The 125,799-nt window shown below is 39.1% G+C and overlaps 1 protein-coding gene across 1 annotated transcript; it reads right to left on the bottom strand.

Annotated features, from left to right (window-relative positions):
• Window positions 1–5,383: 5,383 nt before the first annotated feature.
• On the bottom strand, window positions 5,384–124,055 carry LRPPRC (leucine rich pentatricopeptide repeat containing). The gene is made up of 38 exons (XM_010595900.3): window positions 123,883–124,055; window positions 109,270–109,472; window positions 107,577–107,702; window positions 104,910–105,031; window positions 104,748–104,806; window positions 103,905–103,991; window positions 102,867–102,993; window positions 101,735–101,879; window positions 101,267–101,412; window positions 100,966–101,071; window positions 100,774–100,881; window positions 94,307–94,425; window positions 89,062–89,155; window positions 85,008–85,074; window positions 69,024–69,051; window positions 67,115–67,172; window positions 65,888–65,994; window positions 65,600–65,677; window positions 65,214–65,258; window positions 64,736–64,849; window positions 63,580–63,710; window positions 62,795–62,880; window positions 61,142–61,349; window positions 52,420–52,544; window positions 51,845–51,951; window positions 41,822–41,890; window positions 41,087–41,177; window positions 34,521–34,663; window positions 34,276–34,384; window positions 29,641–29,764; window positions 21,447–21,535; window positions 17,845–18,049; window positions 14,355–14,494; window positions 14,108–14,223; window positions 11,570–11,644; window positions 9,790–9,874; window positions 7,471–7,613; window positions 5,384–6,765 (listed from the first exon to the last, which is right to left on the bottom strand). The coding sequence occupies exons 1-38, from the start codon at window positions 124,029–124,031 to the stop codon at window positions 6,709–6,711; spliced, it is 4,191 nt and encodes a 1,396-aa protein (XP_010594202.2). The 5' UTR covers window positions 124,032–124,055; the 3' UTR covers window positions 5,384–6,708.
• Between the last annotated feature and the right edge of the window lie 1,744 nt (window positions 124,056–125,799).

The following is a 125,799-nucleotide window of genomic DNA, read 5'->3' as shown; positions in this document are numbered from 1 at the left end:
CAGTCCAGTCTAATCCCTGTCTGGAGAATTGGCTTCGGGAATGTCTCCAATCTTGGGTCCGGGGACCATGACCTCTGGGATCCTTCTAGTCTCGGTCAGACCATCAAGCCTGATCTTTTTATGAGAATTTGAGATCTGTACCCCACTGTTCTCCTGCTCCAGCAGGGATTCTCTGTTGTGTTCCTTGTCAGGGCAGTGATCTGTGGTAGCCGGGCACCATCTAGTTCTTCCGGTCTCAGGCTGATGGAGTCTCCGGTTTATGTGGCCCTTTCTGTCTCTTGGGCTCATCTTTACCATATGCCTTTGGTGTTCTTCATTCTCCTTTGCTCCAGGTGGGCTGAGACCGATTGATGCATCTTAGATGGGCGCTTGCTAGTGTTTAAGACCCCGGACGCCTCTCACCAAAGTGGGATGCAGAACATTTTCTTATGCAAATTGACCTAGCCTAGTACCCAGTGCCATCTAGTCGATTCTGACTCATAGCGACCCTATAGGACAGAGTAGAACTGCCCCACAGAGTTTCCCCTGAAACCATGGTCCCCAGATGCTCCATAGGGTTTTCAATGGCTGATCTTTTAGAAGTAGATCTCCAGGCCTTTCTTCCAAGGTGCCTTTGGGTAGACTCGATCCTCCAACTTTTCGGTTAGCAGCCAACTGAATTAACGATTTGCACCACCCAGAGACTCCGCCTTATACAACACAACCCTGTCCAACAACATCCTTCACAGCAAAAGGACACAGGTCAGAATCAGAGTTGGATGTTGTTGTCATATGTCTTTGGTTTCCCTCAGTTTAGAACAGTTCCTCAGAATTTCCTGGACTTTTGTGGCATTGACACTTGAAGATTTTGTAGAATATCCTCACTTTGGGGTTGTCTGGTGTATTCTCATGATTAAATTCAGGTTACACACCCCTGGCAGGAATAACGCGGAAGCGATGCTGTCTTCTTCCCATTGGGCTCTGGGGTGCAGGGCTGCTGGGGGCAACGGGCAAGGGCAGGAGAGATGGAGAAACTCCAGCAGCTGCCATTCCTTGGACTTTTTCTAGAGTGATGGCTGTCCATACTGGGAGCTTTCAAAGATAACAGGGTGGACCCACCCCAGGGATTCCAATTCACCTGGTCTGAGTTGGCACCTGGGTGTCAGTTTTATTTAAAATGCTCCCCAGAGCATGTGAAGCCGCGGAGAACCTCTGCTTGAGAGGCGAATGCTCCTTATGAGCCTATCTCTGCGTTGCAGAGTTTGAGATTTGTCCATTTATAAATATCAAAAGTAATCCTTTACTATCATTATTAATCGTGACGCTCAAATTTGATGCCAACTTTTCCTGTCAAGGACCAAACAGTAAATATTTAAGGCTCTGCGGGCCATATGGTGTGTTGTAATTACTCAACTCTGCTGTTCTGGTGTAAAAGCCGCTAGAGTGAATGTAGAAGAACAGGTGGCTTGGCTGTGTTCCAATGAAACCCTAAAAAAAAAAAAACCTTGCCATCAAGTCAATTCTGACTCATAGTGACCTTGTAAGACTGAGTAGAACTGCCCCATAGACTTTTTCCAAGGAGCACCTGGTGGATTCAAACTGCTGGCCTTTTGATTAGCAGCTGTACCACTTACCACCACCAGGTTTCCTCCAGTGAAACACTATTTACAAAAACAGGTAGTGGCTCAATTTGGCTCGAGGCTGCAGGTTACAGTGACCCTTTATCAAAAGGTCAAGGTTTTGAAATTTGCATTTTAAACCCTCCAATTTCAAGTTATGCAATTGATGGGGCAATTTTAATTAAGCAGAAAATAATTACCTATATTGACTCAAATATTTCTTGCTGTGACTTTTTTTTTTTTTTTTTTTTTAAATGGCTCTAGTTCCTATAGAAACTATGTAAATCATAATCTTGCCCTGGGTCAAGCTAGTTTCCTTGGCCAAGCTCACAGAGATGGATCTTGCATTTGCCTTTTTTTTCTCTCTCTCCTTTTTTTTCTCAAATTCTTGTTTTGATCCCAGATTAAGCAGCTTGCAGCCATGATATTTAAATCAACATCAAATCCAAGTGTCAACTACAGACCTCAAGTTAGAGGTTCTACTGAGCTTCAAGTTAGTCACTTACAGGGGAGTTTAGCACAACCTTCCCTACCCACTTTCCTTGGGGGCCCTGAATTGGCCCTGGGGCTGGAGCACCAAGTAGGCTCTGAGGAAGGGAGCAAGGGGGCTGGGATGCAGAAAAGTGGTGACACCTGTCACTGGTTGACCCATGCTCACGTGGAAAGCATATCCAATGCTCGTGCCTGAAAGAAAACGTCCGTATTTGCAAGAAGTCTGAATTAGGTAGTTCAAATTTCAAAAGTCATCTGTCATTCGTTTTTCATAAACCAGTTGGTCCCTGATTTCAAACGGCCTGGCCATAGAGCCGTAGTCTGCGTCCACATCAGTGGTCTCTGGCTGAGGTGGCTCCCGCGGACGCTGGCAGGCAGGCAGATGGAGCCCAGCCCAGAAACACCAGCGCCTGCGGTGTGAGCAGCTATTAGTTAAAATAATGCTCAAGCAGTGGGTTGAGATTTTTAAACACACCAACTCAAAAGCTGGCTAACACTTCCCAGCTTTCTAAGTCCTAGTAGCCACATTTACCGTTTGCATGTGTCTTGTCTTTTTGTAAAACTGGAGATATTCCTGCTTCCCCAGACTGCTCAAAAGCTCTATTGCCCATGTGAAAAAGCCAAGCTTTTTGTTGATTCCACCATTGCACAGAGCCCTTGCACTATGCTTGAGCTCAGCTGAGTTTGTCTTTCATGTTCTCAACACTTGAGAGATCTCTGCCTCCTGACAAACTTGAAAATGGTTTCATGTGCTTTGAAGGGTGTCTTGGGCCTCAACCCCCAACGCTCTGAAAATGAAGAGGAAGTGGCATCTTTGACTTCCTTATGAAGCCAGTGTGAGGACACCTTCCGACGCACACACAAACCACACATCCTTACAAAGAACGTGATTTGGGAAGGGAAAGGGCATGGGGTTGCACTCATCCACTCATTGAGGCTTCCTGGGCGCCTACCAGTGCCAGGCTCGGTTCTAGGCGGTGGGCCTGCAATGCACTGGCAGAGCTCACGTCCTTGGGGAGGAAACAAAACCAATAATGAAGACACTCTCACAAAGTGCCGTGAACGAGTGCCTGGGGGCAGGGTTGGCGAAGATGCTACCCTAAAAAGGGCTCTCTGAGGAAGATCTCAACAGCCAACCATTGTCCGACCAAAGGTGCAGGGGCACAGCAGCTGTACCTTAAGATACTTTTGCTTTACCTGGACCTGATGTTTCTGTTCTTCACGCAAAAAAGGAAAAGTGCCTATTTGAACTTGCTAATGCTATGAGTCGGAATCGACTGGCTGACACTGGGTACTGGGTTAATGGAAATTTATTTGTATGTGGGCTTCACAATGTGAGCTTTGTAAAGTCCGCAGGGCTGAAAGCAGGATATGTTTCTAATGGAAACACTCCCTTGCATGATTGTACGACAGCAAAGCGAGAAATTACTGTGATTGTGTACCCCCTGCCGCTACTAGTTCGACCATACCTCGGGAATATTTTCGTTTATAGGAACTACAAACACTGGTTTGGAAGAAAAACAAATATTAAATAAAAATTGTGCTCAAATGCGTGAGAAAAAGTGTGCAGAGCTCACACGTTGCAGACCTGAGAAACAAACTGTACCAGGAAGAACCATCTGCAATAAAGCTTGCTTAGTGATTCGTATCTGCGAACTTGGTGATGCCTTGAATCAGGTAGCTGATTAAATGGAAGAAAATACCCTTAAAATGCAAGGTGCCCAGAAACTGGGACCACTTGTATTAACCTGCGAAGAGATTCCAATTTAAGGCTTGGGTAGGATTGCTCCATTTTTTGCTTTCTCATACCGCTACGATTCTGGGCAAATCAACATCTGTAAGTCAAGTTCTCTCCTACAAGGGTGGTGCCTGATGCATGGCAGCAGGTGTTGTGTGAACCCCAGAATTTCCTGACTACAGTAGACTACTTGATTTGTTGTGAGCCACTGCCAGGACTGCGCTGGGCGTGGGACACAGGCCGTGAGGCACAGCACCAGGCCTTAGAGAGCTCACAATTTGTGTGGAAGACAACTACTGGGCACTGAGACACCTGCTCTGCTTCAGTGGCTGTGGGAGCCCCGGAGAGGGGGCAATTCATATGCTGGGTGAGGACCAGGGCCTGAGAGAGCCACAGGCAGAGGTGATATGCAGGGCCTCAGGGGATACTCAAGAAGGAACAGGAGGGTCAAGGCAGAGATTAGGGGAAGAGTCCCGGAGATACCTGTGTCTGTCAGCAATGACCCCTGTCATCTTTGGAGATAGAAAATGTTCCTTCTAAGAAATAAAACTCCTTCATGTGTCCATTTACCATACATCCAAACTCTATATTCTAAGTCTCGCCAACTTGGCACCTCAGAGGTCCCAAATTAAACACCTGCTTATCCTTAAAACGTGAATTCCTGGGAAGCTAAAATGGCCACTGAGTCAGAATTAACTCAACTGCTTTGGTTTTGATCCTTTCAACAGATAAAGCAGTCATTTCATTTGTTCTCCACACACAAGACCTAAGCCATTTAAGAAATTCTGGCCACACCGTAGGTCACTGTACAGTTTTTAATTTCAAAATTTTACACTGAAGTCCAGGCAATAGCTTAAAGCGATCATGCAGGAATCTGAGAAGATGAAAACAAAGAAGCCCATAGGTATTTTGGGAACATTCTATTCAAAGCATTTCATGCCAAAATCATAACAGGCTCAAAAAGACGAATGTACAATTACATACAAAAGGCTGTGCTTTCCAAAAGTTTGCAATGTTTACTTTTTTAGAATTAGCTGTTTGCTTATAATTGAGCCTTAAATGTATGATAGAGTGTTGCTGTAATTTTATACAGTGTATGCTTCTTTCAATTTGGCTTATTTAGAAAGCATCCATAATTCCATCTAGAATATGTAATTATTACACTTAAATATTTACACGCAAAAGGAGAAGCCAATACTGTGCTGCAGGTACCCGACTAAATATTTGTTAATACATGCAATATATTAAATGGCCCCAGCCTGCTGTTTGGAACGCTTGATGAGGGATTTTTACTGATTTCTTCTGCACTACGCCCACATTTTACACATATACAAGAGTGGCTTGGAGTCACTTTATGCAAATGAGACTGTACTTTCCGTTTCTCCAAAAGGTGACTGGGAAGTCCAGATTATGCTCAAGGTTAGGCCTCATTTTAGAGAACTGCTTCATGGACACCAAAAAAAAAAAAAAAAATTTAGTTTAACTAACACGTGGTTCACATAAATGCACCAAATAAGCCCTGCTTCAGCGGAATCACTGAAGACCAGTGCACAGGAGAGAGGCTCCCGGAAACTCAGACAGCAAAACCACCTCGTGCAGTGGTCCCACACCTGAGAGTGCACAAAGGCAAGCCAAATCAAGTCCTCCAGGCCGGGGCTCAGCATTTGTGGAGCCTGGGATTCTTCAGGCCTAACTATAAAAAAACAGAAAGAGCATGGCCGGTGCTACGATGACCTTTACCTCCTGGCTTCCCTGTACGAACGCTCCCTCTGGCACCATCTGCAGGCACTGGGTGCGGATGCGCTGACCACAAGGTCAACAGCCAAGACAGCAAGACACCCACTTATTCCCTGAAAGCAAGGTCTCCCCTCCACATAAATGGTGGAAAAAAGTCACAGAAGCCAAAAAAGTAGGTAGTCACGGCCTTCAAATAGAAAAGGAATACCCAAAATGGGGATCATTCTCAAATGAAACATTTTCAACTTTTTTTGGTAATTAATGACCTAATCGGTCGAGATTATAAATTTTAAGACAATTACGTGGTGGTAAATTGTCTTAACTACCTATCTTAAAAATTGGCAGGTAATAATGTTTTTTTAGTAACTATTCACAATGTAGACATTAGCAGGTATGAAAGTCAATATGGGGATGATTTTTATTAAAACTGAATACAAACCAAGATTTCCCCTTCATATATGAAATCACACACTCACAGGAAATGAACATAAATCACAAGGCTGGGGGTAGGGGTACAGTGTAGCCTGTGCCAACAAAGACCTGAAACCCCTTTATGTCATGGTGAAAAGTCATGACTGAGACCTGGTTTCAGAGGTGTCTATGAATCAGAGGCCCGCTGAGGCGCCACGAAGCACTGCTAACAGCACCCTGGTCCTGGGAAGTGCTTCTCACTACGAAATGAAGAGGACTGGATTGGAGGACTTCCAAGACGTCTTTTAGCACTAACATTTTTTAAAATTTGAAATTATTGACCCTCATGTTGTCCGGTCCAAAATTTTTCAGATAAACAACATTAACACACAGGTCTATTAATAAAGGAACAATATTTTTGTTAAAATGATGAATGAAACAGAGCAGAAGAACTGGAGTCAACTGGGAGAATCCTGAAAAATTAGGGCTCCGTACATTAGGAGCCTCAAAGAAAACGCTGTAGATTTATGTCACAGCCAGAAACAAAAATGTCTAGTGATTCAGTGTACACAGTTATTGTAAGATGCTGAGCATGTCATATATTACAAATAAATAAATGTAAACAAATTAATTTTTCTTTTTTTTTATTTTTTCCTTTCAAAGACATTTAAAAAATAACATTTTAGATGCAGAATCACAAACACACATAAAACAAGGTAATGCCTGCACACTTCACAAAGGGTCTTCCTTTGATTCCTTCAGCTGCTTTGTATAAAACTCAAAGCTTTCCTGTAAGGAGAAAAAAACGAAGGGAAGTTACAGGTAAAGTTACCAGCAAAAAGTGATGGTCCAGAATTTAAAATCATAAGATACTGCAAACTAGTAGTTAAGATTGCTGGGCCCCGGCACAGTTCATTCCCCAAGCTTCAGCACTCCTTCCAGCCATGTTAAAACTAGCACCAGGCGCCTCTGCTGCGTGTGCACGTGTGCGTGCGCGTGTGCACATCATGTTTACAACTGGGAGGAAGGCTGAGGTTTTAAAATAAACATGGTGGAGCAGTTTCAGCTCAATGGCAATAAAAAGAAATTCTGTATGTGATTTCTTTTATTAAATAAAACAAAATTTCCTTGATGAAGACATACAAACCAATTAATATTTACACCGAATCGAGCAGTTGATGGAGAGGTATATGCTTAGCTATGGAATCATGGGCTATTAGATTCTATTTAAAGTTGAAATGATGAGAGAACAGCCCCAAGGACACTCAATAAATCCATACCTGCGGGTGAAGGTCTTTTAGGAAGCTTGTATTTTAAGCCTAAGCCCCAGAGGGCAATGTTCTCCCACAGCCAAACCCAAGGCCAACTTTGAGGCGTGCTTCACAGAGATCTAAGCCTCACGTAATTAGCTATTCAACCTATTTTTTATGCGTGATTATGAAGCACACACAAATCTGCAGTGGTATTTTTTTCCCTTGATTAAGAAATACTCACCGGGGGTTCGGTGAAAGGGACAGGCTCTCCAGCACTACTCAGCAGAACCGCGTAACGCTTCAGGAACAGATCATTCAATTTCACATTCCTTGCGGTCAGATGTTCATACAACGCTTTGGCAGAGGCGACGTCACTGTCCAGGGCTGAAGAAAAGATGTTAGTCACAGACAGACAACCTCTTTTCACCAAAACACGGTCCTTCAGGGACTCCTGGATCCCTTTACCCCAAAGCAAATGAATGCTTAACTACCTTCAGCAGGAAACCACATTTCAAATCCACATGCGCCCCCACCCCTTCTCGCCACCCCTCGCTCAGCATCATCCACCGTGGGGGAGGACGACAGTGGTAAACACGCTGTGTTTAAAGGTTTTAGAATAGTATCGGTGGCATTGTGTATACAGATTAGCACATTATTCTGGAGACCCACGGTAGTTAAACTGACTACAGACTGAAGCCTCGATCACGGGGTGAGCACACACCATTCGATCCCCCTCTGCTTAAAACCACACTTAGAAATCAAGCTAATCCAGGGACTGCTGTGGAGCAGGCTGCAGACTGTGCAGATCTACATGCTCGGTATTAAGATCTTAACACCAAAAAGACTACAGACTTTCAACACGGTCTCCTATTATAAACTAAACCAGTGTGAGTAATACAGCTAGCTACCATGGCAGAAAATCTGTAAGGGCAACATTAACGACCAGTTACACCAATATGTCACGTCAATGAATAATGAAGCCGAGGTGCAAAGTCTGGCCGGCTCTCCATTATTCAAGAATAAAACCTTCTCAAGGTAGCCGATTTGCAGGAATTTTGTTTTTTAATTTATTGCCAAGGGCTCTGCTAACAATCACTGCTGGTAACTCTTTAATTTTGCATTTAGATCTTTAACATCTAAAAAAAAACACCTGACAAATTCTTACCCTGTATAGCCATCCCCAGTCCCAGCAGCTCCAGGGTGAGCACCCAGGAGGAATGTGTGAAGTTTAGAGATCAATCCCAAAGGGAACCACGGTGACTGACTCACCAGCTCTTGTTGGAGTGAGAACAGATATTCGAAGTTTGGGTGAAGTTAGTTTCCTCTGCTTAAGACCTTTATTCCTCTAGGGTCTAAATCCTGTCTCCGCAAACTGTCAAGGGCCCACTCAAGTTCTATCATCCCCAAGGAAGTGGTTCAGAAAATTCTGGAATCTTTCACTTCACTACTTTCTGATCTCCCTGTTCCCACCAATTCCCAAGTAGGATTATACAATTTAGTAGTGACATATATATAGTTTTATGCTATGTGACACCATTTCATGTTCTTTATCTATCATCTAGAAACCCTGGTGGCATAGTGGTTAAGAGCGATGTCTGCTAACCGGAAGGTCAGGAGTTCGAATCTACCAGCCGCTCCCTGGAAAGTCTATGGGGCTGTTCTACTCTGTCCTATAGGGTCGCTGTGAGTCAGAACTGGCTCTACAGCAAAGGGTTTGGATTTTTTTTTTTGTTTTGTATCTATTATATGCCAATTTCCAAAATGAAAGTATAAGAATGTTTATGAGTATAACTCTATTTTGAAATACATAATGTACCCCTTACAAAGGTGGAAAAATGAAGAACCCATTTACTAATTATGATTGCTGAGGCTGTTGTCCTGCCAAGACTAAAATCAACCAAGTGATTCTCCATTTTCCCCAGCACCTCAGGTGGGCAGAACAGTGGGTGGCAGATGGGTAAAGACCATGTCTTAGAAATGCTGCCATTTATTTTGAATCCTGAGGAAGCTTTTAGATTGGTTTCCTTTCACATGCGATTGCCTGGCAATCAGGGAATTGACTGGTGCTTTTTTTAAAGATCTCAAAGACTAGAGTTATTAATTTCAACTAGGAATTATGGAAAAACCATGTGGCCCACTTAGGCAGGCAGGGTGGGCACCGAGGAGCAAGAAGATAGTAGAATACAATGGTTGAATGACAGTCTCAGATATGTACCCAATTCATGTTATGTTTCAGGCTGCACGGCCTTGGGGGACTGGATTGGTTCTTCAGGGCTTGGGGGAACTGGCTTGGTCCAAGTGAACTTCCAGGTCACTCCAGGAGCCTGGGATTCTGGGCCCCTCTGAAGATCCTCGGTGATGCTTTTTTATTTTAAAATTATGAGAATAATTTCACGTTTTCCTTAAATATAGTTTTAAAACATTCTAAAGCTAAGTAAATTAATTATATCCAAGTAATTACCTGATGTTTAGGATTGCTACCTCTGAGTTGTAGACTAAGAGTTATTGTACTACAAATATTTAAATCACTTAAATAATATAGTCAGATAAAACTTATTACCGTAGCTTCTTATGATAGAAGTGTATGCTGCTTCCTTTTCCTTTAATTCAGGAATCAATTCTGTCAAAGATTTTAGAGTTGGTGTCTAAGAAATTAAACACAGGTTAACATTACCAAAGACTGAAGAGAAAGGTGACATATCAGAAAATCTTTTTGACAGTAATTCCAACAGAACAGTCTACTCAGTGTAATGAATTATTTTTCCTTGATCTCAGCATTTGATGTTCAGTCAATAATTTACAGCCAAAATAAGATAGTGTTTCTCAAAAGTTAACATAATTACATTTACATTTCTCTGAAGATTTTTCTGAACTATTATGAAGATTGGTTCTTTTATGTCAACTGGTGACCACATCAAAAAGTTATGAGATTCCCAAAGGTAGAAAAGAGAATATTTGTGTCTTCAGGAACCAAGATTTTCAGAAGAAATGTGGAAAATTCCGTAGAGATTCTGAAGTGTTCCTCAAGTGGTATATAAACAGAGCACTTCCAGGCACTCGCTGGGACTTTTACTCGGTTACTCAGTGCTACGCAGACATGGCTATGGCTTCATTCCCTCTCGCCATTACAGAACTGCAGCACCCTACTGAATAACCACTGAACATTCCAAATACGCTCTAATGTCCCTGGATAAATCAATGACAGGTTTTATATGCATTTGTGCCCTGTTCTCACCAAGAAAAACTAAATCTGGCTTCACTAGTCTACTGCCAGAGAGCTGGATACTGAAACGGGCATTTTTAAAAATCCTAACTGGCTTTTAGTACGTTTATTCCATCCTACCCTGCCTGGACTTGCACCTCTCCAGGAGCTCATGCATTTTAAAGTCTCCTGGGAGGAATGTTCTAAGCAGGCATATTAAATTACCGCACATTTCCGGTCCCTTCCTGAGAAGGGCAGGAGGAACTCAGGACAGCTCCAGCTGTGGACTGACAGGTGCTTTTTGGATTTCATCACACAATTTTGAAAATGTCTCTTTGATAGGAAAAAAACGTAGAAAAAAAAATTCTCTAAAGGTTGGTTGTTGTAAATATACAAGTTGAGATAAATGGTGAAATTAGGTAAATAAAAAAAAAAACTGTATGTGTGTTTGTGTGGGCAGTGTGTGGAAATTAAGGAAAACTTGAGTGCCCAGACTGGAAGCAACCTGAATGTTTCATAATAAATAAACATTTCAACTGAAATGCAGCAGGAAACTCCACAATGTGCCCAAATAAACAAAGAACGGGCTTTCTAGTGCTCAACAGGTAAAAAGAGATCTAAGAAAGTTTTTGAAACATGATTTTCTTCGTTTTTAAAAACATCAAACATACGACATAGCTATTACTACACACACACTTTAGTGCAAATAAGGTAAGTGTGCAAATTTAGGGCATTAATTTGTGGCACCATACCCTTTTCAAAGGCAAATGGCTCATCTGCCTGATGGTCAAAAGCAGATACTTGGTAGGCAACACTCAGCAGGTAAGTGGCCGTCGGCTGTACGTCTGTCTTCTCTTCTGTTCCCAGGACCCTTCCTTAGGGCTCCCTCCCAGTGCACAGCCACAGGGCTAGAGAACTCACTGCACAAACCTGCTCTGCATTTCATTCCAAGGAGCCACAATGGACTCTACCAACAACCTAACACTACGAACAAGTGTGGACAAGCAACGTCTTCAATTCCTTCAGTGTTATGCTTTTAGATATAGCCCTAACCAATCGGCTCTTATGTTAAACCCAATGTCTTTCAACAAAACTGGCTTGCAGCACCACTGGCTTGTTAGCGAGTAAAGAACAGTACCTGTCCTGGTGTCTGTGACTTCCTAATACAGAAGGCCGACAAAACTGAGGTTTGTTCAGCGATGGCACCACATCTCTAAAAATTAAAACGTTATTCAGCAAGTGAAGGTTTTTGATAAACAAGCAGACCAAGGTGAATAGTTCCAATTAAGAAAGTTCACAATAATACAGTAGTGTATCATTACCAATAGGAAGGCCTAAGAGTCGACCATTTTTCTAAAGTGAGGAAAAAAAAGAAAACAAGGGCAAGCTCTGCCAAGCTTTTGTGAACGCTGTCCTTGGCATGGCAAGTATAAAGTTTGTTTAAAAAGAAAAGGGGAAAATTAAACTAATGCTTCAACAACCACAGAATAAGGCTCAGGGCTGCAAAGAAAGGAAAAAAAGAAACACTATTTCTCTCCAATTATACTGCCAAGCATTCACAAGTGAGCCGGGGATCACAAGGTTAATTATACATTTAATAAGGTGTCAGAGAGATAACTGCTCGTTTCTTTATAAAAATTAAAATGTACAAAGCAAGTTCTCTTTAAAGTATAATTACCTACACTTATGCATACAAAAGGACTGATTTCAATCTCTCTATTTTATAAAAGGCTTTCATTGCAACAGACAGCCAGTGCTTGAGAAAGAGACAAAAGTTAAACTGAAAATAAAAAAAAGTTTATATGACAGACCAGATGAATCAAGTATCTATCCAATCTTAGATGCTATAGTAAAATCAAATATGGCAAGACAATATTTTAGTTTATACTCATCAGGGATGTCATTCTCGTAAGTTTCTAAGAGCGCAGCGTTCTTTCAAAGCTTTAAAACACTGTCAATACTAAAATGAATAGTATAAAAAGAACTTTTGGGGACACAGAAGATTTACATTATCAACTGATGTTTTCGACATCTGTGAATAAAGTATTCTTCATTACAGCAAGGAAAATGTTTTACTGTCTGACAAGTAGGTAAAGGATGGGCAAAGGGTTTATCATCTGAAATGAAATGACTGCTGCGGTTGCCTCAACAGTCAGCTGTCACTAAGGGCCCCAGACGAGGCCACCGAGAGCAAAGGCAGCGCGGAGGACAGCAGGAACATCCCTGCTGTCTCCCACCCTGGGCTGCTGCTAGTCGGTCTAAGAAGAGTCTAGAAGACTAGGGTTCAGAACAAGCTGGTAGATGAAGTACCAAGAGCCACTTTCTATCAACATAAAAAAAATGGACTAAAATTGAATGCATACTATCACATGTATAATTATATCTCTATATGCTTATGCTACTAGTTAAGTACACATACATGAATTATGCATTCATGAATTATACTACTAATAGACATATACACATGAAGATAAGGCCTAAGGGTATATGCCGTATCTTTTAACACTAAAGGCAGCTAGACGGAACAGTGAAGAGATTCTTGAAATCCCTATCAATCATCAATTGTCTTTTCCTTTTTTCAAAAAAAAGGGCAAGAAAAAGAAGAAACCAAACAAGAAAATCCTCAATTAACTGGAATTTCTCTCCATCCGAGAACAAAGGTAAAAAGCCTTAGAAGCAGGAACAATTTACGCTTTTCACAAAACTGCTAACACCGAGAAAATTCTCAGGAATTCTTTTGTAAATGGTTTGGATTCTACTGTCAAATTAGATGACCTTTAAGGACCCAAGCGAGAGCTCCAGCAAATGGGTGCAGTTTCTCCTTCCCGATGTACTACTTAAGGTATTTCGCAGCTGGTAAAAATGTAAGTGAATATTATACTATTTACTATCAGAAATTGGTCCCAGGCCTCAATTTGACACAGGGAGTCTACACAAACACAGCCGCTGCCGAGATCACGGTGACTGTTTGACTGCCACCTGCTGGGAAGGGGCTCCCTGGCGTGCCTGTTTGTGTACATTGCCGGTGGCAGCTCCGATCACCCACCGTTCTGTCGGCACTTGGCGTGGCTTTATATTTAGTGCTGTTAAAATGGCATGAATATGGCTGTCTCCCTCCCGGAAGATTGCTAATTTGACTGCGAGTGCAGGCCACAGAGGCCTGCATTTGTCATTTAACGTGTCGGTGACACACAAGTGAATAGAAAGCAGATTCAACTCTTCATAAACCTTGAATAAGGCACGGAGAATGTTTGAGGATTCAAGTGAGAAGCTGTACTTGAAAAGGGAACATTTCCTGCTTTTTGTTTGCAAACTGTGTTGCCATGGTGATGCACTATATTTAAGAGCATTAGAAAAATTAAAGTAGGAAATCAAAGGAACTGTTGTTCCACATTAACTATCTGCACAGAAACATTTATCTTTAAATCATTTCAGCAAAGCACACCCCCCTCCCCTAAATCTAAGGACCTTTCTAGTCTGATGTGGCATCTTTAAAACCAGCAACCCACGACCTACAATTCAGTCCTTGTCATCCGACCTTGATTCACAACGAAAGTAAACGTGCCAGCAGCACTGTACCTCATTTCCGGGCTTCTATCACACATCTGTGTCTAATAATTTCCCAATTCCCCTCACAAGCTGCAAGCCTCGCTGCACCACAGCTGGTGGGTCATACCTGGAGGAGAGCTCTGGCATCGTCCACCTTGCCTGAATCCACAAGCTGAAGGAAAAGATCGGTAACCGGTTTGTAAACTGCAAACTGATTGGCCAATCTCTCTGCCATGATGCTTACTGGAAAAATGACAGGTAAGAAAACTCTTTCATTAAAACAGTGGACAACTCATCCACCAAAGAAACGTGGTAGCAGTTTCACTAGGGAGAAAATCTGCTCCTGTGTTCTTTGGCAAGAACAACTAACTTACTCTTTTCAAGAGCCGGCTCCAACTGCTCTTCTATGACTTTTCTGAATAAGTATGTCAAGCCAAAGTACTGGGGTTCCACGGGTGAATTCTCTGAAGTGAGCATGCTTTCAATGTTTTCAACGGCAACATCTATGTTATTGCTGTCAAAAGAAGTTAAATAAATTGTCAGAAATACTTGCTTTTGTAAGGTTATTGCAGTTTTAGTATGAGAACTTGCTTTTGGATTCACTCATGCAAATACATTAGGAAAAAAGGAAACGTATTTATGGATAACTGGATAACAAACACATTATGCAACTAGAACCCAACCATGTTTAGGGCGCAAGCAATTGCCAGGCGGCTGAAGTAGCAGTTAAAGTAGTTGCTGACTTTAAAACATTGCTCTAGAAAGAGACAAAACAACTATATACAGAAGAACTAGTGAAGATTAAAAAAATATCGTATCTGAAATATTTAACTTGATCTTGTAGTTCTCTGGCTATAACATGAAAACCCATGCAAATGCCACAACTATGGCTTTATAATCCACAAATGGTCATGACTGCATGAAGTAAAAACTATCTGTATCATCTAAGGGTTCTTAAAAAGACTGACGATTTCTTCAAAAAATGTATTTTCATGTCTCTAACCCACAGTCCCGTCGACTTCTTCCATTCAGGTTTTATACAACATTTGAAACACTCAGTTTATACTAAAATTCTCAGAAAAGAAAGTATCTTTCACATTTTGCACTGGGGAAAAAAAGAAAATTACCTTGTCTCCTTTAACAAGTTATGATAAAAATTATCTTTATGACTATCCTTTTGGTTAATGCAACTTTAATTGATGCTTTAGTATGGACATGGCACTCCAAAGTTAAGGAATCAATTTTATGTTGATATTATTACATAAAATAGAAGAATTCTCTAGCAACGAACACAAGTTGTAAATTTTTCTTGTTGATTTTAATCAGAGAATTATTTAACAGTGAATAAAAATACATACCCTGTATTATACAGAAACTGTTTATATGGTACCATTTTCAAATTCACCCAGATCTAACCTGTATAATTTCTTCAACCTTCCAACTTAATACAATTATGTTTTCTTTATTAAAGAGAAAATTTAAAGTTCTATTTGGGGGAACAGCTTTAAAACATAAAAGCAAAGCAAAACTAAACAAAGAACCCGGACCTTCCACCCAGAGAAACAAGAACAAACAAAAAACCCTTCAAAAGCAAACATTTATATTTTATTATCACATCACATTAAATGTGTGTTAAGACTGTCTACTAAAGAACATGTTTTTCTAACGGTATGAACAATGTCAATTCTGTAACTACGTCCTTGAATCTTTAACTTAAAGTACTGTGCTAGTGAGGTGAATAAAAATGAAGCCCTTGTTAACTTCCAGTAGTGGTTCTCAACTAGGAATCTAGAGATGGTGGCAGAGAATCCCCGGCAAATACCTTCCCATCAGTGGGTGTGTGCTGGCTGACAGAAGGGGCTGGGGTGGGAGAGTCAGTGGGTGTGTGCTGGCTGACGGGAGTGGCTGGGGTGGGAGAGTCAGTGGGTGTGTGCTGGCTGACGGGAGTGGCTGGGGTGGGAGAGTCAGTGGGTGTGTGCTGGCTGACAGGAGGGGCTGGGGTGGGAGAGTCAGTGGGTGTGTGCTGGCTGACAGGAGGGGCTGGGGTGGGAGAGTCAGTGGGTGTGTGCTGGCTGACAGAAGGGGCTGGGGTGGGAGAGTCAGTGGGTGTGTGCTGGCTGACAGAAGGGGCTGGGGTGGGAGAGTCAGTGGGTGTGTGCTGGCTGACAGAAGGGGCTGGGGTGGGAGAGTCAGTGGGTGTGTGCTGGCTGACAGAAGGGGCTGGGGTGGGAGAGTCAGTGGGTGTGTGCTGGCTGACAGAAGGGGCTGGGGTGGGAGAGTCAGTGGGTGTGTGCTGGCTGACAGAAGGGGCTGGGGTGGGAGAGTCAGTGGGTGTGTGCTGGCTGACAGAAGGGGCTGGGGTGGGAGAGTCAGTGGGTGTGTGCTGGCTGACAGAAGGGGCTGGGGTGGGAGAGTCAGTGGGTGTGTGCTGGCTGACAGAAGGGGCTGGGGTGGGAGAGTCAGTGGGTGTGTGCTGGCTGACAGGAGGGGCTGGGGTGGGAGAGTCAGTGGGTGTGTGCTGGCTGACAGGAGGGGCTGGGGTGGGAGAGTCAGTGGGTGTGTGCTGGCTGACAGGAGTGGCTGGGGTGGGAGAGTCAGTGGGTGTGTGCTGGCTGACAGAAGGGGCTGGGGTGAGAAGGTCAGTGGGTGTGTGCTGGCTGACAGAAGGGGCTGGGGTGGGAGAGTCAGTGGGTGTGTGCTGGCTGACAGAAGGGGCTGGGGTGGGAGAGTCAGTGGGTGTGTGCTGGCTGACAGAAGGGGCTGGGGTGGGAGAGTCAGTGGGTGTGTGCTGGCTGACAGAAGGGGCTGGGGTGAGAAGGTCAGTGGGTGTGTGCTGGCTGACAGGAGGGGCTGGGGTGGGAGAGTCAGTGGGTGTGTGCTGGCTGACAGGAGTGGCTGGGGTGGGAGAGTCAGTGGGTGTGTGCTGGCTGACAGAAGGGGCTGGGGTGGGAGAGTCAGTGGGTGTGTGCTGGCTGACAGAAGGGGCTGGGGTGGGAGAGTCAGTGGGTGTGTGCTGGCTGACAGAAGGGGCTGGGGTGAGAAGGTCAGTGGGTGTGTGCTGGCTGACAGAAGGGGCTGGGGTGGGAGAGTCAGTGGGTGTGTGCTGGCTGACAGGAGTGGCTGGGGTGGGAGAGTCAGTGGGTGTGTGCTGGCTGACAGAAGGGGCTGGGGTGGGAGAGTCAGTGGGTGTGTGCTGGCTGACAGAAGGGGCTGGGGTGGGAGAGTCAGTGGGTATGTGCTGGCTGACAGAAGGGGCTGGGGTGGGAGAGTCAGTGGGTATGTGCTGGCTGACAGAAGGGGCTAGGGTGGGAAGGTCAGTGGGTGTGTGCTGGCTGACAGGAGTGGCTGGGGTGGGAGAGTCAGTGGGTATGTGCTGGCTGACAGAAGGGGCTAGGGTGGGAGGGTCAGTGGGTGTGTGCTGGCTGTCAGGAGGGGCTGGGGTGGGAGGGTCAGCGGGTGTGTGCTGGCTGACAGGAGGGGCTGGGGTTGAGGGGTGGGGAGTGTGGACTAACTTGCTGGGCCCTCTGTTCCACTGTATTCCAGCGGAGGGTCACTCTCAAGTATTGCTGACAAACGAAGTGTTTGGATAAGCAGCGGCCTTAAGTATGTAATTTACGTACAAATGAGAAAACTCAGCATTATATGAACTTGATACTGTTTATTCTAAGATTTAATTTAAGGCTGAAACAAATTTTGGAACATATAATTATTCCTTATTAATTAGGGCATAATCAACAATTGGTATCAATTACTTCCTATGCAGTTGACAGGGTTTCTAATAGCCTAAAAAAGTTCACAAAGTGTCTGTGAGATAGTGCCCCTTCCAAGAGCCAATGGAGGAAAAGAAAGCTCAAATACACTCACCTCTTTATTTGTGCCAAAGCAATGTTATTGATGAAAATCATACGTGAAAGTCCAATTGTATGCTCGAGTCCCTTTACCATCGTCTGAATTGTCTGTATGCTTTCTACATCACCCTTCAAGCCAAACGCCTGGATGAGGCGAGTCACTGCCATCCTCGAAGGCAACTGCCCCAGATCCAAGGCCGTCCTGAGCACTGTTAGAGCCTCTAAGACACAAGAGCAGGAGACAGGGTTTGCTTATATGACCCACAATGACTCTAACGCATTTTGATAACTAGCTTTTAAATATGAGCATCAAACGGCTATGCACAAAAAAGCTATGAATATTTTATTCTAGGTTACAGAAAATATTAATATTTTATGAGAAATCTATTAAAAAGTAAGTGTTTTACAGAGACCAGAGAAATTGGTCATTACATCACAGGTAAAACACAAACGTTACTGAAAAAACATGGGTTCCAATCAGGAATAACATTTTGTGATTAATTTCAAGGAAGTTGACAAATTCAGAGAAAAATAAACAGAAAAATAAAAACATTAAGAGTGTCCAAAAATATGTAACTTCCACTCACATACATACTTTCCCAGATTTTATTATGTTCAACGATGACATGATTACCAAAAACTTCTAGTATCAAGATTCTTTCTTGAAAACAACGTATCTCCCTTGTCCAAACAGGATCACACAGAAGCAGCCAAACTGGAGTAGCCAACTTTCACAAATTTATTTTACATAAAAAAATACCTTGTGGATATTTTCTTGCATTCATTTTACAAAGAAAATAAAGCCCCTCTGATCCCGTGATACAGTCAAAGAAGTTTTGTTTGTTTTTTTAAAAGTATCACACTTAGATATACCTGATTATGGACAGACATGAAATATCCTGATTCACTGACTCATGTGCAAGTATAGCAAATCATTATACTAAATAAAGTGGTAGACTGGGGGGGGCTGGGGTGGGGATACAACACTTAACCACCATTTCTACTCTCAGAGAAAACTTCCTGGCTTTTTAACATTAAAGGCAACGTAACTGTGACAAAGCCAAGACTCTCAAAGCAGCTTTCCAAGTAGGCACAGCCTATCTCATACAGATGAATGGGAAAAGGGGAATAATTACACAGTCTGTTAAAAACAATAAGTAAAAGACATGATTAATTCACGATTTATTACTGAATAAACATTTGATTCGTAATTATTCCAAATCTATAATCTGAAAGTGATTCTCAGGTGGGAAAAAAGGAAAATTGGTAGTTTAAAAAGTATAGTCAATAACATTCCATAAATACACATCTACATATAGGAGAGAAAAAAACGTTACTACTGTTATTTTAAAAAACATAATCTACAGAAAACAAGCTCGATAGCAATCTTCAGCACTGGTGGCCACGCACAGATCATCGACTTGTGAGTGTCCTTACAGAGGCTCTTCCCCCAAATGGATCAAAATAACAACAAAAACAAAGATGATGATGGTAATAGTGGTGACTGACATTCACTGAGCGTTTGCTACCTGTGTTCAGCGTTTAGTACGTGCCAAACACAGTTCTAGGCACATACACTCCCAACTATCCTGAGGCAAGTCTGATTACACAGATGAGAAAGCTGAGGCAAAGTTTACTAATTTACCCAAGATCATAGTGCTAGACGCCAACTCTAAGAGTCTAACCACCCCACAGCTGGCATCAACGGTGTGCATGTGGGGGGAGGGCAGGGCAGCAGGATAGACCACTCTACGTCTATCCGAAGGCAGTTTGGGGCATACTCCCATACAGGACTTGCCTTCTGTGCAGTTTAAGGGACACCAAAAGTGGTAGCCATCTTGCCCTTTCTCCCTAGTTCTTTTCCCATGGTCACCTAAGTCCCACATTTACTCAATTAGTCACCACTGATCTTGATTATATTTCAAAGGGGCTTTGTATCAGCTATTACTATTCAAGAACAGTTTATAAGGAGATGAGAATAGGGTGGACCCATTCCTCCCCTCCCCGGTGAGCACTGTGGTGAGGTGTGGGGTGTACAGGTGTGGAGGAGCAGTGGGGGAGCACGGGGCTCGTGGCTCCCGCTCTCACAGGGCCTCCAGTTGAGCTGACTAGCTGCTAAGAGTGGCTGTAAAACCGCATCATGTCTTTCTTGTAGTTGTCACAGGGCAGCTAACATACAAGTCAAGGACAGTAACGAAGTTAAACAAATCCAATTCAGATTCAGTTAAAAAAATTAATCCTTTGAAATTAAAAACATGTTTTGTTCTTATCTCTCTGTTTACAGAAACGTGAGCTATTTACTAAAATTTGCTTACTTATATGGAGAACAAATTTACTTTTTCAATGCTTTTAATTTATCATATCTACATAAAATATTGACTTGACAAAAAGTCTTCTCTACTCCTGGAAATAAAACGAAAGCTTTTTAAAAGTTTTAATAATAAGCCCTCTACCACTCACTTTTGACTTAAGACTGTCTAAAAAGGCTGCCTAGATGGGCTGGCCCTGCCTGTGAAATGCTGAGGTGGTAGTTCTGCAAAGGGAGAATCTGCCACTTAAATACTCATTCAATTAGGGAGACGGCCAAAGACCAGTGCGATTAGGTATTACAGGCAACACTAACGCCGCACAATCAGACGGCAATGCTCTTTCAGTGACGTGGGATTATTTTTGAACCTGTAAATGAGGAAAACCACCATTACTACAGACAGGGGATGAAATGGGATAACATACGTAACATTTAAAGAGTGTTTTTAACTCTCCTTACAGATCTCCTAAGTGAGTTTTACTGTACTGGTAAAGCTGGTGTTATGGTGTTGACTAAAATTCAAATATCAAACAACATGAGATGATACTTCTCTACATTTAAGAGATTCACCGTTTTCTTTCTGTCTTGGGAATTCACTCATAAGACCTCCAGATGCAAACACACCCACTGCAAACCTATGAACAGTCTCTACCAAACAAATGGTTCCCGGCCAGTTCTCCCCAACGTCGTTTCCACATCTTTCTGGTGTTGTTACTCTCTTAATATTCACTTAAAAACTCTGACCCCAAACAAACATCGTATTTTCATTGCTGTTGGTATTATGAACTATTAAAAAAGTATTAGATTAAGTTTTAAAAATCAATATTATAATCATTTGGTGCACAATCCCACACATTTAACACTCAATTTAACTCATTTGCTATCTCACACACAACCAACACAATATTCAAGAAACAACGGCCGGGAATTGTTTCAGATGCTCTAAGTATGTTAATTTCCAGGGCAAAATGACTTGTGCTGTGAATTTTAACGCACTTGAAAGCCTGTACTTTCTCTCATTCTGGAACACGAATTTTGCATGTCTGAAGAGCTGTGATTCATCTTAAGAAAACCCATCTTGTGTTAAATGGAATGGAAACCGGACTAAGTGGTCAAATGACAAGCACATTCATATTCAAGCTGTATTATAAATGCGTGTACAGTAATTTACGGCTCTCAGCTACCACAAAAGGCTCTTGATAAGCAGGTAATTTGCTAAATGGACTCCTTTATCCAAGTATTCGAAGGGCGTTACAAGAAAAATCTGCAGAGGCATTAATGTGACGTAAAGGTCAAGCATTGTGACATACCTTTCAAATAATCCCGCCTAACTTGCGCTAGGATGAGGAGGCTGTTGGCAGCCTCGTTCAGTGTGAAGCCCTTGATGTGGGTCTCAGCGCTAAAAGAAGCAGACATTTAGAAAGGAATTACTGACATGCTTCTGATACGATAATAAATGGTTGAGCACCAAGGTGAAATTATAAAAACTACTGTTCGTATGTTAAAAATATTGCCGCAAAATATCGACCTGGAGACAGCTTTTGTGTTATCCTGTCAATGGTTATAGAAGGATAATTTTTTTTTGCATTCTGACAGATGACAAAGTTGGAAATGAGCAACAAAAGAAACAAAGTACAAGATTTTTTTAAACAATCGGTTCAGATTCTTGAATGCTGACATATTCGATGACTAAAATAACCGCATGCCCTCTATTGTTCGGCTGTATCCTAAGCTGGGTACTTTTTCCTCTTTTTTCTACATTCACCATAATTATAAAATGCAAAACTATTCTTCCAGCAACAAAAATGAACATTTATTTTCAGGGCTGTATATTTAAAATATAAACTAAAGCGTATTATGAACTAACACCGCGTCCTACCCTTTCGTTGATTAACGTTCACTTTTCTGTCATCCAGATACGCAGATACGAGTTTTTAAAGCTGAACATACGGCAGAACTACAACCGTTGCTACATGAAAACTAAAAATTTCACACAATAGTCTCACCCCAGGCAGTCTTAAATTTCAAACAAAAAACCCAACTCTTTAACATTCAGGAGCAAAACATGGTTTTACTTATCACTAAAACCTGTGAGAGTTAAAAAAAAAAAAAAGAAAAGAAAAAGAAAGAAAGAAGCCTAGCTGGAGATGATCTGTCTCCTACTCTGTTTGCACACCTCCTCTGGTGAAATTTCAGCACCTCAATGCCCCAGGGTTCATTTCCCCATCAGGCCTTATCAAGCTCAGTGATGACCTTCCTGCCAACAAGTGCACGGCCTGCCGACAGGAACACATAAGCTGAGCAGATGGCGAGAAAAGCAGGGTCACTGCTAAATTATTCTCATCAGTCCCAAGAAAATCCTCCAAAGACACGACGACGATGAGCCTGGCCTCTGACGTTCACCTCCGCAGTCCCTGGGCGCAGGATTTCCGTGTTCCCCACCAATCCTCTTAATCCCGCAAAGCACCCACTGCTCAGTTTGACGTCCTTCTCTGTCCCATCTGTCAAAGCTCTTAAGCCAACAACTTATGCGTGAGACCATAAACTGCATAAAACAAAGGATTTCCTTTCTCAATCTTCAGCATGATTAAATAAACATTAACACTATTTAAAGACTCGTTTCTCATGCCAATATTATTACATTCATTATACCACAGGCACTTAAAATAGTACCTAAAATTCATTAAAATCACGAGGTAACAAAACTTCTCTTTTAACTGACATCAAGCATGATCTGCAAACTTTTTGGAACCTCAAAAAACAAAACATATTCTTTCAAGTATCTCTTCGTATCTCAAGAAGCTGCTTATTCATTACAAACATGAAAGTGAAGATAAATACAGGCTGGAAAGAACTCCCCAGACCTACTGAACGCACACACGAACACACTGACGTTACATATGTACAAGCTGACTACTCATAATTCAAAATATATTCCAAACTGGCAAAAAGAGAAAAACTACAAAAAGTTACCAGTAGAGATCTCTGTATTGCAATCATTCAGGTGTGCACATAATACAATTTCTCTGGAATTTATTTTTGATCCATAATTTTGACTTTTCCTTTTGGAAAATTCTAGTCCAGCACTGCCAAACCCAACTTCCTGCCAAGACGGGGATTATTCTGTCTGTGCTGTCCAACGGGGTAGTGGTAGTCACACAGCGCGACTATACACTTGAGAATTCTAGACATTTTGCTTACATTCTTACAGGTGCCAAAAAAAAAAAAAATTACAGGGAGAAAAGGCTATCAAACTCTTAACAATCTTTGGCAAAAATGAATCTATTTTAACCAAAGAAAATAGTATTACAGGAGAAGTGTCACATTAGAAATTTCAGAGCAGTACCTGGTCTACGGACTATGCTTACACAACACACCCATAAACTATCGTTTACATTATTCTGGATAACAAAAACTGGCCAGTCCAGTAACAACCACCAGCGACACAGCATTATTTCTAAGCAGAATGAAACATGAAGCTAGTAAAGACTAAAGAAAATGAAGAACTGCTTCAAAGATAAAGAGGAGCGGTTGTTACATGACTCTCAAATTCTCTACGAATACAGTTTAGTGTTACCAGAGATTTAAAATAATAATTATATTCTCTGGTGCTCTTTGAATAAGCAATTCCCCTCCCTTGAAAGAACTCACTGTAGGTAAATTTTTATTTTGAAACATGAGAAAATGTTGTAATTCTAACCAAACATCAAATACAGTTGGTTCCTTTTAAAATTCTAAAGGCTGTCGTTGCTGTTGCTTTTGCAATTTCTTGGAAGGTTAAGTGACCTTGTTAATAAAACTGAAGGAATCTCATTGGGGGTCAAGTGAATCTGCGACACGTTAGAGACAGCAAAGGTATAATAAAAACAAAGACTGCATTTCAGCTCATGAGGAAAACCACTGCTCCTAAGTGTGAACAGGTGACATTATGGACAAGTGACTGCTATTTACGGACTGAGAGTCATCCTAGCGTGCACTGTCACTTGCTACAGCGGCTTGTTCTGACACACCACATTACAATAAAGCTGCCTATCAAAGCAATGGTGCTTTTCTACTCTGACCACTGATATGGAGCTGGAGAGAGATGACCTAGTCTAATGCTGGCAACAAACTGGGAAATAAATCCAGAGAAGCTGGGTGACTTTCCTCCGATAACAGTTAATCAGCTGGAGAATTCCAACTAGAACTTCCACTTCTGAGATCCCAGGCCACGGTTATCTTCAAACCAAGATACAATTCTACATATAGCCAGATCTAACATTTTATTGGTTTAAGGGAAAGGACGTGCATCCAATTCCCAGCTTAGGTGCCTCTGGGCATTTTAGGGCTTTGGAAGCAAGATTCTCTTGATCCTGCCTACCCAGCGACATGGAATAATCCTGGTAGGATAAGAAAGCTATGAAAAAAGTGCCCTCAAGAGTACAGAGAAGCTTCGTGAAGATCTAGAGAGAGAAGGAAAGAAAGAAGGAAAACCTACATATTACAGATTGTGCCATAAGGGGGGAAAAAAGGGCTGTGCTTCTCACCAACTTCTGAGTTGGCAGCTTCAAACTTGTTTAAGATTCATACTAAGAGTACAGTCAAGAAATGGTATTTTAGATTACATCCTAGCATACACATACGACTGAAATCAAAGTTTCACAACATAATACCTTTACACATGAAATGCTCAGATATTTTCTATTTCATTAAAAAAAAAGAAGCTGGTCCTGTCCCACCGAACAGATTCCATGACCCCTTAATTGGTTACAGCTGTAGTCTGAAAAGCACCAGTCTAGATACGTGGCTTTCAAATAGAGGTGTGCAAACTCCATGAACATATTAGGGTAATAAGCTCTACTGTTTTATTTTTCCCCGTTCAAAAATGTATATACAAATTGTTCTGTGACATTAGTTGCAATTCCTGCAATGTGTCAGCACTCTTTCCACCTTTCCCATGTCCATTAGTCCACTTTTCCTGTCTCTTCCTGCCTTCTCATCTTTGCTTTTGGGCAGGTGTTGACCATTTGATCTTGTTTGCTTGTGTTATTATCTGTCTGATCTTTGGCGGAAAGGTAGGCTTCGGGAGTGGCTTCAGTTCCGAGTTAGGGTGTCCGGGGGCCACAGTCTTGCGGGTTCCTCCAGTCTCTGTCAGACCAGTAAGTCTGGGTTTTTTTTTGTGTGAATTTGAATTTTGTTCTACATTTTTCCCCTGCTCTGTCTGGGGCCCTCTACTGTGATCCTTGCCAGAGCAATTCGTGGTGGTAGCCAAGCACCATCTAGTTCTTCTGGGCTCAGGCTGGTGGAAGCTATGGTTCATGTGATTAGTCCTTTGGACTAGTATTTTCCGTGTGTCTTTGGTTTTCTTCTTTCTCCTCTGCTCCAGACAGGATGGAACCAGTAGATGTATCTTAGATGGCCACTCACAAGCTTTTAAAACCCCAGATGTTACTCACCAAAGTAGGACACAGAACATTTTCTTTATGAACTGTTATGTCAACTGACCTAGATGTTCCCCAAGACCATGGTCCCCAGCCCTCAACTCAGTAACTCGGTCCCTCGAGATGTTTGGATGTGTCTAGGAAGCTTCTATGACTTTGCCTTAGTCAAGTGGTGCTGACTTCCCCTATATTGTGTGTTGTCTTTCCCTTCTTCAAAATTACCTTTTGTTTACTGTCTACTTAGTGATTTCCCCTCTCCACCCTTGTAACCATCAAAGATTGTTTTTTTCTGCGTGTAAACTTTTTCTTGGGTTTTTACAAGAGTGGTCTCATACAGTATTTGTCCTTCTGTGATTCTTATTTCACTTAGCATAATGCCCTTCAGATTCATCCACATTGTGAGATGTTTCTCAGATTCATCCTTGTTCTTTATCATTACGTAATACTCTATTGTGTCTAAAACCCGTTGCCAACGAGTTAATCTGGACTCAAAGCAACCCTATGTGACAAAGGAGGACTGTCCCATAGGGTTTCCAAGGAGCGGCTGGTGGATCTGAACCACCGACCTCTCGGTTAGCAGCAAGAGCTCTTAACCACTGCGTCACCCGGGCTCCTATTGTGTGTATGGACCATAATTTGTTTACCCATTCATTTGCTGATTCGCACTTAGGTTGTTTCAATCTTTTTGCTATTGTGAATAATACTGCAATGAACATGGGTATGCATATGTCTATTCATGTGATGGCTCTTATCTCTCTAGGATATATTCCCAGGAGTGGGATTGCTAGGTCATATGGTATTTCTATTTCTAGCTTTTTAAAGAGGCGCCATATTGTTTTCCGTAGTGGTTATACCATTTTACACTCCCACTAGCCGTACATTAGGAGTTCCAATCTCCCCACAACCTCTCCAAAATGCGTTATTTTTTTTTTAATTTATTATTTTTTTATTTTTTATTATTTGTGCCAGTTGTGTTGGGGTGAGATGGTATCTCATTGTAGTTTTGATCTGCATTTCTCTAATGGACTATTTTCTCATGTGTCTGTTAGCCACCTGAATGTCTTCTTTGGTGAAGTCTCTGTTCATATCTTTTGCCCATTTTTTTAATGGGATTATTTGTCTTTTCATTGTTGAGGTGTTTTAGTATTTTATAGATTTTAGAGATTAGATCCTTGTCAGATACGTCATAGCCCAAAATTATTTCCCCATTTGTAGGTTCTCTTTTCACTCTTTGGGTGAAGTCTTTTGATAAGCATAAGTGTTTAATTTCTAGGAGCTCCCAGTTATCTAGTTTATCTTCTGGTGTTTGTGAATTGCTAGTTATGGCCTGTATTCTATTTATGTCATGCATTAGGGCCCCCTAGCATAGCATCCTGAGGGAGGACTGGCGGTGCAGTGGTTAAAGCCTCAGCTGCTAACCGAAAGGCAATTCGAACCCACCAGGCATTCCATGGGAGAAAAATGTGGCAGTCTGCTTCCATAAAGATCACAGCCTTGGAAACCCTACAAGGCTGTTCTACCCTGTCCTGTAGGGTTGCTATGAGCTGGAATTGACTCAACGGCAACAGGTTAGTGTTGTCCCTATTTTTCCTGCCACAATCTTTACCATTTTAGGCTTTATATTTAGGTCTTTGATCCATTTTGAGTTAGCTTTTGTGTATGGTGTGAGGCATGAGAAACTTCTAGTATTTTAAAATCTCATTCTATGAAAGGTTTCTATTTCTTGAGCATGTTTTATAATACACTTACATGAGATATGTTAGTACAATTCACTATTAACGGTATGTGATCAAAATGTTTGAGACACGTGTAAACACTTTTCAAAACGCATATTCCTGGGCCTCACACTAGATCAACTGAATCAGAGCCACTGAGGTGGGCAGTGGGGAATCTTTATGCTACCACAGTGTGAGTGAGCATCACTGTTCTAGAACAAGTCCAATTAAAATAAATTATAATCTGTACTTTTGAGGAGTATTTCAGAGGACTTTGTTACCAATCTTAGGATTTAAAGTTATTTTTAAGTGTTCTCTCTTTGGTTCTCTTACTTAATCAGACACAATTTTAAACAGAAAATGCTCTTCTCTTTTTTCTACCTCTCCTTCTTCCCAAATCACCAATGCCTCAGAAAACCTAAATTATGGAAAGTGTTAGACAATCATTTTCTGAGAAAAATAACTGTGGCAACAAATCCACACCTTCAATCTCAGTGGTTACGGATGACAGGATTCTTTTGTTCAATGTCAATTTCCAAATCACTAACTGAGAGTATACTGAGTATTCCAAAAAACAGCAACAAAAAAACAAAACCGCTGTTGTCGAGTTGATCCCGACTCATAGCAATCCTACAAGGTTTCTGAGGAGCAGCTGTTAGATTCGAACCACCAACCTTTTTTGGTTAGCAGCCGTAGCTCACTGTAGCTCTTAACCACTGTGCCACCAGGGCTCCATATTGAGTATTCTAGAGGTGCATAATTTAATAATTCAGTAAACACAAAAATCCACCAGCTGTCTGTCAGTTTGTCACACTGTGGTAGCTTATGTGTTGCTATGATGCTGGAAGCTATGCCACCAGTCTTTCAAATACCAGCAGGAAAGAAAGGCCTGGCGATCTACTATCGAAAATTAGTCATAGAAAACCATATGGATCGTAACAGAATACTGTCTGACACTAATGCTGGAAGATAAGTCCTCTAGTTGGAAGGCTCTCAAAATACACAGTGGCTTCAACAATAGATTTGAGCATACCAACAACTGTGAAGATGGCAGAGGACTGGGCAACTTTTTGTTCTGTTGAACATGGGGTCATCCTAAGTCAGAGCCAACTTGACAGCAACTAACAACAATTACAAACACACAAATGAGACACACGGTGCATGAAAAACCTGAGCTTAGAAGTTTTAGTGTGATGGTCCCATTATAAAGTCATACAAACTATGATTCAAGACCCAGTCACACACAACACAGTTCACAACACACTAGGAAAAGGTTAGCCTTTCCCACTGCAAATAAAGCTACTGAGCCACCAAGAGGATATGTCTATGTTCCAAGGCAGGTGAACTTGGTCTCTCCTTTTCTAGACTAATAATACCCCTTTCTGATTAATAACTCAAGTTTTGAACACAGCTCACTGAGGATAAGACAACAGACAGACAAAGGCTAACTGGCACACCAGGTAACAGATCTTTACCCTTTTTCTGATTAGCAAAGTATTTTAAACTGGGAACTAGCCAGAAAGACGAAACCACCACCAAACAGCCAATCAGTAAATAATCTGAAAACAAACAAAAACCATAACAGCAGAAGAAAGGCAAACAGCATCTAAAATGTGTTGAACACCTATGGTTTTTCCACCTCACTCTATCTCCTTTAGTACCTAGAAGAAACCTTTCCTATTAAGTAATATTATCACCTGCTCATCACATAGGAGAAAAATTGAGACTAAGAGATGGGAGGCAATTTCCCCGAGGTCACAGAACTTAACAAGTGAGATTTAAGTTCAAAGCCTTGAGTCTTAACTTCAAAGCCCTCAATGTCTTCATTATATCAGGCTGCTCCTACCACTGCAAAAGGTACATAGCCCTTGTTGCTGCTTAACAAGAAACAGTTTGATAAAAAGTTACTTTTTGTGTATTTAAAAACAAACAAACAAAAACCAAATCCGTTGCCCTTCAGTTGATTCTGACTCATAGCTACCCTAGAGGACAGAGTAGAACTGGCCCACAGGGCTTCCAAGGGCTGGCTGGTAGAAAAGAATTGCTGATCTTTGGCTTAGTAGCCGAGCTCTTAACCACTTTGCCACCAGGGCTCCACACTTCCTGTGTATAGGGATCTTAAATGAGACACTAAGGAATATAAAGTAAATAAAATGTATAGTACTGTGTGGAATCAGGAAAGGTTATATTTTTTACATGGTAGAAAAAAAAAAAAAAAAGCCATAAAACTGGCTAACCATTTCACATGGTTTTTAGGGGTAGGTGATCATTAAGCCACTATAGTAACACATCTTTAGAAAAATCCTAACAGTGGCCAATATTTTTTGAAGTGAGAGGCATAATAAATGGACTATAAATACAGTACTTACGCTTGTTTCACCTCCATTGCGTCTGTGTAACCATCCACCAACAGTAATTTTACAAGAGTTCTATAAGCTTCACTGCAAAACACAGTATCTTGATTTTGTGCTTTCAGGAAAATATCATATGCACCTACAAGGAAAAAAGCAACAAAAAATGAGATATTCTGAAATGGCAAACAGGGTAAGAAACACAAAACAAAGCCCCAAGCCCATATATTTCTGTTTTTTTTTTTTTTTTATACCCACCCACTCTTACCACTCTACAATGTTACACACGTGGGCTGAGCAAGCAGATGTTGTCATTCTCCCAATTTTTAACAGACCTTCTAAGGAACAACTACTTAATTCAAACGGATGGATAGTACCTGAAAAGTTATCCTTTTAAAATTTAAAAAAAAAAATTACTTTCCATAGTAGCTTTCTTAGGTTGATAAATTATTTTCATGCCAATAAAAGCAAGAAACAGCTCTTCTAAATTTGTGTCAAAAGCTGATATCAATTTCAACATAAATTGCAAAATGTGTGTTAAAGTCCAAGTAAGCCAGAGGCATAATTCAGATTGAGGGGAGCAAAAGATTCATTTTAAAGCAATCTTTAATCTCTAAGTGGGTGGTTACAATGGTTAGCAATGCAGCACAATAGCATTGAAGTGAATATAGCCTATAATTCTAAAATTAGGAGATCAGATTATTTGGCTACGACAGGACTTATACAAAAACATACAATTTTCAAATATACAGATATTTAACAAGTAAACTAAGCAACACTTGTTTGCCTGATTAACAGTTTTATTTCACTCGTTCACAATAACTGTCAGGAAATTGAAAAGATGTTACCAAAAGACAAGTAACTACACTTTTCAGTCACTTACTTTTCTGAAATAAAACTGCCTGGCTATAAACACCCAACTGAAACCACAATCCACTTTCTTGTGTGTATAAACAAATCACAATAAAGAGGGGACATAACTGAACAATCACGTACGACCTTCCGGGAATATACGACTCAAGCGTAAAGAGACAACACACGGCTAGGAATGAACACGGTATTAATGTTCGGCAGAACATACGAAGCTAATTTAGAGGTTTCTGAACAAGCAGAAATTGTTATGCTTGGACTTGTAAGTTACAGGGGCAGAGGAGTTTCCATTAGCCCCTCAGACTGAAGTAGCAGTCTCAAAAATTTATCCCGCCAAGTTAAATTTGAAGAAAAAGAGACATATTTATATTTGTCTCTTAACTGAGGAGAATAGTTTGGGCATGTGAAAGGGGCACAAGTTAATCAAACTGTAAATTAGTCCTTCCAAAGAACAATCTCTGTTAGTCACTAAACTACCAAGTGCCTTGTATCAGACTTTTGTTTGTGAATAACTCTACGTTCCATGACACTGGCAAACAATGAACTGATAGAAAAGGAAAACAAACAAATATTTGAGAAGGAATTTGACTATTATTTATTGATTACTCTATCAAACACCTAGTCTATTCAGTGTATTTTACTTTTCTGTAATGGGAGAAAATTTAAAGTCATATCTTCCTTTGAGTACCAGTATTAACCCATTACAAATTCAAGAAGAATGTTTTATTTACTTGTTAGAGTCACAGAATATCCCTGCTAAATAAATATTTTAAATCCTGATACACAGTAACATGACTGTAATAGAGTGTGCTGTTTAGCACACAGTGCACACATTTTCTTTGTAAAGGAGGCAAAAAGTAAGATGTAATGCAATTATCATCTACTTGCTAACAAGAATGAATAACTAGTTCTCTAGTTTGGTGAATACGGATATAAAGTAAGTGCATTTTCAATATTTAAGATCAACAAACTAAATCTGGAAAAACTTACTAGTTGTTTTCTAAAACCTTGGTCTTCACACCAAATTGAAGGGGCAGTCTTTATTATTCTCCATTAGTTAAAAAAAAAAAAAGTTACCACTGTAATCTATCAAGTTCATTCACCATTGGCTTACTTCTGCTGTGAAAATTGTAACACCCCACTAAGCAGACTAAGCTATCTAAGAATTGATAAAGTGCTAACTCAAGTATTTAATTTTCAAAGAAATCGTATTTTGCTAAGCATTCGAATCCTGAAATATACACAAAATAACTAAAAACTGAAAGGTTAACAGGAAGAAATCAATTAGATAAATATAAATTGTTTATTAAGACCAGAATGGGGATTTATCCTTACATTTATAATAAACATCCACATTTATATGTTTATACATAAACATAATATTTTGTTAACTGGTTAAATGTTTCAATAAGAAACAACAGTGAAAAAGGGCAATATATAAAGCATATGAAGGATTTCAGAATCTCTAAACAAAAACCGTACATTAACCTTATAATCATCTTTGTCAAACAAAAATTTCACCAGAATATTTAAATAAAATTGACAAAGGTAATAAATTTTATGATTAGTTTTAAACAAGGTAACAGTTACGATACCTGGGGAAAGAAAACAACTTCCAATCAAGCTGTCAACTCTCAAAACTCATCAGACAAAGAACTTCATGCATTTATGCTCAGGAAATTAGCAATCATATATGTTTTAAAATGTGGATATTATACAAAGATTAAAACTACTACCTTAACTAATGAGTTATATACAATAATCTTTAAAATATTTCTAAATAAATTATTGGGGGTTTAATTTTTGAGAGAAAGTTTAGAGAAATCTATAATCTCCAAGTTCTTTGTACCGGATACGTCCTTGTGGCTGTGCCCCAACTACCCCCCCACCAAAAAAACCCACTGCTGTTGAGTCGATTCCGACTCATAGCGACCCTATACTACTCAATGGCAACTCAAGTCCTTAGTCCTACACCCAAAAAAAGAGCATAAAAATGCAAGCCAATTAATCCAATATAAAGGATTCTATGGAAATTTCACATTAACACCCTAGCAAAATTTGACCCTCATCACTAAAATTCACATGAAGCGGGCAGGAGTGTAGGTTTGATTTGACATTTGCAGCTAGACATGGGAACATCCCTGATTGTCAGACAAGACAGCTTGGATTTGTCCTGCAATGACTTTATAAGTTTGATCCAGAGAGAAAAAAAGGTTTTGTGATGATGACCTGTAAATGCAAAAGGCTATGTCCCCTCCTGGAGATTCACAATGCAGATCTGCATATTAGAACTCTGAGAAATGAATTAAACCCGGATTAACAGCATTTCACAAACAGCTGACCCCAGGATGCTTTTTTCAAATAAGATCTATTAACATCCCAAAGGACCTGGATCTGTAGACCTCATTTTGGAAAATGATATGGTTGACAAGAGGGAAACAATGACTTTTCAAACCCAGGCATACAGTTGTGGTACACTTGAGGGAAATTCCTTTAGAAGGTTCTTGTGATCACAAGGCATTAGATATGGTTAAATTGAAAGGAGACAGAAATGGAACTAAAACAGATGTACAGTAAAGAGCCAAGGCTAGACTGAATGAATACAGAACAAAGGAAAACGATTAAGAATTAAAAAAAAAAAAAAAAAAAAAATGACCCTGAGTGATTGGCAAAGCTTAAGAACTTAGCTTATTCTTACTTGATACACTTTATGTCAGTATGACAAAATTTCTAGTTAAATCAGAAAATCAAGAAGCTCTTAAGTTTCTAAATTGATTCCTAACCCCCGATTTAGAGTTCAAAGCCATCAATACTAAAATAAAAAAAAAATTTTTTTGCTGCATTTATTGCTTTAATGGTTAAATCATCATACAGTGTCCTTGAAATCCGCACAAAAGCTGAAGGAATTAAAGATAATGGTAGCACTCCGTGAAGAGAAGTCAACAAAAATATGGGAATAAGAATAAGATGTGATTTGGGAAGGGTACAAGAAAGTCTAAATAAAAACATCTAGAGTTCAATAAGGAAGCTTACATCAGAGGGTTAAAGATGGCCATAAAAATTTTAAAGTGGTCAGAAAACAGAAAGAATGTCTTTAGGAAGATTTACCACAAGAGAAAGGGAAGGAGAGCCAGAAGCGCGGTTCATCGTGTCCTGCCTCTAACCTTGAGACACTGGCTTGATCACTTTAACACACACTAGTACGATGATTAATGTCGTAATCATTTTTCACTTTCAAATAAAAGTTATAATATGTGCCAAAAGAATTTTTGATTATGCTATTTTCAAATTAGTTTTTGATAAAATGTATACCTGTAAGAGTTTTATTATGAAAATTTTTGAATGTGCAGAAAACTATAAAAAATCTTATCATGACCCCCCATATGCCCATCACCCATACTTAACAATTATTATTATATTTTTCTAGACATGCTTTATCTTTGCTCTTTGTAGCTTAAGTATTTTAAAATAAATTACAGAAATCATGATTTATTTTCATCCCTCAATATACTTCATTACGATTCTTAACATTTTAGGATATCTTCCTTTAAATAATAACACTGTTTATTACCATATCTAATAAAAACCAGAGCAATTTCTTAATATCACCTACCACTTAGTCAACATTTTAATTTTACCAACCCAAAATATCTTCACTAATTTAAAGTAAGAAAGAAACAACTAATACATAAAATTCAAGCTCCATCAATACCCCAGAGCGCTTCTAATTTGTTGGGCTTAGATCCACTTTGCTATTAGAAAGACCCCAGCGTACATGTTTACCTTTACTATCCTTCCTTTGGCAGGCTTTCAACATCTCGTTCTGCAAATCAGTTTCTTCATGTGAGGGTGATAAAACTATCTGGCCATGTGTTTTATCCTCATACCACAACTTAAAAACAAAATTTCTCAGTTAAACACCAAATGGTAAATACAGTGATCTTTTCATGTAAAATAGGGCTAATCTACATTCTAAATTAGTATACAGAAAATGAAATCTGTTATGCTTTGAGTAAAAAACAAATTACCTCAGGCACGTCAAATGGAACCTCCTGATTAGCGTTGCTAAAGATTTCCGCTAATAACCTCAACGTCTTCTCGCGAGGAATAATATTTTCTTCCTGTATTTTATTCCAGACAACATCAGCTCTTTGCCAGTCACCATTCATTTCTGTAAAATGTGATGAGGCAGACATTAACAGATATACTAAAGAGAATTCATGAGGATATTTAGAACTTGGTCTTATTTGATGATGAAGGAAGCATTATTCCAAATGGTGATTCCAGGGAAAGGAAAAGGTGACTGTGGACCACAGGTGAGAAGGTGGCTATTTTCTGTGTACCTTCTTGTATCTTTTAAATTTACCTATTAAAAAAAATAATAATAATACCACACTTTATCTGTTAAACATTTTGAAAAGCACGTTGATCAGGTAGCAGAAATTATAATCAAGTAACTGAGAAAACTGCCCGTTGCTGAAATCAAAATCAGAAACAGGTGACAGTTAATTCAATGATGCCTTTTTTTAGTCTTTGCAAAAACAACGGAAACACGTATATTGTGGAGTGCACAGCTGAGGGTCTAAAATGATTGGAAGTTTTACAATGTATAATTTTCCCCAAAAGTGACAAATTTATAAACCCGCTTCACTTAGCCAAGTGGAGAGGATTGCCTGTGTCTCTCCTGTTGACTTGAATTTCTAAGACAGTGTGTGATACGTTGTACCTTCTTAGATTTCCAATTTCCACAGAATGATACTATCAGACTAAATAAGTGTTAAATGGGACAGGAGGTTTGTTAAAAAGGAAATAGGCAGATTCGTTCACATTGAAAAGTTCACTTCCTTCTAAATACTAAACCCATCTTCATAAATAGCCAGAACTTAAGAATCAAGACTTTGGTTTTAGGCATTCTAAACCACTGAGTGGGAGAAAAGATCAAGTCGTTTAATTTAATAACCTTTGCTTAGATAGAAATTGGAAAATATGAAAAATGTCACGACACTGAGTTCAACATAATTATTAAGCACAAAGAACTGTTGCTTTAAATGTTTTCTATTTTCAAATGTGAAAATAAAGAATATCTTTAGCTCTAGGAAGAAGGTTTGTTTTACAGCAGAAGCATTCCAGAAAACATGAATAAATCTGTTTCCAGGCATTCAAGAGGAACATTACCAAAACACTAAAATAAATGTGATCTTCCTAGGCTTTTCCCCACCAAAATGAAAACTAATTGCTCCTAGAATTGCAGAACTCAAAGAAGAAAAAACACCCACACTCCATCAGAAATCTCTAACAGAGCAAAACGAAACAGGTAAATAATGAGTAGAAAATATTCGCCACGTCATACACAGACTGAAGTGTTAACTCTCACCCAGAGTACACTGAAAGGAGGCCCAAATAACAGAAATTAGCCTAAAGTTCAAAGAGAAAAACAGAGCTTTTCTATTTACTGCCAAAGACGACTTGTGGACTATAGGAAATACACAGTTATGGGAGGTTCCCAAGAGAAGGTAACAGTACTGCTAAGCTACTTTTAGAGAGAGAATTTTTAAGCTCACAAAAGTATTCCAAAACCATGCTTTGGGAGGACAAGACATTACCAAGGCGCACCTGTTAAAATGGACCAGCAACTTCTAACAATATTTCAAAATGCAGATGAGAATTAATGTAATACAGCATGAAACAACTCATCATATACCTACATGAAAAGTTTTAAGGGGAAAAAAATCTCACGGAAATGTACCTGGATCATAAGACACTTAACAAAAATTTGAAGCTATCAAACCAGTCAGTATGTCAAAATCTGCAGCTGTGTATAAAATCTCACAAAGGTGCTGAAAGGCTATGACTTCCCTATTAAGCCTTCACGGCTTCATAGTCTTTCTACTCAGAGAACAATGATCATACTTGCTACTGGAAGAATCAAACAGCCACAGGTGGTGACCAGGAAATGGAAGTTCTGCCTCTATTGTCACCATCCTAGAACTCACGGTCCCCCTTTAACAAAGGAGAGGACTGTACTAAATGATCTCTAGGAACTCTTAATGCTGCAAGAGCAAAGATTTTTGACATTATTAGTGAATTTTACAAGAATAGAGCACAGCTGTGAGGCCACACTTTCAAGCTCTGTGACCAGGTGTAATGGCTGGCACTTCACACGCGATATTCTATGGTGCTAAGGTTCTAGTTCAGAACTTTAATTACAAAGCTGATAGTTTTAACATGTTACTGATATGATGAGGCCATCTCCAAACTCCCCATTTGTTAATCAGTTGATTGTGGTCTCTAAATAGCTTTCCTTTCTAAAATGAGGATTCCAGGCCTAGGGCAGGAACCATGCAACGTGAGCCTGATTGTCTTCTTGTGCCTGAAAACAAGGAACTAGCAAGGACTGGCGGAGTGGTCTCAGGTGACATAGGAGCCAACATGAAGAGGATCCCGCCGGAAAAGACGGGACAATCTGAGCAACAGAAAGAATTACGACTGTAACGGAATGAAACACAAACATATAAAAATCCATTAATTCATAAAAAAAAAAAAAAAATCACTGATCAACATTAGAGATTGCAAGGACACCAGCTCATCATTTTAAAACTTGGTCACAAAAGGGAGAAAAACTAAGCATTTATCTTTTCTTTTCCTTTGATTTCATATTACTGAGTAAAAAAGGGAAGCCTCAGAGCCTCGTGTAGAGTATAATGCCATCCCTGGGTAAAGCAATCAGAATAAGAAATACGTAAAAATATATGGATCTAAATGTAGAGACAGGATCGGAAGGATGGCCACCGGACAACCACGGACCAAGCTGCCTCTGAGGTGGGGAGGCTGGGGTGACGGTGAGGAAAAGCAACAACATTTCCACATTTATCTCCGTACACCATTGTATTACAGTCGCTGGCGGTACAGTTAATACGTCTGGCAGCTCACTGAAAGGCTGGAAGTTTGAGTCCACCCAGAGGCACCTCGTAAGAAAAGCCTATTGAGAACCCTATGGGGTACAGTTCTACTCCGACATGTATGGGGTCACCACGGGTCAGGACTGATTTGGCAGCAATGTTTTTTTCAATTGTATTATCTGGATCTTTAGTAATGTTTTACTCATATGATAATAGAGGGAAAAAGCCCACACGGTATAAAAAGAAATGTTAACAGCTATAAACACTGGAAGAAAATGACAGGTGAATAAATTTTGAGATATTAGAAATGCTGAGGTTTAAAAATTTTTTTTTTAATTGATTTCAAAAATTTTTATTGGAATATTGTAAATGTAAGGCAGCTTTATTTTTAGGTATAGTACTTTATGTGTAAAAAGAATAAACATCCTTTATGTAAAGAAGAAATTCAAGTGTTTAAAAAATAAGAAAATGGTAAGAAGGTCATTTTGTCATTTAGAAATAACTGGACATTCCTTATGCAGGTTAAGGAGTTAATTTTGCACGTCTGGCCCAATGAAAAGTCTAAATTTACTGGAAGGACAGAACTGAAGTGTGAGTTATGACAAGTTCTCCTAACAGATGACGGACAGACATTAAACTTTTTGGTATCTGTGGAAAATGAAAGCACTTCTAGAAGTCACCATTTAAAGGTACAAAGGACTTACTCTTTCTATTTCTTATTACTCGGTGTTGGGTTTGAAAAATCACTGAGCTACAAATCTTCGTTTTGTGTACATTTCTGTAATATGCTGCCATTCCCAACAAAATTAAGGATATTTTAAAATAAAAACAGAGAGAAGCCACTCTTCAACAAATATCTAAAAATAATTAAGTCAACGCTTCCAAGCGTGAAAATTACACTATGAAAAAGAACAAGTTGTAAAAAATTCAGGTAAGCCAAACAGTTTTTCAGAAATCCACAATCCAAAATACGGATTTTCCAGTGTAACAGGACCACATTTCACACATCATTATATACCACGTTTCTTTTAAAGTAAATCAAATCTGTAGTGTTTTATTGGAGCCCTGGTGGTGAAGTGGTTAAGAACTTGGCTGCTAACCAAAGGGTCAGCAGTTAGAATCCACCAGCTGCACCTTGGAAACCCTCTGGTGCAGCTCTACTCTGTCCTACAGGGTCACTATGAGTCGGAATCAACTCGATGGCAGTCAGCTTTTTTAATAGTGTTTCATCAACTACGTAACAATATTTAGTAGGGGTCAAAATCAGAGGATAAAATGTAGAGAGGGGGCAGAGGAAGGGGACAGCTTGCTTTTTCTTCAGAAAGGAAAAAACTGGGGTTATTAGAACCAGGTTATCTACTTATAGAGCTACAGATGATAGGAAGTATACAATTAGGGTTAGAAAGTATACTTCCCCATAAGGATTCCATTGGCTTCCAGCCTCGCAAGAGGCCAAAGACACCCCGGAGAGCTCCTTAGACTTCTGGCCCAAATACAGAGCAAGAAGAAATTAGAGGGAGGTGCCCAACAGAGTCCCTGGGTGGTACAAAAGGTTAACTTGGTTGGCTGCTCATGGAAAGGTTGGAGGTTCAAGTCCACCCAGAGGCATCCTGGACTTTCCACTTGTTAATCTGCTGATTGGCGATCCGCTTCCAAAATATCAGCCACTGAAAACCCTACGGAGGACACGCTTACTCTGACACGTGTGGGGCCGCTACCAGCTGAGACTGATTCAACAGCAAGTGGTTTTTGTTGTTGTTATTTTTTTTTTTTTTTTGGTCAACAGAGCAGATAGAGGCCATTAAGGAGGAAAAAACAGTATTAAACTTCAGAGACTACTAAGAGAAATTTTAAGAAGAATCTAAAAGTTGTTTTTCTTGTTTAAAACAATAATAAAAGTTCATCTGCACAGGAAAAAGAATTTGTGAGGCTGGCCACCTCTCCCCGCTCCTGGGACTACCACCTTTACCTCGTGTATCCTTAGATGCTGTTACTGCAGCTCTCGGCTACGTGTCCTGTCACTAGAGCCTTCACATCTGCGGTGCCTGCCAAAATGGCTCGCAGAGTAAGCGCTTCACAGGTACTCTTTCTGAATAAAAGTTCATCCAGTCTTCTATGCGGACTACGTTAAATGCAGAGGCTCATTTGGAATCATAAATTCTGATAACCTTTATTTTTAATTTGCCTAAAATTAATACTGACAAGAGGAAACAAGAACTTCTGCTCAGGGTGCACCGAATGCACGTTAACGGTAGTGGGATGATACAGAAAAAGATAGCGAGATGGTTGCACAACTTGAAGAACGCAATCAATGTCACGGAACTGCTGTATGTTTTGTTATGTATATCTTCACCACAATTAAAAAATAATAATACTTAAGCATGAAATAGCTCTTTAAAATGAAGAAAAAAGGGGAGGGGGGTTAGCAATCAAAAATCACCAAAAACCAAACCCAGTGCCATCGAGTCGATTCTGACTCATAGAGACCCTACAGGACAGAGCAGAACTGCCCCATAGAGTTTCCAAGGAGCGCCTGGCGGGTTCGAATTGCCGACCCTTCGGTTAGCAGCTGTAGCACTTGACCACTACGCCACCAGGGCTTCTGCAATCAAAAATAGTGCTGCTTATAGTGAAAAATTAAGACTTCTTATTCTGTACGTTCAACAGCAACCTCAGCAACGTGTGCTAGACTTTAACCATCATTCAAGCCAAAGTTTTAAGAATAATATTATGAAGCCTGCAGCTAACAACTGGTATGTATATTTTAAAGCAGGTATGTCTTATAGCTACACCACCAAGATCCAAGGTAAAGCTTATAATAAATACAAGTTCAAAAAGACTAATGGGTCAATTTATTCATTGTTGTCTATGTTTGCTGAAGGAAAATTTGCCATGAGAAAAAGACACCAATAAATCTAGATCAAATATCTACAGAAGAAAAAGGGAAAGGGCGCTGTCTGTTTTAAGAGTCTTTTTCCCCTCAACTCCCCTGAAAGAGACTGTAGGCAAAGCTCCCAAGTGTGTAAACTGGTATCATCTTACTAAATAACACTGTCTGATAGTAGAGATTAAAAGTTTTAGAAATGTCAGTCACTTTTAACCCTTAATACAAATACTTGGAACTCAGCCTAAGGAAACAAGTATTTGAACAAAGATTAATAATGTACTGTTGCTTTAGAATATGAAAAACTGAAAGCTATTCAACGTCCAGCAATAAGAAATTGGTTGGATAAATTCTAGTACATACAGAGTGTATTAATTAGTCATTTATAGGTGATAAAATGTAAAAAAAAAAAAAAAAAAGAGAGAGATTATAGTGTATTATTGAGTCAAAACAATTATAATATGATCACATTTTTAAAAAAGTGTTTAACAGTGCATTTGTATAGATGTGCACTTTCCTGGAAAAAGACCTATACAAATTAAAACAGTGATGGTTCTTCGGCTCTGATAAAGATTTTCTCTCAGCTTCCCATCGCTGCAGAAAAATGTCAGAAATTGTATAATGTCTAGTGATACAATATAACATTTTGTGACAAAGTTCAGTCTGGCCTCCCTTTAAGCCTCTGCTGAAGACTTAGCATTTGATAATTCCGGAAGCTTCTTGAAAGCCTGATACTTCCTTCTTGCTGCTGCCTTCAACAGAATAAAAAAATGCCTCAGAATGCAAATATGAGGAATAGTAGACCACTTACTATATAGTCTTAACAGATTGTAGTACAGCTGGTCTCTATCACATTCAAACAGCTTCTGTGTCAGCTCCACTAATTTTTCCAGGGTTTCAACCTTAAAAATAAGATTAACAGATGGATTTAGATCATGTAAAGAACATATTTTATAGCTGACAAATCTCAGTTGAATAATCTTTCAAATTAGTGTCACTCAAAGGGTAGATTAGCTTCACTTCAAAAGCTAGACGGCTGAAGGACACTCTGGACTCAAGAACACCACATGAACAACTAACTATCCAGCTGAGAGGCCCTTCACGAAGCCACACTGTGGAGAACGCGAAGATACTTGGGGAGGAGGTCGGGGTGGGGAGAACTCAATGAGCATATCCTCCTTCATCCAAGCATTATACTCCTCTTCCCCATGGCTTTCACTTGGCACGGCGTGGACGGATACTTGCAATGGAGAGGGGTTAAGCAGGACGTCCGCTAGGCTCCACCAAGCAACAACTCCAGCCACTAAAGACTGATGCAGGTTTCAATTGCTAAGGCAACAAAGTCAGCCTCCCCAGACCAAAAACTAGGATAAAGCAAGTTAAAATCTTCAGGCCCAAGTTAAAATCTTCAGGGATTCTACTGGACCTCCGAAACAAGAACTACTGTCTTTTGGAAAACTACCACACACTTTTTCCATAGTGCTATATCCCCTGAAATCCCCAAAAGCTCAAATACGATTTAAGATGTCAGAAATTAAACACTAACCTGATTACTTGCAATACATCTATCACAAAACCACTGAAGTCTTCCATGGCGGGCTCTAATGCCTGGAGTCTGTAAAATACAAGTCATAAAGCACACACAATGAGGCTTTTGATGAAATGTTAATTTTTCCTCAAAGACAGTTCTCCTTCTAATGAACTCACTGCCTCCCTTCCAAACGTATACACTGAAAGAAACCTAACTTAGCCCCACAGTTATCGAAGACCTTTAATTAGGATCTGTATTTAACCTGTGTCCGGAAGAAGATTCAAGTTATTTCAAACTGCTGCTTTGCAGGCCAATGTTCACTCTAAATCCTTCATTAATAAAAATAGCTCAGCTCTCTTAGGTTGAAAAAGATATCTTTTGAAGTAATGAACTAAATAACTCCAAAATATGTAAAACACACACACGCTTACTCACTTCAGTGATTTATATAGATTCAGGAAGTTAGTTATTACTTTATTACACCAAATCATTAACAATTCAACTGTCACAACAATAAGTGATTGGCTTCTGTTTTTAAAAGAAATATGTTTTGTAAAATTTACAGTGATGAAAGAACTTTAACAACACAAATGCTTGCCTAGTACCTAAAACTAAATGTCTGAAGAGTAAAGCAAGCCAAGTACTTAAAACTAGTTCATAGTCTTAGTTTATTTCAGTAATTGAGATGTATGTTATATCCCCAATTAGGAATTGCTAAGGTTCAGTTACTAACTCTGGCTTCGAAGTAATTTATAATTTTAGATACTGGAATAAAAGAGAAACCATTTCAACGTAACTCCAAGGATCTGTCACCCTAACTACAGTATTTCCATCGTCTGTGCAAGGGCTTCATTTCAATCACATTACGGTAAGGAAACTACACGCTCACTAGCCCGGGCAGCTGCGTGCCGAGGAGGTGTCTATACTGCTCTCTCCACTCAGCTCTGTAGACGAAATCAGGTATCACTTGCATATGATCTCTTACTTGTAAGTTCCCATTATTTTTATTTTTACATAAGTTAACATTGTACAGTCGGCTCTCTGTATCCACGGGTTCCGCATCTGCTGATTCAGCCAACCTTGGGTGGAAAATATTTGGGGAAATAAAAAGAAAGTTCCAAAAAGCAAAACTTGAATTTGCAGCACACTGAGCACTACACTGAACCCACTTCACCTCTATGAGCACTACTGTGAGGACGTTGAGAGCGAGAGGAAGGAGTGCAGGATGGAGGAAGAGATGGCTGGCTAGCTCTGCAAAGGACTACAGCCTCAAGGACTTCAAGATTATGAGTGAATCCCATCAGATGATGGCCAGGCAGCATCGGCGTTCCCAGAAGAGCTCTAGAGCTTCCAGAGCAAGTCTTCAATTGTGATGAAACAACTATTTAGATAGTATTTACATTCTACTAGGTATCAGAAGTAATCTAGAGATGATTTAAAGTATATGGGAAGTCACCTGGAGCAAAAGAAAACGAAGAACACCAAAGATACAAGGTAATTATGAGTCCAAGAGACAGAAAGGGCCACATAAACCAGAGACTACATCAGCCTGAGACCAGAAGAACTAGATGGTGCCCAGCTACAACCAATGACTGCCCTGACAGGCAACACAACGGAGACTCCCTGATGGAGCAAGAGAACAGTGGGATGCAGACCTCAAATTCTCGTAAAAAGACAAGACTTAATGGTATGACTGAGACTGGAGGGGCCCCAGAGGTCATGGTCCCAGACCTTCTGTTAGCCCAAGACTGGAACCATTCCCAAAGCCAACTCGCCAGATAGGGATTGGACTGGGCTGTAAGACAGAAATTGATAGTGGTGAGGAGTTTCTTGGCTCGCAGACCTATTAGACTATGTGGGTTGCTCCTGTCTGGACGCAAGAAGAGAAGGCAGAGGAGGACAGGAGCTGACTGAACGGACACGGGGAATACACGGTGGAGAGGAAGAGTGTGCTATCTCATTAGGGGGAACGAGGAGTACACAGCAAGGTGTATATAAGTTTTTATATGAGACACTGACTTGATTTGTAAACTTTCACTTAAAGCACAATTAAAAACAAACAAACAAAGACGAGACCTGCTGACCTGACAGCGACTGGAGAAACCCTGAGAGTATGGCCCCCAGACACCCTTTCAGCTCAGTAATGAAGTCACTCCTAAGGTTCACCCTTCAGCCAAAGATTGAACAGGCCCATGGAACAAAACAAGACTAAAGGGGCACACCAGCCCTGGGGCAGGGACCGGAAGGCAGGAGGGAACAGGAAAGCTGGTAATAGGGAACCCAGGGTTGAGAAGGAAAAGTGCTGACATGCTGTGGGCTTGTTAACCAATGTCATACAACAACGTGTATACTGTCTAATGAGAAACTAGCTTGTTCGTAAACCTTCATCTAAAGTTCAATAAAAAAAAACAAAATGGAGGAAAAAAAGTATAGGGGAGGATGTTAGGAGGTAATACGCAAATACTGTGCCGTCTTCTACAAGGAACTTAAACACCCTCAGCTTTTGGTATCTGCACATGGCGGGGGCGGGGGCCGTGGGATACTGATGGACGAATGTCCAATTTTAAATTAAGGCCTGAAGAAGAAACTAATATCTTACATCTTTGGCAGAATAATAGCAAAGGTGGCACAGCAGAGGAGATTTTATGAGAGTTCTCATTTTGACTGTCTAAACTTCCCACATTTTGCGATACAAGAAATAAAAGTTGAATAAATTCATCGTTGGACTACATGCTCAGGTATCATTAATATTTACATTTGAACACAATTTCTACTAAGGATTTTCTCACATTATCTGCTTTGTTTCACAGGCACCAGACTGAAAATGAAGTCGACATCGACGTCTACAAAAAGCCCTCGGAAAAAAACTGTAGATAATCCTCTTCAGAACCTGGCAAAATGCAAGGGCGACATTCACCTGCACCTTTCAATACTGCTGCTGATCCAAAGGCCAGTGATAAGAAATGGGACAACTGTGACGGCAAACTCCTCCTGTTTGGGCTGATTAATCTGCCCATCACTGGCAGGAGAGCTGACTTAGACGGCAGCTATTCCTAGGTTTCATTTTGAAATTGAGAATGGTTTTCATACATGAACCTCAATCATCAAAAGAACATCTAGGTCAGATCAACTAAATCTCCTAGGCTTCTGTAACGGTCTACATTTCCGGCTTATCTCTTAGCATCTTACTGAATTTTAAACACTGTAAGTTGAAAGCAGAAATAGAAAGAGGATGTAATGAAAACATGGAGAATAACATTCTAACTAGAACTGTTGAATTGGTGTATGTTCTGCTACGTGTATTTGCAATGACGACAACAAAATAAAATTTAGAAAGAAAAAAAATTATAACAACAATAACAACAACAAAAAAAACCTCACTGGCATGTGAGCATAGCTTACCAAAAATGAGCTACTGCTTAATTAAAACAATGAACTCACTTCTAGTTTCTATGCTTTTGCTCCGTGCAATCTATTTCATGGACAGTGAGGATAGTCATTGTTATAATAAAAACTGTCAGGGCTGTTTTCTCCTGGGTTACTGTGTTTCAAAGCACTTTCTGCCACTGGCAGTGCAGTACTAGGCTTACTTGTGCAGGAAAATAAAAAGTAATCCAAAATACAAAATAATTTTCATTAGTTTACTCTGATGTAATAAATTTGGTAGCATTTACTAGTATCCTAGTAAACATATGTATTTTCTACTAGTGTTCTAGTAAAATATATATATCAAAGAATTATTACCATATAAAGTGAAAAGAAATGAAGATTCTTCTACTGTATTTTGAACTCCATCTCAAGTAAGATCATCCTAAATTTGACCCAAAGAGGTATAGAAATTTTCATCAGTTTTGATTTTTCTTACCACTACTGTAGAAATGAAAAATGGGGGGAAAAAACCAAAACGAAGCACCCCTGACCTCTAGTCCTTTAGGAGGAAAAATCATGTCATGAGGGGCAGAGGGTAGAAATGACAACAGTAACAAAAACCCAACCCAACTATCTCTCCTCACAGCTGGGACGACAAGGTAAGAAAAAGGGTATCATGGTACTTTGTCCTTGTCTCTATAATCCTGAGAGGCAGACTCAAAGACTGTGTCTGTGGCTGAACAAGTCTAACAGTCTAACCATCATAAACTAAACGTGATGCACTTAACCAGCTGTTACAGGAGCTACTAAGGAAAACAATTCACGGGAAAGGGGGTATGAACGTGTATGAGCAGTGACATCTCTTGAAATTTGGAGGGAGTCAGAAAACAAAGCAACCACCTCTACAACCCATTCTGTATATGTTAAGACCCACCCCGGCTTATTAAGGAAGGCAAATCGGGATAAAACCCTGAATTTTATCTAATAAAGAACAAAGGGAAGAGTAGCAAAGACTGGGAGATCACTGTAATCCAAACTTTTGATCCTAAAACAACAGCCATACCACGAGGGGTTTGTTTCCCTGTTTCTTCCCCCAAGTGAGAAGACAGCAAATGTACTCTGGATGCAGTGTGGTGACTGGATGAGGCGGAAGGGCAACAGCAGATATGAAAATGGTATAAACTTGATTTGGAGATTTAAGCTCTGATGACTGGTTAGACAGTAGCCCCAGGGAAAGTCAAGAAAGGCTTGTTTTGAAGGAATGGTGAGTGGTTTTGATAGTCTGGATATTGAGGGGTCAGGAGATCACGGAGGTGGGGGCAGGGGAACCAACAAAAATGTGAAATCAGGACCTGACTTCAAACCCCGTGATTACTATTAGCTAACAAGCTCCACAACCAATCTCTGAACTTCAGTTCTTCTCCCTGAATTACTTCTCAGAGTTGTTTTGTGAGGCTCATGTGAAGATGTACATGAAATCCATTTGAGAAGTAAAAAAGTGTTACTGTTAAGCTGCTAATCCAGGTCTCAACGTCAGGGAACAAGGTTTTATGCAGCTTTGTGTTTGTGCCAGGAAGCACAGGGCTACAGATAAAATTAAATCAGGTATTTCTTTATAGAAACCTTTGATACGGTTATTTAACATTTCACACTATTATTTAACTTTTGACACTTGCAGGTATCATCTCATCCCAGCTTAAAACCAGGAATGAATTATGCAAAAGGTGCTTTGTTACTTTATTTAAATAATCTGCAACACTCTCTTCCTGGGAGGTGACTGACATACCTTAAAATGTACTTGACTAAAAGAATAAAGTCAATTTTTGGCTTACAGAGAAATACCACTTCATAATTCGTAGCAAAAGGGGTGCTGGACTAGGACTCAGAAGGTCTGGGTTTTAGTCCAATCTGTCTACTATGAACCACAAATGAGGTTTCCTCATCTATAAAGAGTTACATTTTTGTCTGTGTACCAAGGGCCTTAAAAACAGGCATGACATTTAACCCACTTCTGAGAAATGACCCTAAGTAAATAATCTAAGGACCAAATACGTCTGTAGGTAAAGATATGAATTACAATTAATACTTATCATAAATTTTTTTCTCAAGAGAAATGAGCCAATAAATTTTCGTTCGTATGTACAATGGAACGACGCGGCCTTGATTACATGTGGACGTAGGATGAAGTATTAAGTTCTGATTCATTTCAATTATACATAAAGATTTTAGTAACTAATAATGAGACTTTAGCAAAACCACCGCCGCCGAGTCGATTCCGACTCATAGCGACCTATACGACAGAGTAGAACTGCCCTGTAGAGTTTCCAAGGAGCACCTGGAGGATTCAAACTGCTGACCTCTTGGTTAACAGCTGTAGCACTTAGCCACTATGCCACCAGGGTTTCCAATGAGACTTTAGACTTGGCATATTTTAAAAAATAACACATTTACTTGAGACTACACACAAGGAAAAAAATCAGACTGAGCATCATTACTGGTAAGTCAACATATTTCACAAACTGTATTTACCTGATATTCTTACATAAGTTTGTAAAAGTAAGAATTTGTGAAGAATTCTCTGATGGCCCATCTCATAAGACAAGGTGTCATGAGAACACCGTCGGAAGGAACTAGGAATGGTTAGGCTGCAGAGGGTAAGACTGCAGAAGAGACAAACGGTTGTTCTCAAACACTGGCAAGAATGTCTTATACAAGGAGTTTGCAAATGTGGTCTTTTTGGTGTTACCTGACAGAGTCCTCAGAGACAGACCTTCCCGCCCCTGCACAGGCAGTTCAATTTGCCCAGATTGCTGTCTCCACTCGTGTGGCTGGCTCCTAATTCATCCTTTAGTTCTCACCTCAGACACTACTTCCTGAGAAAGATTTAGACTGAAACAGGTCCTTTCTCTTAAGCCATTATGACATTTCATAGATTCATATTTTAAGGTCTAGATTTCCGACTCTACTGTCAAGAGTCATTATCAGTAATTAAAGGAAGGGAGCGAGGGAGAAAGGAAGGGAGGAAGAGGAGGGACAGTAACTGGTTTAACTGGGAAGCCACTCGAATGCTATCACTCACCTTAGTTAAAGGGTTTCATTAAGGAAGTTTCAGATGAAGAAACATGCCAATGTCAACTTTAACTCCCAGCATGGTGGGAGATGCTACATCAGATCTAAGTTGGCCCTTGGAGGTCATCTGTTAATTCATTCTGGTACCAGTGCCAGCTGCTGTGGGGTCAACCCCAACACATGATGACCTCGCGTGTGTGAGAGTACAGCTGTGCTCCACAGGGTTTTCAATGGCTGATTTTGGGGGTGTAGATTGCTGGGCCTTTCTTCCAAGACATCTCTGAGTAGAAACATGCCTGTAACTTTTCGGTTAGCAGCCAAATGCGAAGCATGTTAACCAGCTGCAACCTGCCGTACCAAAAAAAAAAAAAAAAAAACCACACCAAGAGACAAAACAAACTCGCTGCTGTCGAGTTAATTCAGGCTCATGGAGACCCCATGTGTTACAGAGCAGAGCTGCTCCATAGGGTTTTCTTGGCCTTATGGAAGCAGGTTGCCAGCCCTTTCTTGCATGGTGCTGCTGAGTGGGTCTGAACCAACAACCCTGAGGTGAGTAGTTGAGTGTGCCACCCAGGGACTCCTGATCCACCCTGCCTTCTGGTAACTAAGGTCACTATACTTTAATTGTTAACTATCATTTGAGATGACCAAGAAAAATATCTTGAAAAATCCCCACAGCTATGATCCCAACTCAGGTCCTTATTAAATCTCACTGCCTCAAACCCCCTTTAATCTATATATACCACATCCTTCTGCTAGTATGAAATCTTTTTGACACTGCTCAGAGTCCACTGTCTTCTGAGTGAACCCCAACTTCCTTATTCTGATATTGAAGGGTTTCTAAGATCTGGAAACAATCTCTCCTTCCAAAGCCCTCCTCACAAATCCTATACTCCAGGACAAATGAGCTGCTAACAGATTTTCCTTCTTTTGTTAGGGTATTCCCTTCCGCCTCTAATGCACTTCCCAACCCCATCAAACTCCTGAATGTTAAAATGTTACTGTATCCATCAAACCCACCCACCACTGCCGTGGAGTCAATATCCATCAAACCCCACCTCATATCCCATTTCCTCCAGAAAGTCACTGAATTTCCTACCCGGGGAATAAGTTTCACTCTTAAGTGCTCAGTACTATTTGCAACTTTTTAGTCTTACATAGGAGTTATCTCCATGTATTACTCTCACAGTAGCTCCTTGAGCATTTGATCTTAGTCTGATTCATTTTCTCTCTTTCTTTTGGAAGAAAATAACTTTTTCTGATTATAAGAATATATGCTCATTTTATAGAAAACTCACAAAATACAGAAAAGTATAAAGAAAAATACCAGGTATAATCCTACCTCCCAGCAATACTTCATGTGTAGAAACAAAATACAAAACTATGTTAAATGTATTATAGATGATACAGAATATATGCACACCATCTTATTTTTAAAACAAAACAGAGCATGCACTGAATGCTGCCTCAATCTTCTGTCATTTAATGTGAGTATTTTTCCGACTGGTTCACCTGATTACCTCCCACAGTACAGCAGATACAAAGCTCTATTGTATATTTAGTTTTGGAAATTCAACTGTAGTGAGTCTATCCATTGATACTACTGCTTTTTGGGAAATGATAACATGTTACTCAGTACTCTTTCCTGGCTTATTAATTTTCCTTACTTTTTATATTTTCAATAATCCTTAGAAAACTGTAAGACAGAAGTCCCAGGCCTTGAATTCTAATGGTGAAAAAAGAACTTCCTGCCTAAAGAGCACATCTTTAGCTCACTTCCCACTAACCACAGAAAAACACAACTGAAAATGTGCATCAGTATATTCTCAGAGCATTTCACACCTTGCCATTCTATCCCAGGCTACTATAGGAGCTCTGTAAAAACTACTTTTTACCCTTTATACAATACTGCCTACATCTACCATGAAAACTCTGGGCATCAGCAGACAGCCAATCCTAAAAGACTACCCTTAATATACACTGGCAAAGCTCTGAAGTAATTTAAGAGGCAGTCTTCTCTTGCCTAGTTATGTTACAAACGTACCTTACACTAAGCATCATAGTGTGAATTATGTGGGGAAGTTAAAGAAGACAATACAATCCGTACCTTTAAGGGACAAAGAGAAGTGTATTTATTGATCACCTACTGTAATTCAGGAAACACGCAAGATGCCTTATACATATTATGTGACTGAACCTTAAAGACAGATACTATGTTCCCCTTTATAGATGAGGAAATGCAAGCAGAGAGAGGTTTCATAACTTCTCCATTATCCCATAAAGAGGTCGATGGAAAAAGGAGAACTGACTCTGATGCCTTTGGCTCTTTCTGCTATGCCTTGCCCATTCTGTAAAGAGAGGCACATGACTCTCTCCTGTAGCCTCCCACCACTATCACCTGAAAACCTGAGCTTCATTTTACTCTGATGAGTGTCTAATACCTACCTATACCACGCATAAAGAACAAAACTCAACAAGCAGAAGGCCCCCTCATTTTCCGCAGCATTGTGCATGCCCAGTGCGAGAGTTTATACCGTTTTCCAGAAAACGCAAACAAACTGCTTGAGCTACAGAAGCATCAGCCTGAGACAGTATGTTCCGCTGCCCTCTGACAAGTGGGTAGATGGAGTCATAAGACAGAAAGAGAAGAAAGTTCTGAATTAATTTCACAGTCCTCCTTTCCCATACTAGACTTTTCTTTGGAAAACATCAGGAGAAACAATACCTCTCTGGGTTTTATGCCTGTTTTACATTTCCCGATAAGCAGTCATCAGTATGCAAACACGGGGGCCAAATCCCACCTTTGCCTCCCATCCCCCACAGGCGCTTCTGGGAAAAGGAAGGAGGACGGATAAAGTAGGATCTAAGAGAAACATGACTATTGATCTATTTATAAGTCCATGATTTTAATCACGTGAAATCATTCTTCTTAAGGCAACAGGTATGTTTTCTGTTGAATGTTTTGTTTTCTTAGGGGACACAGAATTGTAGGTGCCCTCTGACTCATCAATGTCAGTAAGCAAAATTCAATTAAGCTTAGATAAAATATACTAATCCTAAAAAGGCCAGGTTTGTCACCTACCACTTCCCATAAGCAGCTTACCACAGTTAGGAAAAAAAAAAAAAAGGAGAAACTTTAAATTAAATGCCAAACAGTTGCAGACAGCACCTGTTTGGCTGATTAACTTGTAGACAAGCATTACAAATAACGGAGCATGGCCTGCGGCAAATTAAATTCCACCGCTTTTAAGAACAAAGAATTCCTTGGCAAAGAGGATTAGCAACTTTACACCCAGGAATGCCAGTTTAATTTAATTGTTCCACAATCCAAGATTTAATATGCAAATATCATTTTGATATATAACAGTGAATTTAACAAAGTGAGAAAACAAATGCAATATACAACCAGACTGCCTTTTCTGAACTGTAATTATATACACTAAAGAAGCTGGCCCAGTTCTTTTTTTTTTACCCCATTATCGGGATTGAATTCTATTAACATGAATCAGAACGAGTGTAATTAAAGGTTAAAAATTTTAAATGTGTTCTAATTAAAGTCCAAATAGCTGCACCATTAGAACACTGTGGTTCAAACCGCACCTCAATGATCTTCTTGGCCTCTTTGTAATTTCCCATCTGCAGGAAGGCGAAGAACAGATCATACAGCATCATCATTTCACCTTGTTCATGGCTCACAAAGTCCATCACTAGGGAAGAAAGAAGAAGATATATCAGAAGAAAAAAACACAGAGAAGCACTGTACAGCATGAAGTTCTGGACAAATATACATCTTAAAACTACACATTCAGAGTAACTTAAAAATTACAGCTGCATCAATCAATTTTCTGTCATCTTCCTTGGCTAACAGGATACATGTACGGCATTAAGGGCCTTCAAAGAGAACTGGTGGGACTGAGGTTAAAACAGCCCTTGTAAAGGGTGATCACCGAGAAGTAGAGCACAAAAATAACAGAGCGACAACTTTTCAAAATGAAGGTATTAAAATCAAGAACATTTATACTATTGAAAATGCACCTGATTTTTTTTTTTCTTTTCAATTCAGACTTGTGACCAAGGTTCTCTGGATGTGTCTTCCTTCCTGTTAAATTTTCTCTTCATGGCAAAGCCAGAGGGGAAAAAAGCCCAACTATAGTAGATATTAGAAGGTGACTAACCTTTCTGAATTAGATCAGACTCGCCTTTCTCCATCAGTTTGCATAAGACATCATGAATCCTTGGTAGTACTTTATATTTTTCATAGCACTCCACGGAGGCTTCAAGAGCAGCACGTACGTCATCCCTTAGAAACATCAACAGTTCACAATGAGTAATTCTGTTTAGACTCAGTAGCAGTTTGGAGAGACTAAAATGTACATGACTAAGCTTTACTAAGGTAGAAAACCACAAAGACAAAACAGAAAAAAGTCCAAGAAAACAGTCCTCGTATATAAACAATGTTCTGAATACAGACATCATGAGCGGTTCCCTGTTTTCTCTGCTTCATACTTTATTAGCTTGCTTCGTGGTGTTTTTTAAAAGTCTAAATAGATGAAGGTGTGCTCTGAACTAATTTTAAGTGAAATCTGATTTTATAAGATTGCATGATTTCTATAAGCAAGAACTACTGTCAAATATCTTTTCCAACTACTTTTATGTACCTTCACAGCCCTCAACAATTTCAGATTTTGGAAACTTTATTAAATTTACATTAATAGTTATCAAGGAATTTTCAAGCACTTTTCACTTTGTCATCATATTTCTGGATACTGGCAGCTTTCTGAGATAAGCAGAGAATAGCCTCAGGATTTACATATAGCAGGAACGAAATGTTGCTAAAACTCAGATATTTTTGTGAGCCAGTGAATTCTAAGAGACCTTTAAAATTTTTTATTTAAAAATTCTCCTCAGTTATGAAGGCAAGGCTTTGCTTACGTAGTGATTAGTTAAGATAATTTAAAAAATTAATTAAGTCAGAGTGTCTTTAAAAAGTATGCAAATATATTCTTACGGGTCCTTGAAAAGTACCCTTTTTTCCTTTAAAAGGAAAACGTCGAGTATGAGAAATATTGCTATGAAATGTAGGGTCTTGGGGGAGTTACAGGGGTTATGTGATCCAACTCTACAGGCCAGTCCCCTTTACTTCTAAATAGGTGGGGAAATTGAGGCATCTAGAGACTGGCTGATTGCCTAAGGCTCCAAAGCATACAGAGAAGGCACTGGAAGCAGAACCCCAGACTTCCCTCCCACTCTCAGTTCAGCACATCTAATTAAACATTATGCTCTGTTCAAAGCACCGTTGTCTGTTAACCTAAGAAGGTGGTGCTATTTGGAATAAGAAACTAAAGAGTGCTGAAAAGACTGTGAGACACATAAAAAAGAGGCCTGGTTAGAGACAAGGACCAAAACACAACTAGTGACAACCAGAGAGAATCTCTGTAGAGAAAACAAATTTCTTTCACACATGCAACAGTTTTCAAAAGGAAGAAAAGCCTTATTTTCCCTCAAAGCCCTAACAATTTTGTCTATTACACAAATGTTATGTTGCCCTAGATTGAATTACTATTTTATCTAGATTAAGATTTTAAGCTGTACTAAAGAGTAAAATACAATGAAGACGAAGTGTTAATTTTATTGCAATAATACTGACACAGTGAAAAACGAGCCCATCCTGACGGATCTCTACCTTAGCCCCTTAGTAAGCCCTGTTTACAGTACATCTTCCGGCACCCCACAGAGTCATTTGAATTTTTGTCATTGGGGGTGAAGACTAAATTACAGGTTAATTTCAAAACCGCAAGTAGATGTTGCAGGCTAGATTACTGTCATACAAGAGAAATGCTACAGTAGCTACCACATACCGTATAAAGCTTGATATAATCAGGATTTTCCTGCGCTTCCAACGTAGGCTCAGTTATTACCTTTCTACAATCCCATTTAATGGAAAACTAAAACATCTTTAAGGGTAAAACTAACACATACTAGTTTTTTTTTTTTTTAATGGCAAGATTCGCTTTTTCAGATCAATTCCCAAACTAGAATTGTATTGTCTCAACTGTATTTCCCCTACACGAGGTCAAGGCTATCAATAAATGAGTGAATAATTGTTCTGTCAATCAAAGGGACATGTTAATAGTCTTGGTCTCCAAATATATGTTTCTGAAGATTATACATGCTCAGAACAACAACAGAAAAGACACAAATAGCAAAATGGAAATAATTCATATATTTGTTAGTAATTCTAAGAACCAATGTTAACTCCTCTTAGGTTACCAACAAAATGAATTAGAAATCTATAACGAAAAACTTCATACAAAGTGTAGCGAAGACAGAAATGAACTAAATGACCAGTTGGTTTTTCCAATCCCCTTCTTCTACATTCTGACTTGTGGTTGATCACTTTAAAAAAAGAAAAAAAAAAAAAAAAACAAACTCATATTCCTCACACAATCTGATGTCTTCATTAATTTTTATTATTAAAGCTTAAAGATTTGGGTGACAGAAAAGAAAAATATGAAGACAATATTATCTAAAATTCACACTGCTTATGCAGACAGTCATATTCTTATGACTTTTGGATTTCAATTCCAATTGATAAGTACTACATACAGCTTGGATGTAGCGATGTAACACACTTCTTTCTAGAAGTGGTGATAAGAAGCAGACTGTCACAACGGCTGAACTTAAAGAACTTTGGGTTCCCTCCCAGTTCTAATAACTGTGAGGTTCTATGAATTTGTGCTATTAAATTTACTTAGTAAAAGATGTTTGGCACCAGCAGAGAAATTCATCAATGAAAGCGGCACTTTCACTGTTTATTCCCCTTTTTGAAAAAGGGGAATAAACCGTAAAAGTGCCACTCCTGTTAGGCAAGATGAAATCAGTAAGGGCAGCAAAATATCTAAAGGAGAAGGGTGGGAACCGCTGCTTTATGGTGGCGTAGTGGTTAAGACCTTGGCTGCTAATCAAAAGGTCGGCAGCTGGAATTCACCAGCTGCTGCTTGGAAACCCTATGGGGCAGTTCTACGCTGTCCTATACGGTCGCTATGAGTCAGAGCCAGAATCGACTCAACGGCAATGGGTTTCTGTGACCTAAAGTGATTCTGTGATCTTCTCTGTACACTTTAAAACACTAAAAAACAAAAACAAAAAAACCTACTGTCATGGAGTCAATTCTGACACTAAAACTGATTTAAAACTCTACTCTAAAATCACAGCAATTGTTCGAAGAAATCTTGTTATAACATTAATTCTGGATTCCGAACTTTGATTGCATGCTTATTCCAGTATACAAGCATAGCTTCTATGCATCTAAAACTAACTAAAGCTTTATACACAAGTGAGTCACAAATTTTAAAAAGCCCATTCCTGATAAAAATTTAGTCACTATGCTTTCAAACTTCAAATAACACCAAAAGAAAATAAACTCTATAACATACTACCACCCCTTAAAGTGCCAAAAAAATTTTTGATGGAATATAGAACAACTTGCATGACTAAAACTATATATACTAATACAAAAAGTAATGTTTTGATTGATGCAAATTAGTATAAGCTCTACCAAAATTCTGACCCTGTGAGATAAAGGCAAAACAGTGTAAATATGATCCTATGATTCTAAATTTTCAGAATACATATATGTATATATGTATATGTAATCAGCTGAGCCCAGTAAGTAATGTGAACACTTACAAAAGAATGCCACATATTAACTGAAAGGTATCACTTAGCTCAGATCAAAAGTCAAGAATCTACAGTTCGTAGTTTAAGAAAACATCACCATATATAAAACTACTAAAAATTGTAATTTTTCGTTATTATGTGAAGGAACATCCAAAAAGGCAAGCTTGAAGCTCATACGGCTCATAGTCCTTATTATGAAATTAAAATATGCGGCAATGTCGGTGACAGAAACACAAAAAATGTCAGCTGACTGGACTACGTTCGTACGATGCATCTACCCATCCTGAAAATATCTCCATAAAGGTATCAGGAAACAAAGCACTCCTAAGTCAAACAAATTCCTCAATACACGTGACTGTAAAAATCACCAGGGTGCTTCATACGATCTTGAACTGTTAAAATGAGAATGACCGGTGACAAATATCTATTCACCAATCAGCAGCTGTAAACTTAAGTCTCCTTACTTACAGTAACTTTCCAATCCACAGGGAATACTTAATTTAAACAACAAAAAAGATGACAAACATTAAATTTTAATTGGAGAAAGTGCTTCAACATTACACACACCGTGTTAGTGAAGTGGCAATTTACCTAAAGGGCTTACTGACGGAAAAGCTCTCAAATCTGCAATCGCTGGAAAAAAAAGGGGACTGGGGAAGAAAGAAAAAGTTTAAAACAAGGAGGCGGAGCGTAAAAACAACAAAATAAAGCCTCAACACCCTAAAAACAAGCTATTCTGCAAACCTTACGCAGATGTTCAGTATGGGGAGAAATCAATTCAGGAGACACCATCATCTTCACAAAAATGATTGTTGAGAAAACCAGCCCTTGAAAGAGCTAAATGTTTTTTCTGCTCATCATCTATAAATGAGTAATCTGCAAGAAGACTGGTGTTGCAATTACAACTAATCCTCCCCAAAAAATTAACTGTGTTGAAGGCTTTGTAATTTCCCTAGGTACAATTTAGCTGTCACTTACTTTAAAATTTACGCAAACATGCGTTGGGAAGAGCACTAACTTCACATGTCAAGTGCTTTCCAGCCAATTGAGTCTAAACTGGAAGTCGGTGTTAAACAACTGAATGATTAGACAAGATAGCTCATTTCCCTGCTCTTTTGTTCAGAATAAAATGCCACATTTACATTACCAGGCTCAACAGGATTTTCTGACAGAGGGAGAAAAAACCCTACTGAACACTGTCCGTACTGAGCACACGAAGCCTGTCATTTACCAATCATCCTTCAAAAAGCAATAGCCATGAATGTAACTTAATTACGACCCAATGATCCCTGACGAAGAATCATCTTATCACTGTCCTGTCCCCCTAGGGCAAATGAACCACTTTTGTCCTTTGGCACTGATGATGCTAAATTCTTAATTGCAATAACGGAGTAAAAGAGCCAAACCTCCTTAATTTCCTTTCAGTACATAAAGAGTTTTACTCTTGAAGGCAAGCATTCCCACAAATAATAAAAGTATCTAGTACAAATGAAGATGCTAAAATTGAAGGGGGGTGTGTGTGAGCGAGACAGAATAACCAAGATTTTAAAAAGTCTGGTATTTCCCATTTATGTAACACATCAAAGTGTTAACCGTGAATTTTAAAACTTATACTGTGATAGGTAAATCTTGTAGAAACTGTGATCTCTCTGTGAAGAACTCAAGATTAATTTAGCAAGAGTTATGGGACGTCTACACAGGCCGTTCCTAAACCTGTCTTTAAGTTGAGTTTGTAGTAAGTTGGAGCAGGTACATACGGTTCTTATTTAGCATCAGTTAGTCAAATGTTTGTTTCGGCGTACAGTATATATTTTACCTTTCTATGCATACAAAACACTTAAGAAACACTTCCAAACCACGAGATGTTTTTCATCACAAAGTAGTGTGTGAGTTCGTTAATGTGCCTGTTATTACAAACCATTGTATTTAACCCAAATTTTTAATATAATAGGCTTCATGGCTGTCCGTTCTTAAATCGAGGTGTCCGTAAGCCGGATGTTTGTAACCCAGGGACTGTCTGTAAATACAAAGTCCACGCTGCACTTAAACGAAATCCGTATGTGTGTATACAGATTATAGCACAAATTGGCACAGCAAAATTCTTAATGACAAGCCAAAATTAAAGCTGCTTTGATATCTTGCACTGATATAATCCAGTTAAATAGCTTCAGATATTTTTCATATGCAATGAAGCCAAAATGAATCACCTATAAAACATGTAAACTTGTTTATACTTTTAAATCTAATGGAATGGCCCAGATTTTATTAATTTCACTTCCTTTACTATAACATCAAGCTCTTTTAACCTATTTTAAAGGATTTCTTTCTTCTTTAACATGAAGAATCCATGTCATCTCCCTGAATCAGGCATGATCTCAATAAAGAAATAGATTTTAAAATGAAATAGTTACAAATGAAAATGTTTTAAATAACATTCATTTGGACTACATTTAGATACGTGACTTAGAAAATAATCTAATGTAAATAAAACATGAAAATTATTTTGTTCAACTGAATATTTCTTTTCTGTTCAATGCAAGTAGGTATTACCAAAACGTACAGAAACAGATGAGTTTACCAAGTTCTATAATTTTGCAAACCTGTTAAATGTTTTGGGTTTCCCTTGACAAAGGACTAAAAACAAAATGCATCGTTTGCATACCCACAAAGATTTTTTACATTATCCAAGTAACATAAACTGACACAGTATTAATCCCTCCTGTGCTTTATCCCATGTAGGAAGTCAGTTCAAAATTAAAATCTACTGAATCTTCAAGATCACCTTTCTAAGTAACTCAATCTCATGAATTTGTTTTAGAATTACAGTAATACATCAATATACATGTGATATTCTCTTCACAGACTTTTGCAACGACATCCCCCAAAAGACACTCACCTTTAAATAAAAGGATGAAAATTTTATATAATGTTCTGAAATGTTTTTCATAATTTTATCTCAAGTTTGAATAAATGAGGCTCATTTCTCAGATGAGCTCATACCTGCTGAGGTCAACTTACACGGTATGACTGAAGATTAAACATATTTAATCAAATCAAATACATGTGGACTTTTTGGCAGGGCAGTTAATCCTAGTAACTAGAGTACTTGTCATGATTCTGAATTCATTAGATATCTTCATTCATTTGGGAAAAATAGAAATGAAAACAAGTTTCAAAATCCCTTTTTCCTCTAACATTTCCCCGACCAGGAATGCCACCACTGTTTTCTGCAATTTTATAAATATGAAACACTTTATCTCCCTTTTATTATTCTGATGACTCTGAACAGTCAACAAAGCCTTTTTATTCTCATAAATGAAACTGAAAGGTCTTGCCATGGGGAATGCCTATGAAGAGAAAAGATAGCAAAAACAAACAAAACCTAGGCAAATAAAAATAATTTCTATATGTATCTGAAAGAAGAAGCCATGAAGGAAAAGTTAATGATTGAGACTCCTCTAGGCACTGGGTAGTTCGGTTAAGTGCAGCCAGATTTTACTGAGATGCACAAATACCTGCATGTACTGTATATATATATATATAATGCAGTGGGAAGCACAGAGCAGCCAAGTCCCTCTACACTACCCTGGAGCAGCTGAACTCCCCGCTGTTCCCATCGTCACTTGGGTAAGTGCTCCTTGGTTCATGACCCCACCAGCAAACCTCTTCAGGAAAACTTTTATGTTTCCTCTTTCTTCAAAGCATTTCTGCTTGTAAGGTATCTTTGTACCAAGGCCTGGTTTTCACTGCCAATTATTTTATTTTTGCCCAGTAGTGGAGGAGGGCCTAAGTCTTCTGGGCACTGGGCCCATTTCTTTCAAATCCCTATACAGAACTTCACATGCAATTTGCAGAGATGGGTCTTTTAAACAATCAAAAAAATTCTAGTAGGAAGCATATTAATTATAGGATTTCTATATAAAGTTGGCTGTGAATACAAGAACTTAGTAACACAGTAATTGTTTGAATCGCTATTTCTTTAAAAGGATATAATGCCAAGATTGTGGAGGTTAAGATCTGGCCGATCATCTAACTTGATAACTGTTTGACGACTGAATGGCAAAGGAATCATTTCATAAACATGTATCTATATGTACACGTGTATTTATGCATACATTTCCTACCATAAAGGTGGTAAAAGAGACATTTCTTATTCTACATTTTTTATTCAAAACTAAATCAGATTCAATTAATTATACCCACTAAAAATAAAGAAAAACTACCAGAAATTAGGGACAAATAAGACAACTGTCAAGATATATCTGTTATTTTTCTCCTGGCACTGGTAAGGAAACATCCATACAAAAACCAGAAAATCCCATTCACAAAACAAGCAGATCACACACACACACAACAAAAACAAACCCAAAAGAAAAAAGAGACAATAAAGTATGCTTTATAATCTTGCTAAAGTGTTTTACTTATTACTACAGATTGATTTGATTTACATGGCAAATAATACCTTAAATTAGGCACCTGAGCATTTGGGATGGAAGACTTTTCAAGCTCCATAACTCTGGCCCTGTCTCAACAGAATTCATTTTTTTCCTACAGTGCAGAGACATCTTCTAAAACATTTATCAACTCTAGAATCACGGTACTGATACATGCAATTAAAACATAATACCATACACAGAAAAGGAACACTGAAGAGATGCTTCTACTTTATTGCTAAAATAGTCATGATATATGACCAAAAGCTGAAGAGGGCAGGGCCTTCTTTCTTATATTTATCAACCATCACCACTTATAAGACTCAAAGCTGGGAAAAACTAGACTCGGTTTCATGTAATACCATCATATGCCCTGCCAAAAAATCACCGTAGTTCATTCCCTCGGGAAGTAAGCCACAGGATGACAGCGCTACCAGTGATCTTAAAGGTCACCAAACCAGACCCGTTGCCGTTGAGTTGATTTTGACTTGTAGCGACCTTACAGGACAGAGCAGAACTGCCCCATAAGGCTTCCAAGGAGCGGCTGGTGGATTCGAACTGCTAAACTTTTGGTTAGCAGCCAAGCTCTTAACCACACTGTCACCAGGGCTCCAAAGGTCACCTACCCGAGTCCCCAAAAGTCGCCTACTCCACATAAATCCTCTTATTCTGTGGCAAATAACCTCCAAAGGCTTCCACGTCACCACAGTGTATTTACAAAGTATAATCACAAGATCATTAGTCTCACCCTTTAAATGCCAACGTTTAAATTCAGTTAACTTACTTTTCCAGATACACAGTGACCAATGGGGAGCTTATGGCGATGGATGGTTTCGCTAACCCTGAAGTCACGATGGTCTCATGCAGCTGTTTTACTGTTTCAACTTCACCTCTTAACGCTGCGCCATTGAGGATGTGGAAAAAGGACAGGATTGTTCCATCTGTGACAACAACATCCTTCTCTTTCATCTCCTTTAGAATGTTAACAGCATCTACAATGAAGTAACACAAAAGACCCTTAGGTAATTTCATGTAGGGAAAACAAACTGCTATTAAAACAGCATTTCGAGCCCAGCAGGAATGTAAATTCTAGTGTATAATGCCGATTTCAAGTTAATTACTACTTGCATTTCTAAACGAGACTACAATTATAAATCCACAATAGCGTCGTTTTATCATTTCCCTGCAACTTTGACTACAAATTATAGATAGGGACTGTGTGCCCACTCTGCACCATGCAGCCCTGCACGGGCTGCCCTATAGCTGTGAGACCCTCCTAAATGGATGCTTTTATCGTTCAGTGCTAACATCTGCTAAGTCACACCATTATTTCTTCAGCAGATGGCTTGTCAGGAGGCCAGATAATAAAGATGTGTTTACACTGTACATACAGCCAGACTAATGGTCTGATACCGATAGGGCCTGTTTGCTATGTCGATACTAATTAGCCAAGCAGAGCCAATGAAAGCTTTCCAAAAGACTGCATGTTAATACATTAGGTTCATTAAGCTTCATTAGGGAGGCAGAAACAAACATTTTAGGATACGGAATAAGCGCATTTTTATAATGTTCTTCTTCATTATTGCACAGACGAAATGTTTTTTGACCACTTGACAAAAAAGTGATTTAAAATAAGCACTATTTTAAAATAAGCTATTACAAAATAAGCTAATCCTTATAAAGAGTTTTCTGTGGTAGAAAGGCTCTCTAGGAAAATAATTCAATACTCAGATAAATTATTTTCCCCATGCCTTTTGCACTATAATAAAATTAAAACCGGCTTATCTTGGAATAAAAGGAAGAGAAGGATAAAAAGGAAGTTTGAAAATAAAGCCCAATCAAAAAGCTAAGAAACAAGCAAATAGTAAGAATTTATCATCAAGTGTAATTTAACTATGAGGCTTGGCATTATCATAACAAGAAAATTAGACTATGCAAATCAGCTATATAGTCAGCGATGCTTTTTGCATGAATTCCTGAACAAAAACTTATTCAAGTATCTATTTTGTTAATGTTATTAAAACATAACACAAGGACTACCACCACGTTCAGATTCTTATAGATGAGGTTATGTTTATGGGTTTTATGTTCCACCTTCAGACTTCTTAAGCAAAAACAAAGCCATTAGTCCAGGCACATAAGCAAACTGTGCCATAAGTCATGATCTTCAAACTCAAGCCAAACAGCGACGCTAATAAAAAATAGCTGCAGCAATGTAAAAAGCACTGAGCTGTGCAAATGTAAATGACAAGCTTGCCAATCCATTAAAACTAATGGCCTACACTGTCCATGCAGCTCTGGTTGGATTCACATGTAAATTTGTATGCAAAGCGTTCAAGCACTTTGCAGGATGTGATATACCATTCATACCAATTCACATGTTACTCCAGTGGCAAGATACTGGCATTGTGTATTTCCTTTCTACGCCCAGGCTTACCTTGGAGCTTGCCATGCTTTTCCAATACTTTTACGAGTTCCGTATACTTTCTGGTGTCAAGGACAGCAGTTGAATCTAAGCGGTCACTAAAAATTAACGCCAGATTTATATTACGTTAAAAATTGATCAACTGCAAGGACAGCAATATCCGTCTCATCGCGTTCACAAACTCGTCAGAAGTCCACATTGAACACTGGCCCTTACACTTGAGTTAGGTTTGTTAGGATTTGTTTTTGAAGTCGTACACAAATTCACAGTTATATTCAGAGTGACAAAAGTGAACTCTACCAACACTACATATACACTATATCATCCATTTACAATCGATACAAGGAAGAACCTCTTTGACTTTGTAACAATTTAGGTGATTCTAACTTTATCGTGAACACTGAAATCCCAAGGTCTATTTTCATTTCTGGGGTTTAAACCTATCAGGATAGGCAACTAAAGATACCCAAGAAACGGGCAGAATTTTGTTCACACTACAATGTAGAAAGGAAAATGTTTAACTAGCCTTATAAAACAGTCGCCATCTCCACACTGTTGTGATACACACTTGGCTTTAAAAACTGAAATGTCTTATCATACTTAAACAAAGACATCTTGCTGAAAACAAGCCATAATTAATCAAAGAGCCTCACTTTACAAAACTTGAAAAACACTGAGAACAAAGGAATTTCTACAAATTACATTACGTAAGAAAGTAATATTCCATCTACTGGATCCATCGAGCCCTGTGTATCAGCATAAATCTCGAGGACTTGATTCAGTGCCAGGGTACTCACAATTCTTGTTTCAGGTTCAGGGCATCCTCCACGTTATCATGTCGACAGCACAAACCTATTAAAGCTGCGTAACCACTGACAACCATGTCGGATTCATACTTTGCTTTTATTTCAAGGGCTTTTTGCATATTCTTAAACATAGAAGGAAAAAAGGAGGAAGAAATGACTATAAAGGTAAAAATAACAAGCTTCTCGTTTTCATGTTCACATTTGAGAAAAAGTTAATAGTTCTTTAAAAATAAATGGTTTCATGTTCTCAATTGATCTTGCTCCTCGGTATTTTTATTCACTTTTAAAAAGCAGGCCAGTCAGATATATGTGCGGAGTTTAAAATTTTGTTACCTATAAGGCAAAACGGGCCATTATTTATGCCAAATTTGATGTTTTAGCTTTGTGTACTGTTATGTTTTTTTAAAAAACGACTTCCAGATTAAATATTTACCAAGCCAAACCCTACTCACAATCTAATTTCCATACACAGAAATATATATCATTGCAAAGTTCCTTGCAGTCTAGTTTAATAGCCACATGATATGAATACTTTAGAATTTAACAGTACAATGTTATAATCTAAAGACAGTTATGATATTTTTTTCCTGAAACCACAAGCATATGACCAAGTCATATTGAACTAGAAACCGAAAAAAAAGGTCTAGTGATATCCCACAAATTGCAGACACACGCTAAAATGAACACAAAGTACAGCTGGACGCCTGCTGAAAGAAGGCAAAAGACCCTTTATCTCAGAAAGAGCTTTTTTCCAGCAGGAAAATGGAATTTCAATCCCTGCATTAACAACCTAGTAATATTTGACTTGCAAATGACTACCGCATGTATCAGTTGCTTGACAATCTAGATATGAGACTGGAGCCATGGCTTGAAAGGACATTTGGCATGTATGATAAACCTATCACGGCTGTTACTATCATTCACTTCGCAGATTATCGTAAACAAACTACAGCAACCCGAAAACATGCCATTCAAGGTGTAGCTGAAATTAGTTAACCTTTCATTTAATTGCATTCTTCACAGGAGTGACTTACAATAATTAATTGTAAAAATCATAACTACTGTATCTGGCTTTGCTTACTCATCTTTATAAAGATTTTTTTTTCTAACTTTAATAACATATTTAAAATATTTAAACAAATGTTACCTCTTCTGAACACAACACTAGTATGAGTTGCCTTAGGGTATCTCTTATAGGTTGATTTTCAGCTTTCAGGTTTTCAAGTTTAGACTCCAAATCAGATGATTTAAGTTGCGAAGTCTACAGAAATGGAAGAAAAAAAAAAGGAATTTACTAAAAATAAAAAATGTACCCTTGTCCTTCTTGCCTTTAATCTGACCTCCCCTTGCTACTTTTCCTAAATGTCATCAATGCTAGCAGGGATACTAACCTGGAGATCCGGAGATGGACTCCAGGAGTTTATCATCTCCTGAAATTATATGCAAATTTCCTGCATATGTTAATTTTTCTGAGATGGGGAATAACATTTACCAACTCCTCAGAGGTATACAAGGTAATAAAAATATTTGGAAACACCGGTCTTTTAAGGATGCAGCCTAGAGTTTGCATTAAGCCTGTCTTTACATCATGTACATCATGTAGATCTATTAAAAAACCTACTTACTTTTTCAGAGTCTGTCTTCTCTACTTCAATCAACACATTAACATCCTGAGATTGGAATTTAAATTAGCACAGAATTAGAAAGCACATGGGAAAATATAATAACAAAAGTCAAAAACAAATTCTGAAAGTCTAACCTCATTTTACTTCTATTTTTTTATTTCTAAAATTTCCTAGGAATTCAGTTCATGCTTTATAAACCATTGTAATTAATGTTTTAAATATGTTGTCCCATATATAAACAGTATTTACCAACAATCAACGAAAGACCTTGTTTTAATGGTTATTTAAATAACTTTTTTTTTTTTGCCAAAAGCATCATCACTTCAATAAAATTTTAACATGTTTTTATATATAAATTAAGCATTTAACAATTATTTCAAACGCACCTTAATCAATTCAGGAACACGATAGCTATCCAGTATATTACGAATGCCTCTGTAGATATTTTGAGAAATTGTTATGTTCTGTATGAAGAGAAGGGAGGGGGGAAAAAGTGAATTTTAGACAACCAAATTGAAATTTGTCTAACAGATATTATCTCAGACATAATTTAAGTTTCCAACTCTTGCAGGTCATTGAGAAGTGGTCTGGCTGTACTTAAAAGCAGCAATTTCAAATCTAATAGATACATGTCAGGCAGGACAGGCATTCTATAGCAAAAAATGAAACGGTACCATCTTCTTCAGCTGATGGAAGTATTGTCTCAAACACTCCTCCTTGGCCTGTACCTCTGAGTCACTCATGCTGTCAATCAAGGTGTAAAGAAAATAGCCAACAGCTTCTGCGGAAAAAAACGAGAAAGCATTCCACTAAAATTACTGAGACTGTCATGTTATCAAGATTAATTTATAAGAATTCATTTTGGTGTGAGATGTCACCCTGATGAGAGGCTCTGAAATGGCAACAATGATCACTGAGGCATAGAGATTATGTGGTTTGGGAGCACATATCTAACTGGTGAGTGAAAGGAATATTAATTATTTTCAGACCGAGTGACAGCTTTTCAGTACTGAATCTTACTTCAAATCTATTTTTTTCCACCACTCTGTGACAGAGCGGTCCTGCCCAAGGCCTTACCCCTTTCCTGTCCAAATCACAAGTAATGAGAACAAATACTGTCTTGCACACATTTCTATACTATACTAATTTTTTTGTGTAGACAATATTCAGGGAAACACATAAAATTAGAAAGGATCATTAAATGTTGAGTATAGAAAGTGAAATAATTTTAATAAGCAGATAGAGTAATCCTGTGGAGAGCTGCCTATTAGCCAATGAAAAACCGAGATTAACGAAGATGTTTTCTAACAGCAGTAATTTTCCTATGCATTCAAGCATAAAACATATAGGGCCATGTGTTAATACCTAGGACAGAAAATCTGAACTTTCAATAAGGGCACCTACTTGTAAAATGCCATATATTCAAGGCTTCATTATATGGAAAAGGAAAACCACTAAATGTCAAAATACTGTATTTTGGATAACAAAATATATTTAAGTAGGCAAAAAAGCCCCAAGAGCTCTTCACTGCTTTTCACGTTTGAAAGTAACTATACCCTGCAAAACATTAAAATCACATACATACTAATAATTACTGATTTTAACCCTGTTTCCATAGGTGCTTTAAGAAACATTCCCTCAACAGCTGAAAAGAAAAACTATTTCAACCTGGCCTTAAAAAAAAAAAAATATATATATATATATATATATATATATATATGAATAATCAAAAACCTCATGCATCTCAAAATGTTGTGCCAGCAATATAAAGATTTATAACCAAACGTTCCCAAATTTCACTTTCAAAAAGGAAGTGTTTACTGCTCTAATTCTTCTAGCCCACCATTACCCAGAAGAATGGATTTACAGATAAGTTGCAATCATCGAAACTGAAACGCTACCTGTTGGTCCTTGATGGTCCAGGTAATAACGTTTATCCTTGTAGAACAGTTCTGTTATCTGGTAAGACAGAAAATTCGTGCGTTGCAGCAAGAGAAGCAAACGAGAACAAATACAATCTGAAATTGAATTCTTGAAATAATAAAGCCTTTCCCCAGTAAGGTATTACTCTCTATCACAGTAATTCAACATCACCCCCACCCGCCAGGAAAACAGTTTTGTTCTTAAATAACAGGTTTGCCTGTTAGAAACAAAACAAACCCATGTTAAAGAAAAACTGCAATGTTTTATGAAATGTCACTTAGTCTCTAATCTGATTTGTTTCTGTCATTTTAAATGAATAGTTATAAATAGGAAACAGCTTATCAGAATTATCAACCAAAATTATTTCTCATCATACTGTTTTTGGTCTTGTTGGAACTGGACCAGTTTATTCCTTTTAAATGAGGTTGTACAAAAATAATAAGATGATAAAATACCCTGGAGTACTAAATAGCTTATTTTATAATCACTCAATGACATTTTTCCACTTATTTTAACAGCACTAAACGAAAGGAGTAAAAAATTCTAACGTGTTTGTTCTCATGGAGTCTCATCAATTAAATCCACAAACACTAAAAAATGTACACACCACTTACTTTTAAACATTTATTCTACAGGCAAAATTTTAATTACAAAAAATTTCCCAATGTGTATTTTATGATCAAAAATATGACTTTTGGAACCACTTTAATGTTCCATATATTCAAAAATAAATGGATAGACAGATTATATCCACTAGGATGAGGGAAAATCTTGAAATATAAACTTTAGTATATTCCTAATAAATAGAATAACCACAGTGAAAGAAGAAGAAAAAGGAACGAACCTAAGTAATTTTTGCACACAGTATCTGACTACATATCCTCAGGCTGAAGACAAGAATGGTAACATACAGTTGCTTTTCAAAGTGATATTGGTTAGAAATGCTGAATTATTTTTTGTATATACTATGACTGAGCACATAAGCTTTTAAAACAGTGCCTGGCACATATTTTAAGTGCTAACAACTCACAATTACAGTTACTTCTACTATTTATCTGGTAATATGGAAAATTTGGCAAAATTGACCATATCCTACTTTGCTCCACCCTGCAATTTATGTTGCATTTAATGGCAATTCAAAGTGTAATTAAGGTAGAAATGAGAACCTTTTAAGCCTTCAAACTATTTTGTAACTAAACCAGACATATGTAGAAGATGCCACAAGTTGTAGCCAAACGTTAGATATAAGACAGCCACATTCAATACCAAATTTTCAAAAAAGGCACATTTAATGAATAAACCAACGAAAATCTCTCTAATCAAAAAACTATATCCCAACCATATATGAGAACTGACCATAGTATTTTAAATGGCAGTACAAGCAATATTAAAAAAAAAAGAAATGAACTAAATTTGGATTTTATAAAATATATAAATTTGAATCTCAACTGATAACGTGTATTTTATTAAGACGCAAGTCGTTCCTGGAATTCAGCATAAGGATAGTGTGCTTCCTGCATAAAATCAGTTAATATTTTTTTAAAAGACAGCAGTTTAATGTCTGTCTGCATATGGTTCCTCTATATAGATGCATACACAGACACACACATATATATCTGAAAAGTTCATTACTACACAGGTATGGCAAATGTCACTGCAATACTTTGCACAGACGGCTTTTGGAATGACTGAAAGTCTTACGAAGAATTCTGGACCGAAGTCAAGGACTACTTCAAAAATAAATCTTACGTTCCAGGAGAAGAGTTTTAAAACTGCCCATTTCAAGGCTTTAAATTCATTCACTTTTAACAGCACATCATAAATGATGATTTTTGTTCTTAGTGACTTTTTATACATCACTTCATGATCTGTGACATTAGAACTTACCTTGCTCCAAAGATTTATATCCACACACCTGCAGAGGGCAGCAGAGGATTAAAAACAAAACAAGACCCAGAAGTTTAAAACCATTTCAGGTCACGATGCACTAGCAATTACTTTACGTACACATTTCGTACAGATCAAAGCCTTCAAATAAATAAATAGACACCGCAAAAATCAGGCTAAATTTTCAGGGCACAGTAATCGGAAAGGTATGACCCTCATCCATTTTGAACCATCAAAATAAAGACTGATTTGGGCAAGAACTGTCAAGAGTAAGTCCTAAATCTAGGGGTCTGAGTTTGGTTAAGGACAGGATATGCGCACGGTCTCTAAGTGTTCACGGTGGAATGCTCGTTACACGTAACAGAAAAATACTCACCGTATGATGGAGAAATCACACAACACCCTGACTGAGGGGTCCCCACTGACTTCACCGTATGCCTTTAGTGTAACTCCCTGAGAAGGACAGTCACTCACGTTGTCTTCCAGCAGGGAAGTCGTAACTTGAAGCTGACCATAGGGAACCATCATGAGGAACATGCTATAAGATAACTGGTCTATATTGCTCAAGAGCGTCAATGTCATAAGAAACAAAGGCTGAAGAACTCTTCCAGACTAAAGGAAATTATAGAGAAAAACGTCAACTAACGTCCATCCCTGAACTGGATTCTGTAGAGGGAAAAATGCCAAAATGGACACTACTGATAAAATTGGAATACTGACTATATTAGATAAAAAAGTCGTCAATGTTACATTTTCTTAACTTGTTAACTGTTAAGGGAGCCCTGTGGCGCAGTGGTTAAGCGTTGGGCTCCTAACCAAAACGTAGGCAGTTTGAATCCACCAGGAAACCCTACGGGACAGTTCTACTTTGGTCCTATAAGGGTCACTGTGAGTCAGAATTGACTCAACGGCAGTGGGTTTTGGGTACTGTCGTGAAGAGAATACCCTCGCACCCTGGAATTACCAACTGATGGATTAAAGAGTAAAGGGACATGCTTCATGCAATCTACATCTATTTGTGTATATGTGCGTGTATGTGAGTGTGTGTCTTTATACGGGTGTCTGTATGTATATACAGATAGATTACAGGACAGGGAGGGAATAAATAAAAATAATGTGGCAAAATGTTAAAAGATGGTGAATCTGGGTAAAGAGTATATAGGAGTTCTCCGTGATATTCTCAGTTTTCTAGGAATTTGAAATTATTACAAAATGAAACCAAAAAGCAGAGCCGACCCCAATTTTCCGTTTAAATGAGAAACCATCTATAAATCAGGACAACCAATGAACACAGGCTCTCTGTGTACTATCTTTGCAACTTCCTGTAATTCTATTTAGCCTGTACTGTTTCAAAGCTTGAGTTATCTTAATTCAAGCATATAATTTAAGTAACCTTGTTATGTGTTTTAATGGTAGTTACACAATATAAAATATACATCCAGATAGGCTTTTTTAAAGTTGGACAGTTTTGGGTAGACTGAGTTTTGATATAAGGAGTTAATCGGGCACTTATTTTTACTTTTAAAATATATATGGAAGGCACTATTGATATATGAAACAAATCTGGATGAATTTCAGGGGGATTATGCCGAGCGAAGAAAAAGTCAACCTTAAAAGATCACATACTGTATGAGTCCACTTATGTAACATTTGTGAAATAACAAAATCACACAGACATAGAGGACAAATTAGTGGTTGCCATGGGTTAGGAAGAGGGGGATGGGTGTGACTATAAAGTGCTAGCACAAGGGGGATACTTGTGGTAGTTACACAAACCTACATGTGATAAAATGAAGGAACTATGCACACCTATCGTACCAATGCCAGAATCCTGGTTTTCATACTGTACTAGTTACACAGGATGGAACCACTGGAGGAAAACAGGTGGAGGATACATAGGCTCCCTGTATACTATCTTTGCAACTTCCTATGATTCTATTACCGACCACACCTCTCCCAAAAAAAAAAAAACAAAAAACACCCAAACCCACTGCTATGGAGTCCATTCCAACTCATAGCAACCCTACAGGACAAAGTAGAACTGCCCCATGAAGTTTCCAAGGCTGTAGTCTTTACAGAAGCAGACATCTTTCTTCTGTGGAGTGGCTGGTGAGTTCGAACCACTAACTTTATGGTTAGCAGCCAAGCAATTATTTCAAGATAAAAAATTATGTATTAAAAAGAGATGTTTCTGTGTCCCTCTGGAAAATGAAGAGTAAGTGCTTTCCAGTGACACTGAGAGACAATAAAAACCCATGTTGATTAAAATTAGTGTTGTGTTTTTTTTTTTTTTTTTGGTTAGGCTATAATCAGCTTTAATTTCAAGGAATGTCAGTCTGTAGATGCTTACCACACTGAAGGAACAGGAGGAGAAAGGTGGGAAATCAGAGTGTGCGAGGAAATGAGAGGCCAATGGCTAAAACTGAACAATGTAAGTGCCAAGACTTGCAATGGTCCTTCGCCTTTTCTGTTGACCCCTTTGGGCAATGGGTACATGGAGATTCTACTTTTGTGAATGTTTAAAAACTCCATAATAAAAAATAAACACATACTATCTCTGGTCTAAATTTTGACCCATACGTCCGCTGAACCCTTGCTAAAGTCACCAACAGTCTCAATTCAAAATCCAACTAACACTTTTTGGTCCTCTTTGACTAAGTTTTTTGGATTTGTGTTGCTTTTGACCATTCTCTGCTTAGCTGATCCTCTATCCTCTTCCCTTTGGTGCTCTTCAATCCCTTTCAGAAATTCTCCTTCCTACCTGCTCCTTAACAGTGACCTGTGTACTTGGCTCTAAGTGCACTTTATTTGAAGACAATCATGCATGTACAGTTTTAAATTCCCTGTTTCACAGATAAGGAAAAAGACTTCGAAAGGCTAGGTATCTTCACCTGGAAGTCTGAGCAGTCCCTCAAAAGAGCCTCCAAATTGTTAACCATCTCTTTTTTTTCCCCACCATTTTGTGAATTTTAATAGACTTCACATAAATATGTGGGATCATGAAGAGGGGTCAACTCATAGAAAGTCCCTTCAGTGGCTTCACTTCTCTCTGTCTCTTTCAGAAGAAAAACAAATTCTTCATCTGATTTTCTGAATAGCAGCTTAGCAAACTGGGTGAATGAACATGTCCTTGAGATCTCATCCTCTGCACCAATAGCACCTCACCCAAGGAGTTCCTCCAGTAAATGCTGTGCTCTCCCTGCTCCTGCTGTCTATTATTAGAAATAGAAGGATCTTGCCAAACTTTTCCCAGCCTTTCACCTTTATACTCTTCCTCTATTTCCCAGTTTTTGAGCCACTAGCTGCAACCTTCTTCAGGTACACTAAGATGGAGAGGAGTAGATATTTTCTTCCTTTCCCGATATTCCCTCTGCATCTAGAGATACAGCTTTATCTTCCAGCAGCTTTCAGATCACACTCCTCCTTCTGGTACATGGTGGCACTGCCACAAAAGCTCCTGGAGTTGTTCTGTGTATCGAGCACTGTCTGATGACTATGATGCCAGTACCAAATGCCATTCAAGATGGCGCTCCAAAATCCTGACCCCAGGTGGAAATGCGGAAATGACTCAGAGCATTATGGCCATCACTTTGAAGTCATCTATAGTAAATATAATGAACCTTTTGTTTGTAATGTTTCCTTGAAGAAGCTGGCCAAGGAGACAGGGAGAACCTAGATGTTGGCTTTACTGTCATGTGCTAAGGGAGAATCAAGCTCAATAATTTATACTGTTTCTTCCAAAGAACTTGATGGACTTTCATGTATATTTCTTAGGTCCTCCCTATATGCTCAGAGTAACTGAAGAGGGAGACAGATATTGTTAGTGTCATTTAACAAGTGGAATCTCAAATATATTTACGGAGCTTGTCATTAGTTATATTTTAAGCCTTGAAGAACTGGCAAAATAAGACTATGGTAGGCCTTGGAAACCCTGGTGGCATAGTGGTTAAGTGCTACCACTGCTAACCAAGAGGTCGGCAGTTTGAATCTGCCAGGCGCTCCTTGGAAACTCTATGGGGCAGTTCTACTGTCTTATAGGGTCGCTATGAGTCGGAAGTGACTCGATGGCAGTGGGTTTTAGTGGAGGCCTTGGTAATTCAAGGAAGGATGCAGACACTTAACTTTAATTCCCAGGCAGGCTTCTTACCACCTAACACACTCAGAGCCAGCTGCTTCTTTCCCTGTGTTTCATACCTCCTCCAGGTGAGACGATCGTGTGTTTTTTCCCTTTGCTCTATTAATGTGGTATGTTAACCATCTCTTAATGTTGTCCTGTCTCCCTATCTACCCTCCTCTGCATCCTTCCCTTCCCCGCCTCTTCTAATATCCAGTGTCCACTTTCTCTTCATCAGGGGAATCTTTCAACGAGTCAACATCATCCCTCCCGGTCCAAACCTCACACCTTCAAATGAAACCCTTCATGACAAGCCCCAGGCTACAATTTTAGCTGCATTTCTTGTCATTATTTCATGGTTTCCTGGGTTACTAATATCTCAATCTACCTGTAGGCACCCACGGGCACCGCTGTCTCCGCCTCATGCCTCCATACTTGCTATGCCCTCTACCTGGAATGCCTTCTTTCCCTGGACAAATTCTTATTCATCCTTCAATACTAAGCTTAGCATCTTCTTTGCACATCTTACCCTGCCCCATCCCTCCACCAGCCTGCAGGGTGAGAAAAGGCCTCCTCCTCTAAGAATTCATAAATCCTTTACCAAGATTACAGTTGTTTTCTCATTTTCTAGTCTCCCACAGATTATGACCTCCTTGAGGGCAACAAGTTTCTTATTTACCTTTTAATTAACTATCATCTAGCACTCCTAGCCTTTGGCACCGCTACTAAGAAAATTTTCTGAGTACTCACAAATGTATTAAGCACTTTACCTTATTTAATGGTCACAATGATCTCTGAGTTACGTACAATTATCAGAGCTATTACAAAGATAAGGAGCCATGGTGGTGCAGTGGTTAAGCGCTCGGTTGAGAACTAAAAAATCGGCGGTTTGAACCCACCAGCTGCTCTGCGGGAGGAAGATGTGGCAGTCTGTGTCTGTTAAGATCACAGCCTTAGAAATCCTATGGGGTGGTTCTACTTCGTCCTACAGGGTTGCTAGAGTTGGCACTGACTCACAGTGGTTTAGGTTTTTAATGACAAAGATGATGAAACTGAGTGACAAAGTAGTTAAAAGGTGCCCAGAGGTTTTGTGGGTACAGAACAGAGAATGAATGTCAATTCCCTTATCAGTGGAGACGGGTTTGACATTCTCTTTTCTGCTAAACCAATTTAAACACCAGAATCTTCTCAGGGCGCAGGATCTGCATTACAAACGGAGAAGAAAAGGGGCTAAGTAGGCCCCTAGATTCCCTCTCTCAGCTCCACAGCTGGAATACCACCCTTCTCCTAGCCAAGCAGACATCTGGATGTTTCCTCTCTGGAGTCTCTAGACAACTGAGCAGAATTAAGTAACAATATGCACAAACAGGAGCCCTGCTGGCACAACAGTTAAGCACTCAGCTGGTAACCAAAGGTTGGCAGTTTGAATCCTCCTGGTGGCTTTGTGGGACAAAGATCTCACAAGCTGCTTCCGTAAAGGCTGCAGCTGAGAAAATCCTATGGGGCAGTTCTATTCTGTCACATGGGGTCACTGTGAGTCGGAATAGACTTGACGGGGTCACTGTGAGTCGGAATAGACTTGACGCTACCAAATGACAACAGGGAATATGTCACTATGCCTTCTTTTTTACTTAACAATGCCTGCTGAACGAACACAGGAGTCCCCAGAACTTTCCTCATGCAGTATCCAAAAGACTTTTCACTAGGGAATGTCACCATCCTAAGAAGACAGACACAATGATACTGACACTGGCCATCTCAACAGGCCATATACAGACAGCTTAGACAACCCTAGAGTGAAGCTCCAAGCCAAGAAGCCCCATTTGAACTCCCAATCAGTCTTTACATCCTCTACTCCCTGGTGGCACAGTGTCCTATAGGGATGCTATGAGTTGCAACGATTTGGTTTTTCCAACCAATGTCACAAAACAAATTGTGTATTAAGTTGTTTAATGAGAAACTAATTTGCTCTGTAAACTTTCACCTATAGCACAATTAAAAAAAAAAAAAAAGAAGCTACTGAAAGATGTCTGCTAAAAAAAGAGAGGAAGCCGAGAAAGTCTCAGACACAGAAAGCAAAAAAGATTCAACTCACAAGAAAACAGCAAAGAGAATCTCCTGGATGAAGGCTAAGGAAGAAGCTGGGTGGAGGGATAAGTAGATGTGTGAAGCTCGTCCAGACTGAAGCAGTGTGACTTGAGAGACAGGTATGTTGTGGGCTGTCACTACAAGCGTGCCTGTCACTATGCCTTCTTTTTTACTTAACAATGCCTGTGCAGTCGCGCCCGGAGTCTTAGCTGTATTATTATCTATACCGTTGTGACAAGGTACTGATCAAAGCACTTCCTTCTCCCCTTCCTCATGCCCTGCTGCAGGACTGGCTGAGGATTCTCATTTCATCCCATAGAAGTTTCTTCCTCTGACCACCTCGTAAGCTTAAGAAACAGCACGGTGAGCTTAGACGCAGAAGACGCGAAAGTACCTGTTTATACTTCTGCCACATGCCTAGTTGCCTGGCCACACTAGAGCCCTTCCAGACTTCATGAAATCATGAGCTCATGACCTTCCCCACGGACTTCGCTGGAAAGGGCTTTTGTAAACTCTTAGGAAACCTTCACCCAGAGACTGTTCAGTTTACCTCCTCCTGGAAGACTTGATACACTGATGACAGTATTACTCTGTCCTCACTGCCAGACTGGTTTGCTACTCAGTTTTTCAAAACTAAACAATACTTTGTTCAGGGGTATGTAAAATGGCACAATCAGAGAGAAAAGCAAAGGAATGACTAACACACAAGTCAGGACAGCCGGGCCTCTGGGGAAGGAGTCCTGGATTAGGGAGCACACAAGACTGAGTCTAGTAAAACTAGATGGTGCCCGGCTACCACCACTGACTGCTCTGACAGGGATCACAATACAGTGCCCCAGACAGGCCTGGAGAAAAATGTAGAACAAAATTCTAACTCAAAAAGAAAGACCAGACTTGCTGGCCTGACAGAGACTGAAGAAACCCTGAGAGTATGGCCCCTGGACACCCTTTCAGCTCAGTAATGAGGTCACTCCTGAGGTTCACACCTCAGTGAAAGATTGAACAGGCCCATGGAACAAAACTAATGGGGCATCACCAACTCTGGGGCAGGGACTAGAAGGCAGGAGGGAACAAGAAAGCTGGTAACAGGTAATCCAGGGCTGAGAAGGGAGAGTGTTGACATGTCACGGGGTTGTTAATCAATGTCACAGAACAACGTGGGTACTGTTTGATGAGAAACTGGTTTGTTCTGTAAACCTTCACCTAAAGTATAAAAAAAAAAAATACAGTTCACAATAAACCAAACCAAAGCCACTGTTGTCGAGTCAATTCTGACTCACAGCGACCCTACAGGACAGAGGAGAACTGCCCCACAGGGTTTCCAAGGAGTGCCTGTAAGATTCGAACTGCCAACCTTTTGGTTAGCAGCCATAGCACTTAACCACCACGCCACCAGGGTTTCCAATACAGTTCACAATAAAAAATAAAACCGGGACATCCCAGTTAATTGGCCTAATGGCATGTTCAACGCTTCTGTTCTATCTCCCAGTTCACTGTGTAGTGCCTGGAATCTGAAAAGCTTGCAAGTGGCCACTCAAGGTATAACAGTTGGTCTCTATTCACCTAAAGCAACAGAGAAACAAGGAGAGTCAGGAATAGGAGAAGGATTCGGAATGTGTTGGCAACCACCTCGATGAACAATTGCCTCCTTGGTCACGAGACCAAAAGAAATGGATGGTGACCAGCTACCATTACTGAACATTTTGATCAAAGATTCCATAGAAGAATTCTGATCCAAAGGGGGAAAATGCAGAACAGATTTTCTGGAGCCATGGAAGGTGGATGAACCCCTGCAACTACTGCGCTGAGATAATCATTAAACCTTAAACTTAAAATAGCCCCTTGAAGTCTTCTTAAAACCAAATAATAGTTTAGCTTAACTAGTGAAAAATTGTTTGCCTTGAGCATTGCACTCTTTTAAGAATGATCTATATAGGATCAAAAGGTTAGGGAGCAGTGAATTTATGTTAATGAGGGAGGAACAGCTCAGAAAAGGAGGGTGACAACGGTCGTTCAACTCAAAGAATGTAATCAATGTCACTAAATCATATATGTAGGAACTGTTGAATTGGCGTATATTTTGCTGTGTATATTTTCAATAACAACAAAATAAGTAAAATTTAGAAAAAAAAATTTCCAAGTTCTTATACTAATAAAGCAGCGGAGTCATTTTGAAATCAAGCAGTCTCTCTTACAATCTTAAGTGTTAGGTATTTAACAAATTAATTCTCGCCTTCTCCTCTACCCAACCCCAGAATTAATTTTAGAAGAAGCAGAATTTGAAAAAAAAAAAGGCATTCTTTTTCTGACACTTCAATTCCATTCACATCTTTCTTCCCACTCCTTCCATTTTTGGTAAGACCTGATTTCAACTTTTAAGTGAGGTTTTTCTAGCAGAATAAATGAAAATTAAAAAAAAAATGTCACCTAATCATTAATATTCCACCTCTGTAATAGGCAGAGGAGCCTATAAGACCTGGTTAACTTTTTAACAGTACTTTTTATAAATTTCACACATTAAAGCTGAATAACCCATCAAAACAGCCCCTAAATGAGAATATATGTACAAATAATCTTTCGGAAACATCCTTTTAGTGACACAGTCAAGGCCTACTACATAGTAGTATTCACAAGAATAATAACACTATTCACAAGAATAATAATAACCAGCACTTTATTAATACGTTTTTGAGGAGCCCTGGTGGCATGGCGGTTAAAGTGCTTGGCTGCTAACCAGAAGGTCAGCAGCTCAAACCCACCTGCCGCTTCGAGGGAAGAAGATGTGGCCATCTGCTTTCATAAAGACTTGCAGCCTTGGAAACCCTACGGGGCAGTTCCACTCTGTCCTATAGGGTCACTGTGAGTCTGAATCTCCTCAACAGCAGAGCAGTGGGGTTAGCTTTGGGTTTATTAAGCTTTTGCTATATGCAAATTACTACGTTAAACATTTATGTTAATCAATCACCATAGGCACTTAGATATTTTTCTATCGTGCAAGTTCGAAAACAGAGACACTGAAATATTAACTTACCCAGGATCACATACATGCACGTGCCCATAAAACATCGATAAAACACAGAACCGTAATCTGAGTTTTATCTGAAAGCTTGAGGTCTTATCCAGTTTTAGCCCTTATTAACACATACTCTTTATTTTACATACGTACTTATATTCCTCCCATCCCTTCCCCCCTTTCCTTCTCTTTGTGTAACACTTCTGCATTATCCCTAAGAGTTTATACACACACGCTTTCAGCTTGCATTTTCTGATAAATTTTAGTTAAAAAAAAACTCACAAAACAGTTTACTTCATATAATACTAAAGGCAGAACAAAATAAGATAGCCCTACTTGTCATTTATCAACTATCTTCTTACCCGACATTCTGCATTTACAGTAAAAAATCTACCATCCAGCTATTTTGCACATTATTGCTCGAGTCTGCTCCTCTGACTTCCTATTGCGTTGTCTAATTCTGTAATTTTATGGTTAATCTTTTGGATTTCTGAATGCTGTCTCTCTATGGATTCTTGCAACTTATTAATTTTTCCACTATGTTCTTGAATAATCTTTTTGAGTTCTTCAACTGTTTTATCAGTGTGTTCCTTGGCTTTTTCTGTAGATTGTCTTATTTCATTTCTGAGGTCATCCCTGATGTCTTGAAGCATTCTGTAAATTAGTTTTTTATATTCTGTATCTGATAATTCCAAGATTGTATCTTCATTTGGGAAAGATTTTGATTCTTTTGTTTGGGGGATTGTAGAAGCTGTCATGGTCTGCTTCTTTACGTGGTTTGTTATCGACTGCTGTCTCTGAGCCATCACTAAGATATAGTAGTGATTTATTCTATATTTGCTCACTGAGTCTTATCTTGTTTTGTTTTCTTTCAATATACGTGGATGGGCTACTAGATTGTATTCTGCACATTATTGACGTACATCTGGCAGTAATGAAAGCCAAGATGTGAGGCAAGAGTAACACTGGCTGTGATGGTTACGGTTATGTGTCACCTTGGCTGGGCCATGATCCTCAATGGTTTGGCAGTTATGTAGTGATGTAATTTGGTGGTTATGTAATGGTGTAATTAGGCAGTTATGTAATGATGTAGTTATCCTCCATTGTGTGATCTAATGTGGTCATCCTGTTTTCACATAACACCGATTTTTGCATAATGGTCTGGTGTTTGGAAAATACTCACATCAGTAAGGAGTGGGTGTATATTCAACTTCCTCCTTTTCAATTAAAAGCAGAAATTACATTAAGAATATGATGCTAAAAAAACCAAACCTGTTGCCGTCAAGTCGATGCCGACTCATAGCAATCCTATAGGATAGAGCAGAACTGCCCCATAGAGTTTCCAAGGAGCGCCTGGTGGATTCGAACTGCCAACATTTTGGTTAACAGCCGCCGCTCTTAACCACCACGCACCAGGATTTTCAAATATGATGTCAGACAAGGAAAACAATAATGCAGAACGCTCCTAGTAACTATTCTGCGTGCCTGTGGCTATCTGGCAAAGAGTTCAGCATGCACATGTGAGGGCAGAAAGGGGGGTTAAAATTACAAAAGACTTTCTGTTGACCACGGTGAACAACAATGTGGTGCACCAGACAGAGATACAAATGTCAATAATTTCTGACTTTCTCATTATTTCTCTTCCCTGAACATATGACTCATTTTCTACACTGATTAGGATAGAATTAAGAGCAAACACTTCATTCCATCTCCCAATTCTGGTGAGGTCGGAATGTCATCCCTGGGTGCTTCACTGTCTGAAAAGAAAACCTTACAATGTAGCATTTAATTTTGTGAACTCAACAGGGCTATCACCTGACCCTAAGATTTCAGGATTAGAAACTTGATTTTTTTCAACATATGGAAGGCAGTACTCTGACGGGACAGACTCCCGCTTGCCAAGTTCAGAATGATGCGTTGGGTCAGAAAAACCTCCTTACACTACAGAACTGTTATTCTATGTGCTACAAATACTTATATCCCTCCTTGCCAACTCCGATAGACACATTGCTCTTTTTGATGCTGTATTCCCAGTCAAGTTTTGAACTAGCTTTATTGCCATTTTGTCTTAGAAGTGACACTTCTCGTGGTGCAGTTTTCAGTAACATACTGCCCTGTTTCTCATTTAAACTTTATCCAGCTAATGCTAGGGAGAAAAAATACATAAATAAAAACACTTGTTTGTATTAAACATCTTCTCATCTTGGATTATACTTAAGATTTCGCTTTATGAGTCAGGTTTAAATCCCTTTAAAATAGTCTTATAAAGCTTGGAAATAAAAACTCCGTAATAATCTTGAGTAAACCTGTTGCCATTGATTTGGTTTCGGCTCTTAACCACCCTACAGGACAGAGCAGAACTACTCCACAGGGTTTCCAAAGAGCGGCTGGTGGATTCAAACTGCCGACCTTTTGGTTAGCAGCCAAACTTTTAACCACTGAGCCAGCAGGGCTTCACTGCACCACCAGGGCTCCAATAATCTTGAATAACCCATCCTAATTAAGCAGTGCTGAATTTAAATATTTTCTAAAGGTGACACTGCCTGCATTTGTTAACAGACTATTTAAATTAATTTATAAATTATGAAAATTTAGGAAAGCCTTATACTTTATTGGTATTACCATATTTTGAGCATTATCAACTTATAAAAATAAATACTAGCTTGTCACTTAAACACTGCTCTCAAAACATGCAAACAAAACAGCAAATAAAAAATATTGTGGGGTATCATAAAGTAACTGTGCCAAAACAAAACGGTTTCAGGCCACTGCTTCTTAAGACACTGGACCTACCAAGGTTAGGCGACTAATCTAAAGGTACATAGCTATTCCAAAAACTGTATTCCAATAGTGAAATACATATTCAACGTTCCCTTACGTTTCGCTGAAGTGACTACTACATTTCACGATAGGGTTCTGTAACTATGTCTTGATAACCATGAATAATTTTTGTCAAGGAATAACTTCTGGTTTTTTCCTGACAGACTAATCCCTACAGGAGCTACAGGTGGTTAATCTGGGCTCTACTGGCTACTAGGGTTGACGTGCGATTCAGTGCCGTGAACAGTTTTCTCTTTGTCACTTAGCCAATTTTAAAGCTGCTAGAGTACAACAGGACCCCGAGAAGCACCTGATAGGGAGACTGTTTCAATAACTGCACTGAATGTACTGACAACGGGGCTTGAAAATCCACATACCATTTGATTCGGAATCGAGTGAAAGAATGGCTTGATTATATTAATGTTGAGATAATGGACTGCAGTTACATCAACTGTTTTGAATTTTTAGTAGTTTTTTGGGGGGGGAGGGAAAGAAATCACCTCAGTTACAAATGTCTCAAATTATGCACACCATTTATGGATAATGCCAAATTACCACATCCTAAAATTTTTCTATATCTGCAATAAGAAAAAATCATCAGCAAATACAATTTTAGAACCTGCAAGTTTTTAAACTTTGCTGGAAAGGACTAAAGTTTTTTACTAAGCTATGGTAGCACAAGAACAAAAAGGAATTTGCAACTGTCTGAACACCGGATGCTGAGTTATTTGTTAAACATATTTTAAAAATATAGTGCTAGGTGGCTATTTTAAACCCCAGGAATCAATTAGATATTTTAGATGCTAACTAATAGGAAAATGACTGGAGTATTTAAGTCAGGTGAACAGCGGAGCAATAATAAGCTAACGGCCAAGCGATTTTCCAAAATTCTAAATGTAACTGTTGCAGTAAAAATACAAATAGTTCCATGGTTCCAAAGAGCAGATCAACTGGGTTTTACTGTATATAATTCAGTTAGACATCAAGATTCTCACAGCCTCCAATCTGCCTTTGAGATTCTACTAGTTCTCACTCCATCTCTTGTCTTCTCCTTCACACTGGCTCCAGGACAAGGATCACACATTTAATGTATAACACATATGACAGAGGATGAACATCCTTATACACAAATGTATCTCACACAGTGGTTAAAACAAAAGCATGGGACCCAGAAGAACACAGGCAAGGGGTTTAAATAGGTACTTCACAGAAGAGGAAACCAAAAGGGCCAATATGCACATGAACCTATGTTCTAACCTGCTTCATTAGACACTGAGATACCACTGGTCACAAATCAGCTGGGCCAAAATGGGACAGCATTATAACATCCAGTACCTACGAGGCTGCGGGAATATGGGCACTTTCATACATTGCTGGTAGAAGTGTGAACTGCTGGTATGAGTCAAGATAACTTCTTTTGGAAAGTAATATGGCAGTAGCAATGAAAATAAAGAATACACATATTCTTTGACATAGCAATCTCTTTTTAAGGGTCTATACGTTACGGAAAAGAAAGGAAGTCAATACATAAGCTATTCCCATTGCTGTCGAGTTGATTCCGACTCATTGCGACCCTGTAGGACAGAGCAGAACTGCCTTATACGGTTTCCAAGGAGCACCTGGTAGATTCGAACTGCAGTCGCAGCACTTAACCACTACGCCACCGGAGTTTCCACATAAGCTATATGTACACAATATTTATTGCACTATTTTGATTTTTTGGTAGTGACAAAAACTAGAATCCATCTGAGTCCATCATTAGGGGAATCGTTTTAAAAATTACAGTATACCCATAACACGGAATCTTCTGCAGCTATTAAAAAAAAGAATTAGATTTATATTGGTGGCCCAATAAGGTATCTACGCAGTACTGTTCTGTAAAGAGCACAGATTGGACAGTGGTATGTAAAGTATGATACCTTGTTTTTTAACTGAAACTTTTTTTTTTTTAACAGGTGTTCATTTATACTTAGAGAAAGAGTACAGGAATACATTCCAGGTTCTTAATTTTCGTTTCCGCAACAAGGGTTTTTGAATTGGGAAAAGGAGAGTACGTTGTGAACCCTGTAAAAATACAGCTAAAATTTTATACATATGTACATTTTTCTGGGAAGATGAGTCACAGCTTTCAAGTAATTCTCAAAGAATCCATGACACAAAAAAGCTTAAGAATCACTGATGTACCTTCTTTCCCTCAATGGTGTACAGCTTTAATCACTCACCTGCTGGTTATACCCACATCCATAGCGGGCTGACACTGTTATCCTCAGAAAGTCCTGCTTATAAGGTTGGCCTTTGGTTGGCCAATCGGTCAAAGAGCAGATTTTGAGAGGGTCCCTACCATTCCTTAAATAGTAAGAGTGGCTCACTGTGCCTCAACTGCTCCTACAAAAAATGTGGTCTAGACTGAACAACTGTTTGCCTTCTGGAAGTCTGGAATTTTAGTACATACTAGGCAAAGGGTGACTACATGACCGATCCCTGCTAAAAAGCTTGGACTCCTAGGCTCAGGTGAGCTTCCCTGGTGGACATCATTTCACACGTGTTGTCACAACTTGCTCTTGGAGGAATTAAGCACCTCCTATGCGACTCCACTGGGAAAGGACTCTTGGAAGCCTGGTTTCCTCCAGACTTTGCCCCATGTATCTTTTCCCCTTGCTGATTTTGCATTATATCCTTTCACTGTAAGTAATCTTAGTATGACTATATGCTGAATCTTACGGGTTCTCCTTGAGAACCCACAGGTGGTCTTGGAAACCTCCGACATTCTACCTCATGCTTAATCTAATTCAAAAATGATTCAAAAAGGCTTCTGCTTCCAGCAAGGATGGAATATAACAAAAACCAGATTTACCTCCTACCTTAAACAACTAAAAAATTGGAAGCAATGGTTTTCAGACATTAAATAACAGGTAACACGGAAAGAAGGGAGGCCTGAGAGAAGCCCTACAATTGTCCTAGCTTATTGCTTGGAGAGTTTCTACGCTGCAGCATAAGAAAGGAAAACCCAGAACCCAGAGGTCTCCTGAGTTGAGAATTCCAAGGCTTACAATCAGAATTCACACAGCAGAGTGAATTCTGCCACTGAGTCGATTCTGACTCATAGTGACCCTAGGACAGAGTAGAACTCCCCCGTAGGGTTTCCAAGGATTGCCTGGTGGATTTGAACTGCTAACCTTTTGCTTAGCAGGTGTAGTTTGCCGCAGCTCTCAACCACTGCTCCACCAGGGTTCCAGATTATATGATAGATTGTTAGATTTTTAGGAGTAATATTGGTATTATAATTACGGAGATGATGACCTTATTCTTCAGAGACATACGGTAAAGGGTCCATGGCCATGATCTCTGTAACTTCAAGTTCAGTGTCAAAAAAAAAGCATATATATACACATATATAGAAGAGAAAAAGTGCACACAAGATCAAATAAATATGGCAAAATACGAAAAACTGGTGAACCTAAAGGGTACGTGGGTGTTCCCTATAGTGTTTTTTCAACTTTTATGTTTCAACACTTTCAAATTAACAAAATAGGGCAGGAGGACGTGAGCATAGGGTCTGTACAGAAAGTAGTGAGGAGGAGAGTAGAATTATACTGAGTAAAAGCCACCTTGTAATTAAATGTTCAAAGTATGCAAACCAAACACACACTCAAATTTGTCTATTACTCCAACTTGCCATTTTCAAATGGTGCTTTCTTGAAACAGGACCTTTATCAAATCTGCATGTATTTCTTGGAAAAGACAAAAAAGTGGACCACAGACATTGAAGGTAAGCTGCCTAAATTCAAGTCAACTATCAGGAGGAATAAGGCAGACACTGTTGTTTCAGGTAATCGGTATTTTTGGAAGATAAAAACATCTGTATTTGCTCTTAGAGTAGATCAGAAAGACAAGAGAAAATAAATAGTGAAAATCAGGCAAAGAACACTATATAAAATAATCATCTTACCTCCTAAAGGCTAAAATCACGCTGCCTCTCAAATAAAGATATGAGAAATGCGATGTATTTGATTTCACTGCAAAAGAAATGATCATCATTAAATCCCAGACGGTAAAAAATTCTAAATTATCAATTTACTTGAAAATACATTGACACTAATTCCTTTTAAATTTCATTTTGGAAGTCTTATTTAAAAAATAAAAATGCTTCCATATTAAAAAAAATAATAATTTGCAATAATATACATTTAAATGCAATAATATGTATTTATAATAAAAAAATATCCTTTTAAAGCATTTTTACTTTATTCTCACGAATATATACAACAAATGAATTTATAGTCTTTCATATAAATGGTAATTACTAATATACCAGCATAATCAAGTGCCTGCTTGGTCCACACACTGAGGCTGTATGTTTACTGGGCACTGTAACCACTATGAAGGGAGAGACTGTAACTACCCTATAGGACTTCTGTCCTTTAAAGACGGTAGATGAAGAGGAAAGCTTTTCTTTCTAAGAGTGGTGATGGATTCTGCTGAACCATCCACACTTTTCCATTCTATTTTCTGCTACGATAAATGATCCGCATCCATACAAGAGTGACATTCCCAAGTCACAGTAAAATAAATCTTCGCAGCTACTATGTAATTGATTTACACTGATCTTGCCCTTTTTGGAGCTTCTGTTTGCTGTACTACCCATTTTGGCATCTAACAGTCCACAACTCGTATGTTTCAATGCTGATGTTATAGCTTGATTTGCTTTAAGGGAAAAATCAGGCCTCATGCTTTTTCTTCACATAACCCTTGCCATGATTCACAAGGGACGGCATCAAGGAGGCAAGTCCTGAATTTATTTTACCGTGCCAGTGTATTAAAATGGCACCATGTTATAAGTAACTAAGTTAAGCTATTCAGGATAAATGTAACTGGCTACTGAATGACCTCCCCCCTCTACAAAAAAACCCACACCCAGTGCCACTGAGTCGATTCCGACTCATAGAGACCTTACAGGACAGAGTAAAACTACCCCATAGAGTTTCCAAGGAACGTCTGGAGGATTTGAACTGCCGACCCTTTGGTTAGCAGCTGTAGCACTTAACCACTACACCACCAGGATTTCCAATGAATGACCCAAGATAGATGGAATTAGAGGGAAATTCATAGTAAAGGTAAATTCTGAAAACAATTAATAAATACAGTTAGGTGAAAATTTAGTTGGTTGGCTTAAAGAACAAACTCTTGGGAAGTCATAGTCATTTTAAGATTACTTATTCAATTCCTCTAAATGTAAATAAAAAATTAGCCAACACACATAGGAAAAAATATTTTAGATCAGCTGTTCTATTCCTTAAATAGGAGTGTAAGTTTCTCTGTGGTTTCATAGTGATTGAAAATCTAAAAATCATATAAACTGACCTATGCTTAGCCACTCAAGAAGTGTCAAGGTAGATACAACCACATCTCTCAGCAACCTTCAATTTTGCTTGATCAAATTTTTGGTGATTTTCCATGCCCACAAGCACAAGTGGGAAAATGTTTCTTACTACCCCACAGACTTGATCAAGATAAGCCATTTACTTTACTACCTGACAGTCCATATGATGTAGTTACCAATAGCGATACCTAGGGGCTGCCTGATCCAAGTAACAACAATTAAAGAATGAAATGCTCTTCAAAGACCTGCAAATCAAAGAGGGAAGGGAGGGCACAGGCAGGAGTACGCTGAAACAGTCTTTAGCCTTAGAGTTCCAGGTTTCTTTTTTTTTTTCCTCAAACTTAATAAATACCCTCTTGAGAATTTATTTTTATATTATTCACGATAGTATCTTATAGGAATATGGTCAAGTTTTTTATTCATTAAAAAGATGACCAGATTGGACTGGACCAAAAGCAAAGAAGTTTCCGGGATAAAATGAATGCTTCAAAGGTCAGCGGAGCAAGGGCAGGGGTTTGGGAACCATGTTTAAGGGGACTTCTAAGTCAATTGGCAAAATAATTCTATTATGAAAACATTCTGCATCCCACTTTGAAATGTGGCGTCTGGGGTCTTAAATGCTAACAAGCGGCCATCTAAGATGCATCAATTGATCTCAACCCACCTGGAGCAAAGGAGAATGAAGAACACCAAGGTCACACGATAACTAAGAGCCCGAGAGACAGAAAGGGCCACATGAACCAGAGACCTACATCATCCTGAGACCAGAAGAACTAGTTGGTGCCCGGCCACAACCGATGACTGCCCTGACACGGAGCACAACAGAGAACCCCCGAGGGAGCAGGAGATCAGTGGGATGCAGACCCCAAATTCTCATAAAAAGACCAGACTTAATGGTCTGACTGAGACTAGAGGAATCCCGGCGGTCATGGTCCCCAAACCTTCTGTTGGCACAGGACAGGAACCATCCCCGAAGACAACTCATCAGACATGGAAGGGACTGGACAGTGGGTAGGAGACAGATGCTGATGAAGAGTGAGCTAATTATATCAGGTGGACACTTGAGACTGTGTTGGCATCTCCTGTCTGGAGGGGGGATGGGAGGATAGAGAGAGAGGGAAGCTGGCAAAATTGTCATGAAAGGAGAGACTGGAAGGGCTGACTCATTAGGGGGAGAGCAAGTGGGAGTAAGGAGTAAGATGTATATAAACTTATATGTGACAGAATGACTTGATTTGTAAACGTTCACTTGAAGCTCAATAAAATTTAATTAAAAAAAAAAAAAAAAAGACGACCAGAAACATCTCAGCAAGCTGGAAGGCCACTGACAAAAGGCATCTAGTTTCCTCAGCGACAAACAGTTGTGAAAAATCAAGAGGTTGACAATGAAGTGGAATAGACAGTATGCTAAAAGGAAAAGGCAGCTCTCATGTATGCACCTTACGTGCCCAGATTCTTCGGCTAATATTTCTGTTTTCACCTTGTCAGTATGTACTATACAGAGTGGAAAGCAAAATCAATACACTCTGATAGCAGCCAGCATTAATAGCCAACCTTCAACTCAATTAAACCTCTGAGTCTGACAGGCATCATTTTTCATACTGGACACTTTTCACACTGGACACTTTTTTCCTTTCCAATATTATGATGAACTATTTTAAATGACATACAAGGCTAATACATAGCAATAATCTGGTTTTTACAAAGCTCCCACCTATATGATGTGAATATACATTAATCAGAGCTGAATTTTTAACATTTTAGGAAGCTATAAATTGGTAGGTTTGTATGATATATTTTTCACAAGATCTGAAAAACTACCAAGTAATGTGATGGACATGGGCAAAAACAAAGCAAGACTTTTAACCTCACTAAGCCTTTCTTTGGAGCCTTGGTAGCATGGTGGTTAAGAGCTATGGCTGCTAACCAAAAGGTTGGCAGTTTGAATCCTCCTCGGAAACCCTATGGGGTAGTTCTACTCTGACGTATAGGATTGTAATGAGTCGGAATCGACTCGATGGCACCCAACGACAACAACATGCCTTTCTTCATGTATAAGTGGGGGTAATTGATTAACGTGCAATGAGCGCTGTAAAGCACCCCAGCATCTATAAGCATTTAAGAAAGGTCTGTTGTGTGTGTGTGTTTTCTTTTTTTTTTTAAATAGTGACAGGCAGATGATTTCATAAAACTTACTACTATAATAGACATTGGTTTAGAAAGCACTCTCAGAAATATCAAATTTTCACAACCCCACAAGGTAGACAGATATGTAGCACTAACTCTATTTCATTACGATGAAGCACAGAGCAGAGGCTTATTCCAGGCCACATAATCGGCAACTGAAGAATAAATAAGACTCACGTCAACAGGGCCCCCACTCCAAACTCTACCCTGACACTATGCCATACCTAAAATTTCTTAGATTATCTCCAATGTCCTTCCAACTTTAAAACTGCTTCTCAACTACTGATGAGTTCAACTCATAAACTGTCTTATCAGTCTGGCCTTCACAAAATATATAAAAACTTCCTTGCTTTCATCATATGGACTATCTTGTATGCTCTCAAAAGTACCCGAAATCAGTATCTGTCAAGTTTACTTGCTAATGTTACATACTTACAGAATGATAAAACAAAGTCTAAGTTCCCATTTAGTGCTTCACTTCTCAATTCAGCTTGTGAAAATGTACCGTTGTCAACCGGGCATCCATTTTCCTAGGGATAAAGCATATTTTAATAATAACATGCCTTAGCTAAAAATATGATGATACGCTACTGAAATTTCCTACTTTTCCTATTTCTCTGTATCAGCATATTCTGATAATCTTTCATTTATGAAAAAATTTTTTCTAGAATACATAAATTGAATAACTGGACATTAGGAATGTTAAGATAAAGGAATTCCAACATTTCAGATCTAGTGGATACCTTCAAATTACAGATAATCTGTTACCCTTAGAGACACCTTCCTTCTAAGAAGATTTTACTATTGAAGACACTGTAACTATTTTCTCATTCACAGCTAAATAAAATTTCAGTGAGTCTATGTAAAAAGTCCACCACTTGTCTGTCAGTTTGTCCTGCTGTGGTGGTTTGTCTGTTGCTGTGATGCTAGAAGCTAGGCTACCAGTATTTCAAACACCAACAGGAGCACCCTTGGTAGACAGGTTTCAGTGGAGCTTCCAGTCTAAGACAGGCCAGGAAGAAGGACCTGGTAATCTACTTCTGAAGAAAATGTCCAGTGAAAACCTTATGGAAAGCAGCGGAACATTATCTGATACAGTGCAAGATGGGCCCCTCAGGTTGGAAGGCACCCAAACTACGACTGGGAAGAGCTGCCTGCTCACGGTAGAGTTGACCATAATGATGTGGATGGAGCCAAGCTTCTAGGACCTTCATTTGCTGATGTGGCACAACTCAAAATGAGAAAAAACAGCTGAGAACGTCATCAGAACACGGAATGTACAAAGTATGAATCGAGGAAAACTGGAAGTCGTCAAAAATGAAATGTAATACATAAAGATTGATATCCTGGGCATTAGTGAGCTAAAATGGGCTGACATTGGCCATTCTGAATCATATAATCATAAGGCCTATTATGCCGAGAATGACAAATAGAAGAGGAGTGACGTTGCGTTCATTGTCAAAAAAGAACATTTCAAGATCTATCCTGAAGTACAACACTGCCAGTGAAAGGAAAACATCCATAAGCCTACAAGGAAGAGCAACAAATAAAACCGTTTTTCAAATTTACACACCAACCACTACGGCCAAAGATAAAGAAACTGAAGATTTTTACCAAATTCTGCAGTCTGAAATTGATCAAACATGCAATCAAGATACACTGATAATTACTGGTGATTAGAATGCGAAAGTTGGAAACAGAGAAGGAGGATCAGTAGTTGGAAAACATGGCCTCCGTGACAGAAATGATGCCAGAGATCGCACGATAGAATTTTGCAAAACCAACGACTTATTCACTGCAAATACCTTTTTTCAACAATAAAAACAGCAACTATACACATGGGCCTTGCCAAATGAAATCACAAGAATCAAATCGAATACATCTGTGGAAAGAGACGATGGGAAAGCTCAATATCATCAGTCAGAACAAGGCTGGGGTCAACTGTGGAACAGACCATCAATTGCTCATATCTAAGTTCAAGTTGAAGCTGAAGACCATTAGAACAAGTCCACGAGAACTAAAATACGGCTTTGAGTATATCCCACCTGAATTTAGAGACCATCTCAAGAACAGATTTGACACACTGAACACGAATGACTGAAGACTAGACGAGCTGTGGGATGACATCAAACATGAAAAAAGCAAGATGTCATTAAAAGACAGGAAAGAAAGAAAAGACCAAGATGTATGTTGGAAGAGATTCTAAAACTTGCTCTTGAATGTAAAGCAGCTAAAGTGAATGGAAGAAATGATGACTGAAAAGAGCTGAACAGAGATTTCAAAGGGTGGCTTGAGAAGACAAAATAAAATATTATAATATGCAAAGACCTGGAGTTAGAAAACAAAAGGGAAGAACATGCTCACTATTTCTCAAGCTAAAAGAACTGAAGAAAAAATTCAAGCCTCAAGTTGCAATACTGAAGGATTCTACAGGCAAAAAACCGAATGATGCAGGAAACATCAAAAGAAGATAAAGTAAAGGAATACAAAAAGAGTCACCCTACCAAAAAGAACTGGTTGGCATTCAACCATTTCATAAGGTAGCATATGATCAAGAACCCATGATATTAAAGGAAGAAGTCCAAATTGCACTGAAGGCATTGGCAAAAACAAGGCTTCAGGAATTGACGGAATATCAATTGAAATGTTTCAACAAATGGATCCAACGCTGGAAGCGCTCACTTGTTTATGCCAAGAAATTTGGAAGACTGCTAACCTGGCCAACTGACTAAAAGAGATCCATATATGGGCCCATTCCAAAGAAAGGTGATTCAACAGAATATGGTAATTATCAAAAAGTATCATTAACGATAAACGCAAGTAAAATTATGGTGAAGATAAATTAAAAGCCAATTGTAGCAGTATATCAACAGCAACTGCCAGAAATTCAAGCCGGATTCAGAAGAGGACACGGAACGAGGGATATCACTGCTGATGTCAGATGGATCTTGGCTCCAAATTATGGATAACATTGTAAAGAACGGGAATTCCACAATGCTTAATTGTGCTCATGAGGAACCTGTACATAGGCCAAGAAACAGTCATTCAAACCGAACAAGGGGATACTACATGGTTTAAGATTAGAAAATGTTTATGTCAGGGTTGTATTCTTTCATTATACTTATTCAATCTATGTGCTGAGCAAATAATCTGAGAAGCTGGACTGTATAAAGAGGAATGCAGCATAAAGATTGGAAGGCTCGTTAACAATCTGCAATAAGCATATGACATAACCCTGTCTGCTGAAAGTGAAGACTTGAAATACTGATGAAAACCAAAGACTATAGCCTCTAGTATGGATTACACCTTAACATAAAGAAAACAAAAATCTTCACAATTGGACCAATAAGCAACATCATACAAATGGAGAAAAAGATTGAAGGATTTCATTTTACCTGGATCCATAAATAACACCCATGAAAGCAGCAGTCAAGAAACAGTGCATTGCCTTGGGCAAATAAAGTGTTGAAAAGCAAAGATGTCACTTTGAGGCTAAGGTGCATCTGACCCAAGCCATGGTATTTTCAATCACCTCATCTGCGTAAGAAAGTTGGACAATGGATAAGGAACACCGAAGAAGAACTGATGCATTTAATTATGATGTTGAAGAATACTGAATATACCATGGACTGCCATAAGAAAGAACAAATCTGTCTTGGAAGAAGTACAGCCAGAATTCTCCTTAAAAGTAAAGATTGCAAGACTTCGTTTTACATACTTAGGGTATAATATCAGGAGGGGCCAGTCCCTGAAGAAGTACATCATGCTTGGCAAAGTACGGGGTCGGTGAAAAAGAGGAAGACCCTCAACGAGATAGACTGACACAGCGGCTGCAACAATGGGCTCAAACATAGCAACAATTGTGAGGATGGCGCAGGACCAGGCTGTGCTTTGTCCTTCGTGCACAAGGTCGCTACAAGTCATAACCAACTCAAGCGCGTCTCAGGACAGCAGCATGTAAAAAGTGAGGTGAGGATCAAATTTAATTTGTTTTGTAACTCTAAATCATTAGTCACTTGTCCCAATATCATCATTTGTTTAATAATTTAAGTATACGGGCCAAAATTTAGCTCAAATATATTCACTGGGTCATTTTATGATAGTCCAATATTAAAAGCCACCTTGATAATAATAATTGATAAAAATAAATCCTGGTATATTTATACAACAAACAGTATAGAGGCATAAAAAAGAATTTATGGAATTATATTGATATGGAAAGGTGCTAATTGAACATACACATTGCTGGGTAATATGGATAGTACAATCCATCTTTTTCTAAAACATTTTTCAAGCATACACTCACATCTGAGAGGATCTACAGAGGTTAAGCAATAAGGGCTAGCTCAAAGAACTGTGGATGAGTTGTGTAGTCATATCACTCCTATTTCCTAACATCAGTAAACATGTATTATGTAATTTTTTGAAAATACATACAATATGCACTGTATCCATGTGTAGCTAAAGATAACAATGTATCAATATTGTAGATTCTATTAAGCACATAACAGAGTCATTGTCTCCAAAACAAATACTGAATACTGAAATTCTGGCAATGGATGCAAAAGGTAATTGAGAATGAATGTAACCAAATTTAAGACAAGTTCCCAAATGAGATCTGATTTTCCCTAAGATAAGCCACTAGTGAAAAACCAAAAGTAGTATCAAGAAGGCATTGAAATCCTGGGTCATATTTCTGCAGAGAAAGAAAACATTCTGGGAAATAAAATGTGGAAACGATTATTTGTTTTTTAACAGTAGAATATGTATAGCACAGGCTCAAAATACTCTAAGTTTTCAGGTAAAAGAAATAAACACTCAAGACATAAACTCTATCTGTAAGAGAATTATAATTATGTAATTATTTGAAGGAAAGAAAGGAACATTCTAACAATATTAGAAAAACCAAGGCATTATGTAAGTAAGCGCCTAGAAAGCAGATCTTTGGAACAAAATATTCCCTGGTAAATTATTTGTTACTCTGCCATGTCGTTCCTAATTGTACAGCTCTTTGCTTTGAAAATGGAAACAGCAACCCTTGCTGATCCAACTCACTGCCTGAGTCAACTTCTTCATATGCCCCTCATCAGACCCTTGTCTATTCTGCTGGGACAAAAAGTATTTGGCAGGTAAACAATGATTTGGAGACAAACAAAAGATTATTAAAATAAAAAATAACAGAGGATAGCAAATACACTATGCTTGCGTTCATAAAAACATACACTGAAAAGTAATATTCAAAAAATGAAAACTACAGTTGCATTACACCCATTACCCATTGCCACCGAGTCGATTCCAACTCATAGCGACCCTATAGGACAGAGCAGAACTGCCCCATAGAGTTTCCAAGGAGCACCTGATAGATTCGAACTGCTGACCCTTTGGTTAGCAGCCATAGCACTTAACAACTACCCCACCAGGGTTTCCATAGTTGCATTATAGGGTGAGATTAAGCAGTGAATATCGTTTTATTTAAATATTGGCATACTGTCTTTTTAACACAGAAGGAAAATGCAGCTTGTCCTTTTTAAGCTCAATCTATATAGATGTTACCCTATATTTTTATAAAGCTTTAGAAAATAAAGTTCAATAACCTTTTTTGGGGGGTCACCACTGCATTAAACATTAAGGAGAAAAGAAATTCTCTTCAATTATGAAATTAAAACCGCAGTTCCACGCACCTGCAGAACAGTCCGTGCTGACTTTACGCTATCAAAGCAAGGAAACACGTAGGTTATGTAAGTATCCTGATCAGGATTGATCCCCACTTCGTGCATTCCTTTGAGGACTTCAATAATACCTAGAAGATAAAAAATGGAAGCACAGTGATGAAAAACTTGAAATAAATTACAAAAGATCACAAACTTTGGTTCAATTACTTTCTGAATCACAATGCAGGAAAAATCCTCAGTATTTTGTTTTTCTAAAAGGCAGAAAAGCAAACAGAATTGGAAGTAAGACGATAAAAGAAAAAAATAAATTCCTCTATTCTTCATTTCCCTCTATTAACTCACCAGTGAGTATTAGGGAAATGCCCTAGAAATTATGACTATAACGAAACTTCAAACAATTAAGCAATATGCCTAATGTATTTGGCACCCCAACTGAAGAGAGATGATAAAACACCACTGCTATTATAGGGCAATGGTGGACCTAGACAATGAAACTTGGCAAGAATAAATGCTAGCAAAGTAGATGGACTTTGCAGGGTGGGGTTCGTAAGGGGAAATCTGTCAAAGACAAAGCCAGTTTCAAAAGTGCTTTTAAGTACTTACATAAAAAAAAGAAAAAATCCCTAATTGTTACTAACTTCTGACTCCTTCATATTTTACAATATAAGAATATAAAATGGATAGAGAGCAATTTGATTGTAAGGAATTATTGTCTCTTTGCATTTAAAATTTAAAAAGTTTAGTTGTTTCTCTCCTTTCCCCATCCGCAAAGTCTTTTAATAACTTCTTAAATGGCCATTCCAAGGTTTCCAAAACCTCAGTTAGCTTCAAATAGTACAAACTGATTTCTTTATATCAGACCCAGTTAATTCTAGAAAAGTGTAAAACTACTGGAGTGTCACCTGACTTGACAGGTGCTGTAGTTTAACATAAAGGACACGCTAGCTTTGGTTTTTAAAATTTACTTCTAAGTTTCATTACTTTCACATTAAAACTTCCCCTGAAAGTCCATTTTTGCCCTATATCCCCTACAGAAAAAAAAATTTCTATAAATGTGTTATATAATGTGCTCTAGTACAAAGATATATGGCCATGTCTGACTACATTATATTTGTATATATTTTTTTAAATAAAATGCAGAGTATGGACAGCTTTTTACATTTTAAAAGATCTTTATATTTAAAATTACCTAATTATCTTCAAAATCTTAGAGGTTTAAATGTATTTTTCAAGATGTAAAAACAATTAAAAAAAACAAAAGCATGTGCTTATTTATTATAAACTTAGGAGAATGTGTGTGTAGTTAGCCATTTAATACACATAAACAACAATATTTTTAAACAAAATCTGGGGTCTTAAAAGCTTGTGAGCGTCCTTATAAGTTACAACTATTGGCTCCATCCCAACAGGAGCAAAGGAGAAAGAAAACCAAAGTCACAAGGAAAATGTTAGTTCAAAGGACTCATGGACCACATGAACCACGGCCTCCACCAGCCTGTGTCCAGAAAAACTACATGGTACCCATCTACCACCACAGACTGCTCTGACAGAGATTACAGTAGAGGGTCCCAGACAGAGTGGGCAAAAAATGTACAAAATTCAAATTCACACACTCACAAAAAAAGAACACACTTACTGGTCTGACAGAGACTGGCGGAACCCCCGAGACTACGGCCCCTAGACACCCTGCTAAGCCACTCCCAAAGCCCACCTTTCAGTCAAAGATTACACAGGCCTATATAACAAACAACAACACACGTGGAGAACGAGCTTCTCAGTTCACTCAAGTATACACAACCAAATGGGCAACACCTGCCCAAATGCAACCATGAGAAGGCAGGAAGGCACAGGAAAACTGGACTAATGGACACAGGGAACCACAGAAAAGGGTGGAAAGGGGCAGAGTGCTGACACATTGCAAAATCTGCAACCAATGTCACTGAACAATTTGGGTAAAAATTTTTGAATGAAAAATTAATTTGCTCTGGAAACTTTCACCGAAAGCACAATTAAAAAAATTAGAATGATTCTTCAAACAATTCACTGGGAATCAGTACTAATAACATTTATAATGACCATAAAAGGAGGTGATCACACCGTGCTCTTCTTCAGGTGCAAAGATGACTAAGCATCTGAAAGAACGAAGCTAAGTTACCTTTCAACTGCTAATCTAATGTCCCCAACATCCTTTCTGGCCAGTAACGTTGCTTCCATGACCACCATTTAAGGTAAATAATTAGGTTTACAGTGAGACACTCTGGTGAAGTGACACGAAAAGCTTTGTAGCTTAAAGAAACCTAGCTCTCAACCCTGGTTCTGTCACTTAATGGCAGTCTAACTCTGAGCAAATAACTTCACCTTTCTGAGCCTTTATCTCTTAGCTTACATACTAGAAATGGCAATATGGAAACTGCTTTCCAGACACTTTTATACATATTGGTTTGCTTAATTCTTCTAACTACCATACATGGATTAAGCGAGGCAGTGCGTCTCAAGGCACTCAGTGGAAGGGACAATGGAATATGAAAGACATTCTTGTGGTCTACGCTTAGTGCGATATTGATGACATCAAGAAAAGCGGCTGTAACATGCTTAACAAAAAGAATCCCAGTATTACAACTCAGCTTGGATCTATGTATCAAGCTCTAATGTATTAACGATGCTTTGGATTCAATTAGGGGATGTACTTTTCTATGTAAACGAAGCTGGCGAATGCCTCTAGAAGTCATCTAGTCATTTTAAGAAAGTGAAGTGATTTCTCCAAGGTCACAGTTAGTGGCAGCTCTTGGATCTGAAACCAAGCCTCCCGACTGCTGGCAGGTGCTTATGGGAACACTACAAGACTGCTAACACCTACGCTTTTTCCTTGGGATCAAGACCCTGTTCTGCCACCAAAAGGCGTGGCCTTTAGTGGTTCCTTGTCTGTAATACAGGAATGATGATAACCAAGCTCCTTATTTACCTCTCAGCGTGGCCATTTAAAATTAAAGAAAAAAACAAATTGTGTTGAAACCCTAAAAATACCAGTATTAAAAGTAACAATGATGTATTTCAGTGTCTTAATTTTTTATTTTTTTCAATAATGTTTACGGGGGAGGGACACATTCTGGTCATTTAGATGATCAGTAATGCTGTTACTTGTAACTTGGTGTACCTTTCTAGCTGAAACAAAAGCAGGTTTCAAAAAAAAACCTGGGCTTGCAACTTCTGCTCAGGTCAGTTCAGTCATTCCCACAGTCATCCTGAGAGGCTACAAAGATAATTCACTTAAATAACTACCATCAGATCAAGGAGGGAAGCACTTACCAATCAGGAGGAAAAAAGTGTTTGATTGAAGATAACTACAATAAATCCTCAAAAAATACAACTCATTTCTTTTTAAAACAAAAAGGGTTGAGGTAATCTTTTTTTTTTTTTATTAACTTTTATTGAGCTTCAAGTGAACGTTTACAAATCAAGTCAGACGGTCACATATAAGTTTATATACACCTTACTCCGTACTCCCACTTGCTCTCCCCCTAATGAGTCAGCCCTTCCAGTCTCTCCTTTCGTGACAATTTTGCCAGCTGGTTGAAGTAATTTTATGTTAACTTGATAACAATGAATCCGGAATGTCTGTGAACTTAGAAAATCTAACCTAAGAGTAAATAAACATTCTAATAAAGTATCTCAAAAGGAGCCACAAAAAATTCTCATGAATCTGGATAGAAGTCTCCTTTCAAAATGCTTTGAATTAAAATAGTTCAAAGTATTAGAAAAGATAGGATGGTTTACCTGACTGTAACTGTTTAAATGATTTTAGACCTTGCCCGGCGCGTTCACTTTATTACGAGGCAATAGCTCAATACTTGAAAAGTAACTTCCCTTTCTTTAGCCACTTTGCTCAGCTGGCACCAAGACCTTAGACTGGCCCTTCCTTATACATTTTACCCTCTTATATTCTTACTCTCATATTTTCTAAATATGCCAAAGGGTGCAGACCCCCAATAATTCTGGGTTAGTCCACCTCATTTAGGCCAACTTGCTAAAAATGTATTACTCTAAGTGGTGACTTTTCTACTTGTGCTACTGAGAAAAATAATGGTTAAGACGAACCACGAGAAAGTCATTAGAGGAACCCTTTAAAGGGGTTGGGGATAGCTTAATTTTTAGCGAGGAAAATTCCACAGTTCAATAGAAATTTGATCATTCTATTATTGAGACCTCTTCCTTCGGTTTTATCTAACCTCCAAATATCTTTATTTCCTGAAGAATTTTATCTATTCCTTATGAAACGCTCCTCGGCATCTACATCATTCCAGTCATTGCTTTCCTGTTATTTCTACCAGTTTATACCTAGCTTTCACAGGCCACCCACTACCACCCACTGCCGTCAAGTCAATTCTGACTCACAGCGACACTACAGGACAGAGGAGCATGGCCCCACAGAGTTTCCAAGGCTATAAATCTTCACATAAGCAGACTGGCACATCTTTCTTCTGCAGAACAGCTGGCCGGTTCGAGCTACCGACCTTTCAGTTACCAGGCAAGTGCTTTAACAACTGCGTCACCAGGGCTCCTTACATATAATTTCCATGGGTGAATTCACAGGACAGGCAGTAACCAACATAAGACAAACAACAAGTTCGCTGCACTAATATGAATATTAACTTCTTACCTTACACTAAAGAAACTATATGGAATACACGGCCAGCTCCCTGTCATATGAAGAAAGGCTACAGAATATATATTTTTAGGACCTTCTGCCAGGGAGAACCTACTTTTTATAGACAATCCCTTATATTCTCAAGTCACAGTGCTCAGTAAAGATAAGCTTTTGGGTTTTCCAGATAAAATTTTCTTTGATTAAAAAAGGTGGTATCTCTTTTTTAAATGTCCCAATGGTAAATAAAAACTGGTACCCGATTGTTAACCAAAAGCTAAGACTTTTTACAAATGCAGTATAATATTTACAAAGTCTAATATGAAAGTGATGTGGTATAAAAAGGGTGTTTAAAATAGGAGGAGGAGAACCTCAGCCCTAATCCTAGGACTACCAACAGGTAGATGTTTACGGAGTCACAGGTCAGTCAACGAACCTCTTTGCACCTCTGTCTCTTCGTTCATAAAATGTGAGGTTTCAAGAGGCCAGTTCTGAAATCTAACTTCTAAGATTCTAAGAAAGGATGAATTCAAGATAAAGCCTATTTTTCTACTAGTTCAAGCTACAACCGTAAAAAGAAATTACCTAACTTCTTTTATATTTACCTAATTCAAGTCTAGGTACTGTGAGATGGTTGGGGGAAGCAAAGTTACCTGAAGAATAGACGAATATTCAACAGGGGACCAAAACTATTTTCATATCCTGTGTAAAGGTGGACAACACTAATATACCTATAGATTCTCAAGGAATGATGTAATCTTTCTGTGGTTCAAAAACACGAAGTTAAAGGTTCCTCTTGAAGATTTCAGAGCTGGAGGATACGTAAAGAGTTAATCAAATAGCATATTGTTTTTACAAGGATTTTTCTAAAAAGGATTTAGAGACTTTTAAAGCCAGAAACAATTAGGGAATACTTGTTTCAATATTCCTTTAAACCCAAAGACGACTATATATTTAAAATAAAATTGCAATATGAAAGTGTGCTAAAAGCACTTTTTTTTTGTTGTTTGTGCATTTTGTTTGTCACCCAATGTCACCCTAACAACTCTACATCTCATTCTAAAGCACATTATACTGAGAGATAAAATGAAAAAGACCATTTTTTGTTTCCCCAAGGGGGAAGTACTTCTGTTAAAAGCATCTTTTTATGAGACTACTCTTTCTGAATTACCAATAATGCAAACCCAAGAATTAGATACTGTACTCTAAAATTTAATATTTGTTCGATTCTTATTCACATCCTATAGACATCCCATGTGTACCAGGGAAAAGCATGCTAAATGCTTAAACCTACTTAAGGACCTGAAAGATTGAGCATTTCTGTCCTTCAATCACCAGACTGTCAGGTCACGAGCACTCACTTTCCAATCAAAGTTTTCCGCCTTTCCTTACTGTAACACAGCTCAGCTAAGAAGAGACAGGCTGGCCCACAAAGAAAATGGCCACGCTTCTTATTGTGATGAACCTGACTGTATGCGACTTTACCTTTAAATCTTCCTTAAGGATTAGACAAACTAATTTCAAACACTGGATGTGAAATCAAGAACTAGAGTTTCTTAAAAACTTAAAAATTTTGTGCTGTTTAAAACTATGCTTACGAACCTGAATATCAAGATTAGAGATCAACTAAGAAATGAAATTAAGATGAAAGAAGTCCATCAGGTTTTGTTTTTAAAAATGCTTTAGAAATACTTTTTATTACAACTTATGACGATTCCATTTTCTCAGAAGATCTCCTACTCAGGAATAAATATGTTTTCCCAAAGACTTCAGTTCGATGTGTGTATAAACTAGATCTCTGAACCATTACAAATCTATAAAGGGAAAACTTAACCTTGAACATTTTTCTCCTTCTGATGACCAGCCAGCAGTGGCCAGAAATAATGAGCTCTGACAGGAAAATCTTCTTCCTTCAGAGCCTCCATTAGAGCTTTTGCCAAATCTGAAAGAGATACCATAAAATATTATTACAAAGCTACTTCAGCAAAATTTATTTACATTGATTTCCACTATAAAAATACAGTACCAGCTTTTCTGGCTGACAAAGCACAATGCAGTGTGAACTGTAAAGGACAGGAATGCATCTGGGCTGCCTTTAACTTCTTACAGTAGTCTTGCAGCTTCTCTGCAGGCTAGGGGGAAAAAAAAAGTCACACATCAGCTAAATTTGCAAGGATTCTGTCATTTGACCTTCTGCAAATATTTTACCACTTTCAGGATTTGATGTCCTCATCCTATTTCTAATTCTAATTTTATAATATTTCACTATATTTTAAAGAATCTTATTTCACTGCTTATTACGTACAAAGTAAAAATGGATAGAATACCGTATTCATTGTCACACAATGCTGTAAAAAGAAACTTCCGAAATCACTCAGATTCTCTTTTCTTGGTGCAGGACATGCTAATAAAATTTCCAACGCTGTATCTTCCATTTTTTCCGTGACTAAAAGCAAAATGAGGTTCATTGCATCTGGGAAGAAAAGACATCTTTTTTTACTGAATTGAACAATATTTTTACACTGTAACCAGGACTGAAAACAAAATTATGACTGCAAACAGCAAAAAGATCTGCCTGACTTATTTTAAGGTATATGTTAAAAATAATGATGAAATACTTCCAAATCAAAACATTGCCGTTCATCAACTCAAGTTTTTTAGCTTACTATGCTGTCTTTAAGAGTCTTGTGTTCATCAACCACAATCCATACTCCCCTACTGTTAAGGGGATGCCTTTTCCATCATTTTAGAGTCACAATCCAAATTTTTATGCAAATCAATTTTTAAAATACTACCTGGAATATATCTTCCTTCATATGTCATTTTTTCCAAAATTTCTGAGACATACTGAGGATACCCGGCTTTACTGAAGGCAAAGATAACTTGCAATAAATCCCGGTCCATAAGGTAAATATCAGACTTCTTCACCTTCTCCAAAGTCTACAGACAATTCCAGAAATTAGAAGAAAAGTTAGAAACCAGTGTTTTTTTTTTTTTTTTTTAGGTTATATCTTGAGTCAATCTCTTTTTTTTTTAAAATAATTTTTATTGAGCTTTAAGTGAACTTTTACAAATCAAGTCAGTCTGTCACACATAAGCTTATATACACCTTACTCCACACTCCCACTTACTCTCCCCCTAATGAGTCAGCTCTTCCAGTCTATCCTTTCGTGACAATTTCACCAGTTTCTAAGCCTCTCTACCCTCCTATCTCCCCTCCAGACAGGAGAGATGCCAACACAGTCTCAAGTGTCCACCTGATACAAGTAGCTCACTCTTCATCAGCATCTCTCTCCAACCCATTGTCTAGTCCCTTCCATGTCCGATGAGTTGTCTTCAGGAATGGTTTCTGTCCTGGGCCAACAGAAGGTTTGGGGACCATGACCGCCGGGATTCCTCTAGTCTCAGTCAGACCATTAAGTCTGGTCTTTTTATGAGAATTTGGGGTCTGCATCCCACTGATCTCCTGCTCCCTCAGGGGTTCTCTGCTGTGCTCCCTGTCAGGGCAGTCATCGGTTGTGGCCAGGCACCATCTAGTTCTTCTGGTCTCAGGATGATGTAAGACTCTAGTTCATGTGGCCCTTTCTGTCTCTTGGGCTCATAGTTGTCGTGTGACCTTGGTGTTCTTGTGAAACCAGTGTTATTTCGCATTTTATTTTAAAGTTAGATAAGTTAAAATAACAAGATACAAAATATTAGAAATAAACACCATCTGGATTTACTCTATAAAATAGTGGGAAATACTCAACTTCGACAGTAACAGTAATATCAATACCAAAGTTCTGAATTATAATAAGAATTATCCTTAAACACTGCAGTACTTTAAAAAGAGCTGTATAAACTATACTTTTCTGCCTTATGCAAAACATACTAGTTTACACAAATGATTTTGAAGTATACTACTTATTTACATCACACAAGTCATACCTGCTTAACACGGTCAATGTCGCCCTTCTCAGCATATGCATTCAACAATGCTAAGTATGTGTCTGGACCAGGCTCAATTCCAGCCTCTTTCATAACTGTGATAATGTTTTCTGCATTCTCCATATCCCTGTAAGTTAATCAAAAGAAAACAGACTACTATCTAAAACGGAACCCACTGCCACTGAAGTCAATCCCAACTCCTAGGGAATTTACACGACAGAGTAGAACTGCCCCATAGAGTTTCCAAGGCTGAGGTCTTTACGGAAGCAGACTGCCACATCCTTCTCCCGTGGAGCAGCTGGTAGATATGAACCGCTGACCTTTCAGTTAGCAGACAACCACACTTTAACCACTGCACCACTGGGGCTCCTTCAGACTACTATAATAAGGTCAAATTGTCAAAAACATAATATTACTATTCAATCTACAATTTATTGCCTATTCTTACTAAAATTGAAAATTCTTCAGTACAATTCAGAATCATGATAATCTCAAAAAGGGGCAAGTATATTTTCAACTGGTTGCATGTTTTTGAAACAAGATCATAAACACCTCAAATTTGGACAAGTAACTTTTCCAAAAAAGAAATCAAATTGTGTAATAACTACATGAACATTAAATAATGTGCTCTCTTACATTAAGCTAAAATTAGTCTTTTAAGGGAAGAATAGCATTTATTAACTGACTCTTCAAAAATAAAAATATTTTCCAGGACACCAACAAAGCAGCAATAAGCTTCACAAAGTTAGTTACTTTGGATCAGGCCCAATTTTTTTTTCTAAATTAATTAATTTTGTTGTTGTTGTTGGGAATATACACAGCAAAACATACACTAATTCGACAGTTTCTACATGTACAGTTCAGGCCCAATTTTTAAAGCAGGATAATTTTAAAGTTGTGTGAAACATTACGAGCAAGTTATTGAAAGAATTAATATGCTCTACCTCCCACAGATTTTTTGAGGGGGTAGATAAACATGGTTTAATAATTTCTAATTGAAACCTCCCTCAAGAACCCAGATCTTGTTTTGAACATTACCCAGCTCTTGCGTGCCCTGTAACAAGGGCACTAAACACGGCCTCTGTCACTGGAAGATCCTTGCTTTTCATAAATCCAAGAATCTTGCTGTAACGAAAAAAGAAAGGAAGACATTCCTTGGAAATATACATCAAAAACAGTTTTTACAACATCTGTAGAATCAGGCCTTGAATTACTTTGTCTTATTTTTTGTTTCTAAAATATAACCGTAACACATACTTGTTTTTAAAACTTCAAAGTGAAAACCTACTCCTTCCTACTCAATTCCATTCCCTGAAAATATAAATAAGAGGTACTCTCACAAAGAATACTCGGTAATTTTTAAAAATCTGATTGTTTGTTATATACTACTAATTAACCGTTAAAAAGCATAAGGCTTAATAAGATTCATTTACTTAAAAATGAGATTGTACATTTCAAGTTATCCCTGATTTCCCAAATCCTCCATCCAGAAGAGCAGTAAATTTTACATAAGCTGAGAAACACTCCTACTGAATTTAAAGGAGTCAGTGGAGTAAAGCGATTATACCCAGTTCTTCAAATGAACAGTTTAAACAGCTAAGAATATTAGGCAATACTCAAAAAAAGAAAAAAAGCAAAGACAGTTTTATACCTCAACAATTTTAAACCTCCGTTCCGGTAAAACAAATTTTTCATTAAAACATCAATTATGAACCTATTTTTCCTGTCTTACACAACAATTTTATACTTTATTCAAATTATACTTGCTAGATTAAACTGCTTCCAAAATAATTTCCCTAACTAAAGAAGAAACTTTCTTTTCTAAAAAAGAGTGAAAACATTCTAGGTTTACAGAATTTACAAATGTACAGAGATCCGTACCTGGCACCTTCAATATCTCCTACGTTACAATAAGCAGCAATCAACCTCTGGTATGTCACCTGTCAATGAAACGGGCCAGTGAATATTTTCTTATCGGTAAAAAAAAAAAAAAAAAAAAAAAAAGAATGTGACCACTAATGATTTGCAGCAGCAAACACCTACCCGATTGGGTTGGATATTTGCTTCCTCCATCTTTGCCAAGAAGTCCGTGGGTGAGAATTTATATTCATTCTGAAGATAGACTTTAAGTAAAGCATTGTAGTGACTTATGTCATATGTAGTACCTACAAAGGAAATGGTAATCGAATTTTTGTTAACCAAATGTTTTGAAAAGTATCTCAATCACAATTGAAATAAATCACGTGCACCTAAATTGAGCCCAAAAAGGGGGAATGGGGGTGGGGGTATACCACATTAGCATTTCACCCATCTACCTTAATCCTTAGACCCATCTATACAGAAATCCTGTCAGAACAGAGCAAGTTCAGCATGTAAGACATACTTACCATACAGTCATAAGTAACTGCCTATTCAGATATTAAGAGGTTTCTTACTGAACGGACATGGGAAGTCCGGGGTGGAAAGGCAGAGTGCGCTGTCACATTGCAGGGAAAGCAACTAGGGTCATATAACAACGTGTGTATAAATTTTTGTATGACAAACTAACCTGAATGTAAGCTTTCACTTAAAGCACAATTAAAAAAAAAGAGGTCTCTTACTTCTGAAGCACAGTACTCCCTTCTGTTAGAAAAAGCTGACAATGCCCCTGTATTTAAAAGCGACTGGAAGATTTTTCCATATCCAGCAGTCCTCACACATTACAGTCCCTGAGATGGATGGGTTGTGGCTGCAGTTGGTTTTTCACAGGTAAGACTGTGTTGGCAATTCTGCTTGTTCACTACCCAGGCTACCCAAAACCTCTTTTTGAAGGAACCACTCCAATTCCAGTTGCTCAGCACCATTTCTAGTCTGACACTGTTAACTACCTGTATTCCAAATGCCCTTCGAAATCCTTGCGTCCATTTGCCTCAGGCTGGACCAATTAAGGTTCCCGCCGCTCGGCCTTACAACTCCACTCCTGACACCATGGCCGCCTTATCAGTCTCAAACCCTACCATATGTTTCACTAAATTTTCAACCATCAAATTTCTTATTTTTATTCAACTGCCTGTGGCCACAGAGGGCGGTGATCACGGTTGGCGCTAGATTATGAGGCAGAAACCTGTTCTATTAAATTAGTACTTGTTTTGATAATAGGAAACGTGTAGACTTACTGTTTCAGGCACTGTACTAAGTGCTCTGAATACAGAGGTTCAGTTATCCTTCACGACAGCACTGAGGCAGGTACTGTTATCTTATGGATCAGGAAAACCGCCTCTTCTGTTTGTCCAAGGCCACAGGGCTAGTAAGTGACCATAGGACTGGAACCTAGACAACATGTTAGGAATCTAGGCTAGAGAAGCCAACCTCTAACGTTCTACACAGGGCCTTACAGGCAACCACGTCCAACTGAACAATGTTCAGCAGCAGAACACTACCAGGTTTGTTTTTTTTTGCCACACTGGCAGGTTAATAGCTACTAGGTCACAGTTCTATGGATGGCAAAAATATTTCCTCCTGAAATCCAACATTTATCTATAAAATTTTTTTAAAACTTTACAAAAATTAACTAGTCATCAGAATGAATTCTAGATCCATTCAAAGCTGTGAGTAAGGGCCTGTCTATTCTATAGTAGTTTTTTCATATAGGTCCTACACAGTTCTAGATCCATTCAAAACTGTAAGGATCTGTCTATTCTATAGTAGTTTTTTTCATATAGGTCCTACACACTTCTTTTTTGTGGCTATACTGAATTGGATTTTTTTATCCATTTTATTCCCTAACTAGGAAAGTTAGAGATTCTTGAACATTTTATATGCCTAGCTACCTTATTGTAAGTTAATTTTATGGGATTTTACAGGCAAACAATCACGACACCTAAAAAAATAATTTCTATTATTGTTTCACAGCTTATTCCATTGCCATTACACATATTAGTTGTTGGTTTTAGATTTTAATATGTTAAAGATTTTTTCAAATGGCCTTTTAAAACTATATTTTGAATAGGTACTATATTCTCATGGTTCAAAACTGAAAAAGTTCCAAGAGGTATAGAATAAAAATTGTATCCAGTATTTACCAGTTTCTAATACATCCTTCCAGAATTATTTTAATATTTTATATGCATATGTGTACACACTCACACGTAAAGACTTCTCCTTAAAATGGTAAGATACTACACACAAGTTCTGTACCTTAATTTTCATTTATATCTTAAAGAATATTCCTATGAGTATTTGAAGAATTTTTAATTTTTTTAGCAGTAGCACAGCATTCCATTTTATGGATCCTCCGTAATTTATTTATCCAATCTCCTACTGAGGGACAGGAGAATTGGTTCCAACTTCTCACTATCAGAAACAAGCTACAATAAACGATGTCCTTTTGTCCATGTGAGTATATCTGTATCTAAATTCTAACAAATGAAACTGCCGGGTCAAACAGCGTGTGCATTTATAACTTTGACAGACCAAAAAGTTTTCTACTTTGTTCTTTTTCTTAACTTACTATAAAAGTAATGCTTATGAAAAATTAAGAAAAATTATTTCATTATTAATGCCCCTAGATGTCACTATAACTCACCAAATAAATCGTATTACCCAAAAAAAAGTAAATCAAGTCGCCCTTGTACAAGATTGAATTACAGCATTTATGTAAAGAAACACTTTTTTTCTAAAAGAAAAAATACCTACACCTTTGATATGTTATCTATAATGATACAATCATACCCAATTTTTGAAGTTGGTCCCATATCCTATGAACAAATTCTGTTCGCTCTGAGTGCGTTAGTTCAGGCAAGAGAGAACCACAGCTGCGCAGAAGAAGCAAGACTTGATTACTGCCAGGGGTACCTACTAAAAAAAAAGATTAAAATACTATTTAACACAGAACCAGTATCATATAGATAAATATCAAAATTTAAACTGAAGTCTATAAATACTCAAGAGTCTCCCGGCCCACCACAGGTAATATTAAGAAAGTAGGCATAAATTTGGAAAATCCCATCCTTATCCACAGGTATCTTTTACAATTTTATTAAAAGTTATAACTTGAATTCTTATCATCGGTTTGCTTTGTTAAGACGGCTAAGAACACGAATCTATGAAATACAAAAAGCCTAATTTATACACAGTGTTTGCTGCAATTCAAAGGCTAAGCCTTTCAGCATCTTATGAAATTGTACAAAGCCAGACAAGTAAAACCTAGGAATAATAAATTTAGGTTTATAATCAGTTACAAAATAACACAAACTTCCTTCTCTCTTTATCCGTGACTTTTATCTACATGCACCTAAAAGCATGACTTAAAACAAAACAAAATAACCTACTGTATGATTCCATTTATGTGAAATACCCAGAGCTGGCAAATCTACAGAGACAGAAAGTAGGCTAGCGGTTGCCTAGGGCTGGAAGGGACTGGGGATGGTGTCTAGGAGGATGGGGTGATGGAAGTGTACTAAAATCGATGGTGGTGACAACTGTACAACTCTGAAGAGCTACCGAATTGTATACTTCAAATGGGCAAATTGTATGGTATCTCAATAAAGCTATTAAAAATCAAAACAAAAGAAATGAAGGTTAGAGAAAGAAACGATACCAAACCCAACCCACTGCCACTGAGTTGATTCCAACTCACAGCAACCCTACAGGACAGAGCAGAACTGCCCCATAGGGTTTCCAAGAAGGGCTGGTAGATCTGAACTGCCGATCTTTTGGTTAGCAGCTGTAGCTCTTAACCACTGAGCCACCAGGGTGCCAAATGATACAGAATCTTGAAATGCACACAATTATACTGTTACAATTTATACTTTTTTGGTATCCTTCATCCTTAAGTTTTATAGCTATGCTTCTTATCTGGTTGAGACCCATAAGATGGGCTTCATCAAGCTGATAAATACCCTGGAAGTGCATATAAAAATCTGTATGTGGGCATTTTTTGGGGGGGGGGAGGGGCTGGGTGGAGTACCTATAGCTTTCATCAGAGTATGAAGGGTATAAGTGGCCCAGGTAGATTTTAGTAACTAAGTGAAAATGAAAGGGAAATAATGATTAGTCTTTCTGGACATCTGTCACATACGATCATCTTAAGAAAAGCTGACATTATACAACGGAAGATGAAGACAAACTGGTATCTTCTGAAACAGTTCACCACTGAGAGTGGCTCTTCTACAAGCTACGCAAAGCAAAAAGACAACTTTTATCTGCTGACTCTAGAACAAATAACCAAACAAAACATTCTAGATAGTCCCAATTTTGTCCAGCTGAGTTGAAAAGACAAAGAGAGTCATAGCAAAAAATCATGACGATGAAAAGAGCACGACAAGCAACTAAAAACATCCGATGATGTACTCTATAATGTGCTTGCCCCCAAATACATTCTCATAAAGGAGTTCAACTTTCTGAACAGAAAATTTTGAAATACCTGAGTGGCACGTGTTCATAAAGATTTTTTCTAGAAGTGTCTTTGGGATGCGGCCAGTTCTTCGGACAGAATCATCTAGTCTCATTAGAGCCCACTCAAATTGTCCGACATTCTTTCCACGAGCAGACGCGGACTCCTCTTGAAGGTCGTTCTGTTCTTTAGCAGCAATAGCAGCATATTGCCTGGCTTGGCTGGCTAGGTCTCTATAAAATAAAACACGATGAATAATTAACTAAATCAGCTACTATCCATGTAGGTCATCTTTTTGAGTAAAATATATACGAAGTTTCATTTATTAGTTATTAAATATCTAAAATCCTAGTGCAATATCAAAAATACTCAGAAAAACATGAACTGGTAGGAAGTCTCGACTTTGGCTTTAAATAACTGTACGCATGCGCACAAGCACACAGAGTACGCACAATAAATCTCTTGAATAACTGAGTGTTCCCACAACCTTCCACATGGAATCGTTTAATAAAAAATAAGATGACAATACGGTGTTTTAAGTTTGTTTTTTTTTTTGCCCTTAACCAAAACCAGGTTAATGAATAGAAACGAAGCAGCATGTGCTACAAAGCTCTTCGCACTTCTACAAATGAGACGAGATCTAAAATATAGTCAAAATGATAATAAATACCTTCAGTGTTTTCTGGGCATAAGCTTAGTATGAATTTAAAGGAAGACCAAAGTCTAAGTTTTAAAACAAAGCAGTTTTTTCAAAGGCTCATTCAGGCCAAAATAATTTCCTATCTGTCTAAATAAATGAAAAACACTTGATAGTGATAAAGGGTGTTCCAGCTCTTTCTTCACACCTGCTTTCTACCTCTCAAAATGCAAGTTTAACATTTTTCTAATTATCCATATGCAGAAAAGGAGCAACTGCAACCACCAAAAAGAAAACTAGATTTCTGGTGTTAAACATCATTAATTTTAGGGAAGTCAGAAAGGAAGGAAAAATGTTTACGAACGAGGTAAGCTCAGAACAGTACATGTGTGCTTGCAAAGAGGAAACAACTGTGAACAATTCAGTATTTTAACAATACAGACTAGTGTGCAAAGCTAAGCCCTAAAACATGAAACCAGAGGTATTCCACGCTGCATACAGGCTGTCCTGGTTTACAAATGACAAACTTGAAAATAATCCTTATATGTGAAGGAAACCCTGTCAAAAAATCACTGATTTTTATCTAAACTCTATGTCTGAGTTCAAACAGCATTAACAGTCAAAATCTCTGTGTTTAGAGACGTACACATATACTTCAAAATAGCGTGAACTTCCCACCAGCTGCCACTAAGTATAATGAAGTATATATACTACTAGATATATACTAACTAGATAATACTCTTATTAATCCAGGGATGTCTTCGGGTGTGTGCCTTTGCACCACCAGCAATTATCAAAATGTTTACTTCCTGGTGAGTTTAAAAATAAAAGTACTCTTGGTTTCTTAACCTACGTCGCAGCATTTTATGGTTGTTAACTTGGAAAGCCGGTCACGAACTGAACGATTAAGCTGTGACATTTGCATTAAAGGAAGCTATTTCAAAGGTTTCACCACAGGTAGAACCCCAAAAAACCAAACCCATTGCCGCTGAGTCAATGCCGACTCATGGCAACCCTGAAGGACAAAGCAGAACTGCCCCGCAGGGTTCCAAGGAGCGCCTGGTGGATTCAAATTGCTGACCTCTACAGGAGCAGTTAAGAAAACGATACTGGACTAGGAAGGAGATTAATTTAGTTCTAACCCTTAACTCTAAGCGCTCGGCCGCTAACTGATAGGTTGGAGGTTCAAGTCCACCCAGAGGTGCCTTGGAAGTAAGGCGAGGCAATCTACTTGTGAAAAATCGGCCATTGAAAACCCTATGGAGCACAGTTCAACTCTGATACACATGGGATCACCATGATTCAGGGGTGACTCAGTGGAACCGGTGATGGTAACCCCAATTCTACCACTATGATCTGGGGCAAATCACAACCACTCTGACCATCAATGACCACACCTACAGATAACAGACTGGAAAACAATAAGGGGGAAAAAAAAGCCAGGATACTAACCAAAAGAGACAGACTTATCTTTGTAAATCTAATGATTAGCACATTGTTGGTAGTTAACTCACTGTTAAATGAGCTGAATTAATTAAATGTTAATTATTACATGTAAACCACAAAAGATACACTCCTACTCTCCCTTACTTTTAAAGGACTCTATGGCCACTTAAAGGAGCCCTGGTGGCACAGTGGTTAAGCGCTCAGCTGTGAGCCAAAAGGTTGGCAGTTCAAACCCACCAGTCACTCAGCAGGAGAAAGATGTGGCAATCTGTTTCTGTAAAGATTCATATTATAGCCTTGGGAACTCTATGGGGCAGTTCTGCTCTGTCCTATAGGGTCACTACGAGTCAGAATTTTGTATGGCCATTTGTCTGGTTACTGAATGAATTGTTACTAAACTACTTCCATGTTAGTGTCAGGCAAACACAAAATAGCGATATTTTAAACCAGCCAGACCAATGTGTCAAGTTCAGGTGACTGCGTGGGAATATTGTTCAACCACGAAAGCCGATTAATATAGAAATCTCAAAATTGTAGGGAAGTCTATTTGCCAAAGTTTAAGCAAAGGAAGACAACTCTAATCTGATAAACTGTGAGAGAGCACAAAAATAAAACCATTACTGAAATGCAGTTGAAAAAAGTAAGCTCAAATAAATACAAATAAAATTCAGGACAAGGGAAGATAGGGATGTTTATAAACTAGCCCATCATTCTGAACATTCTAAGGCTAATTTTTCTTACAATAAATCTTTAAATGCAGTCAAGCCTCCAGTAAACTTAGCTTTAATTAAAAAAAAAAAAAAAAAAAAAAAACTCATTGCCATCATCAAGTCAATTCCAACTCTTAGCAACCCTAGAGGAGAGGAGAACTGCCCCATAAAGTTTTCAAGGAGCACCTGATGGATCTGAACTGCCGACCTTTTGGTTTGCAGCCATAGCTCTTAATCACTATGTCGCCAGGGTATCCATAGCTTTAATTAAAAAAAAAAAAGGCTAGTAGAAATATGAATCTGCTATAAAATAAATTGGAGTAGGAGGGAAGGACTACACAGTTAACCAAAGGACTCTTCACTCTTCAAGCGGATTCTCCAGTGCGTCCCCAAGTAGCAGCACTTTTACGTTTACAACGGTGGCACAGAATGCACCCTGAAGGAAAGAAGAACTCATAGCTTGAAACAACAGGTATGATGTGACATAAAGGAAAGAACAAGCCCAGGGGCTAAGGTGGGTCCCTGCAAGACGGTGCGTATGAAACGGAACACACTGCCTCTAAATTCTCACGACCAAAGCTGATGTGACCCCACAAGGGAAAATTACTTCAACACCTCTTCAAACTATCGTAACGGCTCCTTTACACTTTCCAGTTACACTTCTCAGGTTCCCTCCTGAGACTCCTGGCAACTCACCACTAATATTCTAAGGTTAGTCATGAATACTCTATGGTAAATCTGGCATTTAAAAAGTCTTTTTTCCCCCTCAGTACTTATTTTTTCAAGTAAACTTTTTATTAATGTGGTACTCACTCTTCCCTAACTTCCACTGTGCACCAAACTAAGCGCCTGTGTCCTTAAATTCCCCACCTACCTGTGATCCTCCTCTAGCCCAGCTCTACCCTCTTCTACCTTTTCACCCTGTCTAGCGCCCATTTAGAGCTACAGGAATTTAAAGAAGGGGGATATACATATAGGATGGATAAGGTATAAACACTTAACATTTATTATGCATTTAATACATGCCAGGTACTAAAAAATTATTACTATAATTCCCACTTATGGATGAGAAAACTGAAGTGACTTGCCCTAAGTCCCAGTAAAGCTAGTTGATGACAGGGCCCAGCTTTGTACTCGGGAGTCTCTAAAATGAGCTCTAAGAAGCTGAAGGGGACCAAGCATACTAATCTGCACTGGAAAGTGGTAAAAATTAAACCTAGACAGGGAAGGTGAGACTAAACTACAAAGAGCCTCCCATGGCAGATAATTAAGGAACTTTGATTTTATGACACGTTTATAAACTACAAGCCTGATTTCCATAAAGCTGCTCTCTCTGCTTCTTTTATTGCACCAATCTGTGAGCCATGGGAATCTCTGTGTTCTCACCAATTCTTTTAACCATACCACTGGGTTTTCTTTAGCCTGTTGATACGGTGTATTACATCTACTGATTTTCAAACGTTGAACCACCCTTGCATTACCAGAATAAATCCCACCTGGACATGTGTTGCTGATTCCACTTGCGTTTTAACCTGTTAAAAATTCAAAAAGATGATGCCTTCTGAAAGTGATTGGTGCTTCTTTCAGATTTCTCTACTACTACCGTTACTACCAAAAGCTGGGCAGTTCAAATCCACCAGGCGCTCCTTGGAAACTTTATGGGGCAGTTCTACTCTGTCCTACAGGGTTACTGTAAGGTGGAATTCCCTCCATGGCAAGATTTTTTTTTTTTTTTTTTTACCATTACTACATTGTTCCTTCAAGCTCAAAAGTGTAATTAGCTTACTGCAATCCCTCTCACCCTTCATACCCCATCTGTTGAGTATTCAGACACCTCTTTATTTCCATTTGTGAGGCCCTGGATTTCTGCAGTGAGCCCCTAATAGTTTCTTAAGCTTTAGGTTTGCTCCAGGTATACACATACCTGCCAGATCAATTGTGCCCAAAACCAAAATACGGCCTGTGGTAAATCCTACCAAGGAAATAAACAAGGGACTGTGATAAAAGCATAACAGCAAGCAAGGTCTTACTTTAGATAAAATGTTCAGGTAAGATGACATTTGAAAGTTTTAACTGAGGATGAGAAGGAGCAGTTATCTCAAATAGGGGTTAAGTATCCCAGGCAGATGGGGGAACAGTCAGCAGGTCAACTGAGTGAGCAATAGAGAAGAAAGACCAGACCAGAACATGAAGGATTTTGAAGGCAGACAGTCTCGATTTTATTCTAGGTACAGATTTTATTCCAGGTATACAATTATATCAGACCACTATTGAGGGTATGAAAGCCGGAGTTGTGGCATAATCTAGTTCTGTTTTGAAAAGGTGAGTCTAGCTGCTGGGTGTAGAAGAGAAGGCAGTAAGAACTGAAGTGGAGATACCAGTCAGGAGGCTGTTGCACTGGCCCAGTAAGAAGCATGGAAGCCGAGGCCCGGGCTGGCAGTGGAGAGGGAAAAAAAATATAGATCACCAAGGCCCCCACCTGAATGAACTCCAAATTCTTGGCAAAAGGTCTCATCAATACAATTTGTTAATTCTCACTCCCACGGAATGAAAAGAAATTCACGTAAAAGTGCCTGGAGAGCCTTACTTGGTCCTCTCTGCCTACCTCCTAACTATTACCGTATTACGTCATTTTTTTATGGACACTTTACAAGCGCAATCTCAGAGACCCAAACAGGAGGCTTCATGCCATGATGGGACATCACGGGCTTTAAGAGCATGGGCTCTGGAATCCGACAGATGGCCTGAGTTCAGGCTCTGTCACTTGTAAGCAGTATGACTGTAGCCAAGTTGCTACCATGTTACGTCTCTAATTTGGGGATAATAGTAGTACTTACCTCACTGGGACATGACAAAGATTAACTGAGATAATGCAGCATTTCCCAAAATTTCACACTTCTGCTAACCAAGATGATTTTAGATAGCATTTAAACAAAGATTTTCAATTTTAGGACTTTATTATAATGAATACCAAAAAATAACTTTCATATCAAGCTATTTATTTTACTAGCATTCTTGCTTAGGACAAGATTAAGTTACCTAAAAAGTCAGTTTAACCTAAAGTTAAAAAAATATGTATGAGATATAAATAAGGGTTAGTACTCCGATTTGGCAAAAATTTTGAAGGAGGTACACAAATGCCCAAAGCTTGGGCAATACTGAGGAAGTATACATAAACAGCCTGGCTAAAGGAGGCTTAATAAATGTTAACTAAGCATTTACTACAGCATTTTTTTCTTTTTAAAAATGTATTAGCTGAAATCACAAGGCTTATTTTAAAAGGTCTATTAAAATCCAGCAACTGCGATACAATATCTATGTGACTCTGGAGCAAGGGACGTGGTCTTTCTGAGCAGCAATTTCTTCATCTGAAGAAAAGGGGGAAAAAATCTACCTTGTGAAGATTATATGGGAAAAAAATCAAACGAAAGTAAGTACTAAATACAAAGTACTAAGTACAAAGTAGTACTAAATAATAATAGTTCTTATTAAAGAAGGTGTTAAGTATCGGTTGACTGATCTTTAAAAAAAAAAACTTTTGTAACCTAAGTCGCACTGAACTTTCTCCCTGAAAGGTTTTCCGTGAAGTCTTGCCAAATTCAGTTGTCTCCCAGATACCAGCTTTATGCTTAGTCAGAGAACTGTAGACTAGAAAAGCCACCAGCAAGCCTCCTACACTTGCTTAAGCTTCCTAGCCTGAAATCCCAATCCTACTCCTTTCCAACTATCCAGAAGTCATATACTCGGAGGCCAAGCTCTGCTCCCTGGTCTCAGGCTCCTCCAAGGCCAAGGGAAGGCGCCCTATCTCTCAGCGTCACAGGAGGTGATAGAGAGTCAGGTGAGCAGGTGGGTACCTATGATGTAATGTGGAGCAAGTTCCTCTTTAAGATCTATAAAATGAGAATGCAATGGACTAGATCATTCTAAAGGTGCCCTCCAGATTTTCTATTCTGAGATATTATCGTATGCTTACTTGGTTGTGATAATCTTAATTTCAAAATTTATAATGTACTGCCTTTTTAAAAAATTTTAAATGTTTTAATATACATAAGTAATTCCTCCAGCACCTAAAACACAATACGTTCAAAACACTTCAGAATTGGGAATCATGGTGTCTGCAGTTTAATCCCAACTTGAGATCCTGGATCAATCCTTTCACTCTTTTAAGCCTCAGTTTCCTAATTTTAATATCAACCTAACAAAAGAGGAAATGTATGCAATGGAATACTGCTCAGCCAGCAGCAGAAACGAAGTGCTGATACATGTCACGATATTCACAAAGCTGGAAGACCTTCTGCTGAGTGAAATAAGTCAATCACAAAAGGACAAATACTGTATAACCTCACATATAAAAAGGTAAGAAGGCAAATGTACAGAGAACAAAGTTTAGTAGTGGTTACCAGGAGCAGGAAGGAGCCCTGGTGGTGCACTGGTTAAAGCACTCACCTGAGAACCAAAAGGTCAGTGGTTTGAACAGTGGTTAAGCACTCAGCTGTTAACCGAAAGATTGGTAGTTCAAACCCACCAGCCAGTCAGCAGGAGAAAGATGTGGCAATCTGCTTCCGTAAAGATTTACGGCCTTGAAAACCCTATGGGGCAGTTCTACTCTGTCCCATAGGGTCGTTATGAGTTGGAATCCACCGGAAGGCAGTGAGTTTGGGATGCGTACCAAGGACGGGGGGAAAGGCGGTTAACAGTGACGGAAACATCGCATTGATTAAGGGTAGGGTTGCACAGCTGGGTATTGTAATCGCTGTCAGTAAGCTGTACACCTGTAAAAAGTTGAATTGGCAATAGTTGTGTGATGATAAAGCTTAAGCTACTTATGTGCAACCAAAAACGTCATAGGATTTGGTTTCTCGGTTTGGAGGTTTAGGGTCATGGTTTCACAGGACATCCCAGTTAATTAGCCTAATAACATGCCAGTTAATTAGCCTAATAATGTGTTTAGTGCTTCTGTTCTACCTCCTAGTTCATTGTGTAGCACCTAGGAGGCTATCAAAGGCACAATTGGTCTCAATTCCCCTGGAACTACAAAGAGTCTCAGGAATAGAAGGAAGATATAGAATGTGTTCCCTCCAAGAACTGGATGGTGCCTGGCTACCATCACTGAACGTTTTAATCAAAGAGTCTATAGAAAAATCCTGATCAAAAGGAGGAAAATACACAACAAAATTTCAAATTTTAGTGGAATCCAGACTTCCTGGAGTCATGATTTTGGATAAGCCCCTGAAACTACTGTCCCGAGATAATCTTTAAACCTTAAACCAAAAATATCCCCTGAAGTCTTCTTGAAACAAACAACAGTTTAGCTTAACTAGTAAAAAAGAACTGCCTTGAGCATTATACTCTTTTAAGAATTATCTATATGGAATGAAACTGACAACAGCAACTTGAAAGATTAGATAGCTAGGCAGTGAGTTTATGTTAACGGGGAGGAACAACGCAGAAAAGGAGAGTGAGAATGGCTGCAAGACTGAAAGAATGTAATCAACAGCACTAAATGGTACATGTAGAAACTGTTGGTAGCCCTGGTGGCTGAGTGGTTAAGAGCTTGGCTGCTAACCAAAGGGTCAGCAGTTCAAATACACTCCTTGGAAACCCTATGGGGCAGTTCTATCCTGTCCTATAAAGTTGCTATGAGTCGGAATTGACTTGATGACAATAGGTTTTTTTTTTTAAGAAACTGTTGAGTTGGTGTATGTTTTGCTGTGTATATTCTCAAGAAAAATCATAAAATAATTTTAAAAAACAAAGACGAAGTGTATGTATGACACAGGCATGAAAACACACTTCGAAAATGGGAAGATCTATGCTAAACGTACTATGTGTTTATAGTAGCATCCAAATCTATTATTCCTAATTCTGCTAATGTCTTTACCAACCTTCTGCTTTTTTTTTTCTCTCAAGAAGAAAAGGAAGTTATTTTTTCTTCAGTTCTGCACCACCTAGTTGAGGTCCTACTACCCCTCATCTACAGTACGAATGTTGTTCCCAGGGGTGTGTTCATCCCCAGTCTCCATCTCTCTGGAAGCATAAACAAACTTTGTCAAGACCTGTACCTCTCAAAATCTTTCAGCAAATCCCAATCATCAAATGGACAAACAGAATTCCAGCCAGCCTTGCTAGCTTCAAGGCATCAACAGGCCTTTCTTTCCAATACCAACTTCTACTTTCCACGTAGCCTCAAGGCATAGAAATCCGGCCACTGAGTCTTTTCATGCTCTTCTCTACCCTTGGAACACTCTGAAGAGCCGTTAGCATATTCCCTTTTTACCTCAAGTGATACCCTGCCACCAACCAAATGTGACAGCTCCTCTCTGCAGTACCACATATTAAATTCCTCTCTTATGGACAGCACATACATAAAGCTGTATGTGTGCTGTCACAGCCCTCTGTGATAAACTCATAAACCTATACACACAGGGAGCAGAGGCTGAATCTTACAGACGTTGCAACCCCCAAAGCACCCAGATAAGACTTTTTTTGGTAGTTTTACTTATTTTGCTGGTATTTTTTTTTTATTGTGGCAAAATATATACAACAAAACATTTGTCGTTTCAACCATTTTTACTTGTACAATTCAGTAACATTAATTACATTCATTATGTTGGGCAACCACTGCCACTACCCGTGCCCAGTGTTTTTCCTCACCCACTAGAGACACTCACTGTACCCTAGGCAATAGCTCCCGCTTCCCCCTCCAGCCATCCCTGATAATCACTAATAAACTTTGGTCTCGATGCATTCGCCTTTACAAGATATTTCATATAAAAATGGGCTCATACAATATTTGTCCCTCTGTGTCTAACTTATTTCACTCGGTATCATATCATTTTTAAAAAGAGAAAAACAAGGGAAAGTTTTATTTCCCTCCAACTTTAGAAGCAAAAGCCACAGCATTCCATCAGACAGCAATACATGGTTTGCACCTTTAGGCCCATGGTTAGTCTAGACCTACTCTCAAATGTATTTAGCTCAATGCTCACCTTTCCTTTGGAGCACACAAATATTATTCTAAAAATTCTCACAAGAAAGAAAGAGTCTTTACTCCTTGACCTCCCCACAGAGGATAGGGTAACAACTGGTTTTTAAAAAACATTTCTTTAAAAAAAAAAAAAGGTGAAATAGAAAAATAAAGAACAAAGCTAAAGGATACAAAGTGCATACTTTTTAGGTGCATTAATTTTAAAAACAAATGATTAAAAATTTTAGTAATTTCACTCAATAATACTCATCTGTCCTTCACAGACAGGAGATTTCTGGAACTGGCAATCCACCGCACTACATGAATCTGCTTAGGTACCCTTCACTCTTCTTTGCATCTCACGACATTCTTCTTCAGCCTCTAGGCTTTTCATTGATTTACACAACCTACTATATGCTACAAAGTCAGACAACAGGGGGACGCAAGAAGAGTAAGACATAGTCCCTGACTTCAAGGAACTTATATCCAGGTCCGGGGTGTGGGTGGGAATGCATATAACAGTGTTAACGGGTGCTTTAAGCGATACAGGATCTGAGATGAGGCACAAGAAAGGCATGGTCAAATGGAAGAAGCAGACAAGGTTTAACGAAGATGGGGACACCTGAGTAGGTGGGAGGTGGGAGAGACATCCCAAGAGAGAACAGTAGACTCTTGCTGGTCCACAGACCAAGAGGGCCTCTATCATGTGGGTGCTTGTTAGAAATGTAGAATCCCAGTCCCCCGTCTAAACTAGTCCAGTCAGAGTGTGCATTTTAACAAGACCCCCAGGGAGTTCTTATGTTCATTACAGTTTGAGAAGCTCTGCTCTAGAAGCAGTAGCCTGGTATGGCTAGAATTAGATACCACAGGAAGGAACTTAAAAGAGATTAGGTTCCAGGGGTGTCTCTAGATCACAAAGTACCTGTACTAACGTTTCTAGACGTGATCCTAGAGGCAACAGGAGCCACCAGAGTGTCTGGCTTTACATAGGAAAACAACATGATCAAATTTACTAGGGAGACTAGGGAATGATGATGGAGATTACCGGCAGAGGTGATTCATCCCAGATGAAGTAGATCTAACAGGACTAGATCACGTGTTCAGTCACTAAGCTGGGGGGTTGAAGGAGACAGTGAGGTGTGAATTAGGAGTCAAGCACAACGAAGGCCAGGTTCTTCCTGGGCAGCAGGTAGAAATAACAACATTCTCTGAGACAGGGACTACACAAAGAACAGATTAGGGAGGACAGATGAGTCCAATTTGAGCTGTGCCGGATTTGAATTACCCATAGTTCAATCAGGTGAATGTGTCTAATAGACAATCTGTATCGAGGAAGAGAAATAATGTCATCATCATATAGTTAAGAGTTATGCCATCACCATATAGTTTTAGTTCAGGCTGACACCCTGAAGATGAAAGAGGTCACCCAAATGAAAAGTGGAGAAAACATAAAGGGCCTCAGACAAAACCCCCAAGGACATCAACATTTAAGAGATAAAGAGAAGAGGAAGCATAAGAGCAATTGAGGGGAATCAAGAAATAGTGTCATTAATGCCAAGAAAAGGGTCTCAGGAAGGGGAAAATGAGAAACACAGTAATATGCCAGAGATCAACGCCTAAAAAATGGATTTGGTAATTAAGAGGACCTTTGGAAAAATTAAGTAAAATAAGCATATGTTATGGATTGAATTGTGTTCCCCTCAAAATGCATGTTGTAAATCCTAACCACTATGCCTGTGACTATAGCCCCATTTGGGAATGAGTTCTTCCTTACGTTGATGAGGCAGGTTAGCGTAGGGTGTGTCTTGAGTCAATCTTTTTTGAGATATAAAAGAGATTAAACAAGCAAGCCAGCAGAGAAGACATGGGGTAAAACAGATGCCAAGACACATGGAGATCTCCAGGGAACCAGGAAGCAGAAGCTGAAGGGACAAGGACACTCCTCCAGATTTGACAGAGAAAGTCTTCCCCTAGAGCACTCTAAATTTGGACTTTTAGCCTCCTAAACCGTGAGAAAATAAATTTCTCTTATAGCAGCACTAGATAACTAAGACCGCATACATCTCACACATAACATAAATGATTACAAAGATAGCTCTCTCAGAGGGAGAGAATTAAGAATAATTTTTATTTCATCGCTTTCCCCCTGTATTTTGCAATTGTTCCTCAAGGAACATGAGTTTTGTAATTTTTTTTAAAACTCAATAAAAAGTTAATAAATAATCAACGATGGCCCTTGCCAATGGTATGATTGCAGTAGGTGGAACAGTGAGTGGGAAGTGAGGAAATGAAGGAGAAAGGGGAGTATGGGCAGGGACAAAGAGAGACGGGGGAGGGTCTAGTCAAAGTACAGTCCCAGGAAAGGTTTTGTTGTTTATATGGGAAAGATCTGGGCATGCTTACAGGCTATCGGGTAGAAGAAAGTGTAGAGTGTTCAGAGTCAGGAGAAAGAGGGAACAAATATTTAATTGCCTACTACGAGCTGAGCCACCATCTGTCAGTCTGTCACACTGTGGTGGCTTGTGTGCTGCTATGACGCTGGAAGCTACACCACCGGCATTTCAAATACCAGTAGGGACACCCATGGTGGACAGGTTTCAGCAGAGCTTCCAGACTAAGACAGACTAGGAAGAAAGGCCTGGTGATCCGGTTCCAAAAACCAGCCAATGAAAACATTATGGATTACAACAGAGCACCATCTGATATAGGGCTGGAAGATGAGCCCCCCAGGTTGAAAGGCACTCAAAATACACAGTGGCCACAACAATGGACTCAAACATACCAACGGTTGTGAAGATAGCACAGGACGAGGCACTGTTTCATTCTGTCACAAATGAGGTTACCCTGAGTCAAAGCAGACTAGATGGCAACAAGGACCTGAGCTCATGCAGCAGCTCATTTTCTACTAAGAAAACAAATAAGTAAAAATATCAGACTAGTTAGACGTGCCATGGATAAACCTGAAATAGGGTCATACAACCTTTTAGATTCAGTGTTGAGGTAAAGCTTCTCTGAAGAGATCACATTTGAGCCAAGCCCCAAAGCCAGCTTTACAAAGACAAGAGGAAAAGGCCTTGTAACTTCAGATAATGAAACTGGGGATGAAGGAGTTAAGTAAGATGTCCAAGATCAATACAGCAAGTAAATGGAACCCAAGTCTGACCTCAGAACCAACACCCTTTCTATTAGTTCGTGTTCCCTCTTTATTTAGTCTTCCTCAAATGCAACATAGAAGACAAAAGAAATCATCAACCCTGCTCTGGCCCATTGTTGAGGATAAGGACAGCATAATTAGCATAACTTTTAACAGAAACTCTTTGAAAGCCAACAGACGTAGTCCTGTGAAAACAGAAGCATGACTTCTGAAGATCACTGTTCAAGTCTAATAAAAAAATACAGACAAGCTCCAAATTACAAATAGGCTTCATTCCAAACCGTTATAATTAAGTTGTTAAGAAATCATAAAACATTCCCCCCATATAATTTTATGCACAGATAAGGCTTCCAGGATGGTCTACAAATGCCCGCATAATCAATAATATTTATTATCACCATTATAATAACTAATGAAGTACTTACTATATGCCCCGCTGCCATCGAGTTAATTCCGAATCATACAGCTACCCTATGGGACACAGCAGAACTTTCCCATTGGATTTCCGAGGCTGTGAATCTTTACAGAAGCAGGCTGCCACATCTTTCTGGGGAGAGCGACTGATGAGTTCCACCGGCTGACCTTTCAATTAGCAGCTAAGCGCTTAACCACTGCTCCACCAAAGCTCCTTATTTGCTATATACCAAGTCCTATATTAAAGGCTTTACCTAGATGATGGCGTAGTGGTTAAGTGCTACGGCTGCTAACCAAAGGGTCGGCAGTTCAAATCCGCTAGGCACTCCCTGGAAACTCTATGGGGCAGTTCTACTCTGTCCTTCAGGGTCGCTATGAGTCGGAATCGACTCGACGGCACTGGGTTTGGCTTTGTGGTTTTTTTTGTTTGTTTGTTTTATATTAAGTGCTTTACGTAGATGATCTCATTCAATACTCAACACTATTACTCCCATTGCTAAGTGAGGCCTGTTAAGCAGCTTGCCCAATGGCAAAAAACCTCATCACCCTGCTTAAGTTGATACCTCCAACAACCTTTCTTATCCCAAAAATCCATACAAGACTATATCCTGAAAGACCTCAACCCACTAGAACGTTCATTCAAACACGTGACGTCCACCGCAAGTCTTACTTGCCTTTGCACCCCAGATCCCGACAAAGTTCCTAGCATGCGTTCATTCATTTATTGATACGGAGCCTACCGCGACAATTCCCAAATCATACAACACCCTTGTGTATTATGAAAGAAAACGCCATTCAAGAAAATGCATAGGAAACCCCAAACTATCATAATTAAACGTCCATCCCTTAGCTGTCTTCGCTCATCCAAAACTCCAACCCCAAAAATCGAAGCTCTCGAAAACCACATCTTAGGTGATTGATGTTCCCCGACAAGGCTCCCACGTGGGACAGGCCCCAAAGCCCGCCAACTCTGAGAAGTGGAATATACCTGACCCCTGCACGCAACCTACAAAGGCCCCTCTCAACTTCATAGGCCCCGACTAAGGGCCGCCGTCGGCAGCCCCAGGGCAGAAAGACCCAGCTCAGGAGAGGTGGGGGAGGGATCCAAGCCGGAAGCGAGCCATGACCGCGGCGATGACCTTCTGAAGTCGCCCGGCCCTGTCGCCCGAAAACCCCAGGCGGGGAGAGCAGGCCGACACCTCGAGACGCCTGGCCCTGGGGCCACGAGGTCGCAGGCCGGACCCGACCCCCGCCCAGGCCCACGACATCGGCTCCCTTCACTACAGCCTGGCGGGGGCAAGGCCTGGGCACTCACCCGGCGGCTGGGCCCGCGCTAGCGGCGGGCAGACAGGGGACAGGGTGCAGCCGGCCTGGGTCGCCCGCGAGGAGACGGAGGGAGAACGGGAGGCGCGAGGCCGCCCCGGCGCGGAGGAGCCAGCGCGATGATCTCAGCAGAGCAGCCATGGCTCCGTTGACCCTACAGCAGGAAGCACGTTCCGCAGAAGGACAGAAGGAGCACGTGACCGCGGGGTCGCCCTGCGCGGGAGAGACCAAAAGCGGAGCACGCCAAGTGGAGGGGGAGACAAGGGTTCTTTTAGGTTGGAGAGGAGAAAAACGTCCTTCCATATAGATATATTAACTCCTTACTGTGTTTCAACAAATCCAATTGCTTTATGTATTGAGAAATTGAGCTTCTTGTTTCGTCTGAAGTTATCTTCCCGTGTTGAATCAAGTCACACCTCCGCTTCTCAGTTGGTAGAGTCGGAAGCGGTCGACGGCGCCCTGGTTAGCGCAAGGGCTTGCCGCGGGCCAACTAGCGAGAACACCTGGGAACGCTTAGGAAGAGCCGACTATGAACGATCCCAGAGTGTGGGGCAAATCTCTTCCCTGAGTGGCGGAGGTTGCTGATGTCGTTTCCGCGGCTCTTTCCTTAGAACCCAAGTTGCTGGCGCTTACGGCCAGGAACGTGCTGTAGCCTCAGAAACGTGAGATAGAAAAAGCTCGAGGGTCTTTGCACTACGCAAAGGCCTCCAAGATTAAATATGATGCGATTTGTGTTATTGGAGCCTGAGGACGGTATACAGGATGTACATACAGGAGTAGGTACATCCAGCCCTGAGATGTACTTCAAACGCAATGCCTTGCTCAGGAGAATAGATTAATTCTAACCAAGGTTAAAGCTGGAACTGAACTCATTATCTTCCCCCCCCTTACTCGTTCCTTCAGGAAAATGCACCAGCATCAAGAGATAATATAAGGAAATGAATTAAGAGTCTGGGCCAACCGAAAACCAAACCTGTTGCCCTATGAGTCTGGAGCCAAGTCTCAGGACAAAACCATAAGACAAACTTAAACACGCCCCTGCCTCCACAGGGCTTACAGCCTTCCCAGTCTCCACGCGTGAGAGGCCAGGAATCTCCACTCCTTCAGCTGTCTCCTACCCACCCCAGGTGAACTCACAGACATTTCCTCGGGAAACTGTCCCACGGATTTCCCATTTGGCTGTTTCACCCACTGGACAAAGAGCTCCTGAAGAGCCAGGACTGTGACCTTATTATAAACGAAGCACTTACCTCACTACCTGGCACCCAGTAGGTTGCATTAAATATCTGCAGAATTAGTGTTTATTTGGAGATTACCTAGCCTGCCTCTTCTTTCAGAGATAAGGAAACTCAGGCCTAATAAAGGTTAAATTACTCTAGGTTATAAAAACCTGGTGGGTAAAGCCATCGGCTGCTAAGCGAAAGGACAGTGGTTCGAAACTACCAACAGCTTCGCAGGAAAAGGATGTGGCAGTGTGCTTCCGAAGAGATTTACAGCCTTGGAAATCCTATGGGCCCACTATGAGTCGGAATGGACTCCTGGCAGTGGGTTTGGGTTTTTTTTGTGGGGGAGGGGATGCTACATAATGTATTTATTACTTTCAACACTTACTTATTGAGCATATATATTCAGTGCTGCTTGTACTCTCTCACAGCATATATTCAGACACTTTGAGATCCTGGGAATACAGCAGAGAACAAAAACATAGCAAGTCCAGACCCTGACTAAGCCCTCTTCTTTTTAGTTTGGGAGAAGACAGATAAGAACAGTCAGGTAAAATAAGTCAAGGAAAGGGATTGAGAGTGTCATTGGAAGGGGATTGAGTTACCATTTTGGGTAAAATGGGTCAGAAAAAAACTTCTCTGTAGATCACTAAGCCTTTCTCCCACTAGCCGGCTAGGCTGGGTTC

Source organism: Loxodonta africana, chromosome 26 (genome assembly GCF_030014295.1).
Source record: "Loxodonta africana isolate mLoxAfr1 chromosome 26, mLoxAfr1.hap2, whole genome shotgun sequence".
NCBI lineage: Eukaryota > Metazoa > Chordata > Mammalia > Proboscidea > Elephantidae > Loxodonta > Loxodonta africana.
This window is presented reverse-complemented; position numbering and strand designations above follow the sequence as displayed.

What these genes read in the sequence shown, in the direction of transcription:
- LRPPRC (XM_010595900.3), bottom strand. Translation starts at nt 124,031, where the DNA reads ATGGCTGCTCTGCTGAGATCATCGCGCTGGCTCCTCCGCGCCGGGGCG. An exon ending in ATATAAATCTTTGGAGCAAG is followed by an intron (nt 67,173 to 69,023) that starts GTAAGTTCTAAT and finishes CTGTCTTACCAG; the next exon opens with ATAACAGAACTGTTCTACAA. An exon ending in GTGTTCCTGAATTGATTAAG is followed by an intron (nt 65,259 to 65,599) that starts GTGCGTTTGAAA and finishes TTCCAATCTCAG; the next exon opens with GATGTTAATGTGTTGATTGA.